General features: G+C 52.6%; 1 protein-coding gene across 2 annotated transcripts; it reads left to right on the forward strand.

Moving 5' to 3' along the window:
* The first annotated feature begins 13,106 nt into the window (after positions 1 to 13,106).
* On the forward strand, positions 13,107 to 121,472 carry Ttc7a (tetratricopeptide repeat domain 7A). Of its 2 annotated transcripts, XM_040739056.1 has the most exons (20): positions 13,107 to 13,508; positions 20,342 to 20,505; positions 23,484 to 23,652; positions 40,267 to 40,397; positions 41,199 to 41,314; positions 56,038 to 56,116; positions 56,938 to 57,095; positions 57,557 to 57,620; positions 66,476 to 66,613; positions 67,126 to 67,209; positions 71,591 to 71,695; positions 77,828 to 77,945; positions 78,905 to 78,962; positions 80,199 to 80,271; positions 84,618 to 84,778; positions 98,147 to 98,263; positions 101,017 to 101,111; positions 102,742 to 102,876; positions 109,060 to 109,262; positions 119,590 to 121,472. In XM_040739056.1, the coding sequence occupies exons 1-20, from the start codon at positions 13,322 to 13,324 to the stop codon at positions 119,809 to 119,811; spliced, it is 2,577 nt and encodes an 858-aa protein (XP_040594990.1). In that variant the 5' UTR covers positions 13,107 to 13,321; the 3' UTR covers positions 119,812 to 121,472. The 2 variants fall into 2 exon arrangements, with proteins under 2 accessions (XP_040594990.1, XP_040594991.1); XM_040739057.1 differs by lacking the exons at positions 13,107 to 13,508; positions 20,342 to 20,505; positions 23,484 to 23,652 and adding an exon at positions 25,343 to 25,396.
* The last annotated feature ends 455 nt before the right edge of the window (positions 121,473 to 121,927 follow it).

Raw genomic sequence — 121,927 nt, forward strand, 5'->3', positions numbered from 1 at the left:
GCAGGGGGCTGTTAGGGGTGGGGCGCGTTGATGTTCGAGAGAGCAGGAGATCTCACCGGGGAGTGTAGGTGTTTTGGAAGCATTGTTAAGTGATAGGTTATTTTGTGGGCCATTTGTGGGAAGGCGCTTGAGTTTTGGGAAGTGCCTTAGGGTAAGAAGTGGATTCAGCAGCACTCGGGAGGCAGAGGCAGGCGGATCTCTGTGAGTTCGAGGCCAGCCTGGTCTACAAGAGCTAGTTCCAGGACAGCCTCCAAAGCCACAGAGAAACCCTGTTTCGAAAAACCAAAAAAAAAAAAAAAAAAAAAGAAGTAGATTCAGTGGCCTGGTCCTCAACACAACGTAGTTAAAGAAGTTTCCGAGAACAAACCGTTTAAATGGACATTACAATTTTTCAATGACTACAGTTTATTCTCTAGGGCTGCCTTGCCCTATCTAAAACACCTAAACAAATTATACCAAGATTCTCCACATCATATCAACATCCCGACTTTGTTACCCATTCTAGAAGCTCCTGTGACTTTTTCAGGTTGTATTCTTTCCCAGAAAACAAAAACAAAAACAAAACCCAGCCGAGTCTGAAGAGGTCTGTGCTCTACCGGGTCCCTCAGCCAATTAGCCTCAAATAAACACACAGAGACATATTAATTATTAAACGGTTGACCCATGGCTTAGGCTTCTTACTGGCTAGCTCTCTCCTAATTATTAACCCATTCCTGTTAACACATTGCCACAAAGCTGCTGCTTACCCGTCTTAATCTGGCATGTTACCTCTTGGGCATTATGGTGTCTCTCCTCAGCTCCTCTCTGCCTCCCTCTCCCCAGCCTTCTCCTGGTCTGTTAGTTCCACCTATCTTCCTGCCTGGCTACTGGCCAATCAACCTTATTCATCAACCAATAAGAGAAACATATATACAGAAGGACATCGACATTACACGTCAGACTTGCATCACCGCAGAGCTGTCTTGATATTTTCAGGAAGTCATCCTTCAGTCATGGAGGTCCAGTGAGAACCAACTGAGACCCTCACTTTGACTGCATTGCTGTCTTTCTCACACTGGGATAAAACACATGGCAAGAAGAACCTCATAGGAAGAAAGATTGCTTGGTTTTTGACTCGCGGTTTCAGATGGCTGTAGTCCGTTGCAGCTGGAATAGGCGGAGAGGTCTCTCTGTGGGAGCCCAGCCTTTGGGTGTCCACAGGCTATCAGGACAGTAAGCAGAGAGCCGCTAGGACTAGTGGCCAGGCTATGGCCTTCAAGTCATCTCCATCTAGTTTCAGTTGCCCTGCCCACCTCCCAGAGACACCATCACTTGTGGGGAACAAGCCTTCAAAACACAAACCTGTGGAGACCTTTCAGATTCAAACGGTAACACGGCCTAAGGCTCCTCACTCAGAAACAGCGTGTCTCTCTGAGGCCCTGGGATCTGGAATATTTCTGACTGAAAGAGTGCATGATGGGAGTCTTGCATTGGGGCCCAAGTGCCTTTGGTTTTTCTTTTTCAATTCCCCAAGTAGTGAGTGTGCTTTGTCTCCTAACAATAAAAAGATTATCTTAGGATCTTGTTGATTGCCTGGCCTGATATGAAAATTGTTTCTCTTTAGAATGTCTTGTTTGTTTGTTTGTTTATTGGTTTTTCAAGACAGGGTTTCTCTCTGTAGCTTTGGAAGCTGTCCTGGAACTCACTTTGTAGACCAGGCTGGCCTTGAACTCAGAGCTCCGCCTGCCTCTGCGTGCACCACCACCACCCTGTTGGATATCTGCCTTATTAGCAGCACTACCGCTTGTCTGCCCGTTCCCGCCATTTTTATTGCTTATCCACAGAGGAGAGACTCTAGTAGAGAGGACAGGTGAGGACCCAATGCGTCAATCTAACTTGCCATGGGGCAAATTCTGTCTTGGCTCAACACTTGAAGAGAACGTTCCTCGGGCTTGTTTCATTTTGCCCGTGTACCCTGGAGAATCTTTCCAAGCACTCCTTCTGCAAGAACTACCAGGCACTGCGGAAATGTCCGACTGAGAGCACAGGAGCCCCTGACTAGCTCTCTCTCTCTCTCTTATAAATTAACCCATTTCTATTCATCTGTGTATCACTATGAGGTTGTGGCTTACAGATGAAGCCCTGGTATCTTTCCTCCCAAGTGGCTACTTGGCATCTCCTCAACTCCTGCTCCCCTCCCCTCCCCTCTCCTCTCCCCTCTCTCCCTCTGCCTCTCCCTCTCTCTCCCTCTCTGTTCAGATTTCCCACCTGGCTTTACTCTACTTAGCCATTGGTCAAAACAGCTTTATTCATCATCCAATAAAAGCAACACGTATTTGCATCACACAGAAGGACATCCCACATCATACTTCAGCTGCAGGAATTTCAATAAAAAACAGAGATAGGAAGTCTTCTATTGTGACTTAGAAAGAAATTGAATTTTTATTTAAAAATATTGGATTTTATCTAAAAAGTTTAGAAAAGTTGTGAGTGTTGGTCAAGGCCTTCAGAAGGCCACCTTCATGCTTGGGTGAGAGAGCAGCCTTCAGGGAGAGACCCTTGGAACCTGCTGAGAGAGCCTTGGGCAGGCCAGGAAGCCTTCTAGCTGGTCTGGTTTTGTGACTAGCTCCAAACCATAAAGAGAAGATGTAAGGGTTTACTCCGCAAGCAGAAACGAGAGTGGGAAACAGCCCTACAGATAGACCTCCCAAGCCAGGCAGGATATTTGGAAAGAGACCTAGGACTTAGAAACTGAAAGTAGGGAGTAGCTGTCCCTCTGGCATCATCAGGTAAACAGGCCAGCTTCCCGGCCTGTGTTCCAGAGCCTGCAGATCGCCTGGGAACTGCACAGAGCTCCCAATCCCGGCGGGAGCCAAGCACCCCAGACTCCAGATCTTCTCTCCCACCAAAGAGACCAGGAAACTACAGGAGCCAGGGAGACCAGGGGAGTAGCTGTTCCGGATCAGGTACAACAGGACCCAGCATAGGGTCCAGGGGACCAGGTAGGAGGCTAAGCGCCCCAGATTCCTGTTCTTCTTCTCTACCCACGGACCAGCATTTGGACAAGGCATAGAAGAACCACCAGATTACTGGACTTACTAGCACCCACCAAAAGGGAACTCTGGTCCCCAGACCAGGAAGGGGCTCTTTCTGCACCCACTAAAAGAAGAGATGGGAAAAAGACAATACAAAAACACAGTCAGCAACAGAAAAACAAATATGACACCGCCAGATTCTAGAGACTCCACACCAGCAAGACCCCAATATTCCAACGCGAAGGAAGCAGAAGAGAACGACCTTAAAAGCACTTTCATGAAAATGATAGAGGCCCTAAAAGAGGATATTGGAAAATCCCTCAAAGAAATGGAAGAAAAAACAAACCAAAAAATGCAAGAAATGGAAGAAAAAACAAACCAAAAAATGCAAGAATTGGAAGAAAAAACAAACCAAAAAAGGCACGAAATGGAAGAAATGAAGCAAAAAATGCAAGAAATGGAAGAAAAAGCAAAGCAAAAAATGCAAGAATTAGAAGAAGAAACATACCAAATAAGGCAGGAAATGGAAGAAGAAACAAAGCAAAAAATGCAAGAAATGGTAGAAAAAACAAAGCAAAAAATGAAAAAAATGGAGGAAGAAACAAACCAAAAAAGGCAGGAAATGGAAGAAGAAGCAAAGCACAAAATCCAAGAAATGGAACAAAAAGCAAACCAAAAAATGCAAGAAATGGAAGAAAGAACAAACCAAAAAATTCATAAAAGGCAACAAACGGACGAACAGATAAACAGAAAATTGCAAGAAGCAATGCAAACGCTGCAAGGGTTGAAAACTGAAATAGAGACACTAAAAAAAACACAATCTGAAGAAAGGCAGAAAATAGAAAAGCTGGACAAACAGTCAGGCACTACCAATACAAGCATTACCAACAGAATAGAAGAGATGGAAGAGAGAATCTCAAGTGTTGAAAATACATCAGGAGAAATGGATTTATCAACCAAAGAAAACCTTAAATCCAACAAATCCTTAACACAAAACATCCAGGAATTATGGGACACCATGAAAAGACCAAACCTAAGAATAATAGGTACAGAAGAAGGAGAAGAAATCCACCTCAAAGGGGCAGAAGGCATATTCAACAAAATCATAGAAGAAAACTTTCCCAACCTTAAGAAAGACATGCCAATGAAGGTACAAGAAGCCTACAGAACACCAAATAGAGTGGACCACAAAAAAAATCCCTCGCCACATAATAATCAAGACCCCAAACATACAGAATAAAGAAAGAATATTAAGAGCAGCTAAGGAAAAAGGTCAAGTAACATATAAAGGCAGACCTATCAGAATTACACCTGATTTCTCCATGGAAACTCTGAAAGCCAGAAGGTCCTGGATAGATATTCTACCCACACTAAGAGACCATGGATGCCAGCCCAGACTACTATACCCGGCAAAGCTCTCAATCACTATAGACGGAGAAAACAAGATATTCCATGACAAAACTAGATTCAACCAATATGTGTCCACTAACCCAGCCCTACAGAAAATTTTGGAAGGAAAACTCCAACCCAAGGAAGCTAACTACAACCAGAAAAACATAAGCATTAGAGAATCCCTCTCTACCAACAGCCAAAAGAACAAAGGGGCGAAATTCCACCCATAATTCCACCAACAACAACCATCGCAAATCGAAGAAGGATGAGCAATCAATGGTCATTAATATCCCTCAATATTAATGGCCTTAACTCACCCATAAAAAGACACAGACTAGCAGAATGGATTCGAAGACAGAACCCTTCCTTCTGCTGCATACAAGAAACACACCTCACCCTCAAAGACAGACATTACTTGAGAGTTAAAGGTTGGGAAAAAATTTTTCAATCAAATGGACCCAAGAAACAAGCAGGGGTAGCAATCCTAATATCTAACAAACTAGACTTTAAAATAAAATCAATCAAAAGAGATGAAGGAGGTCATTACATACTCATCACAGGTGAAACCCACCAAGACGAAGTGTCTATCCTGAACATCTATGCCCCCAATACAAAGGCATCCACATTCGTTAAAGAAACATTATTAGAACTTAAATCTCATCTAAAGCCCCACACAGTTATAGTGGGAGATTTCAACACACCACTCTCACCACTAGACAAGAATACCAGACAGGAACTCAACAAAGAAGCAAAGGGTCTAATAGAAGTAATGACCCAACTGGGATTAACAGATATCTATAGAACATTTCATCCACATAAAAAAGAATATACCTTCTTCTCACCACCACATGGAACCTTCTCAAAAATCGACCACATACTTGGCAACATATCAAACCTCAGCAGCTACAAAAAAATTGGAATAACTCCATGCATCTTATCAGACCACCATGCCTTAAAATTAGAATTCAACAACAACACAAATTGCAGAAAACCTACAAACTCATGGAAATTGAATAATGCTCAACTGCACCATCCCTGGGTCAAAGAGGAAATAAAAAAGAAATTAAAGACTTCCTCGAATTCAATGAGAATGAAGACACAACATACCCAAACCTATGGGACACTTTGAAAGCAGTGCTACGGGGAAGTTCATAGCACTAAGTGCTCACATGAAGAAACAGGAAAACAGTTATACCAGAGAATTAACATCACAGCTAAAAGCTCTAGAACACAAAGAAGCAAACTCCCCCAGGAGGAGTAGACGCCAGGAAATAATCAAATTGAGGGCTGAAATCAACAAAGTAGAAACCAGGAAAACAATACAAAGAATCAATGCAACGAAGAGTTGGTTCTTTGAGAAAATCAACAAGATAGACAAACCTTTGTCCAAACTTACCAAACAGCAGAGAGTGAACACGCAAATTAACAAAATCAGAAATGAAAAGGGGGACATAACAACAGACTCTGAGGAAATCCAGAGAATCATTAGGTCATACTTTGAAAACCTGTACTCCACAAAATTCGAAAATTTAAAGGAAATGGATGACTTCCTGGACAGCTATCATTTGCCAAAACTAAATCAAGAACAGATAAGCAATTTAAATAGACCTATAACCCCTATGGAAATAGAAGCTGTCATCAAAAGTCTCCCAACCAAAAAAAGTCCAGGTCCAGATGGCCTCAGTGCAGAATTCTACCACAAATTCAAAGAACAGCTTATACCAATTCTTCTCAAAGTGTTCCACACAATAGAAGCAGAAGGGTCTTTGCCAAACTCTTTCTATGAGGCTTCAATAACCTTGATACCCAAGCCACACAAAGATACAACCAAGAAAGAGAACTTCAGACCAATATCCCTCATGAACATTGATGCAAAAATACTCAATAAAATACTGGCAAATCGGATCCAAGAACACATCAAAACAATCATTCACCACGATCAAGAAGGTTTCATCCCAGGGATGCAGGGATGGTTCAACATACGAAAATCCATCAACGTAATCCACCATATAAACAAGCTGAAAAACAAAAATCACATGATCATCTCACTAGATGCTGAAAAAGCCTTTGACAAAATCCAACACCCCTTCATGATAAAGGTCTTGGAGAGATCTGGGATAACAGGGACATACTTAAACACAATAAAAGCCATATACAGTAAACCAACAGCCAACATCAAACTAAATGGACAGAAACTCAACGCAATTCCTCTAAAATCAGGAACAAAACAAGGCTGTCCACTCTCTCCATACCTTTTCAACATGGTACTTGAAGTTCTAGCTATAGCCATACGACAACAAAGGGGGATCAAGGGGATACAAATTGGGAAGGAAGAAGTCAAACTTTCACTGTTTGCAGACGATATGATAGTTTACATCAATGACCCAAAGAACTCTACCAGGGAACTCTTACAGCTGATTAACACCTTCAGCAAAGTGGCAGGTTACAAGATCAACTCAAGAAAGTCAGTAGCCCTACTATATACAGATGATAAAAGGGCTGAAAGAGAAATCAGAGAAACATCACCCTTTACAATTGCCACAAACAACATAAAATACCTTGGGGTAACGCTAACCAAACAAGTGAAAGACCTGTATCGTAAGAACTTTGAATCTTTAAAGAAAGAAATTAAAGAAGCCCTCAGAAAATGGAAAGATCTCCCATGCTCTTGGATAGGTAGGATCAATGTAGTAAAAATGGCAATCCTGCCAAAAGCAATCTACAGATTCAATGCTATCCCCATTAAAATCCCAGCACAATTCTTCACAGACCTTGAAAGAACAATAATCAATTTTGTATGGAAAAACAAAAGACCCAGGATAGCCAAAACAACCCTGTTCAACAAGGCAACGTCCGGAGGCATCACTATCCCTGACCTCAAGCTCTATTATAGAGCTATAGTCCTGAAAACAGCTTGGTATTGGCACAAAAATAGACAGGCAGACCAATGGAATCGAATTGAAAATCCGGGTATTAACCCACACACGTACGAACATCTGATCTTTGACAAAGAAGCTAAAAATATACAATGGAATAAAGAAAGCATCTTCAACAAATGGTGCTGGCATAATTGGAGACTGGCATGTAGAAAAATGCGGATCGATCCATGTTTATCGCCATGCACAAAACTTAAGTCCAAATGGATCAAAGACCTCAACATAAATCCAGCCACACTGAACCTCTTAGAAGAGAAAGTGGGTGGTACCCTTGAAAGAATTGGTACAGGAGACAGCTTCCTGAACATAACACCAGTAGCACAGACAGTGAGATCAACAATTAATAAATGGGACCTACTGAAACTGAGAAGCTTCTGTAAGGCAAAGGACACAGTCAGCAAGACAAAAAGGCAGCCCACAGAATGGGAAAAATATTCACTAATCCCACATCTGACAGAGGGTTGATCTCCAAAATTTACAAAGAACTCAAGAAGCAAGTCTCCAAAACAGCAAAGGACCCAATTAAGAAGTGGGCTGCAGAACTAAATAGAGAGTTTTCAATAGAGGAGTCTAAAATGGCTGAGAGGCACTTGAGAAAGTGCTCAACATCCTTAGCCATCCGGGAAATGCAAATCAAAGCAACTCTGAGATACCATCTCACTCCTGTCAGAATGGCTAAAATCAAAAACACCAATGACAATTTATGCTGGAGAGGATGTGGTGAAAGGGGGACACTCCTCCATTGCTGGTGGGAGTGCCAACTGGTTCAGCCACTTTGGAAAGCAGTATGGAGATTCCTCAGAAAAATGGGAATAAACCTACCACAAGACCCAGCAACTGCACTCTTAGGCATATATCCAAAAGATGCCCATTCATATAACAAAGATGTCTGTTCCACTATGTTCATAGCAGCTTTATTTGTAATAGCCAGAACTTGGAAGCAACCTAGATGTCCCTCACCCGAAGAATGGATAGAGAAAATGTGGTACATCTACACAATGGAGTACTATTCAGCAGAAAAAAATAATGGAATCATGAGATTCGCAGGCAAATGGATGACACTAGAAGAAACCATCCTGAGTGAGGTAACCCAGTCACAAAAAGAGAAACATGGCATGTACTCTCTCATATATGGATTTTAGACATAGATCTGGGGAGTGCCAGCCTACAATCCTATTGCCAGAGAGTCTGGGAAACAGAAACTTCATTTACTGGCTGGTTAATTACTGAGCTGAACTCAAGAAAGCCAGTATCAGAGAGGGAGGACTGATGATCAAAGGGATTAAGACTGGGCTGGTTGAACCCCCAGAAACAGCTGACCAGACAAAGGTTAACTCTTGAATCCCAGGCATCAGCCTGGGAATCCAGCATGGGACTGATCAAGACCCCCTGAATCTGGGTGTCAGTGAGGAGGCCTAGGTAATCTATTGAGCCTTGGACAGCAGATCAGTACCCATCCCAAGTATACACACGGTCTCTGGACTCCCATAGAACAATGTGAGGTGCACTCTCACCCTGAACTCTTGGGGAAGGGTCTAGGCCCTGCCCTATATGAAATGACAGACTATGGACACCCCCATGGAGGGCCTCACCCTCCCTGGGGGAATGAGGGGATAACGGGGGGGATGGGGGAGGGCACGGGAGGAGGGGAGGGAAAGGGAGAGGGACCTCGTACTGACTTGTGAAGCAACCTTGTTTCTTATCTAAATTTAAAATGGAAAATAAAAAAAATATTAATAAAAAAAAAAAGAAACTGAAAGTAGGGGTGTGGGGGGGCATCACAAGTGAGGCTCAAGTTCCCATTTTATCCTTAAGCCCCAGAAGGAACCGTGTCTCTAGAGAAAGATAACTTACAAATTCATAATTGACACAGGTAGAATACTATCAGTAAAGTAACCCCTCCCCACCTCCCCACAGCACCCAGCTGTGGGCCCCAGAGCCTTGCGATTATGTGCATTGCTTTTCTTGGTGTCTCTTTAGATGAAAACAAAACAAAAACCCTCAGCACTTTTATTTTTCTTCTCTAGAGGAAATCAACACTGTATCCGGGTTTCTGTGCCGAGGTACCCTTCTTTCCCCAAGTGCCCAACCAAGAACCCAAGGGCCATCTGCTTCCTGGGGCTCCATTCTTATTCAGTGTGTGGGTGACCCTCTCTAGCATTGTGGGGACACCAGACCTTGAGCAGAAACCCACTTCCCCTTTGGCCTGGGAGCAGGCATCTATGTATTGTTTACTGAAAACAATTCAGTGCTTTAAAGCTTGATAGGGCTCAGATAGGGCTGGCTCACTGAAATACCATGCCTTCCACACCTCCTTTGGCTAGATGCCTCTTCCTGCCCCCTGTGGTGTCTCCCCGATTCTGGGGCCGGAGATTAAACCACCAGCCAGGAGGGTGAGAAGTGGAAAGAATGGTATGTAAATGGATGGCAAAAGTCCTTAAAAAGGGAAGCTCCTTTTTCTTAGAGAGACTTCTCCAGAGATTTCGCCAAAGACTTCTCCTGAGATTTCTCCTGAGAGCTCTCCAAAACTGACTTGGGAAGATAAAGTTTTCTTAAAGCAACCGACCGGTCTCTGTGTCATCTATCCCGACCACCTCGCTACATTCTCGGATGCAGGCCGCACAGCAGGTGCGACATAGCATCCCGCAAAGGAGGTGCTGTATGCCTGATTCATCCCTCTACTTACTTCTTAGAGTGCCACACTCCCGTAGTCGTTAATTTGTAAGGAAAGGAGGCATTTATTCCACAGAGGTAAACCTTTTATTCTAGAAAACTAGGCACTGCAAATGTCCCAAAACTAGAGAAAAGACAGCGATGAGGGTTCCTGGCTCCTATTGACCATTGCAGGCAACTTATTTTGATCCCAACTTTTCGGAAATTTCCATGTTGCGAATTTGACTTAGCCAAGTCCTTAGTAATCTTTCTTCTGTGGGTCCAAGCATGAATAGGCTTGCTGTGGGTTAGGATTAGCTCCTGGATACTGTGTGTTTCTGGGCCTACCTAAGTATCATAAACCTTTCAAGGTCCAAGTATATGAGAGATTTCGCCAAACCCTTACCTTCATAAATACTGTCAGTATGCTGTTACAGCCTTTCTTGAATTTCAGGGGCAAACCCTTTCCCTTGTCTAGAGACAGCGATTAAGTTTGCAGTCACATTGGCTTTCAGGTGTGCTTTGAGCCTTATGCCATAGAGTTTTTGTTACTCACTAAAAAAATAAAAAAAAATACACTTTTGCCCATTGTGGTGGTGCACACCTTTAGTCTAAGCACTCAGGATGCAAATCTCTATGAGTTTAGGCCAGCTTGGCCTACACAGTGAGTTCCAGGCAGACAGGGCAACATAGTGAGACCTGTCTCAAGCAAAAAAATATACCAAGCCCCGCACCACTTCTTCCATCCCATGAACCTCATTTTCTCCTTCCTTCCTTCCTTCCTTCCTTCCTTCCTTCCTTCCTTCCTTCCTTCCTTCCTTCCTTCCTTCCTTCCTTCTTTTGATTTTCAAGACAGGGTTTCTCTGTGTAACAGCTCTAGGCTGTCTTGGAACTCCCTCTGTAGACCAGTTGGGTCTTGAACTCACAGAGATCTACCTGTGTCTGCACACGCCCCAGTGCTGGGATTAAAGGCATGAGCTGCTACCCCCCACCCTTAAGATTTTGCAGTGTATCCCTGGCTGGCCTAGAACACATTTCCGTAGCCTTGAATTCCCTCTATTCCCCCAACCTCTAGCTTCCAAAAGCAATGATAGCAGGTGTTGACCACCACATCCAACAACCTCCACTCTGCTATTGCCTTTTTCCTCTGCAGGTGTTACTAACACGGGCCCAGTTGCTCCTCGTTGTTTTTGCTATAGGTTTTCACTCTCTGGAAAAAAATGTTGATAAGATCAGGGTCTTGGTTCTGCTGGAGGAGCCGAGAAAGGATCGGGCACATGGAGGAACACTTGAAATAAATAAGTGTGAAGCCTGAGCTCCGTGTCCTCCCCCAGACCTAAACACAGACTGATGACAGAGTCAAAGAGCCAAGCAATGAGGGACACTCTCTGTCTCCGTTCCCTAGTACTTGACGCCCTGGGTTACAAAGCAGGGGGAAGGAAAGAGGGGAGTTTCCTTGTTTTTGTAAGGCTACCTCCCATTCTGCCAATCCTGCTGTTCACTGTTCCTACTCCGGGGGTGACTCCCAGGAACAATCTGGCTGGACAAATCGACAGTGTGTTCTCAGGCCACCAGGTCACTTTTTCACTCTCTCTGCCTCCTCCCTCTTCAGTGGAACGTAGTTCTGCCGAGCCCCGGGTGCTCAGGGCAGCACACAGGGGCGGGGAAGCTTGCCTTCCTGGAAGGAAAGGGGCTGCATTTAGATCCCAGGGAAGACACCCGCGGAGAAGCGGGGGTTTGGATAGGGACGTGCCGTGTGATGATGGGCGTCAGTAGTCTGGGCTCTGATAAACTCGAAACTTATATCTGTCCTGCAAGCAGTAGTGAATTTCCCGACAATGAGGGACACGAAGTGGGAGGACCAGCGGGAGAGATTGGAAGCGGTCACTTTTCAACTTCTGGGAGTCTACTGAAAAGTATTTCTTCACCTCGGAAATCTTCAGGCTGGGACACACAAGTAGTGATTTAAGTACGGGTCTTGGGGGTTTCCAACGTTAGCTGTGGTCTGGGAGTCACCCCCGGGGTAGGACAGCCTCAATTCCCACGCAGGACTAACAGCTCCAATTTCACGGAGGGAGGGCAACGTGACGATGCTGATAGTCCCGGCCCCTCCCTCCAAGCCCCGCCCCGAGCCCTTTGAACTTCTGGGCACTGCTCGCCCAAGAGTTAAGCTGATCAGAGTCGGGCGCTCCCTGCAGCTCAGATCAGTTTCTAGACGCCAAAGTGAAGTAGCAGTTAAGTGGAAAAGCCGATGGGATCGTCTTTAAGAACTCGGAGCAGCCGGACGCTGGTGGCGCACGCCTTTAATTTAATCCCAGCACTCGGGAGGCCGAGGCAGGCGGATCTCTGTGCGTTCGAGGCCAGCCTGGTCTACAAGAGCTAGTTCCAGGACAGGCTGCAAAGCTACAGAGAGAAACCCTGTCTCGAAACAACAGCAGCAACAAAAAGAGCAACAGCCCAAACCCAGTCGCCTAGAGTAGGGAGTCCAGGGGGAAGAGGAGCCAGGCAGTTAAGACAAACACAAGGCTTCTCCAAGCTGGGGGGCGTCCGAATAGCCTAGGGACTTGGCCCCAGCCCCGCGGGCGCGGCGCGTTGCATCAGGCGAGCTGGGATCCTGGGATCCCCGGGAGCTCGGGGCTGGAGCCCTCCTGTGGGTCGCTCCGTGGATTTGTGACGTGCGGCAGGCAGCGGCGGTGACGGGGCCAGCACACAAAGCCGGGAGGTCCGGGCGGAGGAGCCCAGGCCGAGAGTCCCGACCGGATGGGGGGAGGGAACGGGGAGCGAGGCGCCCCCGGGCGCCCGGGCTCCCCGCAGCATTAAAGTGAGCTCCCAGACAGCGGCGGGGGGCCGGCGGAGGGCGGGGCGCGATCGCCCGGCGCGCGCCTGGCTGCTGTGGCCTCGCTGGCCGCCCGCGCGCCCGGCCCGGCGGGGGATAGCCACGCCCACTCGGGGGTGGAGCCGCGGCCCCCGGAGGCTCCGCAGCTGGCGACGCCCGGGTCCCGGGCGGGGGCTGTGGCAGCAGCTGCAGCGGCGGCGGCGGCGGCAGCGGCAGGAGCTGCTGCAGCAGCGGCGGAGGCTGCTTCTGGACTCCTTGGGGTCCCGCAGTCGCAGCCCCAGTCCGGAGGCTCGGGGCGGTGCGTTGGGAGCTGCCGCCGCTGCTGCTGCTGCGGACCCCCGGCCGCCACTCGGGCCCCCGCCGCCACCGGGGCCCCGGATGCCTTCAGCACTCCAGTCGCCCCTGCTGGAGAGCGTGCCCCAGCCTGGACGCCGCCCCCGGCCCGGTCTCCACTCCTCCGCCGCACCTCCCATGACAGCTCCCGCACGAAGATGGCTGCGAAGGGCGCGCACGGCTCCTACCTGAAGGTGGAGAGCGAGGTGGAGCGCTGCCGCGCCGAGGGCCACTGGGACCGCATGCTCGAGCTGGTCCGGCATCTGCAGACGCTGGGCATTTCCGGCGGCGGCGGTAGCAACCGGCGAAGCAGCCCGAGCGGCAGGTTCATCTCTCTGGACACCGGTGAGTGAAGGAAGCTGGGCAGGTTCGCCGGCTGCGAGCGCGCCGGGAGCACCGCCTCCTCCAGGAAGCGCTGCTGCTCGACCGACCGTCCCGAGCCGGCGCTACCCACCCGCAGCCGAGGCAGTTAGGAAAGCCCTTCTGTCCGGGGGGTGGGGTGGGGTGGGGATCACATGCAGATTGGGTGTTTGGAGAGAAAAAGTTTGTGCCCTCTGCGCTTTAAGGGCATGTAGGTAACCCTACGGTGAAATGGAGGTATCAGAGAAGTGCATTGGACCGGGCTCTGGCCACCCTAAACTGCCTACACTCCCTCATGCTGAGTTTGTTTGTTCCCGTGTCTTCCCTTAACTTTTCCTTCAAACCGAGAACCGAGCTCTGCCCACAGCAGACTTTGACCGAGGCTTGTCGAGCGCCCGGGTAAGTCCGGGAAGAAGCCGGCGAGCCTCAGTTTCTTCTCCAGTGGCGGACACTGGCCCTATCCAGCCCTGACAGTCAGTGGCTTTAGCAGTAGGGCTGGTTTAGCTGGGCTGGGCTCTCTTCTCGTGCTGGGGCGGGAAAGCACCCTGATGGGGCAGAGGGAGAACCCCGCCCAGTCTCCAGCCCCAGATCCTGTTTCGGGTGCTTTGCTGCTGCCTTGAGAGCGGTTCAGAGCCACCCCTCTTCCCGCCGCCGCCCCACGTGTACACACCTACCTTTTCTGAAAGAAGCAGATAAAAAGCGTGTATATAAAGAGTTTCCCAACACCACCCAGCCCAGGACGCCTCTGTAGGAGAGATGGAATGATTATAATGACAGAAATAGCCTGTGCCATTGCTTACTATGTGTCAGACAGTTCTGGGGACTTTCATCAAGCAGTCACTCCTCACCACTATTCCTACTTGCGGCCCCTCCGTACTCTATAGGTAAATAACTCCATCATCCCGCCAGGAAGTGTGAAATCTGAACCCAGGATCCTAAGTGCGTCTTTTCGTTTGTACTGTGTGCTCAAAGATGCATAGACCAGAATGCCCACCCTTGCAGAGCGTCCAGAGCGGGTAGGGGGCAGGATGGTGTGCAGTTGCCGATTGGACTGTAGAGCTCAGAGGAAGCTACAGACCTCGCAGCAGTCCTCCTGATGTTTGAGAAGCGCAAGGTGTTTGCCCAAGGAAAGTGCTGCGTGCAGGGATACCAAGAGGCTCTCTTCCAGGGCTCAGCGGGAAAATCGCAGGAACCCCTTCTCGTGGGCCTGGTGAGGGTGAGACTGAGAATTGTCCAGCACGGGTGTTGGTTTCAGGGTAGTGAGGTGTGGCAATCTGCGTGAGGCTGAGCCCCACCGAGCAAGGTGCTGGGCCCAGACAGGAAGCAGGGCCTCGGAGGAGTTGCTTTTCCTAAGTGTTCTTTAGAGATTCCAGGGAGGCTCAGCACTTGGCTAATCAGTGTCCAGGGAGGAAAAGGCTAGGGAGTTGAAAAGGGAAGGGAAGAATGGAGTCAAAGATGGACTTTAAAACCAGACAGGGTTAAACCCTAACCCTAACCTTAACCCTAACCTGGGAGGCAAAGGAAGAGGGCAGTTTTGAGTTTGAGGCCTCTTAGCTGTGTTGTGCATTGGTGAATTTCTTTCACAAAATATGCCCCAAACTAAGAGGTTGGAGCTGAGTATGGAGTTCCTGGGTTTGATGCTCAGCACCAACGGCAACCAGGAGCAACTTTCAGTTCTTAATATGCTTGCCCTAGGTACCACGTTTCCCAAACCTAACCAGGTCTCACCTTCTACAGAACCCCTTTGGGAAACCTAGGTACAGCATCAGTTAAATTCTCACTAATCATGCTGAAGTTAGGAGTTCTCTCCACATCTCTGATGTGGGACCCCAAGGGTAAGAGGTCACATAATGTGCACATTGGTAGAGCCTGTTCATGCACGAGCTGGGGCCTGAAGCTTGAGTTGTGTTTAGCGTGAGAACTGACCCATATAAATGGAGAGACTGACCAGCGAAGACAGGTGGCCTTTCCTTAGCTCTGTGGATAACTTTTCTCTCGTCAAATCTAGATACACTTTCCCAACCTACACACATATGCACATGTGTGCACTTACATGCACACAAGCACTATCCAGAGGAAGGAAAACAAATGGCAAGAACATTTTTGGATTGACTGTTATTTCCATTCTCTTTCTCTGGATTTCTTAGCTACTAAAGAGAATGGGAACCTATATTTTGGGGAGAATAGTGTTGGCACTAATCCCCCTAACTACAGCATAGGAAGGATAATTGTTTTTTTTAATTAATTAATTAATTAATTAATTAATTTTGTGGATGTAACAGCACACATCTTTAATCTCAGCACCGGGAAGAGGGCAGAGACAGAAGGATCTCTGAGTTTCAGGCCAGCCTGGGCTACATAGTGACACCCTGACCACCCCCATCCCCAAAGCTGGGGGAGCATCTATCTTTATTTTTAATTTTGTATATTTTAATTATGTGTATATGTGCATGTGACTGTGTATACAAGAGTGGAAGTGCCCATGGAGACCAGAAGGTGTTGAATCTCCTAGAGCCAGAAGTCTATTAAAACCTCACCTGTCAAGCCAGGTGGTAGTGGTGTACACTTTTAATCCCAGCACTCGGGAGGCAGAAGCAGACTGATTCTGCCAAAAACCAACCAAACAACAACAAAAAAAAAAACACTTCACCTGTCCTGTCAGACTCTTTCAGACCTGATGGTGACATAATGTGGAAAAAGGTAGAAGGTTCTAAGGGAGGGGTGGGTGAGCCCCAGAGGTCCCCAGAACTTTCTGGAGAGATTGAGTGGCCTCAGAACCTAGATGTCAGGGGGTGAGGAGGGGGTGGGGGGTTCTGGCTCCTGGGCAGGTTGACTGAAGGTACAGAAACTGAAAAGGAACAGCCCCAGGCCCTTTTCCTGACAGAGGAGGCTGCTCCCACCCTAGGGAGGTAGTTACTACCTGTGTGTGTGTGTGTGTGTGTGTGTGTGTGTGTTTCAAACTCACATCCAATGTCGATTTGGGGAGCCTGGGAGAGGGGAACTACAGAGCACTGCCTGTGGCGATGTGGTCTGGCCGTGTGAAAACAAAACTGCCCCAGTATTTTGATTTGATTTTTTAAAACAACTCCCTCCATTATTTGGGGGGCAGGTGTGCTTGAGGCAGAGCGTTCGTACGGAAGCCGGTTCTCTCCTTCCACTGATTAGGCTCTGGGGACCTAGTTCAGGCGTGCTGACAAGTTTTGGTTGAGCTATCTTGAAGCCATCCAGTGTTTTAATTTTGCTAACACTTTGCCTGTGAAACATTTACAAAATACTTTTAGAAAAAAGAAGGAAGCCCATCTTTTTAGCAGCCAGCTTCAGGAGTTATTAACTCATGAACACTCTTTTTTAAAAATCAACTTACATTTTAAGTTGGCTCCTGGTGTGTGTGTGTGTGTGTGTGTGTGTGTGTGTGTGTGTGTGTGTAGCCAGTCACCATGTGGGTCCTGGGGATCAAACACAGCTTGTCAGGTTTGATAGGAGGCACCTTTCCTTGCTCAGCCATCTTGATGATCCTTGTGAACTGTGGTTCCTCAGCCCATTGCTGTCCCACTAATTCAGTATGCATCGGTGAAATAAGAGCCCATTAAAAAGATATCCACGATACCACTACCTTCTCGCAAAGCCCCCGTCTGCCGGTTTTGTTTCTTAGCTGAATGATTTGTTTCTTCGAGTAGGAAGGTTGTTTTAAACACAGGGGCAGTTGAGTGTCTCAGCAAGCATTCTCTCTCACCATCCCCTCACAAGGCTGATAGTGGAAGGCCCCAGTCACGGCAAGCCTTTGGGTAGAAGCCACAGAAACTCCCTTGCCAGCCTGATGTGGAGGACACACTTGACCCACTAGCTACAAATGGGCACATGTGTTTTCCAAATGTGAGGGCCAGGCGGGAGGCCTTAGCTCCCCAGGGAAGCGCTGGGACCTGCCCCTTGAGAGCTCAAGAAGCCTGAGTGGAGAGTAGCTGCCACAGGTGTTCAGGACAGGTCACCGGAGGGGATGCGTCGACCACTCAGTGAGGCCTGTTTACTAACGGCAAGCATGGGGTAGGGTTGCCACGGGTCTGTCATAACCCTGACCGGGAGAAGCTGGATGCTCTGACCCGGGCCTGACCTTTGGAGGACAGGAGTGTGCTTATTCACCCAAACTCACTTGACAAACTGAAGACTGAGGACTTGGGGTTCCCCGGGTGCCCTTTAGTTTCATAGAACGATCAGTGAAGAACTGTAGGATGGGAAGAAGGGGGTGGGAGAGCAAGGAGAAGGGGAATCGGGAGCGAGGGAAATAGGATGAATTCTGACACCTGTGAGGGGCTGGGAGGGAGGCTGCCTCCCCGAGGAACAAGAGTAGACAGCTAGGGGGGCTGGAGACGGCTCTGGTGGAAGCCACTTCAGTCTCTAACATCACACACCACACACAAAAACAGTGCTGGCTACCAGGTTGGTAAGGTGCGAGCCGCCTGCCCCGGCTGTGGGATTTACCACGGCTTTCAGCTCAGCCATGGAAGATTGCAGACTGTTCTTTAGCTCAGGGGCTAAAGGTGCTTGTCAAGTCTGATGATCTAGGTCCATCCTTGTACACAGGTGGTGAAAAGTGAGACTCAGTGGACTCCTTACAGGTTGTCCTCTAACCTCCACAAGCCAGACATGGCTCAGCCTGTGAGACCACTCCACATTGCACACATTAAGTGAATGTTTGTTTTTGTGTATTTTAGTTATCAAGATCTCTGCTGGGAGATGCGGGAGTGACTTCTTGTTTGCCTGTTGGCTACAACCCTGACAAAATCGCTAGACTTTGTGAACTACAATGAGTCTATTGTCCACCTTTTAGGGCTGTGCGGGTTAAATAAAACTATATGATAAGACGCCGGGCACTTAGTAGGCCCATGACAGATACTAACATCCTTTTCACAGTCCTATTCCCTTGGAGTTTAGAGCAGTGCTCATCACTTAGGAGAGGGGCTAGTTTTGGGTTAAGCCCCATCTGCGCCCATCTTTTCTAAAGAAACAAAGGCTCTACAAAAACGAAAGAAAAAATACACCTTCTTTTCCACCTTCTTTCTGATTTTTTTTTCCTTAACCAATCGATTCAGTCAATTCAGCAGTGCTTTGTCTGGGTTCTACCCATGCGCTCAAGTTTTAGCACATGTTGAGGGGGTGTCCCACGCGGAGACCACGCTGGGCGGTCGAGGCTTTAGAGGGTGCTCAGTTTGTGGGCAGGGGCCCGTTCTGGGGTTGAAGAAGCAAGTTTCTTTTGGCATGAAAGGTATCCAGACGAGGAGCCAGGAGCTCTGGGCCCGCTGGGTGAACAGCAGAGGCGGCTGGCACTGCATTGAGGTGTCCAGTTAAGCTTCAGAGGGTGGAGAGGCTCCTGCAGCTAAGGGGCGGGACCCTCTCGCCGAAGGAGCCCAGGGAGGGACACAGTTCCTTCAAGTTGGCTTGGAACCCTGCTGTGGCTTTTACAAAGCGAGGCAGAGCCCCGAGCTACCGTGCGCGAGTCCTTCCTAGACTTCCGCCACTCATCAGGGTTGGGATTTGGAAATGAAGGCCGCCTTCCAGCCCTGGGTTGATTTAAATTTTATTTTTGAGTAGGTAGTATATTCCCGTAGTTCAAACCTACCAAAGGTGCCACAGAGTGGAAAGCCCCTCTGTGTCTCCAGCCTGTTCCCAAGGTGTGGGGTGTGTGTGTGTGTGTGTGTGTGTGTGTGTGTGTGTGTGTGTGTGAGTGTGTGTGTGTGTGTCTGTCACTTGAGTGGAGAAACAGTGGCTTATGACTGCCTGCATTCTGCTCACACACATACCCCTTTTTTTGGGGGGGGTCTCACTTGTGGAAATCTGATACTGTTCTGTCACTACCATGATCTGCTCTCTCTGCTTCCTTCTTTCAAAGACGCGGTCTCACCATGTGACTCTTGCTGGACAGTGGCACACGCAACGCTTCCTCATTCCTTTGTGTGTGTGTCTGCAGGGTGCCCCTTGTTAGGTACACACAGAATTTTAGTTAACCGCCCATTGGTGGACGGAGTGAAAAGGTAGGGTAGACTGGATGTTCCCAGAGACTGTGGAATTGCCAAAGCTCCCCACATCCATCCATCTGGCTTCCTCTCCTGACAGCTGTCTGATTCACTAGACAGGCATTTATTAGGCTCTTCCATCAAATGGTTCCTCATCCTGGGTGATGGGCAGGCAGTGGGCACAGCCACCGGAGGCTGTTGGACTTTAAGCTCTGCACACCAGACATCTGGCTCGAGTGTGTGTGTGTGTGTGTGTGTGTGAGTGAGTGTCCCTGTCCGCCCCTCTGTCACAGGTAGCAGGTTTGTGGTGGTGATAAGATTGGGATTTTATTGCGGTAGGGCAATCAAGTAGTCTAAAGCTAATTGCCAGGTAATGAGGTATGCAGATGAGCCCCCCCCCGTGAGAGAGGAGTAACAATAAAAGCCCCGACCGCCCAGTGACCTGCCTTGCTGCACAAGAAACCGTGCATGGCGTGGGCTGCTAGGCCATCCCAAGCCACACTAAATTCACTAAAGATGGGGCAAATCAATTGTCTCGACCTCAGGAACCAGGGGTGTGAACTGTGCTGCTAACCCACACCATACAGGTTCCCTCTTCCACGGTTTGGCTGGGTCCTTTTCTTTTTTAGATTGGTTCCTTCTTTGCCACCTAGACTGGCTTAGAACCCCCTGCAGTCCTCAGAGATCATGGGAAATGCATCTTTTATCTCTTGGAACTGAGCCATTCGTGTGCTGGGCAGGGGCAGTTAAGGGCCCAGGAGGCACACCGTGTGTGTTCGAGGACTCAGGGGTCCGTGTCCTGCTTTTCAGATGACTTGGGGAAACTGCTGCTGGCGGAGGCCCTCCTGGAGCAGTGCTTGAAGGACAACCACGACAAAATAAAAGACTCCATCCCTTTGCTGGAGAAGAGTGAGCACAGGCTAAAAGAAGCCAAAGATCACCTGAGCAGCGTCCTGAACAATGGGAAGCTGCCCGTGAGTCTCCGGGTTATCTTGTTCCAAAGGTCAGGGCGGGGCCGGGGTCTCTAGGCAGCGGGTGTGCTCAGGTGCGGTCCTCTGATGGAGAGGAGATGGGGCGGGTAGTCCTGAGGTGCCTCCTCCCGTATTCTTGACCCTACAATCTGGGTGGTCCCTGACGTCCCGGCTAGCACACTTCTGTGGAGATGAGTGAAAGTTCGCCATCGTGCTAACTTCTGCTATCCGGGGGGCTCAGGAATTATCGCGCTATTTATGGAGGCTTCCCAGGTACTTTTTACAATGGCATGCCATTGGCCTGGCTTCTGTGACCTGGGAGAGGCGGCCATGTAGCAAATATGGCTGCATCCGCTGTGACATCTCAAACTCTGATGTTCCCCGCAACTTCTCGGTGCTGTCTCCAAAGAACTAGAGTAGAAATACAACCGCCAAGAAACTTGGACTGTTTGAAGGATGGCTTCACTTTCAGAGTGGAACGCTTTCTCGTCTGTTCTTTCCTATTGGGCATCTTTGTGAGCATACAGGGACATGAGGCAGAGACAGGACAGGTGACTGTTTAGCAGGGGGAGCTTTATCCTAAGCTGAGGAAGTCTTACAGGTACCCTTCCACTTAGCCAGGATTTGCGATTCTGACTGTTTAGGTCAACAGACCAAGAACACTTCAAATCAGTTAGGGTAGCTGGCTTCCGATGTTGCCAAGTGAAGATAGGGAGAAAAAAACCTAACCAAATATAGCAGTAGAACTATATGGTTACCATTGCTCCATCAGAGAGAAAGACAGCTTGACAATAAAGGTCAAGATAGATATACTTTTTGCCACCAAGAGCAGCTCTTAAAGTAGTAAATATTTCATTTTAGGAGTCATTCACTGTATTGTCGTCTCCCACCCCTAACTTAGCGGATGCCATGTTGTAAGCTGTCATTAGTACACAGGGGTCTACCAGCAGCCACACACACACACACACACACACACACACACACACACACACACACACACACACACACACATCATTCACTGATGGCGTCCTTCCGAGCCGTCACTGCCCCTTCACCCCCGTGCATGGTCGTAATAACTGCCCATGGCCTGCATTTGTCTTGCTCTTTTCTCAGGGGCAGGTCAAAGCTGTGCTCTAGACTTGACCCTACTAATGCAGCTTCCTGGGATGGGAAGCAAGGCATGGCTGCTATGAGCTTCCCTTCACCCACAGGGAAGATGGGGCTGGGTAGGGAGGACGGGAGCCTGTAGCTTGAGACCAGAATGTGGAAGGACAAAGACCTGTGGGCTAGGTCCCTCTGGGGATGTGTCACCTGTGACCCTGACCCAGGAAGGGGGTGGCCTCTTCGGGGAAACAAACAAATGGCCTTAAAAACAAAGACAAAACAAAAAACAGCCTTTGAGAGTTAACAGTAGTCCGAAGAGGGTACTTCTCAAGGCATTGTGAGGTGTTGTTTGTTTTTATTCTCTTCTACTCTTTTTGGAGTTTTGCTCGTTTTGGGGGTCCTGCCATCCAACTCCCAAATAAATCACATGGAGGCTTATACTTTTTTACAAATGCCCGGCCTTAGCTTGGCTTGTTTCTTGCCAGCTTTTCTTAAATTATCCTGTCTATCTCATGCCTCTGGCTTACATCTTTGTCTAGTCTGTATACTTCTTTCTCCGTGGCTGGTGGAGTAGCTGGGTGGCTGGAGTAGCTGGGTGGCTGGAGTAGCTGGGTGGCTGGAGTAGCTGGGTGGCTGGCCCCTGCCGTCCTCCTCTCTTTGCTCTCTTGCTCCTTCCTTCTCTTCCCAGATTTCTCCTCCTCCTTATCCTCTCTGCCTGCCAGCCCCACCCAGCCTTTCTCCTGCCTTGCTGTTGGCTCTTCAGCTCTTCCTTAGACCATCAGGTGTTTTAGACAGGCAAAGAATCACAGCCACACAGAGTTAAACAAATGCAGCATAAACCAAAGCCACACACCTTAAAATAATTTTCGGCAACAGCGAGGCATTGTGGGGACTTAACAGAAGGGAGCTTCCTGGGTGCTGGGGAGGCTTCCAGGAGGAGATGGGGCTGAGGGGACAGATGACCGTGTGGCCAGGCATGGGGAAGGTTTTGAGTGAGTGAAGGAATGGCGGAATGGCTGTTTTCCAAAGCCCGAGAGAGTAGTGGGGATGGAGAATTTGGCTTCCCTGGGGCTTGGCTCTGCCTCACCCCGTGTCTCTTACTTGGTCTCTGAGGGAGGATGATGAGACTTGTGGAGGCCTGCCCTGGGATCAAGATACCTTGACCTACCTACCCACTTGCAGACTGGAAATCACCCTCCTGCCAGTGGGAGAGGTTAGCGCCTGGTACCAGAACTTCATCTACAGACTGCCCTCGTGCTAAGGGCAGTGGCCGGAGCCTGGGCTAAAAGGCCAGCTGTGTACAAGGCAGTAGCAGGCGCTTTTAAGAGGTGGGAATCTTCAGAGTAGAATAGACTCACGTCTAAAGCTAGAGTTGACGAGTTCAGGACTCCCACCCTTCCAGACCCTCTCAGTCAGCAGTACTGACTGAACTGACAGTAAACACATTCCCTGCTAGGGTAGCTTGGCCAGGGCCAAGCAGACCAGCTGAATCCCTAAGGAAGCCTTGAGAGTCCTGAGTGGGTAGAGATTTGCGTATAAACAGTGCTACAGAGAGCAGGGTTTGGATTAGGAATTTTGGGTCTCCCAGGTGCTGCTAATATAGCTGGGTCCCCTTCTAAAAATCCTGCTGTAGGGGCGCAGGTACTGACTTTGGGGTCCTCATGGGCTCTTTCTAAAGCTTTTCATCTACTTTCAACACACACACACACACACACACCACAGTGTAGACAGTAGACTCAGGTGTGGAGGCCGTGGGCACAGGCATCATGGGGGCCTTCCTGGAGGAGGAAGGAGAGTTCTGAGAAGGGTCTTAGGCAGTAGAATGGCATGGTGGGAGCTTTGGAGCAGGAACGGCTAACACATCTCTGTCCTTGCAGCCACAGTACATGTGCGAGGCCATGCTGATCCTGGGCAAGCTGCATTATGTGGAGGGCTCGTACCGGGACGCCATCAGCATGTATGCACGGGCTGGGATTGATGACATACCCATGGAGAACAAGCCCCTGTATCAGATGCGGCTCCTGGCAGAGGCGTTTGTCATCAAAGGTAATTGTGCACACCTGTTTGGGCCTCCCCCACCGTCCAGCTGGTCCACTCTGGTCTGGGGTGTCTAGAGCAGCAGCAGCATAGGGTAGTGGGCCTGCAAGGTCACGAACAGATGTTAACCCCAGGCTGTGGCTACACACTGTTATTCAGGGTAGCTTGGGTCTCAAGGGACTCTGTTAACTCAGGTTCTTAACCTGGGCTTTGTTGAGAACTAGTTACCAAACTGATGCCCTTGGGCAAACTGCCTCTTCACCTTTCCTGGCTTCTGTTGACTTGTTTGTAAAAGGAGGTTGCGATACCAGCCCTCCCAGGGTTCTCATGACCAGCCAAGTTGTATAACCAGGTCAAGAAAAACCTTAAAGGGTGTGCCAGTTCTTGTCAGGCCTGCCCTAATAACTGACACTGCTGGGGTCTGTCACTCTCCAGGTGTGGGGCCCCTGTTGGGGACTGTGGATACCCAGTGGTAGACTTGCTGTCCTGGAGGAGCTTCAACCCCCCCAGGGCAAGGGCCCAGGATCAGATCAGGGAAAGGAGTTTCATGAAAGGGTCTGGTTCCCAGCTGTGATCTCGATCTCTCTCTCTCTCTCTCTCTCTCTCTCTCTCTCTCTCTCTCTCTCTCTCTCTCTCTCTCTCTCTCTCTCTCTCTCATATACACACACACACTCTCTCTGTCTCTCATACACACACACACTCTCTCTGTCTCTCTCATACACATACATACACTCTCCCTCTCTTTCTTTTCCTCTCCTTCCCTCCCTGACTCTCTCCCTCTCTCTTTCTTTCTCTCTCTCATACACACACACACTCTCTCTCTTCCCCAGCACTCTCTCTCTCTCTCTCTCTCTCTCTCTCTCTCTCTCTCTCTCTCTCTCTCTCTCTCTCTCTCTCTCTCTCTCTCTCTCTCTCTCTCTCTTTCATGCACATACACACACACTTTGTGCCCTGGGAAGGGCCTGCCGTTAGTCTTAGTGGCAGTCAAATCCCTACCTCCCATACTGCTGGTGAACTTCTGGGATGTTTGACCATCTCTCTATTCCAGTAAAATCAACCCTCAGAGAAAAGTCTAGAAAAGCCACCTGTACTCCTATTGGATTTGGAGCCTGGCAGTGGTAGAGTATGTGTTACTCTAGTTCTACATGGGGAAACTGAGGCCTGGAGAGGAAACGTGCCTTACCCAAAGTTACCCAGATGGATCGAGGGCCAGAACCTCCAGTCTGTGGTGCTGGCATTGGAAAGTGTATGTTCCCTCCCTGTCTCGACACAGACACGAGTCCTCTATGGGCTTCGGGTCCTCATGGGAGTAATTGTAATATCTGTGGACGACCTGGACTCTGGCTGGAGGGGCCTTGAGGTTCCTGAGTCGTTTCCCTATGGAGTCCACATCATCCTAGAAAGTCTACCGCGTGGTTCTCCCTGGGCAGGTGGGCTGGAGGGCAGGTGCCCGCATGGTGAGGCCCGGTCTGAGCGGGTCTTTATCTTCTGCTTGCTCCCCTCCTCTGTGCCCGCGGCACTGGCCAGTCTTGGGAAGGGATCGCTGTCTGGTGCTCAGGTCTCCGGGGCCTTTGGGTACCACTTGAGCTGTGGATGCCCTGAACTGGACATCCCCCCTGGGGCTCCTTTCCAGTCCTTTCTCCTACCGGCCTTGCTCAGTACATATTGCTCTCTGTGTCCTGCTCTCTACTCTAGCATGCCTCCAGCTTCTTGGGGGAACACAGTCCTGGTGGTCAGAGGTCCTGCCAGGGAGGTAAGGATCCGCCATTGCTCTCGTGGGCTGCTCGGTTGCAGGCTATGCTGGCTCCCCTTCCCTCAGTGACCGCATGTGACCCACCCCTGCCCCTTGCCTGACTCCTCTCTGCTTGTCCTCCCTGTCCTGTTGCAAAGACCACACCCGCTGCTTGGCATGATGGGGTTCGCCTGAGCCTGTGTGTGCCCGAGGCCATCAGTGTGTGCATGCTGTGAATTAACCCAGTCTGTGGGGTCTGGTGGGCCTCTTTACCCAGAGGACACAATGGAGGTGGGAAGGGTTGGTTGTTGGGACTGACTTCATTTGTGAATATGGGTATAGTGACAGCAGGGGCCCCAAGCTCACGGAGCAATGTGCTAATAGTGTTATATCCTCACTCCAAGTCAGGTATGGCCTCACGTGAATCTGCAGACCCCTGAGTCGGTGCTCTCTTCTTCCCATGCTACACGTGAGGGGCTGAGGTTGGGGCAGGTGGCTCCTGCCAGAGCCCCAGGCACAAGACCGGAATCTGGGCAGCCAGACCTCACAGACAACCCCTAATGTAGTGCTCAGAAGTCTAGGTGGAAAAGGGTTAGAGCAAATCCTTGTGTTAGAGATAAGGAAACAGGTTGATGGAAGGGAAGCCATTAACCCAGTACTGCAGTTAGCTTCTATTGGGACTAGCATCTTCCATGACCCAGAAGCCTGTCAGTTTCGGCTCTTTCTGATTCTGGGTGGCCTCTTACGAGCCAGACTGGCCCAGTTCCAGCACTTGTGGCTGCCAGACTATAGCTTTCTTTTTCCTTTTCCATGTTTGTGTGCTTGTGTTTGTGTTATATGCAGGTATGTATGTGTGGATGCGTGCGTGCATGTGTGTGTGTGTGTGTGTGTGTGTGTGTAGGTTCTCATGCATGTATATGAACACATGTATGTGGGGCTCTAGAGCTGACGTTGGGAGCCATCTTCAATTACTATATTCATGGAGGCAGGGTCTCTCATTAAACTCAGAGCTTGCCCTGAGGATCCTGTCTCTACCTTCTGAGACTGGGATTACAGGCAGGCTGTCAAGCCCACCCAGCGTTTCTGTGGGTTCTGGAGATCCAAGCTTTGGTCTTTATGTTTGTGCAGCAAGGCCTTTAGGCACTGAGCCAACTCTGCAGCCCAGGACAATTTGAGGGGCTTCCATTTGGTGCTACCCAGTGCATACCTGGCTAAGAGGGAGGGAGCACACAGGACTTCTGTGTTGGAGGGGAGCCTGAACTCACCAGCCTGGGAGGCTTGATGGGGCCAGATGTGAGCCGCTGTTCTTCTAGGGTTCCAGACGGGCTCCTGAGCTGTCTGTCCCATCCTCCAAGATGTGATAGCACACCCAGCACCCTCCCCTTCAGAGCAGAGGGACTTGGCAGTGTGGCCCTCAGAGCATCTAGGCTATGAGATACACCTCCTAATCAGACCCTTGTTCCCAGGGAGGTAGAGATGCTGACTTTAAACCTCACTGGGGTCCTTGAGAGAGGGCTGGTTGTAGTAGTCTTGGGTTCCTGGTGTTCAGAGAGCAGCATGTATAACACATACATGTCTATAGGAAGGGGAATGCATGACCACTCACCTTCTCTAAGGATAACACAAACTTGTCTATGGGATGGGGAATGCATGACCACTCACCTTCTCTAAGGATAACACAAACTTGTCTAGGGATGGGGAATGCATGACCACTCACCTTCTCTAAGGATAACACAAACTTGTCTAGGGATGGGGAATGCATGACCACTCACCTTCTCTAAGGGTAACACAAACTTGTCTATGGGATGGGGAATGCATGACCACTCACCTTCTCTAAGGATAACACAAACTTGATTATGGGATGGGTAATGCATGACCACTCACCTTCTCTAAGGATAACACAAACTTGTCTATGGGATGGGGAATGCATGACCACTCACCTTCTCTAAGGATAACACAAACTTGATTATGGGATGGGGAATGCATGACCACTCACCTTCTCTAAGGGTAACACAAACTTGTCTAGGGATGGGGAATGCATGACCACTCACCTTCTCTAAGGGTAACACAAACTTGTCTAGGGATGGGGAATGCATGACCACTCACCTTCTCTAAGGGTAACACAAACTTGTCTAGGGATGGGGAATGCATGACCACTCACCTTCTCTAAGGATAACACAAACTTGATTATGGGATGGGGAATGCATGACCACTCACCTTCTCTAAGGATAACACAAACTTGTCTATGGGATGGGGAATGCATGACCACTCACCTTCTCTAAGGATAACACAAACTTGTCTATGGGATGGGGAATGCATGACCACTCACCTTCTCTAAGGATAACACAAACTTGATTATGGGATGGGGAATGCATGACCACTCACCTTCTCTAAGGGTAACACAAGCTTGTCTATGGGATGGGGAATGCATGACCACTCACCTTCTCTAAGGATAACACAAATTTGTCTAGGGATGGGGAATGCATGACCACTCACCTTCTCTAAGGATAACACAAACTTGTCTATGGGATGGGGAATGCATGACCATTCAGTTTCTCCAAGGGTAAATGTCGGGTTCATTTAGAAACACTGGAGGACTAGTAAGGTGGCCCTCTGGTTTGGTGGCTTTCCCAGTGGGTGGGGCTCTTGTCAAGTAAGATGTCTTAGTCGCTTTTCTATTGCTGTGAAGAGGCCTTGACCAAGGCCAGTCTTATAAAAGAAAGCATTTAACCGGGGGCTGGCTTACAGTTGTCATTGTGGTGGGAACACAGCAGCAGGCAAATGTGGGCTGGAGAAGTAGCTAGGAGCTGCATCCTGACCCTGACCCCCTGGTGTGAGAGAGTCTGGGCCCAGCGTGGGCTCTTGAAACCACAAAGCCCATCCCCAGTGACACACTTCCTCCAACCTCCTGACCCATCAAAGAGTTCCACTCCTCAGTGACCAAGCATTCAAATGTGTGAGCCTAACGGGGCCAGCCGTTCTCATACAAACCCCCACACCCGATGGCCTTAGTTCAGTCCTGGGACTCGGAAGGTGAGAGGAGAGAACTAACTTCTGACAGTCGTCCTCTGGTTTCCATGCTGTGTGCACGCAGACCAGCACATGTGTAGAGAAGCCAAGAACAGCGCAAACATCCACTCCCTCCACTAAAGTAGAAGGACACGCTGATGAAAAGACCTTGCACTGCTGACATTCTGTCCCTTTGCTTCCTCCTGAGTCACTGTCCTCACTGGTCGTATCATTCTTTGTTTTGCCTGAACCCCAGCATTGCATTGGCACAGTTTAAGTGCCCCCTGCACAGGACTTTCCTGGGTCATTCAGCCTATAGCCTCTCCTCCGCCAAGCTCACTCAGAACTTTTGGTAGTGTGTTTACCCTCCTCTGTCCGCTCCGTGGGCTCCTTCCTCCAGAAGTGTGGCCCCTAGTGTTGTTTCTTGAGGTCTCTGGCCCACATCCCACTAAGAAAAGTATGACTTACCAGTAGTTGGTTAAGCAGACGCCTGTTGGAGTTGCCACAGGTGAACATCTGGGTCCAATCCCCTGTGGGAACAGTGGGCAGGTGTGATATACATCCTAGGAGGAGGTAGGTATGCCAGCACTGGTGGCATGGGCTCCCTGGTGCCACTCCTTCCTGTCCAGTCTTTGCTCAGGAGGTCTTAGCATCAGGGGAGAGAGCCACCTCTAGAGAGCAATAAATAGAAACCCCAGAGAAGGCTGTCCATGGCAGCTTACGGCTGTAGATTCTGTGTGGCCGTGATGTCTTGGCCACTTGTCTGTCCCCAGACCTGTATCATTAGAGGCTCCGCCCTGACTCTCAGCCTTTAAGGGGACAGTTTGTGAAGGATGATGGGCTGTTGCTGCTGCTACTACTGGGAGCCTCTCCCTCTACTGTGAGTGGAACACCTCTGATGTTCTTATGGTCTCCACAGGTAGAGGCCTTGTCTGCAATTTTGGGACTGTTTGGTTTTGGGATCCCCTAGAACTCTTGGTTATTGGCCTTTGGCAGTTGGCACCTGATCCACGTTGAGAAACCCGAGCCACTGACTATGTTTCTGAAAGTCTATTGGATCTGTTTCAGACCCTGAGGAGTCTGCCTCAGCAGCAGACCGGGGCTTCTCTCAGCCTTCAGCCCTTGGTTGACTCGGTAAGCTGTGAGCGGGACTAGGAGCTCATGGCCCATTGCCAAGCTCCTTGGCCTCAAGCTCTCACCTACAGGTAACAGGGACCGCATGTCAACCCCTTGATACTGGGGCTATGTATCTGGAACTCCAGTTTTTCGGCAGAGAGATGACAACAGCCTCACAGCTCCTCTATTAACCGTGGCCCAGCCAAGCTGTCATTTGGTGAGCCGTTATGGTGAGCCACAGCTAGAATGCTGGTGTGGTCCAGGGGTGAGAGTCCCTTATCTGATGTCATGGCCTGCTTGATGGGGATGCCTTCTAAGAGGGAGATCAGGACGCTGGTACCAAAGTAGGTAGAAGGCACAGAGGGCAGAGCTCTGGAGCCCAGGCTGCCTCCTCTCGGGTGACACCCTGAGCCAGCAGGGTGAGAATGTGAGCCCAGCTCTCTCTGACGCCAGCTCTGGGCTCATCCCATATAATCAAGGGACACCACCTGGGAGAGGGAGGTGACGGGCACTGCCTGATTGTAGAGTCTTTCCCAGTGGGCTAGGAAAGAGACCGGAACCTGAAGCAATGTTGCCAGCTAAGTTGCCGAATAAAGTCCAGGGAAGTGGGCGGTGACTTATCGGGAAGCAGGGAGGACCGCACCTTTTTGGAGCGCAGTGGGTGAGTTTAGGAGAGATGTGAGACACATGAGTGGGGGCCAGGTGTCCCACTGGGAGGGAGTAGGGAGCTGAGAGCTGGCAGAGGGGCTCAGGTGGTGTCCTAGAGTTCTGGCCTGGGTCTGCACCACCATAGAGTATTTCATAGCCTGATCCCCCTTCGAGGGTAGGGGTCCTAGACCTCTGTAAGCCCAGGGTAACAAGCTGCCCTCTTTGCTGGGGTCTAAGCTTGAGGTTTCGACCAGCTCCAAGATGCCTTTTCTTTTTTTAAGATTTATTTATTTGTTATGTGTATAACATTTAGCCTGCGTGTATTCCTGCAGACCAGAAGAGGGCACCAGATCTCATTAGAGATGGTTGTGAGCCATCATGTGGTTGTTGGGAACTGAACTCAGGACCTCTGGAAGAGCAGCCAGTGCTCTTAACCTCTGAGCCACCTCTCCACCCCAACTCCCAGATGCTCTAAGGCCTGTTCTCAACATCTTGGGCCTGCAGTAGTTTGGCACCAGAAGGCCACCATCATCTAGCTCATGCCTGTACCTTCCATTTCTCTGGTATGTTCAGTGTGCTGATGACACAGAGACTCCTGCGTCTCCAGGCATACACCTGGAGCCTTCCAGACCTTAGCTATTGCTTCCTAATTTGGAATCAAATTAGACTGTGGGCCCCAGAGTGAGAGGCTGGCTTCCAGGAGAAGGCGGGGTGTGTTCACTGCCGGTTCACCAAGCGGGCACGAAATGCCACGTGGGCCGAGAGACCACAAGCAGGGTAGAGATACATCTCGTACTAGCTGTGACAGTCAAGGCAAGACGGCCCCACAGGAGGGAGGCTGTGGGCTGTGTGATTCCATCCATGATGAGTGAGTTGTAGGTAGAAATCCTTTAGGACCAGCGCTGCCCCGTGTTTAACCAAGCTGGCTGCATCTTTCCTGTCCAGCTTTGGGCAGGGCAGCTTGTTGGCTCTGAAGAAATGTGACCTTTGTTCACATCTAGTTAACTTTGGGGGAGGAAGGAGGGAAATTAAGCAGTTGTGAGGGCTCTGATGCCTGAGCCCTTTTCCTCCGCAGGGTTTTAGGTGTGGTGATGGTAGTTTCTATTCCCTCTCTGCCAGGGCAATCCTAAAATATTCATCAGGGATTTTTTTTAATGGCTTATTAAACTTTTTAAAAATAAAAGCACACCAGCCGCTCCCGGGCCAGGGTATGGTAGCATATCTGGTTTTTGTATTGCTGTGTTTTGCCCTGGTATGGCAGGAATTAGGTGTTGGCTTTGGCTCAGTTCCCAAGGTGTAGGCAGGCTGGCTCGTGGGGAAGGGATGTGTCCCGTGTGTCCGAGAGGGAGAGGCTGGCTTCCAGCTAGAGAGAAGGCATCTCAGGGGAAGGCTGGGTGGTTCACCAAGTGTGCACCAGGCATGCCAACTGGACTGAAAGACCACAAGCAGGGTAAAGATGAGTCTCCTATGGTCGTGGCAGCTAAGGCAAGATGGCCCCGCAGGAGGGAGGCCACGGGCTGGGGAGGCAGAAACCATCTGGTTTTCCTGTGTTGTATCCTGGCTGTCCCACAGAAGCAACCTAAGGGAGGAGGAGGGGTGTGCTTTGGCCTCTGGTGTGAGAGGGCTCAGCCTGTCATAGAAGGGATAGTGTGGCAGAGCAGCTTGGTCCCTGGCGGTAGGGACTTGCTTGCTCGCACTGCAGCCAATCAAGGAGTAGAGAACTGGACTAGAATTGGTGCTAGGCTAGAATCCTGGAGGCCCAGGCTTGTGATCTGGCAGCTAGACCCCATCTCACAAAGGTTCCACAAGCTCCTGATGGCACCACCAGCTATCAAGAAGTGTTCAAACACACGAGCCTGTGGGGGGCATGTCGCGTGCAGTCCATATTCCTCGGTTACGGAAGCCTTCCTTTGGAAGTAGTTGGGGCGTGTGGATATAGACAGGGCTGAGGGAGTGCGTTTGAGAAGTCAGCGTGCATGCATGGACCTACTCTACCAGCAGTAGACAGCTGTAACTCAGCCATCAGATGCTCAAGTGATAGGCGAGAGAAGAGCCTGGGATTGGGAGAGCCTTGGTGGATGCCAGGGACAAAGGAAGACATGAGATCTGAGCTGAAGGCGGAGAGGGTTAAAGCCAGAAACCTGGCGTCTGCTCCTGATTCTGGTCCTTGTACTCCGTCTTGGAATGAACCTGTTCCCCCTGAGTTAGGGCTGTCACCTGTGGGCCTGGAGAGACATGTGCTTCCTAGGAGGACATTGTGAGTATCGTAGCAAACCCTCTCTTTCCTTTTTGCTTTCTTGGTTTGGTTTTTTGAGACAGGGGTTCACTGTGTAGCTTTGTAGACCATGCTGGCTTCAAACTCAATAGAGATCCGCCTATCTCTGCCTCCTGAGTGCTGGCATTAAAGGCGTGCACCAACACCACCCGGCTGCAAAGCCTTCTTTATAATCCTTCATTTGTTTTCTTAACATGGTTTTGATATGAGCTAGGCTTTATTGGTAATCCCCCTCTTTCTTTTTGGTTTGGATAAACTAGGACCTCAGTCTCTATAAATGTTTTGAGATATATCCTTCCAGTCTCTTTTCCTTTCAGGGTTATATTTATCTTGAAAAATAAAAATAAGTCCATAAGCTATGCTTTGACATCTGCTGCTAAAAGTTAATATTTTTCAAGGTACGGCAGTCCTTACCTGCAATCCCAGCTGCTGGAGAGGCTGAGGCAGGAGATTTGCAAATTTGGGCAACAAAGAGACCCTGTCTGAATACTGTTTTTAAAATATTTTGTGAGAGGCTGGAGAGATGGCTCAGTGGCTTGTCACCTCGAGTCTGTTCCATGCACTCACATGGTGGCTCACAACCACCTGTAACTCCAACCCCAGGGGATCTGATGCTCTCTTCTGGTGAGCACAAGTGCCAGGCATGCTCATACTACATGCAGGCCAAACATTCATATATAGAAAATAAAATCAATGCATCTTTTAAAAAGTGATGTAGGGCTGTGTTGGTAGAGGACTTATGTAAGCGTACACAGAGGCTTGGGTTTATTCCCCAGCATCACATAAGACTGGTTGGGCATGGTGGTACATCCTTGTGATCCCAGCACTTGGAAGGTGGAACCAGGAGGACCAGAAGTTTATGGTCATCCTTGAGGCTAGCCTGGGCTACCTGAGGCCAAAAGACAATACACAAATTATGTTAAAACACATATGCATGTACACACACACACACACACACACACAAATGGTAGTTTATATGTTCAGTGGTTGAGTCATGCTTAGCAGGACCATGGGTTTAATCCCCAATATCAAATATAAACAGGTTCATATATATCATAAAAATTCCAAGAGCTGAGCATGGTGGTGCACTTTTGTCATGCCAGCATTTGGGAGGTAGAGGCAAGAGGACCAGGGACCCAAAGCCATCCTCAGCTGCACAGCAAGATAGAGTTTGGGATACAGAGACCCTGTCTCGTCGGTCACACAGTGCTGTGCGGTGGATCTCTAGAACTCTTCTCCTTGTAAAACTGGAGCTATGTGTTCATTAAACAAGACTGCCTAGTAACATGAAAAATAAAAACCCAGAGACAGATACTGGGTTTCAAGCTGATGGTCAGAAAAGCAAAGCAGCCAGCCACTAGCTCTTAGCTCTGTGTCAGCCTGAAAGGGCTGTCCTGTCTCCACGCATCCTCAGAGGCAAAAGCTCTCCAATCCTGTCTCCTCCTGCTTTATATTCCTTCCTTCAACCCACTGAATCACTCCTGTCTCCACCTCCTAGTGCTGGATTAAAGGCCTGCGGTCCCAAGTGCTGAGATCAAAGACATGAGCTCTGTTACTCTTCACTCTTGTGTGGGTCTTGAACTAACAGAAATGCATCTACTTGTCTCTTGAGTCCTGGGATTAAAGGTCTGTGCCACCAGCACCTGACTCTGGCTAGCTAGTATGGCTGCTGGGATTAAAGGTGTATATATCACCATTGCCTGACATCTCTGGTTTATGGCTAGCTTTGCTTTCTGTACCTTCAAGCAAGCCTTAATAAATCATAAATAATAAGTCACCACACTTCCTCTTTTGTCTCCTACTCCCCCCTACCCCATCACCCTTTTATCTTTTTATTCTATGGGCTTGAATACACTTAATTAGAATTGCATAATATTTATCTTGTTTGCTTGCTTGTTTCTTTGCATGTGGTACTGGCTCTCCTGGCTCTTGCTCTAGACCAGGCTGGCCTTGAACTAACAAGAGATCCTCCTGCTTCTGCCTCCCAAGTACTGGGACTAAATAAAGGCATGCGTCACCACCACCCAGTTGTATTTATCTTTTTGTGTCCAACTGATAATCTGGTACAATCATCTGTCAATGGAAACTTGGAGGATTTCCCCTTTGGGGCTGTTATAAATAATAGTACTGTGAATCTGGACGTGTAAGAATAGTACTGTGAATCTGGAAATCTGTGTCTTCAAGGCCCAGATTTCCGTTCAGTTCTTTTGATTTGTTCATGGAGGCACACTCATGCGATCCTGGAGTTTGTAACGCTACTTTCTAGTTAGGTGCGCCGTGCTATTTTCTATCTCATATCCCCACAGTTGCCGACTTTTTGTTTGTTTTGTTTGTCTTTTTGGAGGCAGGGTTTCTTAGTATAACAACTCTGGCTGCCCCGAACTCACCCTGTAGACCAGGCTGGCCTCGAACTCATAGAAATCCACCGGCCTCTGCCTCCCAAGGGCTGGGAATAAAGGCGCACGCCACTACCACCTGACAGTTGCCCACTTTTGAGTGTGATCTGTGACACCCATTGCCCACCAACCTCTAGGTTAAAGAATAAATTAGGTTTCTTTTCTTCTCCCCAGCCAGTCAGGGTACCCATGTTTGGTTAAACCCAAGATTAGACATCTTCTGTACATGCTGTTGGTGTTCTGGCCGGCAGAGCGGGTGATGGAGGGTGCTACCTTCTTGGAAAGGGAGTTTCTTAGCAAAGGAAGCCGCTTTGCCTTGCACTCCCCCTCTGCATCCAGGGCCCAAGACTTCAAGGCTCCAAGGGGCGGGCCTTATTGGAAGGCCTGCTACAGGGTTGTGATGAGTCATCTCAGACTGAAGGCCCTGCCACCAGCCTGGTGCTAACGCCAGGGCTGGACCTGCAAAATGGAGGCCTCACACGTTTCTTTGAAAGGGGGCCCTTTCCTTGACTTGATGTTGTCTTCACAGAAAGTCCCCATCTGCCAGTGGGCACAGGAAACAGTGTCAGGGAGCTGTTGGCTTCCTGCCCAGACCGCAGGGCTGGTCCACAACCACCAGGAGCCTTTGAGGTGGGCTCGGGAGCTGCGTGTCTCCACTTGGACCCGGTGCTGTGCTGTTGCATGGCCATGGTGCAGAAGGACTTATAGGGAGAAGGAGGGAATTCTCAGGGTTGGCGTGGGTTTCCAAGCATTGTGGGCAGGAAGTAGGCCTTGTTAGACCCAAGGATTTCTGGCTCTGGGAACCTTTTCGGACTTAAGCATGTTGAAAGTTATCTTACAGGGGCTGGAGGGAGATGGCTGAGTGGTTAGGGGCACTGATTGCTCTTCCAGAGGACCCAGGTTCAATTCCCAGCACCACATGGTGGTTCTCAACCATCTGTAACTCCAGTCCAGGGGATTCAGCACCCTCGTCTGGTGGCCCTAGGCACCAGACATACACGGTGTACAGACATACATGCAGGCAAGCCACCCATACACATAAAATACAAATAAATATTTAAAAAGAAAGTTATCCTACAAAGGATCACCTTAACGAACATACCTGCTTGACTTCTACCTTTCATTTCTTTTTAAAAAGATATCATCTTTTTTTCGTATAAATTTGCGTACTTGTGAGCTCATACAGATTTTAAGTGTATGATTTGGTGATTTGGAGCTGCTGGGCTAGTGTGAAAACCTCCATAGCCAACACCCTAGAAGCAGAACATTGCCTCCATCCTAGTGGGTTTCCTAATACCCCTTCCCCGCTGACCCTCTCCACCATACCCCATACCCCTGAGTCTCCTTTACTAATACAGCGGGTGTCGTGTAAGTGAAATCATATGCCCTTTTTGATGGCTTGCTTCATTTGGATGTTATAATTTATAAGACGTTAATCTGCGTGTATGAGTATATCCATGTGTGTCTGTGTTTGTGCGTGTGTGTATTTTGTGACTGCACGCGTGTGTTCTGCAGATGTGTGTGAGTGCCAGGGGACAGTCTCGAGCCTTATTCCTTAGAGGCCTTTTATCTTTTATTGAGACTGGTCTGGAACTCGCCAAATAGGCTAGGCTGACTGGCAAGAAAGCCTCAAATATCGGCCAGTTTGTTAGTTTGTCAAGAAGTGTTTTTAAATGCAGGGCGTTGCCTCTCCCCGCCAAGGGCTTCACACTCCGCATGCCTGACTTCACCCTTTCCCTGTACTTTCTTCCAAGCAACGGGCTTTGAGCCGTCGCTGGGCAGGAAAGATCGATCACAATTAGCATGCTGACGACCCAGGATAGAGGTGTATGAACAGGAGATGCGGGGCTGGCGATTCAGAGCATGGATAGACCTCCTACCTAGAGTGCAGTGCCAGCCTGGGTTCCATCCCCAGAGCCACCCAGACAAAGGAAGCAGAGTAGGAAATGCAGTTCACACTCTCTGCTGAGTCAGAGGGAGGGGAGCTAAACAGCTGGGAGAGGGTGTTAGTTACTTTCCTCGTTGCTGAGCCCAACTCCTGACAAAAGCAACTCAAGGAAGACAGGGTTTATTCCAGCTTAAGGCTCGAGCAGAAATCCACGATGGCAAGGGAAGGAAGGCATCGCTAGTTGAGTTACCACCCTCGGTCTGTCTTGTAACCCCAGCCCACAGTACGGTCCTGCCAACATCTGGGGTTGGTCTTCCTGCCTCAGTTTACCTAGTCTAGAAAATGCTTTTCACAGACATGCTCAGAGGCCTGGATAATCGTCCATCAATAGTAAACATCACAGAGGGCCTCAGGGAGGAGGTAGTTTTGCATTGAGCTTACTAGAAAACAGTGAGCTTAGAATTCTTGGGAGAGCATGGTGGCAGGCTTTGGCTGGGTGGGGAGGTGGGGGGGTCAGTGGGGACAATCGTAGCACGGGGAGGAAGGTGGAGACTCACACCAGTGTTCTCCGTTCACCTTTCCAGCAGCCAGACCATGGGAGACTTGAGTCTGACTGAGAAGTGTGCAGAAGGGAGTCCGCCTTAGCTCATCTCTGGGGACCACAGGACTGCTGCCCTGGAGCAGAGCCCCTCTGTGTCTCATGGACTTGGCTGGGTCCTGTCACCTGCAGTTAGTCTTCTGGGCTGGTCTTCTTGAACAGCTTTGTTCTTGTCCCGCCTTTTTGCACGGTGACAGGCAGCGCACCTGGGGAGGAAGGTCTGGGCCAGCTGTGGAAGAGGCCCCGGAGCGTGCCTCCCCCCTCCCTGGTCCTACAGAGTGAAGGGCTTTCCGCTCTCCATAGTGAGTCACTTGGCAGACACCGCGTTGGCACTCAGTGACCTGGGTAACTGGGTCTTTGTGTTGAGCAATGGCCTTCACATTCTGTGCCTACCTCCCCACCCCTCCAGGCTGAGGTTCCCGGCCTTTGGACATGGTCACACCCCAGCCTGGCAAAAGAGCAAGGTCACTGAATCTGTATGTGCCCATACAGTAGCCAAGAAAAACAGTGTTAATTCCTTTCCTCGTATTTGCCGAGCACTTTGTACTCTGTCAGCCATGATTGGGCTTCTTTTTCTGCCCAGACAGCCTGTGCTTGTCTGGTACCTACTATGTGTCAGGCTGGGGACAGGCAGACACCGTTAAACTGGTTAAAAAGTGCCTACCATCTATTTTGGAGGTCACGTGAAAAATGAACATAAGAAACCGTGAGACATGAGAAGTATAAGCCAGGACCAAGAGGAGAGAATGGTTGGTTTGTCTGGAGGACCTCAGAGAGGAGGTGGCATTCAGTAGGTCAGAAAATGTTTGGTAACTTCATGGACTTGGGAGGGTCCCAGGTGGGAATGCCAACTCTGGCAAGCCAGGACGGTGTCCCCAGCAGTTGGGAGCAGGAAGTTGGGATGTAGGAAGCAGGTAGGGTAAGAACGAGGTTGGAAAAGCGGTCAGGATAAACCCTGACGTTCATGGGGTGAAGGAACCCTAGTTTAGACCTTCTCTGTAGCAGGAAGCCCCTCTGGGGACTTAGGGAAGGTGCCCTTGGAAGCAGCGTGCACTTTGGGTAGAGTGACCACCCACTGGAGAGATGCAGCTTGGAAAAGGGTGGGAGCTGTTGTGTAAGTCCTTTCCATGAGTAAGTCGTCTCCAGTGTCTGTTACACACCAGGAAACCTGGGACGCAAAGACGAGAGACACATTGGTTCTGCCCACCGGGAAACCGTAGTCTCTAACCAGGTCTATGTTAGCCGCAAGCAACAGAAATCGTTCAGTAAACTGACTTTGACTAGGCAAAGGAGGAAGAAGAGCGTCTGTGGGTGGGTGGATGTTGGCTCATGCTTGGGCATTTCTAGCAGGTGGAACTTCTGAGAAGGTAGCATCCTGGCCGTCCAAAACTGTACTTTGGAATCTGCCCTTTTCCATCATTGTCTGATAGTTACTCTATGTGAACTTCCTCCCCGACCCCGATATGTCTAACAATGCTTTTCCTTCTTTGTTTTGTTTTGTTTGCAGATTGGTTTACTAACTTTTGTTTGGCCCTTGGAGTGATGTGCTTATTAATTGAAATACATTTTAGCTGTGGTAAAGAAAATGACGCAGCATAAAATTTTGTCATTTTACCATATGTGGTTGAGTAGTGTCATTTATAGTCACTCTGTGTGGACATTATTTTGTTTGTTTGGCTTGGTTTTTCGCTCTCTCGAGATGAGGTCTTAGTAAGTTGTCCCAGGTAGTCCTCAAACTCCTGATTCTCCTGCCTCAGCCTCAGCAAGATTACAAGCATTTGTCACTAAGTCTGGCTAGATATTAAAAGGTTTTTTGTTTGCTTGTTTTTTCATTATGACACTATTGGCCTTTGGTTACGGCTTCTTATTTGTTAGCTTTGTTAGCTCAGTCTTAATTATTCGCCCATTTTCTAATAATCCATGTATTTCCACATGGTCTTATCTAAACTTTTTTTAAAGATTTACTTATTTTATTATTTCATGTGTATGAATGTTCTGCCTGCATGCCTGTCTATGTACTGTGTACATGCCTGGTACCCGCCCACTGAGGTAAGAAGAGGGCATTGGCTGCCCTGGGATTGCAATTACATAGAAAGTTGTAAGATGCATTACAGGTGTTTGAATCAAACCTCAGCCTTTTGGAAGAGCAGCAAATGCTCTTAGTTGCTGAGCCGACTCTCCAGCCCTCGATATATATATATATATATATATTTTTTTTTAAAGATCTTATTTATTATGTATACAATACTCTGTCTCCATGTACGCCTGCAGGCCAGAAGAGGGCACCAGATCTCATTACAGATGGTTGTGAGGCACCATGTGGTTGCTGGGAATTGAACTCAGGACCTCTGGAAGAGCAGCCAGTGCTCTTAAACTCTGAGCCATCTCTCCAGCCCCCTCGATATATATATTTTAAGGCAGACTTTTCTCTAGCATTTCCAGATTTTCAGGCCAGCCGCTGGCACCAGTTTAACCATGCCAGTGACATGAGTAGCAGTTATGAGACTGGTTTCTGTTGGCCCACATTGAGCCATGCTGCTACCCCTAGCTTGTCACCATGTCCTCATGCAGACACCAGGGAGGGTGGCCAGAGCAAAAGTGGGGTGTTGCTGCTGACAGACCCAGGCCAGAGCAACAGGCACCCACTGCAAGCGGATAGCTTGTCAGCACAGACCACGCCCCGGAGGTGAACAGTGGGCTCTGAGGGACTCGCCTTGTGCTGCAAGGATGGGCAGGGGTGGCACAGCAGGACCCGCCATATTGGGGCTCCACCGCCTTTTCCTGGCTCACCGCTTGCTCCTGGCAACTGCTGACACCACCCTTGCTTCAGCTTCCCCCGCCCCTCCACGGACCTCGGCCTGCCACTGGCTGCTCCATACCGTGTATCCCCTCAGATGATCCCACCCCGTGCCCGCGGGAACTCAGCGGGGCGGCTCTGAGGCTCTCCGTTTCTCCCTGCAGGCCTCTCCCTGGACCGTCTACCCAACTCCATCGCCTCCCACATCCGCCTGAGCGAGCGGGAGGAGGAAGTGGTTGCCTGTTTTGAGAGGGCCTCCTGGGTGGCTCAGGTGTTCCTGCAGGAGCTGGAGAAGGTGAGCCGGGAAAATGGGTGCCACGCCCTCCCTAGATCACAGACCCCTCCGTCCTCCTGGGTACCGGAAGAAGGCGCCGCCTCTGCTGACGCGCCACGCTTTTGCCCGGAGAACTCATGGTGCGCTGGTTTTGCTAGGGACCCTACCTCGAGACGAGACTTCTAATAGCACAAGTGGGTCCAAGTCACATGCAAGGGAGCGGGAACCACATGGTGAGCTGAACTTGCAGGGGCAGATGTGGCTCACTCCTGACGACAACCCTGGGGCAGAGGCAGAGGCATCACGGGCAGTCCTGTAGTTAGGGAGGTCAGAGCCCTGGTCAGCACAGGGTCAGGCTGACCCTGGCCCTTTGCCACCCTTCCCGGCTCTCCGGCACCTCAGGAGAGACGGCTTTGCCGAGCTCCCAGGGAAGGTGGGCCGTGGGGCCCATTCTCCAAGCCTTTTGGAGGCGGACAGAGGCAGCCAGCAGGGTTTGAGCAAGTCCTCAGCCCCTCAGCTCCCCTGTCTTAACTGTTCACAGGGCCTCCACCCCCCAGCGGGCCCCGTGGGGCATCTCATCTTCTGTGAAAATGACGGCTTCAGCGGCCACCCGTTCTCATAATGGGCCCTCCAGAGCAATCCACCTTGGGCCATTCATGTCACCAATCAAGGGGCTTTTGTCCTCAGTGCTACTGACTTTTGAGTCTGGAATCTTCTTTGCTATGAGGGCCACCCTAGTATTATATGGTGTTAGCAGCTCACACTGTGGACGCCTCCCCCGAACTCTTAGATGACCGCTGTAACTTTACTCTTCCTCCTCAGGCCTCAAGCAACAGCACCTCGAGGCACCTCAAAGCCAGTCCCTCAGCTGACTACGAACTCTCTTATTTCTTGGAAGCTGCCCTCCAGAGTGCATATGTGAAGAACCTGAAGAAAGGGTAGGTGGCTGTGGGCCGAGGAAGCCCCGGAGGCGTCTCTCCGAGCCTGGGCTTCTCTCATCTGCCTCACTCTGTTCTGGGTGGGCCTGCGCGCGCACACACTCCGAGAAACATGCGTAGCGCTGGCTGGCTTGGGTCATGCCCACGTCAGAGGGAGTGTTCAGAGGACCAATAAAGCCAGGGCATGCACAGGAGGAACCCAGACAGGCATGGGTGGAGAGCCAGGAGTGGTTCTCTTCAGAGGAGCCAATGGGAGCCCGAGACCTAGAGGCTGGTGCTGAGGGCAGAGAGCTGGCTGACCGGCCCCGGCCGGGTGGTGGTCACTGTGAAGTTATGGGCCAAGTCATTCCATCGTTGTCAAAGAGGGAGCCGCAGGAGGCTTGCAACCCTGTGCATTGCCTTGGGGCCCCAGGATGCCAGTCTTCAAAGTCATCCGTTCCTATGCATAGTGAGCCGGAGGCTGGTGCTCTGTGCCAGGCTGGGAGTGCCGGCTTCCAGTGTGCGGTGGGTGACCCTTGTAAAGGGCCCTGCGGGCTTCCGTTCAGGTGGAACTAGGGGCTCTTGGATGCCTCTGCTGCAGAGGTTTGGGGTCCCCTTCCTCTGCACCGTCACAGTCCCCTCTGTACACCGTGGATCGGGGCTGCAGGATGTCACTGGCAAGACTCGTGCACCGATTGCATCCTGTCCCCATGGAAGACAGGGCATGTCCTGTGCCTCCCCACCCCCCCACATCCTCACAGCCAGTCAGCAGGTAGGCTTAGGAAAACATTACCTCCTCCTCAAGGTGGCCAAGGGTCAGATCACAGTCACGTGGTTTCCTTCTCACAGGGATTCTAAAGTCTCTGTGTCACTTTTTTGGTTGTGCAAAATGTTGCTCCATTCTTTTTATTTAACCTGTGTTTGAGTGGATGGTTCCTGCATGGGGGCATCTGTTTAGACAGAGGTCCTCTGCTCCTGTTCTCAGCACAGACTTCATCTGTGAGGACAGGTGGGGTTCCCCCCCCACACCCACGGCGAGTCACTAGGGGGTGTCCCTCACAATGTAGATCAATATTGACGTTAACCAATATGTGCAGAGCCATAAGACTGTCCATCCGTCACTCCAGATGCCACTCACAAAGGGCAGGTGCCACTTGGCTGCAAGCCACAGCTCCCGCGATCTGTTCTCAGGTTCAGTGACTTGCTAGGGCGGTCCAGGCACGTAGGGAGTGGTTCATTTCCTAGATCATCCGCTCCTCACACACTGATCCAGAGGGGGAGATGCACTAGCAGGGCCCGGAGGCCCTACACCATCTCAATGAGCCACCCTCCGTGTGTCCTGCGCCTAAAAGCTCCCTATTTAGCTCTGTGGTGACACCAGCACCCTGGTAGGTGCTCACTTATAGCTGATACCCACAACGCTTTGAGGCAGGCGTGACCCTTCCCACTATTTCACAAGCAAGGGAAACGGGTTTGGTGAGCTTGGGGACCTGCCCGTGGCCACACACACAGGCTCTGGCAGCAGAGTGTGAGTTTGCTCCCAAGGGTTGGTGACTCCAGGGCCGTGCTTCCCACCCTGGTGCCCTGCCAGGCACGAGGAGTGTACGGAGGCAAACTGTTTCCACCTGGGACCCTGTATCCTGTTCAGGAACTCATGCAGTACCCCTTCTCATCAAGGGGGGGCATAGGCTGGCCTACATCCATCTCAGCCGCTTCTGTCTCTTAGGAGTAGCCTCACTGAGCCAAGCTCCAAAATCTGGGAAAGGACTCTTTCTTTTATTCCAGGCACTGAGGACAGAGTTCAGGGGCATCCCACATCCTGAAAGGGATGCAGCTCTGTACAGGGAGGTTTGGTTGAAAGTGGTACCCTGGGGGAGAGACACCGACTCACTGCTGTGCAGCAGGCCCAGGGCACTTGGAGCACCCATACACCAAGTGATCCCTGCAAACAAGGGTCTGGGATCAGAGGTCATAGCCTTTGCCGCCTCCCAGAGGTCTACTGCCTGCTATGCTTGGTCTCCTGTCTCAAGAGTCTGTGCCTTTCAACTCATTGTTTCCTAAGCTCGTGTAGCCAGAACCCTTTCCTGGAGATTGGCTGTCCCTGATCCTTATGAGTCTCTGCTTAGGGCCTAGCTAAAGCCTGCTGTTTCCAACTACAGGACACAGGGTTATTGTGTCTGTGTCTACCTAGCCCTGGGTTGACTCCAGTAGTGGTGAACTCGACCATATTCCCCTCCACCCCAACAGTAGGCAACTGCTCGAGATGGAAGGTGGCTGAGGACAGGAGAGGCTCACAGCTACGGCGAGAGGCTCACAGCTACGAGTAGCATGTACTTCAATATTTTGTTGCTTTTAGAAGGGGAAATAAATCTATACCTGTGTGTGTGTAGGCGGACTTTTCTGTCCCATCAGCCACTCCCTAAACAACCACACAGAGACTTGTTATTAATTATAAATGTGTGCCCGATAGCTTAGGCTTGTCTCCAGACAGCTCTTACAGTTTAACCTATTTCTATCAAACAACGTGCTACCCCAAGCCTTGTTTACCTCAGCTGTGAACTTCCCGTGTTGCTTCTTCCTCATCTGGCTCATGACTCTCATGACTCCCGACTCTGACCTTTCTTCTCTCTGCCCCAAAAATCCTGCCTAGCCGTCAGCCAATCAGTTTTTTATTAACGATGAGAGCAACACCTCTTCACAGTGTACAGAATTATTCCACAGCATGTATGTGTTAGAGAACACTCACAGTAGACCTCAGAATACCGGAGTGATTATCCAGGGCAGAGGCTGCAGGTTGCGCTGATCACCAGTTTTGGCCAATTTCGCCTGTTTAATGGCTTCCATAAAGCCGCCATCCCTGGGAGCCCGCCCAGAGCTCTTGTAAGGCCATGAGCAAGCCCCCCCCAAACCCGCCTCCCTTGCTTGTGAAATAGTAAGGAGGACCTGCCCACCTTCGCAGCATTGTGGGTATTAAACCACAGACGAACACCTGCCAGAAACAGTGTCACAACTGCTTAGACCATCAAGAGCAGGAACATCGTCTGCTGTTTTTAGTACATTTTCCCCCATTCAGTTCATGGTTGAATAGGCTGCTAGCCTAGGTACACACTTTAATTTTTCTTACTTTAGTCTTGTGAACACAAGGCTAGGCAGGGTTGGTGTCCCCATGTGACCACAGACATGTGGATCCAAAGACCCAGAAAGTCCAGGTAGTTTCACTGCTCAGGGTGGGGCTGCCCACAGCCCTGGGCTCCCCAGACCACCTGTGGCTGCGGAGGGGCCCCTGAGCACACTGGGGCTCTGAGGAGCCCAGCGGTCCCCACCCACCGCCGCCACATCTGTTTTTATTTTTGGTCCCTTTTCAGTTGCTAATCATGAGTTCAGAGACAGTGGCCTCTGGTTCCTGTTTTTGCTGCCTAGAGATGTGGCTTGGGTCTGTTCTTGCCTTGCTGTGTCTGGAGTTCGAGGTGTGCCATCCCTCCCCCCAGGAGCCTCTCCAATTGCTAGTTGGAAGTTCTCAAGGGCGAGAAAGGATGATGCCACCTTCAGACTCCTGCCTGAGAGCTTTGAGAGGAGGTCAGGGTCATTTATTTCGGGCCGTGAGCCCCTTATGAAACCCAATGGGAATCTGCACAACACATTGGCCATTGCCTATTTCTGTAAATTAAGCTGTCATTATAACAGCCACATTCATTCATTCATTCATTCATTCATTCTCTCTGCACAGCAAACCTGTATTTACCATCTTTTTTTTTTTTTTTTTTTTTTTTTTTTGGTTGTGTTGATGGTGGTTTTTAAAGACAGTCACACTATGTAGCTCTGGCTGTCCTGGAACTGGAACTCTCTATGTAGACCAGGCCAGCCTCAAACTTACAGAGAGAATGCCAGGCGTTGGTGGTGCACGCCTTTAATCCCAGCACTCGGGAGGCAGAGGCAGGCGGATCTCTGTGAGTTCGAGGCCAGCCTGGGCTACAAGAGCTAGTTCCAGGACAGCCTCCAAAGCCACAGAGAAACCCTGTCTCGAAAAACCAAAAAAAAAAAAACTTACAGAGAGAGATTCCTCTGCCTCCTGAGTGCTGGGATTAAAGGTGTATGCCACCACCACCTGGTTTATATTTCCCAACTATGCTTTATAGAAAACCTTACTGACCCCTGCTGTAGATCTTAGGAGTCTTCAGGAGCCTGCAGGACACAGATGAAATAGAGGATATTCGTATATATGGAGGCCTTTGTGGAGTAAAATGTTGTAGGGCATGGACAGTTCTAATTTCAGTATCGTCTCTCCAACCATTCACTTAGTAAGCAGTCCTTCTAATTATTATTTGTGCCACTCAACTACATGCTGAATGTCCACCAGACACTTGTTTTTTTTGGGGGGGGGGTTGGTTTTTCGAGATAGGGTTTCTCTGTGTAGCTTTGGAGCCTGTCCTGGAACTCACTCTATAGACCAGGCTGGCCTCGAACTCCCAGAGATCCACCAGCCTCTGCCTCCCGAGTGCTGGGATTAAAGGCGTGCACCACCACCACTTTTAACCTGACACTGGTTATGTCCTTTGCTTGTACAGTTTAGTCCTTGTAACAGCGCTCTGAGATCATAGTTAGCATCTGTACTTTTCTCATATGGGAAACCGAGGCAGAGGACAAAAGTACCTGGGCTGGGATCTCCAAGAGGATGATCTTGAACTCCCGACCTTGCTGTCTCTGTGTTCTGAGTGCTGGCCTTAACAGGTGTGTGCTGCATGACCAGTTTATGTGGTGCTGGAATCCAACCCACTGCTCCTGGCATGCTGAATGACTGCTGTACCAGCTGAGCTGCAAACGCAGCCTGTGACTGGCACTCGTGAAAGAGGGCTGCACTGCTCACAGCCGAAGTCCTCTTACTATGGCCTCGCCCCACCCTCCGAGCACCTGCATCTTAGTGATGGTTACCTGGCCCCACCCTCCTGCATCTTAGTGATGGTTTCCTGGCCCCACCCTCCTGCATCTTAGTGATGGTTACCTGGCCCCACCCTCCTGCATCTTAGTGATGGTTACCTGGCCCCACCCTCCTGCATCTTAGTGATGGTTACCTGGCCCCACCCTCCTGCATCTTAGTGATGGTTTCCTGGCCCCACCCTCCTGCATCTTAGTGATGGTTTCCTGGCCCCACCCTCCTGCATCTTAGTGATGGTTACCTGGCCCCACCCTCCTGCATCTTAGTGATGGTTACCTGGCCCCACCCTCCTGCATCTTAGTGATGGTTACCTGGCCCCACCCTCCTGCATCTTAGCGATGTCTCCTCGGCCCCACCCTCCTGCATCTTAGCGATGGTTTCCTGGCCCCACCCTCCTGCATCTTAGTGATGTCTCCTCGCCCCACCCTCCTGCATCTTAGAGATGTCTCCTCACCCCATCCTCCTGCATCTTAGAGATGTCTCCTCACCCCATCCTCCTGCATCTTAGAGATGTCTCCTCACCCCATCCTCCTGCATCTTAGAGATGTCTCCTCGCCCCACCCTCCTGCATCTTAGAGATGTCTCCTCACCCCATCCTCCTGCATCTTAGAGATGTCTCCTCGCCCCACCCTCCTGCATCTTAGAGATGTCTCCTCACCCCACCCTCCTGCATCTTAGCGATGTTTCCTCACCCCACCCTCCTGCATCTTAGCGATGTTTCCTCACCCCACCCTCCTGCATCTTAGAGATGTCTCCTCACCCCACCCTCCTGCATCTTAGCGATGGTTTCCCAGAACCCGTTCTTGCTTGGCTGCTGCTGCTGCGGCTGGGTGTCTGATGTGAAGTCAGTAGGCACTAGAGAAAGTTACGAGGGGACTGGAATTCAGAGGCCATGATTTCCTTTACTCTCTGTCTCTATTCCTTTTCCTCCATTAGTCACCTGGGGACAGTGAGGGGTTGGTGAGAGGGAAGGAATAGCCTTACCTGGCTGGGGAGGGGCTGCAGTTGCCCCCCCACATACCATGATTTCCTTCTTTCCCCCCATTTCTGCAGGTATAGAGATGTTAAAGTATCAAGGACAGCCAGGAAGGAAGGAGAGAGAGTGTTGCTGCAGGTTTCTTGTCCTTCCTGGTCCCGGTCCTTGAGCCCCAAATGAACACAGATGCTATATTAATTATACAATTATTGGCCAATAACTAGGGCTCCTTACTGGCTAGCTCTGTCTTAATTATTAACCCATCTCTATTAATCTAAGTATTTCCACGTGGTCTTATCTTACCAGGGAAGTGTCCGCACCTCTTACTCCTTTGGCGGCCTACATGGTGACTGTTCTGGCAGGCTCCCTGTGCCTGCCTCTCCCAGAATTCTCCTCGTCTCCTAGTCCCGCCTATCTTCCTGCATTATTGGCCAATAGTGTTTTATTCATCAACCGATAAGAGAAACATATATGCAGAAGGACGTCCCTATCAAGAGAGCCATTGGTTATCAGGCATCGGGTGGGTGTCAGACTGGATCGTGTGCCTGGTCAATACACTCCCTGAAGAAGATCACAGGAGCCTACTTCACTCGTGAGGGACAGGAGCTGGAAGAGGGAGTCATTGGCTCAACCCCACCAAGGCTCTGGGATAGGTCTGAGCACCCTTCAGCCCTCCCCGCTTTCCAAGGTTTGGGGTGCAGAAGGCATTCTTCTCATCTGAAGACTGTGTAAAGGGCCGTGTCCTGACTTGGTAATCAGGGCCCATGAGTGGATCTTCAGTGCACTAACGTGGTTCCTTTTGCCCCTCTGTGGCTCAGTCACGTGATCAGGGATGGCTCTGGCTGCAGGTCCTCCCTTCTCCTTACCATGCCCTAACTGTGTGTGTGTGTTTCCATCTGCATTCTGCGCACCCAGGCAGGAGAATTGTGAATGAGGGCGTGCATCCGAGGTGCCCCCAGCCCAGCGGGTGGAGGCATTAGCTTGTCCACACTCCCTGGATATAGGGCAAGTCAGTTCAGATATTTTTCTGTTCCGTGTAACTCGGCTTCTTTCTCTCTCTTCGTTTCTTTTCCCCCTGAAGCACACATAGCAGTCCCAGAAGCCAGGACGCCGGCCCCACCCTAGCCACAGCACATGAAGAGGAATGGAAACTAGTCGTCATTCCTTGCCAAGTAAACAGCCCGAACGTTTAAAGTTTCTGAGTGTGGGTAGAAGTCCCTAGAACGTGCAGCAGTTACTCAGCCCTCTGTCAGTTTCCTGTGGCCTCAGGCAGGCCAGCCATGGCCTCTGAGTTACAGACATGTTTAAAGCAAGGGTTTGTAGAGCTCTGAACCCACCTGGGTTACAAATTATTTCTTGGAACCCTTTCTCATGCGAGTAGCTAATGTTTTCCTCACGGCATGACAGGCAGACGGGCATAGCACTTCTGTGTAATCTTGTGAAGGAAGAACAGATACAAAATCATTTTACCAAGGAAAAGAGGAGGGGCGGAACTTGTCCAAAGTCATAGGCCGTTGGTGGCAAAGCCTTGGAACCGGCGAATCACCTAAGTCTATCTAAACCCTCTACCTACGGATATGCTCATTACATAATCCCAACCCAGCACAGCCTGCACACAGTAGGTCTGCAGCAGACCTTTGTAATTACATGTTGTTGCCATCCTTTGGTCAAAGAACAGAGGTTGTATCCTTGGGGGAATCATGGGTACTAATTTTGTTCTTAACAAATTGTCTCCTTAGCTCAAAATTTTTCTGCCTTAACACCATTTTTGTGTTAGTTTTGGGGACTGTCTGGGCCATGGTAGGTTTTATCAACATCCTTGTCTCTAGCCTTTTAACCTGTTAGATACCAGAAGCACCCCCACCAAGAATGACAACAAAAAATACGTCCACAGGCAGAGGTGAGTGCCGGGGTGAGAGGGTGGGCAGCCCCCAGTTGAGAACCATTGTCTTAGCTTGAAGTGCGGAAGTTCTAGGGTAGAGGGGTAGCTGGATTGTACTACAGCTGGTTAAAGTACAGCCCTGCACGCCTGAGTTTGTGGGGGTTTTGGAAAATAAGAGACATCCTTGTCACTCTGCAGGAGGGTTCCAGACAAGTAGAGGAAACAGGTCCCAAGACAGCACAGAGACCAGCCCAGAAAGTCCCTAGTACCCGCTGTGTGTAATGAGTCTTTCAATCTGTCCTGCCAGCCAGCTCCCAAATGATGATACGGAGACTTGATATTAATTATGAAAGCTTGGCCTTTAGCTTAGGTTTGTCTCAACTAGCTCTTACAACATAAATTAACCCGCCAGGCGTTGGTGGCACGCGCCTTTAATCCCAGCACTCGGGAGGCAGAGGCAGGCGGATCTCTGTGAGTTCGAGGCCAGCCCGCTCTACAGAGCGAGTTCCAGGACAGCCTCCAAAACAATACAGAGAAACCCTATCTCAAAAAACAAAAACAAAAACAAAAAACCAAAAACAACATAAATTAACCCATTTATGTTAGTCTCTGTTCTGTCATGTGGTATTACCTCCTGTCCATCTTTCACCCAACTCTGCCTTTCTCCTTCCGAGAGTCTCCTCTGTCCCCAGAAGTCACATCTAACTTCTTCCCCCCCCCCCCAGCTATTGGCCATTCAGCTCTTTATTAAACCAATCAGAAGGTGCCTCGGCAAAGACACATATTCACAGTGTAAACAAATACCCGCAGCAGCATCTACTGCACGACTCGGCATCTACCCTTGTTCTGGGGTCCGACCCGGGGACAGATTGAGGCGGGGCCAAAGAGGGCAGGGAGTGGGCTGCTGCCCGGGATGGGGTGGGCTGTAGAGGTGTGTGGGGTTGGAGCCAGCTGTGGTGCTGCTCTGTGTCAGCGAGGCTCCTTCAGAGGAGCCACGCTGAGCCTGGAGGAGGAGCCTCTCTGAGAATGGGGCGGGGCCAGAGCGAGCAGTGCCCCCTGACCCCCACAAAGCACCCTGCCCCGCCAAGGATTTGATATTATTCCGAGACTGGTCTTGTCCACTGCACACAGTGGGTGGCATTCACTTGATCCCCAGTTTCCCTCTCATTCCGAGCTTGCAGAAGCCCAGACCCCTTTCATGCTGGCTCGTGTCTGAATGACATTCACTCTTCCCAAGGCCTTTGCCCTGTTTATTCAGCAGCTAATTCCTCCTGGTGATCTTTGTGCTATGATGCTATTGTTCCTAACCAACTGAGCTAAGTTAGAAAGCCCTAGCTATCAAAGGCCCTGTGAATAGGGTGGGAGCCTGGAAGTCTGGGGACCTTCACTTCCTCGGCTCGGCCACTAGAGGGCAGGCGTGGATTCCAGTTGGCGCTTGGTCTGGAGGAGGCTCCGATGGTCAGCGGGGACCCAGAATTCTGCCTGCAGAGGAGGCTCAGGAAGGAGGTTGGGTCTGCAAGGAGCAGCTTTAGGGGTGAGGTTGCAGAGGACTGTGGGGTGGGCAAGGTAACGCAATGAGAGCCGCGAAAGCTGGCCCTGTGAGCGCCGACCACAACAGGGCCGAGGACCCCGGGCTCCTGCCAAGAACAGGAACTAAAGTGGACTGGGCTCCTTCATGCGTCGCGGGCAAAGGGCCATTCCTCTTTGGGTTGGTGTTCCCCCTTCCTCTGCCTAGAGCTGGCAGAGCCCACTCTCTGCTCAGGGCTGGGTTGAGTTGGAGCCAGGCGGGCTGTGTGCTAATTCTTTATATAGTAGTTTTCACTACTAAGGCAATAGGTACCGCACCCCATCCCAAAGACACAGGAGTGTTTTCCTAGGGAGTCCCACCCTGTCTGCCAGGTGCTAACCTAAGGCACAGTGTCGCTTTATTACTGGCAGTAATGCTGTCTGGTTCTCAGTAGCCACGTGCACGCTTGTGTCCGCAGGGCCTGGCGGAGGGGACAGTGTTATCACCGGGGCTCCCGGGACCCAAAAGGCTCAACGCCGAGGCCCGCGGCGCTGTGTCCCCCAGCTCTGCTCTGGAGGCACAGACCTCTCTCGTGGCACAGCTCTCATCTCTTGTTTGTGCCGACTTCCACAACCTTCCCCTGCTCCCTGGCAAAGAGAGCGAGCGCGCTGCCCGGGTGAACTCCGCGTCCGACCTCGGCTGTCTTCATGCTCCGCCTGACTCTGAAGGTGGGGATTGTTTGGTTTGGAGGCGGCCGATTTGGGTCTGCGGTGAAAGCGAGCCGCTTGGATAACCGTTGAACTTCACCTGACCTTGTCCTCGGAGGCTGGTGGCTGCCACTTCGTCGCGCTCTTGCGGGTGCTTGACTGGGACTCTGTCATGCGTAGTGGGGACTTGTTACAGTCGTGTGTGCCACTCCCCTCGCAATCCATCCTAGCTAACTTAGCATTTTATTTCGAATCAGCACCCTCGTCACCAAAGCGCCTACTATGTGCAGGCCCCTTTTGGTGAGTTCCTCCTAGAAAGCCAGGAGCCATGAGTTTAACAGGCGGCAGGTGCCCTACATGCAAGGCCGTGGGTGAGCTGTCCATTCACCCGGCCTCTCTCCGTTCACGACACAGCGATTTATTGGCTGCCAGTTGCAGGCAGGGCAGCCGACCAGGCGCTTAGCACGCAGAAGGTGCTTTGTAATGAGGTAGTGAACGGAGTCCCGGGAGTTCTGGAGCTCAAACGGCCAGGGGAGGAAAGTGTGAGTATCAGGCGGGGAGACAGACGCTGTCTTCCTCTAGGGTCTGAAAGTGCGGTGTCAGCCCATGGGCTTGAGCAGCGTCTTGGAGCTGAAAGTGCTGTGGGAGCCTAGGCCCTTGGGCAGGTGATGCCCAGAGAGACAAGCACCTTCCAGGCTTTGGTTTCCCGTTAGAAGGGGGTTAGGGTATAGTTTTTATTTATGTTAGTTATATTTGATGGTGTTGGGATAGATTATAGGACCACCTATATGCTCGGCAAGTGCTCTGTCACAAAAAGAAAGTTAATTAATTAGTTACAGACAGGTTTTTTTTTTTTCTCTTCCTGGCACTAGCTCTGTAGACCAGGCTGGCCTCAAACTCAGAGATCCGTCTGTCTCTGTCTCCACAGTGCTGAGATTAAAGGCGTGCGCCACCACCGCAGGACCCAGTGGAAGTCTCTTAAGGGCATGGAGTATGTCACGCGTTCTGCTTTGATTGGTGTGATGTAGTCTTGGGAAACCCTGTGAGGACTGAGCATGGTCAAGGGCTTTGGAAAAGTGTACCCCTGAGGGCTGTGGGAGCCAGAGGGGCTTGCTGGCCTGCACAGGCTCCTGCCACCTGGAGTACTCTGTAAGCAGAGCTCTTATCCGCACGCCTCCTCTCCACCTCCCAGCCAATTGGACTTGACTTTGGTTGGAATAAACGGCTTCCTGGCTTCTCCCCGTGCAGCCTGTTTCTGGGCCAGGGTTTGTTTGAGACTGTTTGGATATTGTTAAAAGTGGGCAGCTTGGCTCAGAAAGGTCAGCGGGAGAGATTAGAACAAAAAGATCTTTCAAGCCGGTTTCTCACGGGGCCACCAGAAATGGCCAGGGAAAACCCAGCTCCACCTGGCGCAGGCTGTGCTGGGGTTGCTCCGGCGGTGGCCATCTGGGCGGTTTGAGAACCCCCGTGTAGGCGTTTATTTCTTAGAGAGGGGCAAGCTGGGTAAGGGGCCTGCACACATGGCGGAACCAGGCAACCTAGGCTGGGATCCCAACTCTCCCTGTGTGGCCATGGCCACTGGAACCTCTTGTGTGGATTGTTTCTTTAAAGACAGTCAGTAAAAATTGGGATTGACTCAAAACATGCCTGAGGGTGATGATTTACTCTGCAGAAGAATTCCCAGGAGCCTGTTCAGATGCCCAGATCCCTAATAGTTCTGAGAAGTATTAAAAACAAACAAACAAAAAGCCTGGGAATATAGGATCATGTTAGAATGCAGTACTAGTTCCTTTCACGTGTACTGGAGTGGTCTGTGCCAGGACATCACTGTCCCCTCCCCAGCATGCAGGAGCAGCCTCTCTGCTGCTCCAGGGACAGGAAGGCTCGTTGGCAGTGACAGAGAGGACAGTCCCTCCTGTGGCAGAGGAAGAAGAGGCATTAGGTACTCGGGGCTCTGGCCTCCTGGTCATAGCCTGAGCCAGGCTGTCTGGGAAGAGGCTGGCAGGTCGCCCGGAGAGTGGAAAATCACCCATGGTCCCAGGAGTGGCCTGCCTCCTCTGGGCCACAGGGCCCTAGACAACCCTGGGGACCAGCCTGCCTCAGCCTGGGGGCTCAGCTGTCAACGTGGTTGTCTCCTCTCTCTGGGGAGTCCCCATCTGTTGTTATCCTTCCTCTCTGCGATGGGGAATCTGTTCTTCCTGCAGGGGGCTGTGAGAGGAAGTCCTGTCCCTCAAACACCTCTGCCTTCTAGTGATGATTTTATACTTGAGCGTCCATATAATGAAAGTGACACTGTCAGGAACATCCTTTAGTTAGGAGGACGGAGAATAATTGTGGTGACCCCTCTGCTTGTGCCTGTCTTACCACTTCCCAAAAGCTCTGTGGAGAAATGAGGATTCCTATAGCCAGGGAGACATCCAGAGGCCGCCTCGTATTCTCAGGAGTGTGGCGTTTCCATGTCCGATTGCCCCTTCTGAAACCTGGCTTCTCTGATTAGGAGAACACTGGGACCAATAGAGCTGGTGCTTCTCACACTTGAGTGTCCCCTGGTTTGATGAAGGCCAGGTTCCCACCTGAGTCTTCCATTACAGATTGGAATGGGGCCTCATAACTTATACTTCGTGTGTGTGTGTGTGTGTGTGTGTGTGTGTGTGTGTGTGTGCGTGCATGCATGCATACATGCATGAATGCATGTGTATATGCATGTATGTATATGTAATATTTTTGTTAATTTGAGAATTTCATACATGTATACAATGTATTTTGATCCTATTCACCTCCTCCTCCCCCTAACTCCTCCTAGGTTCCTCCTCCTCCCTCACTCGCTCCCCACTTCATGCCCTTTTATTTCTTTGTAATCCACCGAGTCCAGTTTGTGTTGATTTATACTCCTGGGTATGAGACTAAGCCAGGGGCCACACCCTTAAAGAAAACTGACCTTCCCTTCCCTGGAAATCATCAGCTGTCAGTAGCTCCTCAGTCAGGGGTGGGGGCTCGTGGACTCCTCCTCTTCCATCCGTCCCCCACCCGTGATAGGACGCTGTCTGACTTGATCTTCTGCTGACAGCCTCAGCCACCGTGGTATCATGAGTGCAGAAGCCCCGTCATCTAGAAAATACTGCTTCGGTCTGGTCCTCTCTGACCTCTGGTTCTTACAGTTTTTCTACTCCTCTTTGGCCGTGGTTCCTGAGTTTTCTTGTGGGGTAGGGTGGGGTGGAATGGCATAGGACCTGCATGCCTTCCTTCCTTTTCAAAATTAGAGTCATTAATCCTTATGTGTATGAGTGTTTTGCCTGCATGTATGCATACTCTATGTTAAGGAGGTCAGAAGAGGGGTTGCCTTCCTTCCTTCCTTCCTTCTTTTCTTCCTTCCCTCCTTCTTCCTTCCCTCCCTCCTTCCTTCCTTCTTTTGAAAATTTCTTTAGATTCATTAATCTTTATGTGTATGAGTGTTTTGCCTGCATGTATACATACTCTATCTTAACCTATGGAGGTCAGAAGAAGGGGACTCGATGCCCTGGAACTAGAGTTTGGATGGTTGGGAGCCACCTGTGGGTGCTGGGAACTGAACCTGGGTCCTCTACAAGAACAAGTGTTTGTAACCATTGAGCCATCTTTTTAGAACTAACAAGTTCTTGGGATGCTGAAGTTCCTGGGATATCAAAAAGCTATGGTCTGAGTCCTCATTTCCTAGCATGACGGCTGAGGCTGTTAGTGATAAGCACAGTGAAATTTAGTAGTACACACACTAGCTTGTAAAAATTACTTCTGTGCTTAATATATTTTCCAAAAAAACAAAAAACAACCCACAAGAGCTGGAGAGATGGCTCAGTGGTTCAAAGCATTGGCTGCTCTTCCAGAGGACTTGAGTTCAATTCCCAGCAACCACATGGTGGCTCACAACCATCTTTAGTGAGGTCAGGTGCCCTCTTCTGGCCTGCAGGCATACATGCAGGCAGAACACTGTATACATAATAAATAAGTTAAAATCGTTAAAAAAAATACACAAAAACCAACTAGCGCCTCAAACCCGTGATTTCAAGTATTTTTTAATTAAAGCCAGACATCTACTGAGTAAAAAGAAGATATAAGCAAGAATATTACAGAAATAATAGTAATGGTGATGTACTTGTAAAATTTGAAACTGTGGCATCCCTACAAGGATGCTGGAGACACTGAGCTGAGTATGAACCCATGCTTTGCAGATGAGACCGCAGGCCACAGAGATAAGCTTGCTTCCCTGACCCAGGACAGGGGGATCGGGAGGCTGAGGATCCCAAGCCTGCTCTGTGCCCATTTCTTCTGCGAACTGGGCAGGCAGGTCAGGGAAAGTCCCCAGTGACCATACTCCAGGTGTCATCTGTTTGCATTCTCAGGCTTACAAACAAAGGCCTGCATTTATAACCCTGGGAGCTTGTAGCTTCCCTGGAGGCAAAGGGCTTGAGCTGTACAGTCTTGTCCTGTTGTAGTTCCCAGGCCACAAAGCGCCCTCCCGGGGGGCGGGGACGGATGACAACGACACACAGACTGAGAAGTTGGGGGCAGCGGTGGGTTTCCCGGTGACCAGCTGCAGCTTGTCAGTCCTATGCCTCCGGGGTCCTGTAGTTACAGTTTCATTCCACTGGTTGAAGGTGTTCAAAGAAAGCCCAAGAGGACGGGGCCTCGTGGTAGGTGCTGGGTCAGGAGGGTGTCCGTGGAGCTTGGTTAGCAATGATCCCACCTTTTCCGGCCTCTTCCAGGAACATCGTGAAAGGCATGAGGGAGCTCCGGGACATTCTAAGGACCGTGGAGACCAAAGCAACGCAGAACTTCAAAGTGGTAATGTGACTGTTGGCTGTGGCTGGTTTGAGCAGAGCTCAGTTTGGGGGGAAAGAAACGTAAGTCCTAGCAAGAGGCCTCTGACCTAGAGATCTCACATGCATGCCTATGCTCACCCTCCTCTGCTCTCAGCAGGCATTATTAATTGATCCCAGAATGCTTCCCCACCAAGCACCCCTGACCTAGAGATCTCACATGCATGCCTGTGCTCACCCTCCTCTGCTCTCAGCAGGCATTATTAATTGATCCCGGAATGCTTCCCCACCAAGCACCCTGTTCATCTCATCGTCTTCACCAGGGCACTGAAGATGGTTCCTAGCATTAGAACAGAGTTGAAATCCACCACCAACCCTTACATGAGCAAAACTATCCTAATCCTTGCGCATTTTGCTGTGACCTTAATAAATGCCATTGACTACCCTTTCGTGTCCCAATTCGGGTCTGTGTTCTTAGACCTTTCTTCCTCCAAACTCAGAGCTGCAGCTGTGTCTGTCACTAGATTTTGGGTTGGCTGGCGATCAGTCTCTAGAAGGAATCTGGTAGGAAGGGAGCCCCCTGTCCCTGTGGCCTCCTGCCTTCTCCCACCTGGAAGGGACTGCAGTGAGCTCCTCTGTAGAGCCCGGAGAGAAGAGAAATGGGGTGGACTGTGTAAGGAGAGGTGGTGAGCTTCGATGCCAGAGGCGGTGAGGGACTTGGGAATGGAGTTGTGAGGCTCCAGAGACCCAGCACAGCATACCACGGGGGCAGATCTGCTAAGTTAGGAACCACAGAGGCAAGCTGAAGAGGTTTGACCGTAGCCCGAGTCTCTCCCTCTCTGCCAGATGGCGGCCAGGCACCTGGCGGGGGTTCTGCTGCATTCCCTCAGTGAGGAGTGTTACTGGAGCCCCTTGTCCCACCCTCTGCCGGAGTTCATGAGCAAGGAGGAGAACTCTTTCGTCACCCAGACCCTCCGGAAACCGCACCTCTACGAGGGAGACAAGTGAGTGCCGCCTGCCCTGCAGCACCTGCTGGTGGCTCTTCACTGTACCCTGCTTGCCCAGCCCCGACCCTGCCCAGTGCCCGTGGAAGAAATGGCCCGTCCACTCCCAGCCTGAGGCGAGGCATGGGGAGAAAGCAAGAGGCCCCTGGTGGCAACTGTAGACTCCACCTTCAGCGAGCACAAGGACGTGGTGGGAGGACGGGCAACCTCCAAATGTGTGGCTTACGGGGAGCCATGAAGAATTCTCCCCCAACCCCACCAGACACCGTCTTTCCTTAGTCTCTACAGTTAAGAGCTGCACATGGTATTCAGTGCCAGTGAATTATGCAGGAGAAGGGTCACCTTACCAGGCTGATGTTGACTCGGGACACAAGCACTGCTGGGTGGTGTGTGTGTGTGGGAGGCAGAGGTGCTGTTGGTGTGGGCCAGGCTGCAGCCAGGGGCGTTGTTGTGTTTTCCAGCCTCTACTGCCCAAAAGACAACATAGAGGAGGCGCTCCTGCTGCTGCTCATCAGCGAGTCCATGGTAAGCCCCAGGCTGCTGACCCCAGGGAGCTGGGGCTGTGCGGAGTGTTGGGACCCATGCAGGCTGTCCGTGGCCTAGGCAAACTCTGCCTACCAGAGATGCCCTAGAGGTGCGAGCTGCTTGGTCCTGCCTGCCCCTCCTTCCCCCCCCCCCCCCCCCCCCACTGCGCGTCTGGAAGGAGAGCATGGTGTGGTTGGGTAGCCGTGAGATAAAGGATGGATCTCGAGCACTAGGAGAAGCTCATGAAGTGAGGAGCGTGGATTATAGAGCCCAGGAACATAAGGGGGTATGTCCGCATAGCTGGGTCCAAGTCCTTCAGCTCTGGAGTCCATCAGTGCCTCTGAGCTGGGATCGCAGCGAGAAACAGGTCTCTTAGATGATGGATCTGAGAAATGAAGGTTAAGAAAGTCAGACGCCCCCGAGCTGGACCATTCAGTGATCACAAAAGAGTGTATCTTTGGCTGTCTGTGTGGATAATGCCAGGGCTTGTCTGGGACACTTGGGTGAGGAGTTACCTGTGGCTGCACACGTCTCCTGGTAATTAGACATGAGGAGGGAGCCTGGACTACAAGGCAGAGAGACTGCCCTTTCTCAGCCACGGAGGCTATTCTGGAACTGAACGTTGCTGCGAAAAGGGCGTTTGGAAGCAGGGTGCCAGCTGACTAGGCATTGTCATAAAAGCCATGCTTGGTGTATACTTGCGTAGTGGGTAATTGTTACTTCATAGGGGCGGGGGGGGGGGGGGGGACACCAAGCTGCTTAGCCAGACCTGCAGACAGAAGTACCAAGTGTGTCGGACTTGCTCTCTGGGGAACTGGAAATGGCTCCTTTCCCTGACCATGGACTGAATCTCAGTTTTAAGTTTTCGGGTCTTGATGTAGGACACTTGGAACCCCCTCCACCAGGCCATTGCATCACCTACACCCTCCTGTGAGACAACACTGGGGTCACCTATCTCTGGGGATGTGGGCAAACGTCATCCGTGTGCGCCAAGGGGTACAGTTTAACTTGTATGTAGAGAATAAAAGGTCAAACAAGACCTTTCTCTGCTAGGGGGCCAAGCTTGGCTACCTCACTAGGTAAACATTGTGTTGAATTATATGAAGTTGCCTGTTTTCAGTTACTTATGGCTTACAAAGACAAGTGTCAGGGTTGGGGATGTCCCTCTGTCGGTAGAGTATTTGCTAGTGTAGTATGCACAAAACCCTGGGGTTGTTCCCCAACATGACCTGAAACCTGGCTTTTGTCTATAATCTCAGCCCCCAGATGGTGGGTTCAAGAGGGGCGGGAGGATCAGAAGTTCAAGGTCAGTCTCAGATTTTAAAACAAAAGAGGGTTTGGGACCAATGTGGGCTACCTCAGAACCTGAGAACCTGGCTCCTTAAGGAGGAGAAAAAAGGGGTGCTGATAGTTTCACTCAGGTCAGATTAATACTAGTGTGTCCCCATTTTACAGATGAGGAAATGAGGGAAGGGGCGCAGGACGGACATGTGTCTCGGTCAGGGTCACATGATAATAAGATACTAGAGTGTCCCCATTTTACAGATGAGGAAATGAGGGAAGGGGCGCAGGACGGACATGTGTCTCGGTCAGGGTCACATGATAATCTTTGTTTTCGTGCTATGAACCACGTCCCTCTAGTTAACAAGTTTCCACAAGGCCCAGGCCCCAGGCTCCTGGATGTCAGTCATGGTTCTGCCTTCTTACCTGCTTGGTCCTTGTTTCTCTTATCCATAAATGGACCAGTGAGGTAGTTTTGAAAACAGAATGCATGAGGTCTTGGGAGAGTCTGTTAGCAGGGCTGGGCCAGAGTCGCTGTTGGCTGTGTCCTCAGAAGAGAGTGAGCTGGTTGGTTTGGTCCGCCTGACACGATCCAGAGTCACCCAGGAGGGGACTCTCAGAGTCTGGATCAGAGTGGCCTATGGAAGTGTTGGTGGGGTTATCTTGATTATCTGTTGGTGGAGATGGGACAGCCTGCTCATTGTAGGTGGCATCGTTTCCTGACCAGGGGATTCAGGACTGTAAGACTGGAGCAGATTAGGCACACATGTGTTCCTTAGTCTGTTCCTGACTGTGTGTGTGCTATGACCAGTCCCCACATGCTCCCGGGGCTCTAAATTCCCTGTGATGATGAACCATAACCTGGAATTGTAAGCTAAAATAAATCCCACCCACCCACACGTGTGTGTGTGTGTGTGTGTGTGTGTGTGTGTGTTTGTGCGTGTCTGTGTTTTCAAGACAAGGTCTAAGTATTATAGCCCTGGCTGCCCTGGAACTCTCTCTGTAGACCAAGTTGGCCTCGAACTCACAGAGATCTGCCTGCCTCTCCTGTTCCAGTGCTGGGACTAAAGGTGTGCTCCACTACACACCACTAGCCCTTTCTCTCTTTAGGTGTTCTTGTCAAATACTTCCAGGTACACACACACACACAGACACACACACACAGACACACACACACACACACACACACCAATGACTTCTGGATCAAAGCCCAGGTGACTTTCTCATTTAAGGTTATTGACATCACTGGCCCAGATACCTTAAGCTGTACTAAGTCTCAAAGCAGAGAGTGGCCCACTGCTAGACTGTGACCCATACCCAGAGCCTGTGAGCTTCCCTGAATATAGACCTCTCTCCAAGCAGCCCTTTCCTGTTGGCCTCGAGGGTAGCCTGCTTACCTGTCCAGGAGACACAGGACTCCACTAGCCGAGTACAGCCCTGGGAAATGCCTTGTAGCATGCTGGGTAAAGAGGTGGCACGGTTTGACTTGCGTGGTTGCTACGGGGAGGAACCTCTTTGGATTGGATTGGCTGGTGTGTTTCCACTTGCCCACAGCAACCCTACCAGGCCTTTGGCAATGGGGGATTTGACAATGGACGATGTTAGTTATCACATCTACTGAAACCCGTCTCCCTTCTCTGAAAATCTGGCCTCTCAGAGCGGTTTCCCAGAGAGTTCAAACCTGCCTGTCTCTTACATCCTCCTTCCCTCCAGTTACATTCTTTTCTTTCTTTCTTTCTTTTTTTCTTTGGTTTGGAGACAGGGTCTCGCTATGTAGCTTTGGATGGTATTTTAGAGTTTATTGCTGTGAAGAGACACCATGACCACAGCAGCTCTTATAAAGGAGTTTCAGCAGGGCTGGCTTGTGGTTCAGATGTTCAATCTGTTGTTGTCACTGTGGGAAGCATGGCGGCGTGCAGGCAGACAGACGTCGTGCTGGAGAGGCAGCTGAGAGTCCCACATCAGGATCCTCAGGCAGCAGGAAGTGACAGTGACACACTGGCCGGGCTTGAGCTTCTGAGACCTCAAAGCCCACCCCCTAGTGACACACCTACTCCAACTGGGCCACACCTCCCAATAGTACCACCCCCGATGGACCTATGGGGACCATTTTTATTCCCAGCACCACAGCTGGGTTGAAACTTACTATGTAGACCAAGGCAGGCCTTGAACTCACAGCAATCTGTCTGATCTGCCTCCTGTGTGCTGGGATGGAGAGCCTGTACTACCATGCCCAGCGTGTGCTTTTTTATTAATTAGCTTATTTTATTTTGTGTATGTGGGCATGTGTACATCATAGTGTGATTAACGGAGGTCAGAGGACAGCTTGTGGGAGTCAGTTCTCTCTTTGCACCATGTGGGTCCTGGGAATCGAAATCCGTCATCATTGCCAGGCGGTGGTGGTGGTGGAGCACGCCTTTAATCTAAGCACTCGGGAGGCAGAGGCAGGCGGATCTCTGTGAGTTCGAGGCCAGCCTGGTCTACTGAGCGAGTTCCAGGACAGCCAGGGCTGTTACACAGAGAAACCCTGTCGTGTGTGTGGGGATGCAGAATCAGTCGTCTGCTTGTCTGCAGGTGCCGTCTTGTGGACCCCTCCAGTCGCACTGTTAATTAGCCAGAAGGGACCTGAAGGGACTGCAGAAAAAGCCACTCCTGCAGTGCCAGCCCACAGTCCCTGTCACCATTGCTCCCCACCTCCAGGGTGTCCAGAGTAGCCACCTGGTAGAGGGGGTGTTTGCGGGTTCCTGGAACTCAGAGAGTAACTGTTTGGAGTCTGTGTGTGTGTGTGGTGCTAACCCGTGTGGTCAGACGATAGAACCATGTCTCCAAATGATAAATAGAAATCGCCAGTGTTTTCCCAGGGATTGGATTTGTAACTGGCTAAGATGTGTGCTTTACGCCCGCTTTCATATCTTTTGGACTAAAAGAGCGTTTCAGATTCCACTCACTCACAGCTATGCATCTGCCACCCCACCCACCTGTCAGTCGTCCACGCAGTGTCTGTTTGTCCATCCACCTGTCCGTCACTCACCGTCTTCCCAGCGATGGACCCATGGACTCAGCACTGTTCGCCACTTAATCTTACCAAGCAACTGTGCAGTGCTGGGCCGTGCTGGGCACCGTGTATAAAATAACAGCCTGAAGTCCCCTTGTCCCCGGTGTACTCCCACACGGTCCAGGGAGTGAAGAAGCCAGCTAGATCCTTGACCCTTTTTGGTTGAGCCGGTAAAGAATTCATTGCTGGTGTGGCCTCTCCGAAAGGTACTTGGTGCGGGACAAGTGTGGGAGGCTGGGGGTGTCTCTGGGACTGGGACCCTGCACCTTTAACAAACTAGCACCTTACTCGGTACCGGGCACCTGGCTCTGTGGATCTTGTACTTGTTGCTCATAGCAGAGCTAGAGTCTTCTCCCTGTGAACCTGTGTGCTCGTCTGTGAGACGGAGTTACTGAGGCCTCCATGGAAGGAGTTTCGGTGGGTTAAGTGAGAAAATGAACACAAAGCTTGGGGTTGCTCAATACGTTTTTTTTTTTTTTTTTTTTTTTTTTTTGTTCTGGACGAGGGAAAGGCTTGATTCTGACTTAGTTGTCTTTGAAAACACATAATCTAATTGGGAGATTGAGGGCATTGGTCTACTGTTTTAAAGAAAAGGGCTTCTTAGGCGTGGCTCCATTTGGGACTCAGCGGGCGAGACACACGGCGTCCTAGCTTTCGGCACCTGCTTTGCTCCAACTCCAAGTCTTGCTCTGCAGAAGGCTGCCAGCTCAGAGCCCCGTGACAGGAAGACTGTGACATCTGCCACAGGAACTGTGTCGCTGGGTGGATGAGGCCTGTCATAGAGCATGGTAGCTCTCGGCTCTATGGACTGGCTGTTCAGGAGCCGTTGGTAATCATGTCTGCCAGTGGGGGGCACCAGCAGGAGCCACACGTGTCCTCCGGGGAAGGGGAGCATAGCTCTGGGCACAGAGACTTCCCTGGTCCTTCTTTCTGGGGTGACTGTTGGGGTGTCCGCAGGCCCTGAGGCCCGCTTGCTTGATGGAAAGGCTGTCTCTGTGAAACCTGAGTATTGGGTATCTTGCTTTGAGAGCCTGGTCTTTGCAAAGAGACAGAAGGCCTCTGATGGTGTCGGTCAAGACTGTTGGACAACGTTCCCAGAGGAACCTGGAATCCGGGAAGCGGCCAGGGTGGATTTCAGTGGGGTCTCTGTCCTCTGTGTGTATTGGTCAGTTTCCTGAGGGCCTCCTCCCTCAGCCTCCTTCAGTCTTCTGTAAAATAAGATGCGAGTAGACAAGAGGGTAGGGGGGGTCAACACTACTTAGGAAGTTTTCTGTTCCCACTCTGACGGGGACTCCGTCTAGGGGCTCGGCAGAGGCCAGCTGAGCAGCATCCAGTAGAGACTGGGGACTGTCTGGGTAGTTGACCTGGTGTCCATCTCCGGGGGCTCAGAGCCCTCCCTTGGGAAGGTTGCACTTGGTGAATTGCCCTTGCGGTTCCTGGGCCAGACAAGTTGACGCGTGTCAGAATTCCCTCCCCGAGAAGGTAATCCAAGTCCTGCACCTGGGGGAGGGGGTGCCTCAACAAGGGTTGTGCCTGCCCGAGGCAAGGGTGATTCCTGGTTTTGTCTCACGGACATTTGTCCAAAGGCTAGTGGTGTGTCCTGGTGAGGGTGTGGAGCTGCTGGGTGAGGGGAGTGTGCCTGGTCTTTTGACCATCTGAAAGATCTAGTCTGGGACGGGTTACCCTGGGAGAACCACCCGAGGGACAAAGGTGAGGAATGGTAGGAACGCCTCTGGGTGTGGCCCTGGGGACCAAATGCTTGACTTAAGTAAGGGCAGAGCATCCCATAGCAGGGGCCAAAGGCCAGGTCACAGCAGTGACGAGCAGGCCGGGTGGGCAGGGAGAAACGCAGGGAGAGTATTTGCCTTTATCCCAAACAGCTCAAGGGCCGGTGGGAGACAGCGGGGAGGGCCCAACTCGGCCGGTGGCTTTGTGTCTGCTCTGACAAAGGTGTTTGCATCACTGCCGGGTCTGGAGTCTCTTCCTGACACCGTGCGTGTACATGAGAAAGGGAAAGAACGTGCTTGTGAAGCCGGTGGGCCTGTGTGATGTGAGGGCCCGTGTGAGGTGAGGGCCCGTGTGAGGTGAGGGCCCGTGCGACGTGAGGGCCCGTGTGAGGTGAGGGCCCGTGTGAGGTGAGGGCCCGTGTGACGTGAGGGCCCGTGTGACGTGAGGGCCCGTGCGAGGTGAGGGCCCGTGCGAGGTGAGGGCCCGTGTGAGGTGAGGGCCCGTGTGAGGTGAGGGCCCGTGTGACGTGAGGGCCCGTGTGACGTGAGGGCCCGTGTGAGGTGAGGGCCCGTGTGACGTGAGGGCCCGTGTGAGGTGAGGGCCCGTGTGACGTGAGGGCTGTGAGCAGTTGTTCTGGCTTCGGAGCCACAGGTGAATTCATGCCCCAGTGTGGCTTGCTAGCCAGCCCTAGGACTTCCTTTTTTTCTGCTCCAGTTTCCCCACCCAAACCCATTACCATAGTTACATACACAGGCACTGCCCAGCAACCAACACTAGCCCAGCTCTTTTTTTATTTTAACCCTGTCCCCCAATCTATGATATCAGCTGGGCAGACCTCTGCTTCTGGCTGCCCTGTGGAAACCATGTTCCCCTCTTGTCCAAAAGCACTAAGAACCCCCAAGAGCATGCCCTCACCACTGTCTGTCTGTTAAGGGGCCAGGCCATCCGAAGGACTTGCCCTGCTTGTGTTTCATCTGCTCTAATAACACCCGGTTCTAAAAATCAACCCCTCCTTCCCCCTCTAGACACACCCAGAGGCCTGTCCTCTTAAGAGGGCAAGGTCTAGGGTAGACAAAGAAGGAGTTTCTGTGCCAACCCTGGGTCGTCTTCCTGGGCTGGTACACAAAGGTGGATTTATGAAGCTCTTTAACGGTCCGAGGAGCTCAGTCTAGAAACGGCATGCCCCCAGCACAGGGAGTGACGAGCCAGCCAGGGCCCTGGTGTCCCCCCGTGACGCAGAGAGGTAGGTGGGCTCCAGGACAGCAGCCTCCTGAGCCGGGAGTGGCCAGCAGGCTGACACAGAGGCCCACAAAGTGACCAGATTCCGTTGAGTCTTGAAGATAGGAAACAGCAGGCGTGCTGTGTAGCTGGTGAGAAGTCTCTTAGGAGGGGCAGCCAGAGAAAGGAATTTGCCACCCTGAGGGAAGCAGTGACATCACACTCCTCAGTCTCCCTCCTGCCCCCGACATGGCTTCTGTGCAGGGCGAATTCCTCAGTCCTCAGCTGTGCTCACCAATGCTCCCTCTACCTCAGGCCACCTGAGCAGAGCACCTGGCCTGTCCCTTCCATCCAGATTTCTTCCTCCTGCGCAGAGTCTCAGTTCCAGTTCGCACGCGCAGATGCATATCCGTAGCCTCCTCCTAAATTCTTCCTCCCCTCCTTCCTTTCCCACTGCTGCCTGGAGGTCCCCACGGCCCCCACTGAAGCTAAGAGCTGCGGGAGGTGGGGTGGGGGGCATATCGCAAGGGATGGAGCGCAGGTTGCGTTCCCACGTGGCTGTGTGGGCGGGCCTCTCTGGGAGGGAGAGGGATTTCTTGGCGTTTTTCCTTCCCTAACTGTTTGCAGCTCCTGGCTGTTTATCAGGTTGGCTCTAGCATTGATCTTTCTGAGGATTTCCTGCCGTTCCTGGCATTCTGTCCCAGGCATCCCCTCCTTGGCCATCTGTGTTTCTTGAGGGGGAGGAACACCGACAGCAGTCATGGCTGCAGAGGCAGCTGCCCAGATCCGTTGCCACCAAGGTGCCTTCCTGCCTCAGATGCCCCTAAGGGTGTTAGTTCCTTGGGGCCAGGAGCCATGTTAGCTTCTAGGAGCCTCTAAGGGACACATTTCATCCCAGAGTCTACAGGTAGCGGGGCTTCCGTCTCCTCAACCACTGGCCCTTGCCTGCAGGAGGGAGAGGCTGTGAAGAGTTCCTTTTTCCTTCAGTCTAGCAGGCCCGCCCTTGGTTGGTAGCCTGTGGGGAACAGAGCAGGCTCAGGCAGGGAGGGTGATGCTAGTCGAGGATTCCTTTGGCAGGGGGAGAGTGGTCAGAAAGGAAATGCTGGGCCGTGAGAGTGTATAAGAGTCTTTCAAACCCCAGGATGTCCCTCTGCCCTGTAACTATTGGGAACGACCAGTTACTCTTGGCTCCTGGAAGAAGGAGCATTAATGAGAGAGGGCATTGATGGCAATACTCTGAAGCGACGTGGGGTACTGAAGTTGACAGGCGACGCGTCCAGATGAAAGGCATGTAGCCATAGCACAGTCCATGTAACTTCTCTCTAGGTTAGAAGTCTTGCAGAGTTGCAAACCAGTACCCGGACTTGAACCATAGGCTGACACCCCCCCCACACACACCTGGGCCAAGGGTCTTCTGTCTTTGGAGAGAGCTCTGTGGGGAAGAAGGGAGGTCGTTTCTGAGGGTGTGGTCAGTTACCCGGCTTGTGACAGCCGTGAGAAGTGACCATGAGTAGCTTTGCAATGTGGTCCTGGGATGCTAGGTCCTTACCTTGTAACCCCATCCCACCCACAGGCAACTCGGGACGTGGTGCTGAGCCGAGCACCAGAGCAGGAGGAGGACCGGAAAGTGAGCCTGCGGAATGCTTCGGCCATCTACGACCTCCTGAGCATCACGCTGGGCAGGCGGGGCCAGTACGTCATGCTCTCCGAGGTAGGGCCAGCCGCCCCGCCTACCTCACTTCCTGGGAGTCAGGTGGTTCACAAGAGGGAGTCACATGAGGCGGCCATTTGTCCCTCCTCACTTGTCACTGTCTTCTCAGTCTGGCCCCCCTTTTACTAGCCTTGTGACCTTGGCAAGTCCCCCTGGCCTCAGTCACAGATTCACTGTCTGTGGAATGGGGTTATCGGAGATCTCACCTCAGGGTAGGTGAGAGCCCTACCATGTCCCAGGATAATAAACACGAGTTGTTATTTTCTATTGCAGTGTGTGTGGGAAAAACAGTTTCACAGATCTGATTTCATTCGCATGCCCAAATGGCCCTGTGAAACCATTCACATATTATGAAGGCAGGGACCAAGGACTATAGAGACAACTATCACGTAGCGTTGCACAGCATGCGGTGGCAGGGACTGGGTTACCCCGTGTTTCCAACAGGAGCAAAGCTTGGGCAGAGGTGTCCTTGTCAGGGAGTGGGCCACTGCTGACCAGCTCTTCCTCCCCAGTGCCTAGAACGAGCCATGAAGTGTGCATTTGGAGAATTTCACCTTTGGTACCAGGTGGCCCTCTCCATGGTAGCTTGTGGGAAGGTAAGGCCCTGGGCTGTGGGGGGCGGGGGTTAAATGCCTTCTGTGGATACTGGGGGTCCTCTGGTCCCTCCCGGGGAGATTTGTGTTGACTGGGAACTGACCCAGTACTGGTTGCTGTGACTCTAATGAGCATGGATGGCAAGGCCCTACGTCAGAGGAGCTAGTGATGGGCGGGTGTGGCCACATGCGGGTAAGAGTTTGGACATTTCCCCCTTCCTGTGGCCCACCACAGGCTGGTCGTATCACCTCTGCTGGGGTGGCTCTAGGAGACCCGAACACTATTCCTGTCCCAAGTGGGCCTGCCTGTGAGTTGGGAACTTTCCTAGGAGGGGGCGCCCTAAGGTGGAGTGGAATGGCACCCACCCACGTGGGAATCTGGAGAGGAGACTGTGTGACGGATGGAGTTAGAGGTGCCTGGGTGGGGACAGCAGAAGAGGCCAGCACTGCTCAGAGCACGTGGCACCGGGGTGGGCATTCGCCCCCACCTGCCCGGCCCCTGCTCCGGCACCCCTGCTTTTCTCGCACACCATCCACACTTACGTAAGCCTCTATTTTAAGCATCTTAAGCGTCGACATGAAAGGAAACCCTTTCCGGAGATGGGGGCAGAGGGAGATGGGGCTGAGGACGCTCGCTCTGAGTGCAGGAAATAAGGCGACATGAGCTTGCAGATGGTTCCAAGAGCTGTAAATACCCAGGGCCCTTTCATGGGGCTGAGGGAATCCCTCGCCCCCTGGTCCATCTGTGCCACTTTCCATTTCTAGCCCCACAGCCGTCTCTGAGGAGGGCCCTCCCCGTGTGCCAGCGCCGCCTCCACGGATGGAGGGGTGCCAGGCAGCCCTGGGTCTCTGCAGTAAGACAGGCCGGGGCCTGGCGGGGGGGGGGGCGAGGGGGGACCAGGTGCTGCAGTCTTGTCAGACTGCAGGGAGAGGCTGCGGGGAGTCTCCTTGAGCATCCTTTGCTGGGCGACTGTCCTTCCAGCCCCTTTGGGCCACCTCCAGAGCATCTGGAAGTCACGGCGGGACCTACTGGCTCTGCCCAGCAAGGTGTTGTCAGATCTCAAGGAGAACTCAGAATACAGACGGGGCTGGACCTGCGGTATTAGAGACACTCCCCGGCACCAGGCAGGATCAGATAAGTAGAGAGGAGAGCAGGGAGGACCGCAGAGCTCCAGGCAGAGGGGGCAGTGAGAGCCAAGGGGCGGGGCCAGAAAGGTGAAGGTGTGTAGGACTTGAAGGTAGCCGCCTGTTATCCTGGGTGGTGACGGCTGGCTGGGGCCAGGCTGTGACTGGAGCTTATGCGGATCCTATGCCTACAACATGGCAGCAACATTGAGTAGCTTCTTCCTGCCTCCCCCAAACAGGAAACACCTTTAGCCTTAGAACAGCAGAGAAGAAGAAAGGCCTAGAGCAAATGCAATGTTCTGTGGATTTTTTTAAAAAGCTACCCCCTTTAAAAACCAAACCAAAAACCACAGCTATCCAGAGAAGTTAATTTTAATTTTGAGGGAGTTCCTGGAGGACCCAGCCACAGGAAAAAGCACCACAATTGCGTGGGACTTGAAGGGTTTTCCTCCCCCTTATGGAGAAGCTGGACCCTAAGAGGTCCAGACAGCTTAGCATCCAGACTCTGGGAAGCCGTTTGCTGCTCTGGCTCCCTCGCGATCTGGCAAGGTGGGCACAGGGAGTTGGAGTGGTCAGTGAATGCCTTATATGTGACACTCCGCCCAACCAGGCGCTCGGTGCACTGCGAATAGTTCTGTAAGGAAGGCATTCTCCAACCGCCTCCTGGGGATCCTGCATGCCAAAACCGTTAGCCTGACTGCCCTGGCAGACCTCAAAGGAGTGGCCAGAGCTTGCCTTTGCTGAGCCCAAGGTGGGAATCCAGGTTCTGTACCTTCCAGAAGGTGCGGCTGGGTGATATAAATATGCCTGGTATTTCACCCCACAGGAATAACAGATGAGTTCTGTGGCATGATTTAGGTCGTTCCCTCTCTTGGTCTCCATGCTGCAGTTGCATTGGCTGCGTTGCTAGGTAACCAGCATGACAGGGGGAAGAAAAGAAGCCGGCTGCTCCTACGGCTGGATCCTCAGACGGCTCGGCTCCTTAAATAGCAGTGTTTTTTGGTCTGCGTGGGGGTGGGGTGGGAAGGAGTGGGTGGACTGTGGAGGGTCAGGAATAAGAGAACCCAGTTTCCAGGATGCAAAGGTCAGCAGCTAAGGAAAGCTGAGGAGGAGTCTGGGGCTTGCTGGGGTGCGTGGGTCGAGGGACAGCGGTGAGGGACTCAGTGTGGCATTCCCAGGAGAGGGGCTCTGAGGAGGTGTGGCCTGGCAGCGCTCACACAGCTTTCCCTGCAGCCTGTCGTCTTCTGGCCTTTTCTGGTGCTTGTCCTGACCTCTTGTATTGTTAGAATGATAGGGGATTTGTCCTGCTTCCCTGCTGATTTCTGTGACCTCCTTAGAGGGTCTCATCTGACCCCACCACCCCAGCCAGTACTGAGCCCACTGCAGGCCCTGGATGAAGACACCTACAATTAGCCTCACTGGTCTATTTTCTGTTACTTATAATAAAACAACCGAGGCAGAAGAGTTTGTAATGAAAAGAAGCTTCTTTGCCTTATGGCTTTGGAGCTCAAGGACAGGGTGTCAACGCTGGCTTAGTTCTGGTGAGAACATCACAGGAGGATGTACGAGTGTGAGAAACTATACAGCAGGGCAGGAAGCCAGATAGAGCAAGCCGCGCTCATTTTATACCCTTTCCTTGAAAGAGCTAATTATGAGGAAGATGTCCAGACCTCTAAGGGCACACACAATGACCTAGCCAGGTCCCACTAGACCCCATCTCGTCCTGGTTCTGATACTCAGGACTAACCACTCTGAGGTTCAAGTGCCAGCACGTGAGTTCTTGGAGAACACGCTCAAGATGCATGCAAACCATAGCTCAGTCAGAGCCCAGGGAGATCTGTAACCCTGGGTGGAAGAAAGCTCTTCCCTAGATGGTGGGGAGCGGAGAGGTAAGGTTGGGGCGGGGACACACATTCCAGTCATACCCTGCTGCAGCAGATGAGCCTGCCAGAGCCCTCTCTTCCTTAGTGCTAAGGAAGAAGGAGGCTAAGTTAAAGTGAGGAGCTCAGCCCACAGTGGGACCCAGGACATGGTAATTGTCCTGGAGACATACATATGTACACACACACACACACACACACACACACACAAACACACACACACACACATATGCACTCACGTACGCACACACACCCCTGAGAGTCACAGATAGGAGCTTACATGCCAGGAGAGTGACTGTTGAGTATCCCTCAGAAAGTATTGGGTTCAGAAAGCAGAAGGTTCCAGACCACAGACACACACACACACACACACACACAAACCCCCTCTGTCTCTCTCCAGGAAATCAGCTTCCTCTGGCCAAGGTCATCACCACAGAGGCCACACAGGGTAGTGGTTAAGAGTTAGGTCCAGGCTGTGTTCAAACCCTTGCTTGGTCACTCTCAGGCTGCATGACTCTGAACAAGCTGCCTGCCTGACTGTCCGGCCCCTCTTCCCAGCTGTAAAGCTGCCTGTCTGGTAGGGATGTTGTGAAAATCCAACACCCTCATAGAGGAGTTAGCAGACCTTCTGTAAAGGGTCGGGCAGTCGTCAGTTTCGACTGAGTATTAACAGCCCGTCTCTTGGCCATTTCCCCAACGTGTCATCAGGAAGCAGCACAGATAGTGTATAAACAAACGGGCATGACTGAGTTCCAATTAGACCTTATTTACAAAAACAAGCAGTGGGCTAGATTCAGCCTGCAGGTTCTTTCGGCAGCCCCTGACATGATAAGATCTATTATGATCTATACATGATAAGAGTATTTTCTGTCATTCCTCTTGGTATGGGCGACACACCTGCTGGGCCCCGCCTCTCCTCAGCCCATCCTGGTTGAGTCCTGGAGCCCTGTGGGCCCTCAGCTTCCTGTCTGGAGGTTCTCTCTGGCCTCCCCATCTCCTCACCTTCTTCCCAGCCTTTGTATGCCTGTCCAGTCCTGTCACCGGCGCTCCTCCATGGACAGGGTTAGAGACCCCTGCCGGTCCCTCACATCTCTCTGGTTCCGATCTGAATTCTTTTTGGAAAGGTTCCGTTTGTCATCACGTTAGCTGTTGTCGCATCTCCAGGCGGTGAGGTTCCAGAGGAGGGAAACAAAACTCAAGAAGAGGGCTTACGGGCAGTGACCGTCCCCTGGCCTCCTCCAGCTGGGCTCCCTTCCTGGGTCTTAGAAGGGTTACAGAGCGAGAACTGTCGGGAGAACTACCCCCGACAGCAGGGGGCACCCCAGAGTATGGGGCTCTAGGGTGGTCAGTGATTGTGTTCCCTACCCTTGCTCTTGCAGTCAGCCTACGCTGTGTCGCTGCTACGTGAGTGCATGAAATTGCAGCCCTCGGACCCCACCGTGCCCCTGATGGCTGCCAAGGTCTGCATTGGGTCCCTGCACCGGGTGAGTGAGCGGTGCGGGTAGGGCAAGCATGGCTCAGATTCAGCACCCTCCTGGGGGCGGGCTCCAGCAAGTGGGAACCAGGTGAGGGTGTTTGCAGTAGAAGAAAGGGTGCCGCCTTGTGTAGGGACGCGAGCGGAGTCTCTGGAAACCCACCAACCTTGATCTTGGCAGTATAGCCCTTTACACTGTGGTCTCCAGAGACTCCGGCAGATGGAAAGTAGTAGGGGTAGGGGTGGTAGGCGACCTCAGTTACCTAGACCAGCCTATCAGAAAAGAGGCTTCAGATGATGTCACAGTCCGTAGAGAAAGGGAGGGGTCAAACTCAACCCTAGTCTGAGACAAAACAAAGATGGCCTCCTCGCAGTCCTTTGTTCTTATTGCACCTATAAGGACTCAGGCATTGTGCTGGCCCACCCCTGTCACCTGGCAGAGTGTGCTCAGGTAGTGCCCTGGTCAGCCCTGGGGTCCATGAGTACTGGTCTGCACACAGGTGCAAAGGACCCTTTAAAAGACAGACCCACCCACTTAACGGTTTCTTTTCATTCTTCTTTTCCCCCTTTTTCTTTCCCTCTCTATTTCTCGCTCCTCTGTCGTCCCCCCCCCCCTCTCTCCTGCTGTTTCCCTGGGGCAGACAGGACTTTTCCTGTCTCCCTCTTCTGTCCTCTCTCTGTCTCTCTGTCTCTTTACCTCTCTTTCCTCCCCCCTTTCCCTTCCTAATAAGCTTCTCACTAAGCTCTGTCTGCCTGACGTGTTTGTCCCTGCCTCGGTCACCCTCGCCCGCCGTGGAGTCCACCAAGGTTCCCCTCACACTTTATCGTAACAGCCTCCCTAGGCTTCTTTCTTGTGTCCTGCTGTCTGCTCTCCACTGAGGTGGCCTTTAGGAGACTGGAGCTCAAAGGGTACTTCTCCTCAGCTGATGGCCTTTAGTGGGGGCTCATGAAGGAACCCCCAGAAGATGAGTCGCTTGAAACAGTGAGAAAACCGAGCCTGGAACCCTGGGCTCCTGGTCTTTGATGAGCTCAGACCCAGGGCACTGGACCCTAGGGAGTACTACACTAATATTGTCTCTAATTGGTAACCGTGTGCAGATAATCTTTCTTTCCTTGGTCCCCATCAGCTTCCCGGTGTCAGGGAGAGTCGTTTTTCTATGCTGAGTGACACAGAACAAGTAACAAGTTCTTCATCTGCCTCACTTGTTACCTTGTACCCCACATTATCCTCTCCCACAGGCCAAGTAGCCCCCACTCCTTCCTCCGCATTCTAGATCCAAAGCAAGCGCCCACTCCGCTGTAGGTAGCATGCAGCTGCAGGCTGCAGAGTCCCAGGCCACGCCCCTGCAGCAAAGAGTGCTGGGAGCTGGGGGTGCAGGGGTCCAGGACCCCCCTGAGAGGAAACCTTGGGCTCATCCCTGGAGCTGAAGCCCAAAATACCCATGTCTCTGGGAGCAGGGCTGGGGGAGGGCATGTGTGCTCCCCCGAGCTGCCAGCTTGAGTCCACCCAGCCAATGGCGCCCTTGCCAGGAAGCCCTAAATTTAGGTCTTCTCACCATGGAGGAGCCGTTTCCCTCCGCAGCATAATTACAGTGATTATGTGCATTCAGATTACATGGTAATAAAATTAGGATCAAATCAGTCCAAATTGAAATCAGATGAGTTGGGAGCAAAGTAACCAATAACAACATAAATAGAAAAGCCCAAAAGGAAGCTGAAACATGCAGACTTGTCACCAGAAAAGGGGAGGAAGGCCGGCAGTTACCAGGGGCTGAGGCTGGCCTAAGTGCTGGCATGGTCAGAGTTCGGTGGGGAGTGAGACACGGGTGGGAGCCAGGCTCTGCAGGTGAGTAGGGGGGACACAAGCGGCTGGAGATGTGGATCCCTCCCCTGGACCCACCTCACCCCTCTCTTCTTTTCCTAAAATTCAGTTTTCTTTGTTTTTATTCTAAGTGACTGTTTTCCCTGAATGTGTGTGTGTGTGTGTGTGTGTGTGTGTGTGCAGTGCCCATAAAGGCCAGAAGAGGGTGTCAGATCCTCTGGGACTGGAGTTACAGAGGGTTATGAGCCACCACGTAGGCCCTGGGAATCTAACCAAGACCCTCTCTGGAAGAATGGCCAGTGCTCTTAACCGCTGAACCACCTTCCCAGCCCTACTCTTGGACCTCTTAAAGTCTGGTTTGTACTCACCGGGGACATGGATTGAACTGTCTGACCCTCTGTGCTTCTCCGGGGCAGAGCTATGTCTTTTCCTCAGGCCGTGGGTGATGCTGGTGAGAGCCTGGGCCCTGGCCCTCCAGGACCTCTGTCCTTCGCTGTGAACCTTGCCTAGTGTGGGCCTTCTTTCCCGTTAAGTACCGTCTCCGCTTCCTTCACCTTCCTCTGGCCACAAGGCAAATTTGGGGAGCAGATAGAAAAGAAGGTGTAGATATTTTCTTGGATCCCCACAAACACAGTTATTTAAAAATGATTTAAAAAGTTGGAACCCCTTCAGGAGGCGTAGAGGACAGGGCGCACTTGTATATTGTATACCACACAGACAGCAGAAGAGGTAAAATCAGTTGAGCTCCCTGTGCAAGGTTAGGATTAGGGTTAGAGTTACTCAGGGTCGGGGTTAGGGTTAGGGTTACTTCATGGGTACTGGAAAGTGCATAGGCTGAGGAGAACAGATAGGGTTCGAGTCCTTTAGTCTGCCCTTACTCGCTAGTTTGTGTGACTTTGAAGGAGGGGTTCCCTCTCTCTGTGCCTGTTTCCTTATCTATTATCTGAGGAGTGGCGTGCCCACTGATAGGGGAGCTGTGAGCCTTAGGAGGCGGTGTGTGTCTGCATGGCACGTTGCAGGTCAGGGATATGTGTTCGTCATGGCACCGAGGAAGCACTTCAGATTGAGTTGTCTTTGCTTTCACTTTTCAGACCCAGGGAGGTGGGTTGTTCATGAAGCAGGGAGGAATGCCGGCTCTTTTGCCACCATCTTGCAGAAGTGAGAATGTGCCTATTACTCCCTCAAACAAACAAACACAGATTTTCCAGAAAGTAGCTCCAGGGCATACAGGAAGGGACTTGGGAGAAAACTGGAGGTCTTTAAGCAGAGCCCTGTGGTCTTGGAACGGGACTCTCCCCACCGCTGGGACTAGAGAAAGAGCGGAGAAGCTGAGGCTGGACCCTCTGTGCTCAGTGCAGGTGTATGAGGCTGGATCCTCTGTGCTCAGTGCAGGTGTATGAGGCTGGACCCTCTGTGCTCAGTGCAGGTGTATGAGGTTGCCCGGAGATGGAAGGCAGCCCTGAGCCTCAGCAAGTGTGCCAGCTCAGCTGAGTCTGCTGTGCAGGGACCAAATTAGGAAAGCTTCAGAGACAAGGAGCTTGGGAAGGCACAGAGTGTTTCCTTACTTACGAAGAGCAAAAGCAGGCCACCGAAGGGTTACCCCTGTGTGGTGCATCCTTCTTTCCAAGTGTCAGGGAGGAGAAAGTGCAGAGGACAGCCCAGGAAGCCCTCAGACTTGCCGGGGCTGTGGTCACAGTTCTGCCACTGGCTGAATGGCCAACCATAGGGGTGGGAATGTCACACAAACCCCTTGTGCCTCATCACCTCCTGCCGTGGTGCTATGACATGGCTGTCAGGCCTCAGGCTGTTCAGAAACACAGAGGCAGGGAGGACCTTCCCTAGGTGGCGATGGCAAGATCACCCAGCTGCTGTGTTAGAGACAGTGTCATAGTGGGGTTGGGGAGGGGACAATACTGGGAGCCCCTTGCCTAGATATATTTTGGTGAGAAAGAGGATCTTATGCTGCCGTCTGAGCTGGTGGCAGGGACAGCAGCCTCCAGGAGGCCACAGGAGGAAGTGTCTGGAGTCCCGACCTGAGGTCCCCAGCAGGAGGAGACTGGCAAGGGGCCTTGGTAGAAGTAGTGCTGGGCGGCTGAGAACCATCAGACTGAAACAGCGTTTTCAGATCGTGGGTCGAAGATTTCAGTGGGTTGTGGAACAGAACACTTGGTGGGGAAATAGCCCGATTTCTTATCACCCGTGCAAGGGGTGAGTGTGTGGTGGGCAGATCTTGGTTGCTTATGTATCCTCAACCTCAGATGGGGTGGGGGACATTTACCTCAGCAGCAGACTGGGCAGGTTTGCGGGGTACCCACTTGTCCTGTGTGATCTCGGCTTTTCTGTGGAAGCAGCCAGGCCCAGAGACAAAAGGCAGAGGCAGTACTCGTGTCCCCTTTCTGGATTCCAAAGGTCCTGTGATGCCACTTGCAAATTTTTCAGTGCACTGATAGTGTGATTAATGTATACATGCATACACATACATGCGCAGTAATCACGGCATATGTGCGTGTTACATATGATCACTGCTATTCATCTCTGACAATTAGTCACGCACACACCCAGCATTCACATCACATCCGTCCTCCCAGCAGCCCTCTGGGGGTGACACTGTTATCCCCATTTTGCAGAAGGCCTGCAAGATAACCTCAAAGAAATGGAGCCCAAGCCGTGTGCTAAGCTTTGTCCTCATCGCCACACTGCCCTGCCTCTCTGGAGAGAGCTTTCTTGGGGAGTCGGGGGCTGGCTCTGAGTCCAGCTGGGGTCCTACCCCTTCAGAGCCAAACTCTAAGGCTTTCGGGCCGCCACACCTGCTGTAGAGGAAGAGACAGTGTGCCGAGTACAATGCCTTGATAACATTCTCCCCATTTGCTACTAATACCATGTGTAATTATTGCATTGTACGTTAACTTACTCGGAATTAACACTGCTTTCCCTTTATAATTACCGCGGTGAGTCCGCACGCAGGAGGGCTGCTTTGTGGGTGGCAACGGAACTCAAAGTAGTGTTGGCCCCGTGGGCGACACGGTGCATTGAGGAGTCTTAGTCTTTGTACGGTGTGTGCTCTGCTCCTTCAGGTGGGGGGGGCAGTGTTTGTTCTCTTTTCTTGCACATGGCTTATCATAGCTGTGTCCAAACTGGGGGCTCAGCCCATTCATTCCTCCATGGCCTCTGTGTCAGGCAATCCCACCACACCCCAGGGAGGGAGACTTTGCCCGTGCACCCTCCCCAGCTGTGGCCAATGGTCAGGGCTACCCTGCTCCTGCTGGGGAAACCAGCCTAAGTGTGGATATGGGTAGGGTCGGGCACTGCTGGAAGCCAACATGAGTGTGACTCTTGCCTCCACTGGACTGCCTGAGTGAGTCTCTCACCGGGTGGCGTACCCGAGCTCGGGGAGCATGGTTGTCTGTCTGGTGGAAGTGGTGTGTGAGTGGGAGGGAGCTGTTGGAGGAAGCAGTCCTGGGAGCCCACATTCTGGGTGATTCCCAGACATACCGATGTGCTTTACAACATAGCAGCTTAGGGGCACGCAGGAAAGAGTTGATGGAGACACCTGAGCGCGGACACAGGCTTCTTCGCTCCAGTCCTGCACCCCAGCCAGCCTCACTGCTGGGCGGGCCACAGAGTATCAATAAATTCCCTCATGTGGCTTCTCCTTTTGTCCCATGTTGTGTGTGATGATGTGTGCCCAAGTGGCCCGTGCCAGTTGGGCCTTTTCCAACTGGAACAGTCCCCCTGCTCCCAGGACAAAAACAGCCCGAGGTCTTTTTCCCCTCAATGTTCAAGTTCACTGGCTTCCTGCTCAGGGAGGGAGCGAGTTCCAGACTAGCCTGTGTGTGTGGCAGCCTGCCTACTCTGAAGGGTTGGCCGTGTTCAACAAGGCACATGTTTTCAAGGCCCGACCAGTCCTGGCTCCCCTCTGTCTGCTGAGCAAGCCCTCCCTACAGAGACCGTGTGAGGAGGAAGCCGCACATGCTGGCCTGTTTTGGGTTCATACTCTTGGCATAGCAGGCTTTGGGAGCTGGCTCCCCCAGGCAGGGAGTCTCTGTCTCTTTGGAAGAGCTGGCACCTGTGACCTTGAGCACTGGCTCCTTGGAGGGGGCATGGGTCCAGGGAGGCTCCTCATGGTAGAGCAAACAGCTGGCTCTGGTGCCCAGTAGTTCTGTGGCCTGGATAAGTCAGTCACGTGGCCTACAGTCCCAGTGTGAGGAATTGTTCTGTTTATCCTCGGGGCTGACACCGCCCCAGGTTGGTGACAATGTTCCCTTTCCAGCTCAGGACAGCGAAGTCCACCCCAGTGACCGCTACCTTTCCTCTTTGCAGCTGGAAGAGGCAGAACACTTTGCCATGGTGGTTATCAACCTTGGGGAAGAAGCAGGAGAGTTCCTGCCTAAAGGCTACCTGGCCCTGGGTCTCACCTACAGCCTGCAGGCCACTGACGGTAAGTGCCCGCCCCAGCAGAATCCGCCTGTAGACAATGCCTCGGGATTCCCAGCTGCCTCCAAGGCGTCTCATTCCACTAGTGATCCCTCCTTGTTACTCCCACAGACAGGAGCTCTCCTCTGGGATATGTGCATGCATGCATACATACACACGCGCGCCCACACATGCACATACAACACACACACACACACACACACACACACACACACACACACACACACGTTCTCTCAGTCCCAAGAGTTTATACTCTTGCTCAGACACCCACCCACCAATGTGCCGTTCCTCTTCACGGACCCAGGTCTGTCACCATGGGTCGTGTCCAGCCCACAGGTCCCTCTGTGGTGCTCCTGGTACCTCCTGTCTTCAGTGCCGCCCAACCGTGGTGGCTTCTTCCCACTTCTCACAGCCTGCCTTTACCCTCAGCTCTGCAGCAATCCGCTGGGGTCTCTGAAACCCCTCTGACATAGTACCGAGTAGCTACAGGAGTTTCATGTGGTTCCCATCCTTCCTGCCCCGGGTTCTAGCCCAGCCCAGTGCCTCCCCATTGAACAACAAGACACCTACTTTTGTGTCCTTGAAGTCTAGAAGGGAGGAAGCTATGTCCCCCAACCAGACTTTGGCCATGTCCCCTACTGCTTGCAACTATGTGCAGGCTCACGGGACCCTTGAAGCCATAATAGCACAGTCTGGTACTGGCTGTCTTCTGCCCCTCACACCCAAGGTCATGGGATCTTCAGGCACTGTCATCCTTGCTTGGGCTAGTGATGTGGTCACAGCCCTTTAGTTATAGTCTGCTATCACAGCCATCTCCTGTGCCCTGAGCCCCGTTACTGGACCTTGAGGTTTGCAAACAGGGCCCCAATAGACTCCTTCACACTAAGTCCCTATGCTCTGGGGATGGGCCAGAGAGAGGTTCGCCCTTCCCTAGTGACCCCCAATCCATTGTGTCTCCTGCAGCTACCCTGAAGTCCAAGCAAGATGAACTGCACCGGAAGGCACTGCAGACTCTTGAGCGGTGAGGACATTCCTGCAGCTTTTGCTGCTGCTTTTGCTTCTTCCCGTGCAAAGTGATAACATGGAGGGTCCCACGGTGGAGTGGACGTTTCTGTCTTCCCTCCCACAGCTAAGGAAACCATAGTGCCAGACTGTCTCCCAGCCGGCAGGAGTGGGTGGTTGTGTCAGGTGGCCTTGCCCTCAGCACTAGGCCCTGGGGTCAGCTCAGAGCTGGGTCACTCCAGCTGCCCGACCCACCCCTGTGTTCCTGGGGCTCTCAGGCTCCCACTGGCGCTATGATACTGGACAGACAGCAGGAAAAGCCGTGGTTCTCAACCTGTGGGTCATGAGCCCCTTGGGGTGTGGGGGGTCACATGCCAGATATTTACATAGCAAAATTACTGTTATGGAGTAGCAACGAAGTCGTTTATGCTTGGGGGGTCCCCACAACATGAGGAACTGTAGTTAAGGGTCGGAGCAGCAGGCAGTTAGCAGGGCCTCTGGAGTGAGGTCATTGTCCTCTAGGTTAACCACACCAGCGCCGCAGGAACTTTCCACCCACAGCCTCACAGAGTCGGGGAGGGAAAAAGGCAATGGAGATCCTCCCTCAGGCCTGGCCTTGCTGGGACCCAGCCCACCTGAGCCTCCCTCCCCTGGCCTGGCCCACTAAGTCCCTATCTCCCACACTGGAGTGATAGAGGGATGTCACTGGGGAGGACCTGGCTAGGACTTATCGTACCGTACCATGGCAGCTCATGACAATGCCAGCCTCCCTCCGGGTCAGGTTGCTCCCTAACCAAACAAGCAAGATATTCTAGCCCCGGGGGCTTCCCCAGCTCTCCCCACCGGTGTCGTGTTCCCGAGATGACTTGATCAGGGGCCCTGCATCCTCCTCAGGGCAGTGTGGGTGCCCTTTAGTCAGAGAGCCATACTCAGGCTAACTGCTGTCTGCAGACAGACAGCCAGGCCGCCCTTCACAGATGTGACGCTGTCTTCCTCCATCCCCGTTCTACCCTTCCTTTGAGGCCTGTCACCTTGGAGATGCCCTACCTCAGCTTGTGCCGCCCCCCCCCTTGAGCCACTGTCCTCCACCATGTGCTGCTTGTGGACCTCTGTCTGAGCCCCCCAGCTGCCACCCGAGAGGGGCTGGCACGGCTGCCACCCGAGAGGGGCTGGCACGGTCTCCCACAGCACCCAGCACAGGGTTGGCACGCTGCTCTACTGGCGGTCACTGACTCTCTGCTCCTCTCCCCTGCAGAGCCCAGGAGCTGGCACCGGATGACCCCCAGATTATCTTGTATGTCTCCCTGCAGCTCGCCCTCGTCCGACAGGTGTGTTGTCACAGCTCCTAATCCTCAGGTCTGTGGGGCTCTGCCCTCCTCGGTGCCCTTGTCGTTCACGCAAGCATCTTTGTGTGAGGGGTCTAGCGAGGACTCGGTCAATGTGGTTCCACCTCAGCCCGCCTATGGTGGGCACGCAGGAAGGGCTATGGAATACCCTGACTTTCCTTAAAATATTGCAGTCTCCTAAGACATGGGTCAGTGACCGTAGCATCATTTGCTTGTGTTCCGCACCCACCCCCAACTTGGGGAAAGTGTGATTGGCACCTGGGGCTATTTCTGGATGGGCTTCTGGGTGAACCCAAAGCTTTCTCCTGACCCCAAGGGCACCCCTGCAGCCTCCTGACCTCGGGGGTTCAGTAGGTAGTCTCCTTTGCCCAACCATGACCATCACCACCACGACCACCTACAGCTCTCCAGGTAGGATCACCTTCCCCATCGTGATCTGTGAGGTCAGTATTAGGGGATCCCAACTGTCGCAGCACGCCCCTGATCATGCCTGTTAGAGTCTTTTTGATCTCATGCACCCTGCAGCCCTCAGGCTGGCACTCTGGGCATCTCTGGCAGCCTGACTCTGATACACCCTGACTGCTTGGGGACTGTAGGTGGCCTGGGGTCTCCTGCCACTGGGAAACTATCTAAGCTGGAAGCCGTCTGGGAGAAGCCTCCTAGGTCTACAGCCAGGCGTGGTGGTGCAGTCCTGACACTTAGAAGGCTAAGGCAGAATTCTTGAGTTTGAGGCCAGCCTAGGCTGCCAAGTGAGTTCTAGGTCAGCTTGGGATATGCTGGAAGACATTGTCTCAAGAAACTAAGCAAAAGAGAAAAAAGAGGTCCACATTCCATCACGGACAAGTGAGGGTAACCCTGTATTGGGTGCTGCTTCGTCTCCCTCTTAAAGGTCCCACGCAGGGACAGCATGACCTCATTACACGCTTTGACCCAAAGTTCACCCGGCCCAGCTAAGAGGCGCCTGGTCCATTTGGAGATAGAGCCGCCCTTCCTACCCAGGCAGTGGATCCCTGCCAGGAGGCTGTTCTCATCAGCACACCTGACCTCCGAGCACTAGCTGTTTCCTCCGAGCCAGGAACAGTGGGACTCTGTCCTCTACCTTCCTCGGCATCCCCGGAGCCCATGTGTTCCTGACTTCTCACCGCCCGGTAGCCCCCACTCCTGAAAGCTCTTCCTTCCTGCCTACACCTAGACTCTTAGCAGTGCTTGTCCAGGCCTGCCTGTCAGCGCGAGTCCCCCATCTCCGTCTCCGAGGCCTTCTGTCTCAGCCGTTTCCTACCCCGTGGTCCTGCTGTCCCTCCTCCTGCTTCCTGCTCCTCCTCTCCCTTCCTCCGACACCACCTCCTCCCCTGTGACGCACCCATCACTCCACCGCCTCCACCACGTGTCCACGGCCCTGACTCCCAGCCCCTGGGCCAGGCCCTGATCACTGTGTGCCTCTCATCTGGGAACATCAGTCAGCCCCTGGGAGCAGGCGGAAGGTTCCCTGAGACCGCTCTATTCTTAGCCCCTCTCTGTGTAGAGGAACCTGGTGCTCTTCTTGGCCAGCTGCGTTAATGATAAACCTTCCGTGATAGATTTTTTTTCCCAATCTCTTTAATTATTCACCCGTCTTAGGTGAATAGCGCTCATCTTCCACAAACAGTGCTTGTTAGGCCCGTGGAGTCCGGTGCTCAGTTTCCTTGGGGATGCCACGTTTAGAAAGTTCCAGAAGGCTGAGGACCTTGAGTGGACTCTTAAGCTAGTATTATCACTTATTTGGGTCTCTGTGACCCTTCCTTCCGGCTCTTTCTGCCCTGAGCTGTGTCCCTCCCAGTATAATGGGGTGTGTTCTGTGAGTCACTGGAGATAGCCACACTGATCTTAGCTGCTTCTTCATGACTTGCGTGTGGTTCTGGGCCTGGCACTTAGTGGCCAGAAGGAGACCGTGTGATGGGTCTGGAACACTGGGAATGCAAAGCCCCATAGGGAACACAAGAGTCTGGCGTCTCGGGTCTGCTAAGGAGGAAGGCTCTTAAAGACCCAGCGATAGAACACATACGTAGCATATGAAAGGCCCTGGTTTTAGTCTCTGGCACTGTATTAAAAAATAAATAAATAAATAAACCTGACCAAAAAGCCCTGAAGCAGACAGTTGCCAGAATAATGAAGCTGCCTTGAGCGCATGCCCTTGGACTAGTAGGAAGAGTCCCGCAGTTCCTTTGTTTTGGGGTCTCGAGAACTTAAGTGGGGAACACAGGCTTCGGGAAATCCACTGAGCTGGGGCTCTGCAGGATGTGTCTCGTACCTAAGCCTTGGAGCAGCCACAGGAGCCTGACCACGTCCTACTACGGAGGAAACGCAGAGCAGACAGGCGTTTCTACTCAGCCCCGCCCGGGAGTCAAAACTTTTGGCTCTGTGAGGATGTGACTAGGAGGGGTGTTTCTCCATCAGTGTCCAGTGGGGACTGTGGTGTGCGTGTGAAGATAGTGACAGAAGAGCCTGGCCTGTGCCGGGCTCGTGGCTAGCGTGTTGTCCAAACAGGCCGTCCTCTCTCCTGCCGGGTGCCGTGACTCCCAGGCCTCTCTCTGGTTATGCAGTCACAGCCTCCGCATACACCACACCGGGGTGGGCGGCTGAGGGGAAGGCAAGGGAATGGATGAGGATGCCATGTCCTGAGGCAGCAGGGAGAAGCAGCCTCATGCAACTGAGCCGAGTTGCAATGAATGCCACAAGTCTGAGGACAGAGATGATGTGCCGGGAATTACTGAACTGCACTGTGAGCCGGGGGCTTAAGGAGCGTTGGCCTATACCAGTGGTTCTCAACCCCACATATTAGATACCCTGCACACCAGATATTTTACATTACGATTCATAAAGGTGGCAAAGTTACGGTTATGAAGTAGCAGCAAAAATAATTTTATGGTGGGGGGGGTCCCAGGCTTAGGGAGGTTGAGAACCACCAGCCTACACTGAGCTCACCCAGTGTGCCATTAATGGGCTGTGTGGGCTTAGCCTGTGCTAACCAGTGTTGAAGCACCAGGCTGTCAGGATGGGAATGCTTGAACAGACAAGGGTTAGAAGGTATCCAGGCGTGTCCAACTGTATGTACCCTGCCAGTTTAATCCGTCTCACATAAGCCATGTGCCTAACCTCCAAGAGGCAGGGGCTCCCAGCCAGGGACAAGAGACGCAGATCTTTCACATCTGCAAATGAGGTGATGCTTTCTCTAGCACCCTAATTGTCCCTCAGAGAACATGTTCTTTCGATTCAGGTGGCAGGTGGGCTGGGAACGGGAGACTGACTGTCTTGTGTGCCATTCTGGAGGAGGAGGAGGAGAAGGAGGAGGAGGAGGAAGTGGAGGAGGAGGAGGAGGAGGAGGAGGAGGAGGAGGAGGAGGAGGAGGAGGTGATGGGAATGCAGGGCCACCTGCACCTGGCTGGTCACTTTGGATGGTTAAGGAGTCGCTGCAGTCGCCACGACAGCCCAGCCCCCTTTGAAGGAGCGTCTTTCCGCTGGTGACGACCAGAGTTTCTTTCACTCTTTCATACTTGTGGAAGCTCCCCAGACTCTGCCAGACATTCGCAGGCTAGCCCATGTGAGGAGAGTTCGTAGGGCCTACCGGCCTCTGTGGCGGAGCGGGGACTGGGTGGAAGGACTCGGGTAGGATCGAAGGTGAGGAGAGCAGTGTTCGGGATGATCTGTTGATCCACCCTAAGCTGTGCTGTACCCCATACAACTTCTTCAACAGCAGAGACCTTCAGATTTTTTCCCCAGGCCCAGCTAGCAGCAAGGGTTTGGTAGGACTGCAGGGACGTGTCATCTTCCTCACTAATCTGCAGGAGTGGGAGCAGCAGTGGGAGCCTGCCCTCCTCCACTCAGCACCAGGAAGGAGGCAAACCCTCATCCTCCCCATCTAATCTTACTGTAGAGCCACCCTTAACAACTAATGAGCTGGGGAACACGAAGTACAAAAGCCAAGCCTCACGTCTAGCGAGGCTCCACGCCGCCCACCTTAGAGGACACTTGCTGCCTTCTGTCACTCATCTCTGCTGCCGCTCCGCCTTGGTCACACCGTACCTCCTTCCTCCAGCACCCTCTTCCCTTACCTTGCCCTGGAGTGGGACTCTGATCCCTGTAGGCGAAGCTCTGGGCTTCCACGTGTGGCAGACAGCCTATCCCCGAGGCTCCCAACTACTCCCATTCAGAATGCTTACCTTTGTCTCGCCAGGCTGTCTGGCAGGAGATGTCTTTCGAGTGCCCACTTGAATGGAGCTGAGCCGCGGCTGGAATCCGAGTTTGGGGGGGTCTCTGGGGTATGGCCCCTCAGCTGGTGGTCTCTCTTGCAGATCTCCAGTGCCATGGAGCATCTTCAGGAGTCCCTGACAGTGTGCAGGAATGATGCCAATGCCCTCCACTTGCTAGCGCTGCTTTTCTCAGCCCAGAAGCATAACCAGCACGCCCTGGATGTCATCAATATGGCCATCGCCGAGTACCCTGAGAATTTCAAGTGAGTCTGCTGAGCGGAGGGCTAGCCTTGGCTAGTGCCTAGTCAGCCTGTGCACACCTCAGCCTGTCACACTGCAGCCAGGATGCAGGGTATGGGTGTCCCGTTGTTTAGACACTTGCCGGGTAGAGGGACAAGGTGGGGTAGGAATGACAAGGGGCCATGGCAGTGTGCACAGAACGTGCTTGGTGGGGACTGGTGAGCCCGTTGTGCGCAGCTGTGGGTCCAGAGGGAAAAACTGCTAGGTGTGTGTGTGTGTGTGTGTGTGTGTGTGCACGTGTGTGTGCAGTGTCTCCCCCAGCCCTGTGTATGTGTTTGTGTACACGTGTGTGTGTGCACACGTGTGTGTGTGTGTGTGTGTGTGTGCAGTGTCTCCCCCAGCCCTCTAGTCCTGAGGGTACCGCTGGGTAAGGCATGTGACTTAATCGTGACGCTGACACAGCTAGCCAAGGGTGAAATTCTAAAACTAGCTGGAAGGACAAAGGAGCCATCCCCAACTATATCCCGGAAGCTGGGGAAACAGTATCTTCCTCCAGGGTGGCCCTGGCACTTCATGTTTACGACACTGATCACACACCCTGCATCTTAGAGCAGGTTCACATTGCACTGGGACAGGGCAGCCGCGGGTGGAGGAGGCCTGGGTCTCCTTCTCCTACCCACCACAAGGGACCTACTGCCATCAAACCAGGATGTCAGGGCTAGCCAAGGCAAAAGCCACATCAAGGCCATGAAGCGAGCTAGGGGGAGGTCATGCTTTGATGGCCCCGAGCCTCTCCCTGCTTCTCCTCGACTAGACTGTCTGCTGCCTGCAGTCTAAACTACCCCAGCCTGATTCCTGATCCCACCTGGTCGTCCTCACACGTCCCCCACTGTCCTGCCCCAGTGGGTCTCAGCTGTTCATAGCCAGGCATTAGTAAAGTGTTTATCCACTGTGACGATCCATCCTTGTATTGAGGAATAGCCCTGATTCTGATCCTTGCTCCAGCCTTGGAGGGATGATTATTCATTGTATATGATACCATTCAGGAATTATCCCAGGGATAGTGCAGCAGTGGGTAATGTTTTATTTTAGTTTTAATTTTAAAAAATTACAATCATACAGGGTGGTACGCGCATCCGATGGTGCATGTGTGGAGGTCAGAGAATAACTTGAGGTAGTCAGTTCTCTCTTTCTATCACACGAGTCCTGGGAATAGAACCCGGGTCTTCAGGCTTGGCAGCGAGTGCCTTCACCCACTCGGCCGTCTTCCCAGCCTTATGGTTTTTATGTATAGTAGAATTGCAGCAAGGAAGAGGCCTCTGCTTTTCGCAGTGGTACCTTGCTTTTTCCAAACTCCACCCTGACCTGCCTGGCACACATGCTGGCGTGTGTGTTGTCTGCATGCCTGCACATTATCTGTGTGTGCCCGTGCACACATGTGTGTTCAGTCTATCAGCTGGGCTGAGTGGGAAAAGAAATGTTCAAACCAAGAAGCTTAGAACCCAAGGGTAAGATAAGAAGGAACTGCTGCCCACTGCCAGGGCTGAGCAGGAGACAAGGTGTAAAGAGAGCCGTGGCGCTGAGTGTTGTTTTAGCCTCCGGTCTCTTGGGATTGAGATCTTCCCTGGAAACCTCAGTGTGAAGCAGGAAGGAGCAGGGCTATGCCTTCCATTCCTGGCTGTCCCACTTTGCTCCTCAGCATCTCTTCGTGGCTCCAAATGTCCTAGTCCTGTGCGCCTCCCTGACCTGCTGCGAAGACCGAGGCTCTTGCACTGTGAGGTCTACTCCTTCGCTTCCCTGGATCGCCCCAGGAAGATGCTTGCTCCATGGCTTCCTGCCCATCTCCCTGCTCCATGACTTCCTTCCCATCTCCCTGTGACTTCCTGCCCATCTCCCTGCTCCATGACTTCCTTCCCATCTCCCTGCTCCATGACTTCCTGCCCATCTCCCCACTCCCTGTGACTTCCTTCCCATCTCCCTGTGACTTCCTGCCCATCTCCCCACTCCCTGTGACTTCCTGCCCATGTCCCTGTGACTTCCTTCCCGTCTCCCTATGACTTCCTTCCTGTCTCCCTGTGACTTCCTTCCCATCTCCCTGTGACTTCCTTCCCATCTCCCTGTGACTTCCTTCCCATCTCCCTGTGACTTCCTTCCCATCTCCCTGTGACTTCCTGCCCATCTCCCTGTGACTTCCTGCCCATCTCCCTGCTCTGGGCTGGTTGGGCAGCCCCTTGTGGTGTGAGTGAGCCCCGTTGCTCTGCATGGCTGCACTCTCCCCACCTTCCCTGCTCCTCACCTCAGGGTGCCCTATTCCCCTGAGGGTCCCCTGGATAGGGGATAGAGATAGAGAGGATTGGCGCAAATCCAAGCTCACACCGTTTCCACCCCAACCCCTTCAAGAGGAACCCCGTGGGTGCACATGAATGAGAGCTTATTCTACTTGTAGATAAGAAGATAGCTTCCAGCAGGTTCTTAGAAGGGCCAAGACCCCAGAGAGGTGGGGGGGGGTAGACTGTGCTGTTTGCCTCTGTGAAGCCTAACTGTGTCTACTCCCTGGCGCTTCCTTCTTCCGCTCCCTGCCCTCACATTTATGTGGGGTTGCCTGAAAAATAGTGTGTCTGCGTCTGCAGGCAGAGCCTTAAGGGGGCAGCCTATGCCATGGGAACTGCTCACCTCCAGAGACATCATACTGCATTAAGGGACAGCAGGAGCCCTAGGGTGCGAGACCCTGCACGTTATTGTTCCTCGTTGCTATAGAGTGTTCTGCAGTTTCAGGGAATGAGTATATTGTATCCCGAAGAGAGTTCCCCCACTTAGTCTGCTCCACTGGGGGGGGGGGGTCATATGAGGTGCAGAAGTTATTCTTTATCTTGAGCCCATCAGTTCCCAGACTCAGGGACTCTTCTTTGAACTGATCTGGCCCTCGAAGGTTAAAAAGCTAACCAGCACAGGAATCTGCGGGATTCAGGCTACCTGAGTGTGAGAAAATAAATCTTTCTTATAGAAAAAGAATATATACACATACATCCCTGGGTCTGTTGAGTGGCCATATCCCTTTGCAAATAAGTCAATACTATTCCCCACAGATGAAACCCTGAAGTACAAAAGCCTATGGATTAGCAGGAAATGTCATTGAGTCCATTATGGGTCAGGGATCACTGAAAAATGTCATTGCTATTCAATTGACTGTGAGCCCTGCTTCTCCAGCTGCTCCCTGAGCTGGGAACAAGCCGCGTGTGGCTCCAGCTGCTGCTAGCAGTTAATTAAACAACCAGTCCAGTAAATATCTCTCAGCAAAACAACACAGGCCAACCCCCTTGGCCTGACCTCATTGTCCCTAACCAAGTCTATTCTCAGAATACTCACAGGCCCACGTCTCCCACCAAGCATCTTGCGGCCATTCTCCTGGTGGCCAAGACTTCTAGAGGCTTTTGCCTTCTGCAAAGTCATCAATGCAGCAGACTCAAGAACTGTCTCCCAGGGAGGAAAGCCAGTATGTCCATGTAGGGGTCCCTGCTTTGCTACTGCCTGGGAGCGGCCTATGCTAGACAGAGGAGGAGGCTGGCAGGTGAGTGGGTCCCTGTCTTAGGAGTTTATCCCAGGGAGAGCCAGTTAAGTTAGGTCACTGCCCTTGAATTGTTTCTGGTAATTGCCCATGGCAACCACAGCAACTTGTACCTCCTTAAAAAAAAAAAGTCAGGGGATGGAGAGATGGCTCAGAGGTTAGGAGCACTGGCTCTTGTTCTTCCAGAGGCCCTGAGTTCAATTCCCAGCAACCACATGGTGGCTCACAACCATCTATAATGAGATCTGAAGCCCTTGTCTGGCCGGCAGTCATACATGCAGGTAGAACACTGTATACATAATAAATAAATAAATATAAATCCTTAAAAAAAAAACCTCTGCCCTGCCTCTTCTGCTTCTGAAGTGTACTATGAAACGAAGTCTAAGAAGGCCATGGGCTGATGGACAGTTGTATCTCAGGTCAGCGTGTGGAGGGGATGCCACCTGGGACTCAGTGTGTACAGCCAGGAGCTGAAGGAAGGGGATATGACACAGCTCTGGGGAGCAGGCCAAAGTCTCTATGGAGAGGTCACTGCTCCCTCATGGGCACCAGGCACCGTCTAGGCACCCAGAGCAGAACCTAGCTTTTGTGGGGTCCATCATAGATTGCTGTTCCCACCCAGGCACCATCTAGGCACGCAGAGCAGAACCTGGTCTTCGTGCAGTCCAGTCTCCGAAAACCCTTCTGACGCGGGGACGAGGAAGCAAAATGCAGGGGCCTTCAGTTCCGCGCAAGTGCGGCTCAGGTTTAAAGAGGCAGAAAGGTGATGAGGCCAACACAGTGCCTCCTTGGGGACAGTGTGAACCCCGCGTGGTGGGAACCAGATGCCCCCAACAGCTTTCTGAAATCCCAGCTAAGCCCGAGACACATGTGCCAACTGGCCAGGAAACCCCAGGCAGGAGGGCTGCAGGCTTCCTGTGGGGAATGGGAGAGTTTGAAGCAGGCCCAGAGTTGTCTTTGCTGGTCTTTCCTTCTCATGGAAGAGGCAGCTGGGAAGCCTGACCAGAGAGATGGGGTGGAGAGATGGGCCGCTCGCTCGTGAGCACACTTCCTTGAAGCATGAACGCTGACCATGGTCTTAGGTAACGCATTCCCTCAGCTTGAGTCAGGCCCTTGTAGCGAAGGTCACCATAGAAACCAAACAAAGATCCTAGGCTGATGATGGGAGCTTTCCAATAGCCAAGCTGTCAGTCACTTCCCCTGCCCAGCTCTGACAGGCTGACTTTGAGGGCCCAGGGCATACCTAGGGTGACACAGGAGTACATGTGTTCTCTTTCCTATTCCACAGTGGGCAGGCCTACCTACCCACCCCATATCTGCCAGAATAGGCATCCATTAGAGCCCCTGCTGGCCCAGCCCTTAGACCCAGGAGACTTGGAAGTCCTGAGGGAAGGTGTGTTGGCGCCCCAGAGACGCTTGCCAGGGGAAGAACAACACAGCCCTCTCCACAAGCTACTGCTCGCCCCAGATAAATAAACCTGCATCCATCTGCCCCCAGGAAACCAGGGCTGTTTTGGAAAGTGTTTGAGGTGAAATAACTAGGTGTCAGCTGGAGTCAGACTGTAGTATAGCTAGATCCAGTCAGGGCTAAAGTTGAACCTCCAGGGCAACTCTCTGGGCCACCTGGCCCCCCTCACCTATTTTTCAGGTTGCACGCGACCTATTTCTGGAGGTGCAATCCACCAAGCAGAAGGGATGGAGAGTTCTGGGACTCCTGTTAGCGTTTCTGCCTTAAACCCAGTGTGTTTATTTGATTGTTCTTAGGAAGGACTGGGGCACATCAAAGGATGCTTGGAATACCGACGCTCACGGAGGGGGTTGGAATCAAAGGGATTAACACAAACATAGTTTATCACTTTGCTGGGTTCATTAAACATGCTTGGCTGCCACAGTGCATGGGGACAGCAGCCAGGACTCAGCTGGCCATGTGGCCGAGGGAGTGCTAAGCCAGGCATAATCACTGGCACCGGTCGGACCCTTCTCAAAGGTCAGCTCCTCCTTGGCTGGGCCGGGTTGACATTCAGCATTTCCCCTGCTCAGCTATCCCGTGAGCGCCTCTGTGGTCCCACTCTGCGGGACTCGAGAGGACTCCGGCTACAAGAGCAGGGCTGGCCTGCCTCTTTAACGGGAAGGCATCGGGTCTTTGAGGGTTGGTGAGCGCACTGGACGGAGATGATAGATGAAGAAACTGAGGCCAGACCCTACCCTTGTCCTGCCTGAGACCTTCTCAGACGGTCTGCCTGAAACGGCAAGGCCTGTGCTGTATGCTTTACATCCAAGTCCGGTGTGGTTATTAGGAATGTGTCTGGAGGCGGCCTGTGGTGGAAGGAAGGGTGGGAGACTGGGCTGATGGGTCCGTCCGAAGTCAGCAGTACACGCAGATGGGAGGAGCCCGACTAGGGCATGGTGTGCCAGCTCTGCGGCTTGGGCTCCTCCCAGGTGGGGCAGGGCCTTTGAAGGACGGGAGCTACTCCAGGAAGCTGAGGTTCCGGGGCCGCTGCTTTTTAAAGCTCAGAAGTGATGGAGTTCAATTCATTAAGAGGTGGAGGGTCACTGTGAGCCTTCAAGGGTCAGGGAACAGGGACCACAGTGATCCTTCATGCCGGGGGGAAAAACCATTAGCTTTGGGGTGAAGAACCACGAAAAAGGATCCCCTGAGTGTTAAAGATTAGTCTTGGGGAAAGTAATAAAGCTAGGACTAGGGCTGGCCTTCCTCCTTTCTGGGAGGCCATTCCTGTTAAAACCCCTATAAAACTCACACCCTCGAAGAGCATGAGTGTGTGTGTGTGTGTGTGTGTGTGTGTGTGTGTGTAATCAGTCCCTTGCCCTTGTGGTTTTCCCAGAGCAGTGGAATTTGGAGGATCTGGGGAGCCCTGCATTACTTAACATGACCCTGGCGTCCTAGACAAGATCTGGGCCTCCTTACGAGAGCCAGGACCAAGAGAACTGTCTGGTGCTGTGGGTGGGGAGTCCCTGTGCCCATCCTGTCACCCTGTCATGAGATGGGGGTCTCTGTGTCTGCTCCAGACCTTGATGTCTGCTTTTTGGCCCTCCTGGTTACCCTCCTGACCTCTCCGGCGTCCAGATTCATTGGGCCCTGAGTCTTCCCCAATCTTGAACTTGCAGGCTTCAAAACTGAGCTGACCCACTGAAGACTTGATGCTGACCCTTCCCCCTGCGTTATTTGAGTTTGAGAGTCCCTCCGTGGCAGAGACTGTGACCTCTCCTCTGTCTCCTACCCCAATGACTGGACATGTGCACACCTCAGGAGACCCTCAGACTGGCAGGACAGGGAACTCCTGGGGTGGAAGGAAGAGGGGGGGGCATGAAGGATCTAGTCATCTCACAGCCCCTATCCTGCTTAATTGCTTGTTTGGGGTGTGGATTTTGTGTGTGTGTGTGTGTGTGTGTGTGTGTGTGTGTGTGTGTGTGTGTGTGTGTGTGTGTGACTTTTTGTTTGGTGATATTTTTAGTAAAACAAGATCTCATGTACCTAGGCTAGCCTTGAACTCCTGACCTTCCTGAGTGTTTGGATTAGAGGCATGCACCACCACACCGACCATGATTTGACCTTATAGCTCTCATATGAAGAAGTTAATGGCAAGGATAGGTAATATATTAATCAAGATTAAATACCTGGTGAGGGGCAGGGGAGGGACTAGAACCTGTGCCAGCAACAGCTACATGCTGTGCCATGCTAGAAACCCATGGGGTAACCCATTCTTGAATTCATCCCTGCTCCCCTCCCAGCGGCCCTAGGAGTGACAGGAACTGTTGCCGTTTCTACTTTACATACGAGGACACGGGTGAGGCTCTGAATCCAGGTGTCTTACCTCAGGCTCCATGGCTAGAAGCAGGGATATTTGAGTCATCAGTCAGCTTGGCTTTCTGCGTCTGAGTTGGGGAAGCCAGGGAACCCTTCACGTGGATCCCGTGCTGTGTGCAGGCTCTGGCCTGAGGAGTTAGACTTTATAGAGGTGTGGCCACCTCACCGAGAGACTAGCCTGCTTTTTCACTCAATTATATGTTTCCTATAAAAATAGAAGTCTTCATTAAAACAGTGCAGCAGGCCCAGCCAGAATCACTAATTACTGTCCTTTAAAGAGATAATGTCCCCTTCCTTACACTTGCCACACCTGCTGCCACCCTTAAAGGAGCCAGGGAGAGCAAGAATAGACCTCAGGAGCACAGCGGGCATCAGTGGGGCCAGGGAGAACGGAACGTTCTGGAAGCTTCCCCCGAGCCTTGCTTCCTTCAAATTGCTCAGGTCCTGGGGACATCCACAGCTTTCCTGGCCTTGAGGAATCCTTCCGACTCAACTGCATTCTTCCTTGCTTTGGCGCAGGTCTGCTTGTTGGGTCTGAAGGAAAGGCACTGGGACATAAGAGCTTGGCCCCAGCCTAGACAAACCGAGGCCTGGCAGGAAGACAGTTCTGAGAACAACAGCTAACAGTTCTCAAGGGGAACCGTGAGCAGGCACTGGACAGCCTAGGTCACCCGACTCAGCTCGGCAGCTGCATGGGCTCATTCAGAGAGGCTGGGGCACTCCGAGAGAGAGCACAGAATGAGCTGGGAAGGACGAAGTTCCCCTGGATCCCATTTGGCAGGAAGTGAGCCACGGCCAGGGCGACACCCGTACCTTATCACAGTACATGAGGTGAACAGTTAAGAGGTGCCTGAGGGAGCCCAAGCCTGAGACACACACGCTCAAGACAGTGGCCTCCTGTCTCTAGCTTCCTGCTGGGACCAGGCATTTGCAAGAGGTTTATCACAACTGAGGGTGCTTTCGTCACAGAGGCTACAGAACTTACCGAGCTGGCCAGGAAGCTCAGGCATTTTTCCAGAGCCTTCAGAGACAGCTGGCCTAGAAATGTCTTCAAAGTCTCATAGGGTTTCAGCGTCCAGGGAGGAGCCTGCCCTGAGCATCAGGCAGGCTGAGCTGTGGACAGCTGTGTGCCTCCCAGGGGTTTCTCAGCGCCTGCTCCTGGCTCATCAGGGCTCAGCCTCCTGGAGAGTTTGTCAGTAGGTGACTTCCCTCCCGTTTTACAGGTCTGGAACCTGTGACATACTCACCAGAGGTGGGACTTTGGTTCAAGTTTCTGTCTCCCAGGCCAGTGCTCATGGTGCAGTTTACCAGTAATGTGATCAAAGTTGACCATCCCTCTCCCGGAATAGCTTTTGTCAGGGTGCTTGGTAGATTCTGGTATTCTAGTCTTACAGACATGTTTCAGTTATGGTCTTCTGCCTTTGACCCCAGGGAGGAAGACCACCCCCCCCCGCCTCCAGTCAGAAAGAGCCAGATACCCACATACCACACTTAGAAGCCGCACTACACATCTAGAACCCACCTGGCACACCTGGGACCCACACGGCACACCTAGAGAGTGTCGTTCTTCCTCAGAGCCTATCCTGCAAGGTCAGACCCTGTTTGTGAGCGAGTCCCCCCCCCCCCACTACAGCTATAAGAACTCAAGTGACCAGACTCCCGGGCTACGCATACCCTGTATGCTAGGTACCCACCCAGGAACTGGGGAAGCAAGGCACACTGCTGCTAGGGACATGAGGGAGCCGATGGGACTTCTTGGCCGGCTAGGCACACCCCAAGGGGACACAAAGACAAATGGTGGCTTTCCTACCTACACCAGGACTGGCCACACACTTGTTCCTGGACCATCTGGCTAAAACAACTTCATATGAACTTATCTCCAGTTATTAAACTTTTAAGCAAGAGGGACACGGCATGTAATTGTCAACTGTATACACAGTCCACCTAGGGGGCTTCTTGAAGGAGGACCTGAGCCTTGGCATTTTTCCTAAAGACTTATAATTACTTATTCAGAGACATTTTTACACTCATCTGTGTGACATGTGATGGGCCTGAAGGTGCCTTACCTGCCCCCCAGAAGCTCCCCTGGGAGCACGGGGTTCGGATAAAGCCATGACCAGAGCTCCAACCAGTCACAGTGGCACACCAAGAGCTCTGTCTTAATAGCTGGGTACCGAATGAATCTGTTCGTTTTTCTGGGCTAGATACAAATGTCTTAGTGAGAAGAACTGGATCCAAGTTTTTTTATGGACCCGAGTTTGTGGATCCCTGAGTTGGAGACAGGCCAATAGGCCAGACATCGTAAAGGATTAAACCAGAAGGGTTGCATACAGCCTGTGGTGGTTTGAAAGAAAATGGCCCCCAAAGAGAGTGGCACTATTAGGAGGTGTGGCCTTGTTAGAGTGGGTGTGGTCTTGTTGGAGGAAGTGTGTCACTGTGGAGGCGGGCTTTGAGGTCTGATATATGCTCAAGATACCACCCAGTGTCTCAGACCACTTCCTGCTGCCCTTGGATTAAGATGTAACATTCTCCAGTCCATGCTCCCAGCCTCCCGTTGGCACCATGATGACTGATAATGAACTGAACCTCTGAACTGTAAGCTGCCACCTCAGCTAAATGTTTTCCTTTATAAGAGTTGTCTGGTGTCTCTTCACAGCAATAGAAATCCTGTCTAAGACACAGCCCCATGGAGATGCTGCAAAAGTTGGAGGGTGACATCTGTGTAGGAGTTGGCCAGATGTGACAGGGGGAAGGGTGAGCCCCAGCAGAGGCCACAGTGTGAAACAAAGCAGGGAAAAGTGTCAAGGGGTTGTTGACACCAGTGTCATTAGCCCAAGGTTACAGGGGAAGAGGCAGGAATGGGAGGCGGAGCCTAAACTGGAAGGCCTTGAGGCCGCACCTCTGCACATGTCCTGATGGTGTGGACATCAGGCAGGACACGTTTTGTTGTAAGATTCCTCAGGCAGTGTCCAGCTACCCACCAAGGAAGTCTCCTCAGGAGCTAATCTGGAGTCTCAGGCCCCTCAGTCTGAGGCTCACGCCCAAGGTCGATTGTTGGAACCTCTGGCCCAACCCGGGGAGGATGTGGTTGGGTTGAGAACTTCCACTCCAGGTCACTCATGCAAGTGGAATGTCGGCTGCCAGCAGCACATAGTCTGTGTTGATAGAGACTGTCTGTCCAGTTTAGCTTTCTCTAACCCCGGCACGCGCTCCTTCTGGCCTCTTCCAGGGACCCTCCTAGCTCTGGCACTGGGACAATGTCTCAGTGGCAGGGGTGGGGAGGGGGCCTGGCCAAGAAGGCTGTTTGTGGAGAGTCCCAGAAAGCTGGGGGTTGTCAGCCCTGGTAACTTACTCTGCTGCTCTGGCCGCCTAAGGGAAGGTTGGATTAGACTGACCCCCACCCTCACCCCAGCACTCTGGTTCTAAGTGCTGTTGTCTTCCTGCCCACGTTCCGTCCCTCTCCCACACTCCTACCTCCAGCTATGCCCCCCCACCTTGTCTTCAGACACCAGCTCCGTCCAGCAAGACCCCTTTTCTGCTCCTTCCCTTACAATGGGGTCAGATCCAAACACACAGCTTTTGATTCTCTGGGCAATTTGACATTTATAGCACTCTAATTGTTACCTTAAGGCAGAAATTGTCTCTTCTACTGAATATTCCCGAAAGCAGAGGCACCTCCTAACACTGGCATATTGGGCTCTGCAGGGATCTGGGGAGCAGAGATGGTGGCAGCTCCCCGCTCAGGGCTTGGCCCTGTTCTGCCCAGTTCCTGCCCTTGGGACCTCATACACAGAGGATGGGTCATGAGCTGATGTTCAAGAAAGGTTGCAGAACAGTTAGGGAAAGTGACGCTTAAAGTCTAGGTTGAGCAGGGCATGATGGTAAATGCCTGTAATCCCAGAGGAAAGTGGTTCTCCACGACTTCAAGACCAGCCTAGTCTGCACTGAGAGTTCCAGGTGTGCCAGATCTCCATAGCAAGAGCCTATCTCAAACCAAACCACCAAAAAATGGGTAGGGTGCTTTTGTAGCATGCGTGAGGTTCGTGTAAGCCGAGCGGTGGTGGCACACGCCTTTAATCCCAGCACTCGGGAGGCAGAGGCAGGCGGATCTCTGTGAGTTCAAGGCCAGGCTGGACTGACAGCCTCAAAAACAATACAGAGAAGCCCTGTCTCATAAAAAACTAAAAAAAAAAAAAGAGGTTCGTGTAAATCCCTAACCACACAAAACAGGGTGTTGGCATAAAAGCCATAGCTCTCGTTTTAAAGGGATAAGAGCTAGTTTATTCTGGAGCAATTCTGAGTGACCACTGTAGCCGGAAGCTTTTCTGTCGTCCTACCCAGTCCCACAGCCGCTTATTAAAATAATCACTCAGAGGCTTAATATTAATACTAACTGGCTCTTACATTTAAATTAACCCATGTCTACTAATCTGTGTATGGCCACGTGGCCCGTGGCTTACCAGTAATGCTCTGACATCATCTTACTCCTCTTGGAGCTCGACCCCACCTTCTTCTTCCCCCCTGTGTTTAGTTTGGATTTCCTGCCTAGCTATACTCTGCCCTGCCAAAGCAGCTTTAGTCGTCAACCAATAAAAGCAACACATATTCGCAGTATACAGAAGGACATCCCGCATCAGGTTTTAGAGTTTTGCATAGCAAAGTCATAAATCGGGGCACCTTTAAAATATGCTGAAGGTACGAGAGGCGGGGACAGCGAGATGGGGGAAGCGTTTCCATAGGCCCGTGGCGCTATCCGATGGTGTACTTGGCTTTGGGATTGGTAGAAGTTAGTAGCTTGCTAAGTCACTGTCACAAGGATGTTAGTTCCAACATAGATGTGGGCAATGACTGTTCAGGGGGCCCAGAACTTGTTCTAAGACCAGGTAGTTAGCCTCTGGCCTGCAGTATTCCAGTCTGCATTGTCCTGACACTCAGATCAGCCAGTCAGCCTCTGCGGACGGATTCCCTTCAGGAGTTTCCGTTCACAGCCAGATGCAGCCTCTTTTGAGAAGTTTTTGTTCATACGGGCATTATGGCACACCTCTGCCTCCGAAGCACTTGGTAGAGGTCATTCTCAGCTACTTAGTGAGCGCTAGACAATCCTAGGCTACATGAGAGCCTATAAGAACACAGCTCAGCTTTCCTGGAGCAGGCATGTGTGGCCACGTGGGCCATGCTTCAGCACTGACAGTGACAAGTCTATGTCATGCTGCTCATCTCAGCCGTGGTGGCAGTGGATCAAGGGGCCTTACTGCCCGATGACCACTCTGGGAACTCAGCCACAGCCTCGCATGATCTGGGTGGTTCAGCCTTCTGCAAACGTTGCCCCGGTAGCTCCTGTACAATAGTGTTGCCAGTGATAAACTGTGGTGCTCCCACACTGCCCGGCCCCCTCTTCTGGCACAGGTGGACCTCCCTGACAAGGTAAGGCTAGCACTTGACACAGCAGGGCTCCCTGGCCCTTCCTAGTCTTCCGTGAACAGGAGTGCTAATGATCTGGGTTAAATGCTTTGGTCTTCGCTGATGCGGTCAGGGTAGTGATCCAGAGCTGCTTTCTGACTGCCGGAGTGTGGCCCAGACATCCGTGCAAAACAAAACACCCACACACACGAGATAAAAGACTGTCTTCTAAATGGGGTCCTACTGAGGCTCCGTCCTGTGCCTTGCTGGGCGCAGACGTAGAAATCCTGGCCATGTATATGTAGGACTCAAGGTGCTGCTTAGCCCAGCTTGTAGGGGCAGAACACACCAGAGGGGGCTGGGAGTCACGACTGGGAGACGCTGCCTGGTCAAGGACGTGGTAGGGTGGATAGGGCAGGCACCGGCAACCGCTGAAAGGTATCTCATTGTCTGGTAGGAAGAAGGGAAGAAACTGAGGCATGGAGAAAAGTGTGCTGGGTGTGGCGGAGGCTGTGCCTTCCGTGGGCTAGGGAGGTGGTAAGCATGTGGGGGTCCACCCCCCCAGCTCACCCCTGCTGACTGTAACTCTCCTCCCCGTAGCCTGATGTTCACCAAGGTAAAACTGGAGCAGGTGCTGAGGGGGCCGGAGGAAGCCCTTGTGACCTGCAGGCAAATGCTGAGACTATGGCAGACCCTCTACAACTTCTCTCAGCTGGGGTAAGTGGCTGTCCTTGCCCCTTGGGTTGCCCCAGGGTGGGGAGGGGCAGGGTTGGTAGGCAGCAGTTGTCTGAAAGGCCACAGTGCCCACACAGTGTGGTGGTTGGTTTGGATGGAGATGTGGGACTCGGTGTTGAGGGATTTTTTATATTGGAGGCTCAGTGTTAATCCCTCGACAGTCTTCTGTGCCACACAGGAAGACCTGGTTAGAAGATCGCTTGCTCTCGGGGAGGTCAGAGTGTAGAAAAGCTGTCATCGAGTGCCCGAGTCGGGTCCTGGGCACTTGATGTGACACACAAACCACTCACGTCTTCTGAGTTGTCAGAGACTGAGATCCCGAGCCTTCGTCTATTTGCCAGTCACTTACCTGTTGAGTGACGGTACTGCAAAGTGAGCTCTGGGTCCCAGACCATGGAGCGTGTGTACAGGGACTCTGGGAAGCAAGAAGTCCTCCATTCTCCTTACGGGAGCCCCTCTCCTAGGGGATCAGAGGAGGTCCAGGCAAACGGGATAGAGTCAAAAGCCTCAGACAGAGTCAGCCTTCCCTTTGCAGGCTAGCAGGCCTGGAAGAGTACAACACAGGGCAGAACTAGTGGGTAGAAACTTCCAGAAAGCTGTGGGTGTTGGATTTTTCACACCTCCCTGGAGATGGGCATTGGAAGCCCAAGGGCCGTTCTCTGATACAGGTGGATTTGCATTCAGGTGCCTTTTGCTGGGGCAGGTTCACAGCCGGGCTCAGTGTGCACAGGAGTTGTCCTGGTGCTGGCTGCTCCTTATCAGGCTGGTGGCCAGTCTAGACAAGGCCCCGCAGAGTGGGAGCTTTGACTCAGAACAGCAGGCTGTGAAGCTGCCAGGTGTTCTCACAGGGGCAGGGACAGTTGAGCTAAGTCACACACGCATATGCCATTCTGTCCCGAGAGGCTGGTAGGGCTGACAACGCCGAGTAACCTCTTCAGAAAACTGCCACAACTCCCTCACCCCAACATACAGCAGGACACAGCCAGATCACTACTTGGCCCACAGATCTGGGCCCTGGCTGCCTCGGGAGACAGGAAGGGGTTTTCTTTGAAACCTAGAGCCATAAACCAGAAGCTCATGCTTGTAAAATCTAATTTGGGGCAGTCATAAACTAAGACCAAAATCCACAGCATGAAGGTCTGATTTCCCTTCCACGGACCTAGCCAGTCTGCCCCACTCCCACCCAACGCTCCTGTGTTCTGCTCAAACCACGCTGCTGGCAATCCCTTCTTCATGAAGCTACTGCCACCCGGCAGCCACTTAGCCCATGTGACATGTTAACCTTAAACTGTGCAGCACCATCTCCCCAAGACAGGCTGTTTCAGTGCCTCAGGAGAGGCTGTCTTGTGGGAAAAGAGAAAAAGTATTATGGGCGCCTGGATGAAAGTGGGCACTGAACTAGGCTTCTACGAAGGTGTCCGTTAGTAGCCTTGTGAGCCATGTCTCCTGCTTGTGTGCCTCATGCTAGTTTCTAAAGGACCAGGAGAGACGTCAGAGAGGTGGGAAGGTGTAGGACATCATCTCAGCCCTGTGTCCCCGGCTCATTGATTTCCCTCTCAGGTGCTCCCAGGCTTAGGAAGAGTCTGGGTCACTGTTGTATTTCTGGGAAGGGACAACCAAGGCAAATTTATAAGAGAAAGCATGTAAGTGGAGCTTGTTTATAGTTTCAGAGGCTTAGTCCATTATCATTATAGTAGCGGGTAGGCAGGCATGGTACTGGAGGTACATCCTAATCCACAGGCAGAGAGGAAGAGAGGGCAAGAGACAGACAGACAGACAGACAGACAGACAGACAGACAGGGCTTGAAACCTCAAAGCCCTCCCTCAGTGACACACTTCCTCCAACAAGGCCACACCTCCCAATCCTTCTAATCCTTTCAAATAGCACCCCTTCCTGGTGACCAAGCATTCAGATACTTGAGCCTGTGGGGGCCATTCTTATTCAGACCACCACAGGGGCAAAGGAAAGGAACCGTCATCCCTGCTCTGCTATTCTTAGAGAGATGGTTTCCTTTGAACCCCACTCAAGATGACTGAGCATCTACAAACAGAGTCAGGACCAGTGTGTACCGCAGTCAGGACCACAAAGATGCCCCAGACTATGGCACCATTGCCCGTGGAGCCAGAATTTTAGTGTACCCCCAACGGCAAGACCCCTCTGGCACCTGTTCTGTAGTGGGTCTTCTGAGTTTCCTTGGCTATGGGAAGGGGCTGGTCAAGACTGTGACAGCTGCTGCCTTTCTGAGCAAGGGTTCCCTCCAGGCTCCCCCACTGAGAAAATGAAAGCCCCCTCCCCGTGAGGTGGGAGGTGCAGGGACCCAGAGAAATGGATAGACAACAAAATGAGACCACCATGTTTGTCTGTCTGTCTGCCCCTCTAATTGGAACTCCACTGGGGCTGCCCGGTAGTCTGAGTGTGGCAACTGGACCTTCACCCAGGTTGTCCTTAGACGGAAGCCAGCCAGCAGTCCCTGTGCCTAGAGGTAGAGGCCTCACCTTCAAAGAGGGCTTGGATACTGTGGTGTTTTCCTGTCATCAGCCTGTGTGTACAGGACCCCAGCTGCTCTGTCTGTCCTTCTGCTTGTCTCTATCTTTCCCTGTCATCCTGGCTTTGCTCTTTCTTGAGCTTGAATTCTTAGCCTCGGAGTCTGAGATGGGGTCCCCTCGTGCTCCCTGCTGGCCCTGGGGATGCCGGTCCTCTGCATCATGGAGCCCTGCCCTCCCCTGCCTTCCAGAGGCCTGGAAAGGGATGGTAGCTGTGAAGGTCTCGCGGTGAAGAAGCAGAACGGCATCCACCTGACCCTGCCAGATGCCCACGACGCAGACTCCGGTAAGATCGGGATTGATCTTGGCTCTGGGTGGGGCTGGCAGTTGGCCCACAGATGGGTGGTGACCACCCATTGTGGGCAACAGAAGAAGGTCTATACCTCCTAGGCAGAGTGAGGGGGGAGGAGAATAGGACAGAAATCTGCCCCTCAGGCCAAAACCAGAGGCCAGAGTCCGACGGGGGGCATGGGGAGGGCGTTTGACAAGCAGAAAGGGATGGGCTGAGCTCATTTCAGTTCAAAGCTCAAGGTTGAATCTTAAATTATTTATTTTTATTTTATGTGCATTGGTGATTTGCCTACATGTATGTCTGTGTGTGGGTATTGGGTCCCCTGGAACTGAAGTTACAGACGATTGTGAGCCGCCATGTGGGTGCTGGAAATTGAACCCAGGTCCTCTGGGAGAGCAGTCAGTGCTCTTAACCACTGAGCCATCTCTCCAGCTCCTCCAGCTTGACTCTTTACTGGAAAAGCTCACCCTGACACCCAGGTCTTGTGAAACACAAATGAGATCAGGAATTACAAACATACATCGTTCAGTCAAGGGCCTGCTTGGGGAACCACAATCGTCCCCAAGGAAGGGCCTGCCTGGTGTGTGGGGGGGAGAGGGGGACTCTTGTAATTAAAGAGAGAAGAATTGCATCGTTATCAGGGCTTCCCATGTTCTTGTCTTATAAACCAGTCATCTCTGGTTTGTCTCGAGGCCTCCTAAGTTTATTGGGGCCTTTATTGCCTCTGAGAAAGAGAAAGTGCTTGTGTTTCACCTGCAAGGGAATTTCAAATGTCAACAGCCTATATATCCTGAGTCCCGCCTGCACGGCCACAGCCACAGCCAGAGAGGTTCTCTGAGGGCGTAGGTTAGCTGTGAGCCATTGCCCAAGGATCTTTTCCTCCCAGCTATAAATGGGTGGGATCTTAACGTGTGTGAAACAGTGTATACTATGGAAACAGAAAGTCAAAAATCCACAAAAGAAGAAAGGAAAAAAAAAAATCAGCCCTCCATTTACCACCCAAGAAAAGGCTCTTTGCGGTCTTTCTTTCTTTCTTTTTTCCCTTGGTTTTCTGAGACAGGGTTTCTCTGTAGTTTTGGAGGCTGTCCTGGAACTCGCTCTGTAGACCAGCCTGGCCTCGAACTCACAGAGACCCACCTGCCTCTGCCTCCCGAGTGCTGGGACTAAAGGCGTGGGCCACCACCGCTGGCCTCTATGGCGTTCTTGCCATGCAACACCCATGTTTTAATTAGATTGTGTTGTGATGAGCTGGTCTCCAGTCACCTGAATAAAGAAAATGCTTCTACATACCCGTGCCGCACAGCATGTTGGTTGTAATGCCTTCAGAGCCTTCTGTGATTACACATTCACTTATTCTTAATCAGCCCCCGTGGTTGAACATTTGGGTCATTTTTCTGTTCTTCTGTGTTAAAGGCAGGAGTGAGATCAGCGTGTTTCCTGACATTTGTTTTCTTCCCCTGTGGAGAGGAACGGGCAGAAGACACTCCCTAGGGTCTGCAAGCTGGTTTTTGGCAGCTGCCCTGGATGCCCTGTCTGCTCTGTGGTGCTGGGCATTGACTGCTCCTAGGCCAGCGGCATGTGGTTTCCTGGCTTCCACTCAGCCCTATGCCCTCTTGTTCGGCAGGCTCTCGGCGGGCATCATCTATTGCGGCCTCAAGGCTGGAGGAGGCCATGTCGGAGTTGACCATAACAACCTCAGTTCTAAAGCAGGGCCCCATGCAGCTGTGGACCACGCTGGAACAGATCTGGCTCCAGGCTGGTGAGTGTCCCCTGATCCACTCATGCCCACCTGCATGTGAAGCCACCAGATACCCAGAGCCCTGCCCCGTCCTTGACGATGAAGGTGGGGAGGTAGAGATTTCAGATGAGGCTTTTACTCCTGAGTTCTACAGCTCTGTTTCTCAACTCTCCCTACCCCCGCAAGCTCCCCCATCCCCGCCTCAGAGAACGTTTGCACCCAGAACTCAGATGCTGAGATCTTGTCTAGGTGCCCCAGGAGAAGAATATTCCAGAAGAACAAGTCGGCCCACCTCCCTCCCCCTGAGGTTTCTGCTTGCCTTGTCTGGCTGACTGGGTTTTCTTCTTTGCCTTGTGGAGAGATTGCCTGCCTCCCTTACCTGAGAGGTTCCTGGTGGCAATAATGTTTGAGGTCTGAGGTCAGGAGAGGCTGTGTGGATAAATAGTCCAGAGAGCTAATGACAAGGAGACTGCTGTCCAGGTGACATACCTTTTGATCCCCAGCCAGCACTGTTCCCACAGGCAAATGAGTACTAGAGGGATAGGTTTCCGGAAGCCCTGGCTGGAGTCACCCGGATTAGAGTCCCATGCAGGCTGACACCTGGCTAGCCCCGGGGTGAAATGACTCACAGGTCAACGCAGTAAGTGTGGCGCATAGTGGGCGTTCCACCGCTAGCACATGGCCTCCACAGCCGCCTTTCGGGTTCACGGTGTAGCTGTGAGGCCCCACAGATTGCGTGCTTGGCTCAGAAATGCCAAGGAGTGACTTGCTGGGAAGTGTTTGGCACTAACGGAACTGTGGAGTGGCGGGTGACAGGGAAAGAGAGTCAAGAATGAGAATGAACAGCAGAATACAATGTCTTTGGCTGAGTAGAGGAGAATGAGAGACCTGAACCTATACGAGGCTATCCTGCCTTTGGTCCAAAGCTGCCAAAGACCGGGCCCCAGGGGCTGCCATCCCCAAGGAGGGGTGGAGTAGAAAGCAACAGGAAGTGGATAATCGTTTCCTGGGATAGGTGTTACTGGCAAGTCAGGGTTAGAACGCTCGGTGGCTACTCATGGCGTGCTGTCCACATATGGACACATTAGTATGCAGCCAACCCCCACACTTCTTGTCGTGGACTCTGAATCTGGAGGGAAAGAGAATGGACCGGGATTCACAGGAAGCCTAGACTATTGCAGTAATACAAACATTGCCCCACTTAGCATCCCAGGATTCCTTAGGATGCCCAAGGGGCTAGGGCTGCACAGTAAGAAGGTGAATGTTGAAGGAAGTAAAGGTGGGATGGACAGTGATGTATCTGCTTTCTTCCGGGAGCTGTGGAGCCCTCCCGCCTTCTGAGAGGCGTAACAGAGACCATGCTGGGAGGCAGCGTGGGAGGCAGCGAGGCCATGGGAGCTCCAAGGGCTGCAGCCGTGAGCCCTGCCTGTAGCTCCCTAAGCCTTCGCTTTCCGGATGTGTCTGGAATTTGCACTTGGATGCGTCTGAAACCACCTTGGTTTCTCGGGTGCATTGCCTCATACTGGGGTGGTGGCGTGTGCCGGGAATAACTCCAAGGAAAGTGAAAGGCCTTTCAAGACCTGGAGCAAAATTTGGCCGTGTCACTATAAACTCACCTTTCAGTAAGTCGCACGTTAGCCTTTCTGCTTTGGACGTTAGATGTCCCTGCACAGAGAAGTCTGAGAGCAGCCTATGGATGCAGGTATGAGCTGGGAAGAAAACATAGTCTCAGCAGCAGATGGATCAGGTGAGGTCACAGATCCAAAACTGCGGTGTCTTATACGACGTTTATTTCAACAATACAGAAAGGGCAGCCTCAGGCGATGCCCGCCGTCCCTAGGGTATTGCTCACATCCCTACGGCTCACGGTGACTCCTCATGACACTCTGAGGCAGAAGATGATAAACATGGAGGGAAATTCTGCCCATCGGGACATACAGTAGAATTTGCACGCATCGCTTCGTCTTGTGATCATTGGCCGGGACTCTGTTATTTGACTGTCCCTAACTGCGAAGAACTCTGGCATTATTCTGCAAGTCCCTGTGCCTCGCTGTAATTCATGAGATCTGTCCTCCCAGAAGCAAGGGATAGACAGGTGCACAGCTTCCACGGCCAAGAAGGGAGTGAGAGATCGCGTTCTCTGTCCCTCATCGTGAACATGTTGGGACCCATTTGTATCCTCCGTCCCTTGGGCTGCCACCGTGTTCACCAGAATGTACTGAGTTCCTGTTGGAGATCACCAAGGCCACGACTTCTCCCCAGAGCGCCCCACCTGACCCAGGCTAAGCATGGAGTGATCAGCCCCCCTCAGCACCCCCCCCCCCACACACACGACTGCTAACAGGTGCTATGAATGTGCAGGGAAGAAAGGGGTTGGTTCTTCATCGCTCCTGAATGAGCTAATCCCAGTTTGGTTCAGGGGGGACTGCAGCCCAATGTGGTCAGTGAGTTCCACCGTGAAGCAACTCTGACTGGGAATGCCGTGCTTCGTGCCTTGCTCTCCCACGCTCACCTTCTCCTTCTACCCCCTCAGGCCCCGCAGCCTGCAGGAAGATCTGCACCGGGGTGAGTGGTAGGGGCCCTGCTTCCTGGGCAGTGGGTCTGTGAGCGTGGGCAGCTGCACCAGGCCCGTGCGTGTTCCAGAGTCTCCAGTGTGGAGAGGTCCTTTCCATAAGGACACACACACACACACACACACACCTTCCTACTCCCACAGTCCTTTTCTGTCTACCTTTATCCCGAGCGCCCACAGCTCCTGAGGGCCTGCTTCAAGGGGAGCCATGCTTACCCCCTTTGATATGGGTTAAAATGTCCTCACTGTGGAGGTCAACCCCAGGCAGGGCAGATTCCGGCTAGAGCGGTGGTTCTCAACCTTCCTAACACTGTGACCCTTTAATACAGTTCCTCATGCTGTGGCGACTCCCCCGGCCATAAAATTATGCCATTGCTACTTCATAACTGTAATGTTGCTACTGTTATGAACCGTGACGTAAATCTCTGGCAAGAAAAGGTCTTTGGACCCACAGGGGTCCTGGCCCTCAGGTTGACCAGCACTGTTTTAGATCCTCATTTTCTCTCCTGTCCCAGGTCCTGCACAGCTCCCTCTCTTTTCTGAGGCCTCAGCATCGGGCCAGCCTAAGGACAAGAAGTGGCAATGGGCCTCAGAGAGTGAACTTAGCCCCCAGCCTAGGGCCTAGAGCCCTGGTCTTGGCAGGGGTGGCAGGGCTCCCAGAACCAGCTCTGGGCAAAGTAAGGCCAGGATGTCTCTAAGAAGTGATAAAAGGAAAGCTTGCGAAGCCCCAGAGAGCAGATGCTTTCCATTTGTACCCTGTGGAGAGAAAGCACAGAGGAGGGTAGTGACGAACCCAGAAGCCAAGAGGAGGAAGACCAGAAACATAAGAGAGACGGGGAGCTGGGGGAGGGATGTGCTTTGACAAAGGTTTGCTAGCTGCCCTAGATAAGACTAAGCTAGTAGCAACGAGTACTAACCCAGCCCTGGCCAGGGGAACACATGGGTGTGGGCATGGTGGGCCTGACAGCCGGGTCTGGAGGAGGAAGATCCAGGCAGTGGTGGGCACCATGCCACCAGGTTCCTGCTGCAGTCGCGGCTGGCCGGCTGGCTAAGAGCACCATGTTTGGTAAAAGAGCAAGCAGGAGCAGAGGGCACCTGCCCAGGGACACGGAGCCTAGGAAGACGGGGAAGCCCCCAGGACTGTGTGGCTGCTTTCAAGTCTGAGACCTTGCCGAGGGGACTGGGCCAGAGCCCTCAGGAGACCAGCCTCTGCCTCTGGGCCGTGTCACCTGGCTTCCTTCCTACTGGTAAAGAGACTCATCAGAGAGCAGAAGGAGCCCACTTCCCAGGGAGTGCTCCTTGGGGTGTGGCGTCTCAGCTGGGCCCAGGGCCTCAGAAAGCCCCAGGGGGACCCCAGCACTAATTGAAATCTGTTGATGTGAGCACACTGAGTAGTACCCAAGGTGGGGACCAGGGACAGTCTCCTGGGGGCTGCAAGGCCCAGGGCAGCAAGTTGTAAACAGCTTAATGAGTCATGACACAGCCAAGTGAGGCTGCTGAGTGAGGTCTAGGCATCAAGAGTCTAACCCTAGCTCCTCAGAGCTCCTGTCCACAGAGAACGCCCCCCTCAGGCGCGTGTGCGTGTGTGGTGGGCATCCGCCTGCACCAAGCCTCACTCGGCACCTGTGTCTCCTCCGCTGTACTCCGGAGGCTCCGCCGCAGCGGAGTCTGCCTGCAGGTTGGCCTCCCTCGTCTCTACCTGCTCAACTGTGAACCAGCCCCTCTGACTGCACCACTGTGACCCTGACCTGTAACACCCAGAAACGCTACTGTCATTTCACTGTCCTGGACCTCTCAAGGGTTTTAGTGGCTCAGTCCCCACGGCACTTCCCTGTTTTCCTCCTTACGGGTGTGTTGGACGTGTGCTCGGTGTTCAGTGTGGTTGTACATTACACACTCACTCGTGAGCACAGCCTGGCCAAAGCCCAGCAGGAGAGTAGAAAGGGAAGCTGAGAGGGAGACAGCCAGCTCGCTGACTGCTGGCCAGCCCTACCCTGGGAGGTCCCCATCTTCTGATGCCCGCAAGGACAGGAGCCTTGGTTGTCGACCCATCCCTCTAACTGTCACGTGAGAGTTTGGCTGCTCTGAGTTGTTGGGTTTTTTTCTCTGATTATCCTGGCTCCCTCACCACCATTAGGAAAATGCTGTCCTATTTTGGGATGAGGCAAACTGATTACATTGAGCTTTAGGTAAGCCTTCCTGCCTAAGAACCCTCCTGCTGCACAGTACAGTTCCTTGGGCTCTCTCCCCGGCAGGCAGAAGGGATGCCTGGGTCAGGTCTGTCCACCTCTTCCTGGGAGTTGCCATTGGAAATGTCTGTTACCTTCTCCGCCCCAGACGAGCTCTGAACTGGCGTAACCTCAGCATTCAGCCCGTGCTAGGAAAAGCTCTTGGCAGAGCCACAAGCCAGACTCCGCTGGCCTCCCGCGCTCCCCATCTGTGTTGCCATCCTTCTGTGACTTCCGCATGGGGCACCAGCTCCGGGAGGGAGCAGCCGAGCCCTGGGGGCTGCTTGGAAAGAAAGGCAGAGTGGGCCAGCGAGCAGCATTTCTAAAAGTATCTGTGGTGGGCGAACGCCTGTGCAGTGTGGGGCTGAAGTCTGCAGCTCTGCAGGCTGCCTGGGGATGGGAGAGACAGCACCTCTTCCTCTAGACCCGCCTGGGGATCCGATGCTGTCTGCAGGCCACAAGGAAGGGTGTGTGCCTGCCTGCCTGCGTGCGTGTGTCCGTGCGTGCGTGTATGTGTGTGCGCGCGCGTGCGTGTACACGCACACACACGTTAAAGAGGCTGTGAGGGAAGGAGAAGCCAGTTCTGCAGTTGTCCTTTGTCTAAGAGGGGCTGGGAGCAAAGCCCTCCTGACTCAGCTTAATTGTTTGTAGTGAAGATCTCATAATTGCGAATGCCTCCCTCTAAGACGACCTGTGAGGATTAGTGAGACTTGTGGCTTGTGAGGTTGGGGTTTGCCCCCCCGGTCCGCCTCTTTAAATACAGGTGGTAGCCATGTCACTGTACCACTTGGTTTAAGCTTTGTGTGCCTCATCAGAGGCCCCAGATCTCTCTGCCCTCCCCCCCCCCCCCCATCCTTCACAGTTCCCTCCTGGCCTCCAGGCACACTCCCACCTCATCCTGAGCATATCCAGGGCCTGGTGAGTTCCTTGGCAAACGCTGAGACTCACTAGGTCTGTCCCCATCCTGTCATCCGCCCAGAGATGGACAAATGCAATGGACAGTGAAACGTGTCTACGACAGGCAAGCATGCGTGCATGCATGCAGCCCTGCGCCACACTATTCCCACTGCCGGGTCTGAAGTCAGACGGCCTGACACAGACTCCGGCTCTGTCTGTTACTCTCTGTGTGTGGTTCTGGGCTTCTAAAGTGGGGGTGAGGGTGAAAGTGCTTCCTCCAGCGTTTCTGTGGCATCGGCTGTGGCGGGTTGTTACCCGGCATGGTGACCGACAGGAGTAGGCGCTTGGAGCCCGGTACCCAGTGTCCCCCTTGCACTTCATAGCAAGGTACCCTTGTGTCACGACTCCCCTGCTCAGCGTCAGCTCTCTTGGCTCGGGGATGTGGGCTGGGGCCGCTGCCTTTGACTTATCCACCACTCAGTCCCCGCGGCCCGTCTGTCTTCACAGCTGAGCTGTTCATGGAACAGAGACACCTCAAGGAAGCAGGCTTCTGCATCCAAGAGGCTGCCGGCCTCTTCCCCACCTCTCACTCCGTGCTCTACATGCGAGGCCGGCTGGCTGAGGTGAAGGGCAGCTTAGAGGAGGCTGAGAAGCTGTACAAGGAGGCGCTCACCGTGAACCCGGACGGCGTGTGCATCATGCTCAGCTTGGTGAGTCACAGCTCCCTTCCCATCCCCTCCCTTCCCATCCCCTCCCCCTCCACGCCAACACCTCTGCTGCTGCTGCTGCTAGGCATCTCTAGGAAGGGGCGTCCCGCCAGCTCTGCTATGAGAGACATCTGTATGTGTCTTATCTGTATGTGTGAGCTGTTTCCCTCCTATCAGAGTCTACACTGATGAAAAAGAAAACCTAGAAGGTTGGCTGGCATTTTTCGTGGCTTCCACGTTGCTGTGAAAATCTCTGTGTGATCCGCGCCCAAAGATTCCATAGCCACTTGTTAAAGCCTTACCCTGGGAGCCAACCCAGACCCTAGGCATTTCCCAGAATGCCTTGTGTGAAGGTCCTCAGTCTCTCCCCAGTCACTGGGCTGCCTCTCCCATTCCGAGAGGGTGCTCTGTCTCCTTGGGGGACTCAAGGTTCTCAAGGGTGAACCATGTCAGGTCTGGCATGAGTATACATTGAAAATGCCCCCCTGGGTTGTAAAAGGGTCCACCAGGCGCCAGTTCTAGAACATGGATTCAGGACTTGGGTACCAAGGGCACAGTGGCACACCTACACCCCTGCACAGGTGGGGAGGTTGGGTTAGCTGAGAAGCGCTACCTTCTACCTTGGGTGATCGTGGGTGAATGAGTCACTGTCTCTGAACTTTGATTTGGCTCAGCCATCCAGTGAAGATGCTATGGTCCCGGAAGCATCATAGTGTTTCTCGCTCGGGTAGAGTAAGACTCTACAGATGATCTTTGCCCCTGCATTCCATAGTTGCTTCTGGAGAGCAGAGATCAGGACAAATAGAGTAGCAGTATCGTGGAGTTAGCCCACCTGCAGAGGCATGAGTGCTCCCGGAAGGATGATTTTGAAGCCCACAGTTAGGGAGGTCCTGTCGAGGTCTCGGTTCCGATTGGATGCCCCCTCACCTTGGGAATGGCTGACATCTGACACCGGGAGAGCATGAGGGTGGGAATCGTTCCTGGTGGCCAGAGGGTTTCCATTGCCAGGAGGGGACTTTCCCCCAACAAGAAGCCGTTTAGACGTATACTCAGAAATCACTTGAGAGGATAGGGCAAGGCTATACAAAGATGCTTTATATCCTCTCTAAACCCAGAAGTCCTTGAAAACAGAACCAAGCAAAGATTCCCTGCTCTGCCCTCACTCCTTCTTAGGCTGCTTTTTTGAGCCCCAGATAAAGGAGTCGCAGGCTACAACGTCATACAGCCCTGTCTCTTCCCATAGCTGCCTCATGGCCTTCCTGTTTTACAAGGCACAGCCCCCTTCCTCCTGCGTTTCAGACATCAGCTTTGCTGGTTAATGTCTCACTAGGGGTCATGTCCAGAAAACTTGATTATTGAGGAGGACTGGGCTGGCATGATTCACAGATCTGAGTCTGCAGTCTCAGCCCCCGAACCCAGCAAAATCCAATAACAAGGTACAATTTCAAAATGATGGCGTACCATTTTTTCATTTATGCTTATTATTGTTTGTAGCTATTTTCTTGAAATTGAAGCAGTTGCCAGCCATGGGTTTCCATGGTAACCGAATGGCTGTCCACAGTAGCTCCCTGCAGAATGTTACTGACATGGTCCATTTTCACTTCCTGGGGTGCCTTGTTGACTTAATGAAATTGGAGCAAGTCGGAGCCAAGCCTGCCCACTCTCGGTTAGCAGCAAGCAGAGGGGCAGTCGGCTCCTGTGTGGGCAGCCCATCCCCTCTCCACAGGCTTTGTTCCTGCCAGCATCCTACGCATATGCATAAAGAATAGCAAATGCAGGGCTGGGGAAGATTTACTAAGCATATTTTCCTAAAGACGTGTGAATGCTTTTAGCATGCTGATCTCCAGTGTTCCCCTCATCTAAATGTCTCCCTTGTGCTGGCCTGCAACTCAGGACATCTGGGCTCTGGCCTCGGGTGACTTAAGAAGAGACTTAACTTCCATCCATGTCCCCGATGTCCCCTTTTGTGAGTAGGTAGTAATTGTCCCGAGACTGTAGTGTTTTTCTGATCAAATGAGATCATGTGTATGGAAGTCTGTAGTGAATAGGAAAGGAGGTAAGGCAGCATACAGACCACTATTCTCCAATCCCCTCCACTGACAGACATTACTAATCAATCATAGCTCAGCCTTCACTGAGCATCAGTGGAGTGTGGAATCTTTTAAAATGTGATATAACACAATGGAAAATACTTCCAGTAGGTTAGGTCAGCTTGATATTTCTACCAAGAATTTCTTGTTTAAAAAAAAATGAAAGAGACATCATTTTGTGTATTCTGGGATAGATATGTCCTTAGAGAATTATCCAAAGAAAAGAACATAAAGGGGTGTCAGTCCCCCACCATGAAGTTATTGCCAAGGTTCCTGGGGAAGACATTCTGGCTTTGCAACACCACTGAACCTTTGTGAAAACACAACCTGTAGTCGGTGCAAATAGGAGAGCCATCCTTCCCCGTGGGGTTTCAGCCACAAACAAGCCTGGGCTGGAAAATTCTCCTGAAGTCATCGGGAAGTTCCCCCTCCCTGGGGTCTGGAAAGAGGAGGGTGGGGATATTCCTAGGGTATTGTGTAGGGGGCCAGGTTTGACCCAGCAGTCATAGGGCGGGGCTGGCAGACAGCAGGAGAAGAAAAGCTTGCTGAGGGGCAGAAGGCTGCAAAGTTTTCTAAGACAGGGACAGATATCTGCTGCTCTCTTCCTCTGTCACCCTCCCTGGATGCCACGGGGAAGCTCTTCCTGGTTCTGACTTCTCCCTTCATGCGAGTTAGGATGCCGCACCAGACCAGGCTAGAAGGCTTTGCTTCCTTGGCAGTTCTGTGCCAGGAAAAGAAAAAACAAAGCAAAAATCCTCTCTGCTGTGCCCATAGCAATATGGTCCCTCTAGTCCTGGAGGCTGTCACCTATGCCACAGTCAGTGAGTGGTTTCTGAATCAAAATCAAATCACAGGAAGAGGTCGTGGGAGTGCCTGCCAGGCAGTCTCCGCCCTCCACCATTACCGGAAGCGCTCCCCGGCTGGAGTGCTGGGATGCGGTGTGTTGGGATGTGGTTGAGCAGCCTGACGTTGTCCGCCCCACAGAGCATGAGTAGCGAGAGGCAGTGTCCGCCTCAGCAGAGGAGGAGGAGGTGTTCAGGATGGGGAGGAAGAGACCCCAGGCTCCTGCCCTGCATCTCTCTCACAGAACTTCTAGGCAGCACCGGACACCTCTAACACAGGAATACGGGAGCCTGGACGGTGGCCAGCGGACCGGCCATGTCAGTGAGAGCCCTCCCAGGAAGTGTTCCTATGGTGACACCTTAACAGGGAGGGTCATGGGTTGTTCGTGAGCCTGAGGTTGATATTTGACTCCATTTCCCAGCGTTCTGAGTTGTGGCCAGTCACTCCACCCCCTCCCAGGCCCCCACCCAACAAAAGACAAATGAACGACAGAAGCAGACAGTAGTAAATGAACGAGGATTCGGACAGAATGACAGTCTCCGGGGTAGTCTGGAACACCCTCCTAGGCAGTCTACAGTGGGAAACTTAGTTTTAGAGAGGTGACAAGACAAGGGAGTAGGAGCATGGGTCACTAGGGACAGCCAGTTCGGGGAAGAGAGATGGGATGGTAATAGTGGCCAGAGGCTCATGGGTAAACTCTGCTGGGTACATTTTGTGGTGCCATTCTGGGGCCCATAAGGGCCTGATGTTGGTTTCTGCAACCAGCCTTTGTCCCTCTGGTAGAGATGAAAGGGGACTTTGTAAATGTCTTTATTTGCTTTTAGGCAAATGGGCAGAAGGCTTGGTTTTCCCTGTGTCTGCTTCTTTTCGGTTGCCTTTAGCTCAAAATAGCCTTTGAGCTATGTAGGAATAGTATGTTCTGCAGCCCTTCAGCTCCACTAGGGAAGACTCAAGCTCTGGCCACAGATGGGCGCACTCCCTCCCTCCACCCTTGGCTGGCCTAAGGAGTGCAAGGTGCTTCTGTGCTCCCCAGGCAACTTGAGGCCCCTCAGCCCTGAATGGGTGCTCATGGGCATGCAAGGTGTTGTGGGTAGCACCCGTCTTGCCTTCCTAGGGATGGACTCTAGAGACACAGACTCCTGCTCTCTTGTTGGGAAGTCAGCTGCAGGTTCTCCCAGAACCTCTCCTCCTCAGGCGGTGCAGCCATAGTGGGAGACCCACGTTGGCTTCAGCTCGTAGTCTGATGCCCAGGGATGAGGTTCTCTCTTCTTCTACGTGCCCTGGAAAGGTGCGGAGGTACCTCTGTTGCCACCTCCTTCCTCCTCAATAGCAGAGTGACTTCAACTATTCTCCTTTGTGGGTCCAGTCGGGACAGCGTCCAGCAACCGCCCTGGGGGACCGGAAGTGGCCCCAGAGACATCTTTCCGCCCCCGTGCCCCTTCAGCACCGAGGACAGGCTCCTGCGGCCAGAGAGCTGGGCTCTGGTGATGAAGGCCTGTGTCGCAACCCCACCCAGCCTTCCCAGTACTGGAGGAGCGGTACTGGATTCTAGGGGTGACAAGCCAGAGATGGCCAACCTGGCCCAGCTTAGGCTTAGGCTTTCTTCTTTTTTTGTCAAGGGGACGATAATCTTGGCCCCGGTGACTCCAGAGTGCGTTTGAGGGCTCGGGTGAGCTGAAGGCTGCCGAGTCTGCGTGGGGTCCCACAGTGGGAAGCAGCCTAAACTCTGGCCCTGCCGTCAGCCGGGTGGGCTTCTGTCGGACCCCGTCATATCAGCGTGGGGTCTTTGGTACAAACTGCCTTGTAGTTCCGGGGAAAATTGATCAGTAGGGAGCTGGGGAGGGAAGGAGGGAGAGGAAGGCCAAGATAGAGGCCAGAATCCCCCGGGGGTTGCTCCGGCGCTGGTTAGCGGGCACGGTTTTAGAGGGAGCTGGCCGGAAGCTGACCTACGCTTGCTTTGCTCACTGTGTTCCTCGGCCGAGGTTCCTTCCCCTTTTCAGAGGTTCCCGTTCCTGGCTGTAAAATGGGGGTGGCTGTGCCCGGTACATTAGGGCTGCTGTTACAGTGAGGTTCAGCAACTGTGAAGGTCAGGGGCCGGTGGCTGAGGCCATCTGTACCTTTCTCACTTTGGAAGTGGCCCGCCTGGGCCATGTCCCGCTGCTGCTCTCGGCTGAGCCGAGCTCAGAGCCGCATTGCACCCAACCTGCGGCTCACCAAGTCCCCCAGAGAGATGAGCCCGAGGCACAGATTCAGGACACAGGCCCCACGTGATTTGTGGACGGGACCAAATGAATACAGTGCAAGGCCACATTGACCTTAGCCAAGGGAGGGAGTGGCTGCTTCCCAAGATGATCCGAGCAGAGAGAAGGGGGGATTTGCGGCCTTGTCTTGCAGTCTCTTATGTTGGCTGCTCTGAGGTAGCTGTGGTGACAGGCTCTGGCCAGGCGCTCTGCTGGCCCAGTGCTCGCTGTCACCCTGCCAGGCTGGTTCACCATCTGTTTGCTGACACAAGAGGAGTGTCCTGAGAGGCTGAGAAGTGAAACCTGGTGCCCCGCCGTTCGTGAAGGTTCTGTAACGTGGGACAGAGTAATGGATGACACGGGGACCAAAGCGGGGACCTGAGCTGAGATGCACTGCAGGCAGCTGCGGAGGGGGAAGACCAGACCTCTTGTCTTTTGTGGAGAATGGGGGTTGGGAGGACTGTGGGGACCGTACCTGGGGAAGCCATTGATTGAGGCTTTCGTCTGTCTGGTGGACAGGATCGTTCGGTGGGACCGTCTGGGCCATTTGATCCCCAGATGAGGTGTTTCATTGGCAGCTCCTCCCCACTTCTCCCTGGAGGCACGCTCCTTGTGGCAAACAGAAATGGAGGAGGAAAAGAGCTCTGGGCGCTCTCTAGGTGGTAGAGCAAGGTGCTACCACCCCAGCATCAGACAGACCAGGGTTCAGAGTCTTCTCCCACCCCCACCCCACCCTGCCAGGCTTTATCTGGCTGGGCACAGGCTCGGATCGTGGTGACCACTGGGCACAGTAGCGTGATTTTGCTCCAGAATCCATTTTATCAACAAAGGAATGGGAAAGACTGTCCGGAGGCCACCACAGGGTGCAACCCCCAAGCCTCCCGTCCTCAAATGGCTATTGTCGCTCCACTAAAGTGCAGCCTCCTGTTCTACCCCTGAGGACTTGAGAGGGTGAGTCAAGGCCAGCTTTGGCCAGAGGTGGCCCGCAAAGGCTTCCGAGTCCCACGATGCGTCCTGTTCTGGGCAGTCCAGTGCTTTTGGCCCCTTAGCCCAGAGCCCCCTTGGAAGGCAGGCAGCCCCAGCTGATCAGAGAAGCCAGCTGGGCCTGTAGACCGTTGCACTGCACCCCAGAGACCCACAAAGAGAACGGAATGGGCGTGGGTTTTGCAATACAAGGCAGCAGCTACCAGCTTCTTGACAAGACCCTCCTAGGCTGGGCTCCCGGGTGATCTGGGTACCTTCCAGGCGAGGGCCTCTTCAAAAGACCTAATACATCAGCTGGGCACTGGGTGGGTCTGGAAAGAGTCCTGTCCTTTGCTTCCAACAGGGAAGTACAACTGTTCTATGACTCTAGGGGCCATGGTCTGGAAGGGATGCAGGACTTCAGGGTGTGTCCCCAGTCTGGGCGGGCAGGATAAAGGTGTTGAAGGTGACACACCTGATCAGACCTGGAGCCAGCACTGACCTAGAGGCTCACAGCCTCCCCAGAGCACCTGAAGGGGAGCCTTCCAGTGCAATGGCTCTTCTGCGCCTGCTCTAGTGCCTTCACACAGGGCCTCCAGGGACCTGCCGTCTCCGGCAGCCTCCCAGCTGATTCCCAGCTTCCCAGATGGAAAGGCTGTTACAGAATCCCAGGAATGTGCCTGGAGCTCAGAAAGAAACCCAAAATAGCTTCTATAAATACTTAAGGGCAGGGCTGGGGAGGAACACTCGGCATGGCCCACAGCCGGCCTAGAGCTAACTCCTGCTCCCAGGGTAGGCTCCCCAAAAGATGATAAAGTTGTGCCCAATCCCGCTGGCCTTTCTGCTGTGTCTTTGATCTAGGAGACATCCTGGGGCCCTGGATCAATGGGGTGACACAGTGTTAAGTGGCAGAGCATAGGAAAAGCCTAGCAAGACCCTCTCTCTATTCCAAAATGTAGCCTCAGTTCGAATCGGCAGCTCAACAAAAAACCAGACTCCTAACTGGGAAATGCCCCCCTATCCCTCAGACTGTCTCCAGACTGACTTGAGCGAGGCATGGACCCGTCCCTCCTGGCCCAGGGATGCCCTGAAGGCAGAGCCAGGTGTCCTTGGCTTTCTGACCAGGCCTCTCCCACCTGGCTTCTGTTGAGCCACACTGCCCAGCTTAGCACAGAAAGACTGGCAGGAAGATGGTGCTGTCCCTCTCGTCCTGGAGTACAGGCCAGGGACGGCACACGGGAGCCCCATGGTGACCTAATGTGACAGGGAGGCGGTGTCTCCTGAGGCTTGCTGTCCTCGGGAAAGGCTTCCAGGGAGAGCAGAGCCCTGAGACTCGGATATGGGCCCGCCCTGAGAGGGATTTCTGGAGACGTTGAACGTAGGCCTGTCCCTCCTCAGTGGGACAAGTGCATCTTGCCCAAGTGCACCTTCCAGCTGTAGTGTTTGTGGTCACAGATAACTTGCCAGTGGCTACCAAATCCCTGTGAGTGGCCAGCCCGGTCGTGACACCATGGTGTAGGGCCAGAAGCTAAGGGCCTCTTCTCGGAGCTAGATCCCTCTCAACAGATGAGGGACGAGGCAGGGAGGGACACAGGGTTCAGTGGGGACATATGGACAGAACTGTGTTCCCACCATCTCCCTGGAGACCTGTTCTCACCGCCAGTGAGGTGCCGGGAGAGTGCTGACAGACCCTGGGGCAGCGCCCGGCTGGGGACAGCAGGTGAGGCCTGGAGGCTTCCTGTGGTTGGGTCCCACCCAGTTGTCAGGCAGCAAACAGCACCGAGTTGCTACCAAACACAAATGCTGTTGGTGTCAGGGGCAGGTGGCCGCAGATCCCCTTACAGGCCCTGGGCCTCCAGGCCTTAGCCTGACCCCAGCCTGGCCTGGTGTCTTCTTTCAGGGTCTAAGGTCAGCATGTGGGAACAGGGGCACATGAGCCAGATCTGCTGCACGGCTCCTCCCAACAGGAGGACGCTGCCATCTCCCCACCTCTAAGGACACGGACACGAGTCCCCTGTCATCATGCCCCCCATTCTCCTTCTGTGAGACTGGCTGTGCCTTTTCCCAATCCATCCTTCCAGAATTCTCAGTGGCCCTGTGAGGAAGGACTGTCCCATCCCCCAGCTCACAGAGAGGAAAAGGGTGATGACCATTTGCTGGGGTCACGGTACGTGTCAATGGCAGGGCTGGAATTCAACCCAGCCGGCCTTCTGGCTGCTGAGCCCTGGGCTTTGTCCTCTCCTGAGACACACGCTCAGCCTGCGGACACATCTGGCTCCCTCCCACACACCCATACCTTTTCTTTTCCTCTCTTTGTCATGCCGGGATTGGATTTAAGGCCTCCCACACACTAGGCAACTGTGTACCACCGAGCTACACCCACAGCTCTCTGTGGCTTCACAGAGTTGCCCAGGCAGGCCTTGAACTTGTTATCCTCCCGCCTCAGCCTCCAAGGGGCTGGGATGATAGGCGCGTAGCAGGCTCAGCTAGGGACCCAGAGGGGTTCGGACTCCTCTGTGGTGGGACTCTTCTTGCCAGCAAAGCTTGCTGTGGAAGAAGGTGTCACCCCCTCTGGTAGGCCCTGCTGACCCCTCTGGCCTCTGTCACTCCCTGTGGGCGGCATTCATAGGCTGCAGAACTCCTGTTTCTTGGTCCTTCATTTTGGTGTCTGGTAGCCAGCAGCTAGAACCTTCCTCTCCCCCCCGCCCCCGCTATGGGTCCTGTTCCACTGTGAGCTACTCGGGGTCCTGCCCTGAGCCATGTGGGCAGAGCAGCGTGGCCTGGAGCACTGCCGGCCAGACAGACACTGCCCCTGCTTCTGGCAGCCCTGAGTCAGCATGCTGTGGTGCTGGTCAGGTCCAGAGCCCTTGGAGGCTACGCCCTGCCCCCACGGGCCCTTCTAAAGCTTGAGGTTGTTTGAGCTGAGTCGCTCCTTGGATGTGGGTCTGCTTAGGGTCACAGGAGGGTGCCGTCCATCTGGAAGTCAGTTCTGCCTTTCCTGCTCCCTGGCCCCAGGACCTCCAGCTGGCACCTCCGGAGACACCTCTTCCAGTCTTCCTGAGTGCCATCTCTCTTGACTAATTGGTCATGTTCCAAGCTCTCTTAGGACTTTATGAAGTCAGCCATGTACATCTTTCTTGCGTCTCCATAGCAACCGAAGGCCTAACTCTGGGGAGCTTAGGGAGGAGGAAGATAATCCAGCTAAAAATGTACATGGCCGTCAGTGGGCGTGCTGCAGAGAGGGGGGCTTCAAGCGCAGAGACAGCTCCCGGCACCCTACCCAGGAAGTCAGAGTTGGAGGTTTACCTCAACCCTTTGGAACAAGGGCAGGACCCAGCATCTTGGGATGCCTTCAGAGCTTGGCAGAGAGACCCGTGGAATGGTACACAGTAGCCTATCAGGGACCTGAGGCCTTCCCCGTGCCCCGTCACCCTGTCCCTTGTCCCCAGTGTGTGGGGGGTGGGGAGGATGGGCAAGGCTGTGTGTTTTATTTCCACCCCCTTGTGACTGGTACTTCCTCTAGTTTTGACTCAGTTGAGCTAAAGTGCAAGGCCAGGCTTCTGGCCTCGGACATCCAGAGTCTTCCGTCCCTCACCACCCGGACCCTTCCCCCCCCCCCCCCCCATGCCCCTCACCTGCCAGCGTGGGCTCTGCTGGGTGCGTGGCTCTCGGGACCCGGCAATCCCCCAGGAAGACAGGATGCTGATGCCAGCAGAGAAGCGCCCCGCTGTCACAGGCTGATGGGCCTCACGCTCCTGGGGTGCCCCTGGGGCGCGGGGCAGCTCCATGCTGCAGGCAGCGTGCCCCTGGCCAGTTTTCTTGGGCAGCTTTGCGTCCACTGTCTTCGGTTGTGTCATCCCAAGTAGCCATGCTGGGATAGTTTTCATTAACTTTTAACCCCACTTGTGGAAGGGTGAACTGAGGGCCCAGAATCCCCCACATGGAGCCTCTCAAAAATCAGGTCTGGACTTGAGTCTCCTGAGGATAAAGGGAACCTAGTTCCTACAGGGCTGAAGCAGGGCTTGGTTGGGGACAGCTAGGTTTTGCATGGATAAAGGGCATGGTCCTTTGCCTGTGGCCAAGCCGGGGCCTCTCTGGCTGGCGGCCAGGAGCGACCTGCTGCTGACTCTCTCGATGTTTGCTGGGCTCCCCCTGCCCAGGTCTCATTGACCCTGCTCTGTGCTTCATTTCTAGGGTCTGGTGCTGAGTCAGCTGGGCCACAAGAGCCTGGCCCAGAAGGTGCTGCGGGATGCCGTGGAGAGACAGAGCACCTGCCACGAGGCCTGGCAGGGCTTAGGACAGGTGCTGCAGGACCAGGGCCAGAGCGAGGCCGCCGTGGACTGCTTCCTCACTGCCCTGGAGCTGGAGGCCAGCAGCCCCGTGGTGCCCTTCTCCATCATCCCCAGAGAGCTGTGAGCGCAGTGGGCCAGGCACAGGCAGGAGGCAGGGGCGGCAGCTGCGCTTGCAGGGGGGCTCAGGGAATAGATGATCGGTGAACACTTCCACAGGCCGTGATGCCAGTTCTCCGCCCCAGCCCCGCCCACCTGGGCCAGCTAGGCCTGAGGCCCATCTAAAGCTGGGCGGACAAGATTTGCATCCAAAGCAAATGCCTTGCTCCCCGGAAGCTGACACTGTGGTGTTGCTGTGCACGGGGCCCTTTAGGAAAAAGGTGTGTTTGGCCCCAAGCCCTCACTGCTCTGACACCCCCACCCCCAGATTTCCTGCTTTCCTATGAACCAGTCTTGAGTTGGTGTGTCATAGAAATTAACCCACCAGATGCCCTCTCTCTGGCCTTTCCTGGTGCCTTGGGAGACAAGCTGGCTTGAATCTAAGTTACTTTACAGAGCGGTGACATGACATGCCGGAGAAGCTCTGACTCACTTCCCCCATCCGATCTCAGGGCAGTGCAAGCTTGAAATCTGTTCTTGGGCCTTGCCCAGGATGGCCACAGCTTGAAGTCCCAGACACCCGGAGGAAAGTGGGCTACGGGGTCAGATTGAATTAGCCTTGTTGGATGCCCAGTGTCGCCTCTGTGGGGAGGTTTCCTAAGGGCTCCGTGTGCTTTCTCTGTGCCACCAAGTGCTTTTGGGGACTGTGTGAGGCCAGGCCTCCTAAACACAGTCCCTAAGTCCTCCATTCTCACCCACGCCTGTCTCCCTGGAAACATTACCAGCCAGTGGGCTCCACGGGCCTCATGCCAATGGCCTCTAGGATAGGCCTTGGAATACAAAACAGGGTTCTGACCTCGCCACTTCTAGTACCTCGAGTACACATTCCCTGCAGTACAGGTCCCCCTGGAGTGAGTGACATCGAAGTGACTATCTATAGGACTTACCCCAATACACATCATCCACACAGCCCAGTTGTCACCCTGGGCTTTGTTGGGTGACCCAAATGGCCTTTTAGACTCCTCTGCCCGGATCCCCACAGAGGCCATGCGTGGGTGGGGGGGAGGAACCTGACTTACCTTCCCTCGCTGTGTCCAGGCTGCCGGGCAGAAGTCCCTCAAAGGCTTGTCAACCCGCCACCTCGCTTCTGGAACTTTCTCTTAGGAAGCCAGCCCCTTTCTGTCCGCCCCGCACTCTGGTTGGAATAATCTCCCTCAGGTTAACTTTGTTGTCATTTTAAAATGTGTAGAAAGGGTTTGAGAGCTGCCTGGCTCACCGTGGCTAGCCTCAGCTTCCTTGGACAGAGAAGACGGTTGTAGCCCGGCTCTGTCCTGTACTGCGTGTCCCCCTCATGTCCCCCGAGAGCTTGCGTCTCCTGGCCACAGCCCCAGGCCAGAGGGAGGATATTCAGTCCTTGGTCTCTTGGTCGAAGAGTCTCTGTGTATGTGTGTATATAAGTATAGATAGATATATGTGCTAGATATCTATATTTTTATGGAATTCTGTTAGAAAAAGTAAAGCGTAAGCAGATACTGTTGGTATACCTTGAAGAAACGGTTAATCTTGGCAGCGGGAAAGATACCAAATGCATTCTGACTAAGCGTTCTCTCTCTGGGAATGGGGGACAGGGCCCGGTACCTGACAGTGACCTCGAAAATTGAATAAAAGATCCTTGAAGGGGAAACAGGACTGTCTGTGTGGTGTGTTCCTTTATCCGGCATGCAGCACAGTGGGGAGGAGGCCCTGTCGGAGAAGCCCAAGGGCCTGGGAGCCTGGGAGGGTGGTGGGGAGAAGGGTCTGGAGGAGAAAGGCGGCCAGCTTCCTAGATGGTCTGGGGCTCCTATAGGAGAGCCGGGTCAGGTGAACAGTGAGGTGAGGGCCAGGGCCTTGGAGTGCTAGGAGGAGCCAGAGTGGTCTAAGCAAGGGCTGGTCCTGCCCACCTGTAGGATTGGGGGTGATCTGGGCCACACCCAGGTGCACCTGTCTGCTGAGAATCCACCGCAGTGCGTCTGAAGTGACCATGCCTCCGTGATGAGAATTAAATTATACAGGTGTAAGCTGTCTGCTACAAAACATTAGCCAGCTTTTCAAAGTGCTCAGGGAAACTCCGGTTTATCGTGATCCCAAGCATGCATGTGCCTTTT

Source organism: Mesocricetus auratus, unplaced genomic scaffold (genome assembly GCF_017639785.1).
Source record: "Mesocricetus auratus isolate SY011 unplaced genomic scaffold, BCM_Maur_2.0 Super-Scaffold_100676, whole genome shotgun sequence".
Lineage (NCBI taxonomy): Eukaryota > Metazoa > Chordata > Mammalia > Rodentia > Cricetidae > Mesocricetus > Mesocricetus auratus.

Excerpts from the sequence above, each read along its gene's own strand:
- Ttc7a (XM_040739056.1), top strand. The coding sequence starts at position 13,322 with ATGGCTGCGAAGGGCGCGCACGGCTCCTACCTGAAGGTGGAGAGCGAG. Across the intron at positions 40,398-41,198 it reads TCCTGCAGGAGCTGGAGAAG|GCCTCAAGCAACAGCACCTC; the intron begins GTGAGCCGGGAA and ends CTTCCTCCTCAG. Across the intron at positions 66,614-67,125 it reads AGTACGTCATGCTCTCCGAG|TGCCTAGAACGAGCCATGAA; the intron begins GTAGGGCCAGCC and ends CTTCCTCCCCAG.